The sequence below is a fragment of the Danio rerio genome, chromosome 22, assembly GCF_049306965.1.
Source record: "Danio rerio strain Tuebingen ecotype United States chromosome 22, GRCz12tu, whole genome shotgun sequence".
In the NCBI taxonomy this organism is placed as follows: Eukaryota; Metazoa; Chordata; class Actinopteri; order Cypriniformes; family Danionidae; genus Danio; species Danio rerio.
Window position 1 is genome coordinate 20201743 of NC_133197.1, and position 110554 is coordinate 20312296.

At 37.5% G+C, this 110554-nt stretch overlaps 4 protein-coding genes and 1 long non-coding RNA gene across 9 annotated transcripts; 2 read left to right on the plus strand and 3 right to left on the minus strand.

The window, feature by feature from the left end:
• Positions 1-21714: 21714 nt before the first annotated feature.
• Positions 21715-37241, minus strand: zbtb7a (zinc finger and BTB domain containing 7a). 4 transcript variants are annotated; one of them, XM_005170529.6, is made up of 4 exons: positions 37137-37241; positions 26726-27262; positions 25793-26637; positions 21715-23668 (listed from the first exon to the last, which is right to left on the minus strand). In XM_005170529.6, the coding sequence occupies exons 1-4, from the start codon at positions 37143-37145 to the stop codon at positions 23206-23208; spliced, it is 1854 nt and encodes a 617-aa protein (XP_005170586.2). In that variant the 5' UTR covers positions 37146-37241; the 3' UTR covers positions 21715-23205. The 4 variants fall into 4 exon arrangements, with proteins under 4 accessions (XP_005170586.2, XP_694029.4, XP_005170588.2 ...); XM_688937.10 differs by lacking the exon at positions 37137-37241 and adding an exon at positions 36366-36505; XM_005170531.6 differs by lacking the exon at positions 37137-37241 and adding an exon at positions 35065-36505.
• A 2030-nt stretch (positions 37242-39271) lies between these two features.
• On the minus strand, positions 39272-52709 carry map2k2a (mitogen-activated protein kinase kinase 2a). Its single transcript, NM_001037391.2, is given in 11 exon segments — positions 39272-40463; positions 40857-40902; positions 43090-43151; positions 43290-43354; positions 43516-43729; positions 43925-44049; positions 46711-46762; positions 49134-49211; positions 49283-49429; positions 51829-52039; positions 52115-52709. Coding segments are annotated over 11 exon segments (1194 nt in total). The 5' UTR covers positions 52198-52709; the 3' UTR covers positions 39272-40352.
• A 3588-nt stretch (positions 52710-56297) lies between these two features.
• On the minus strand, positions 56298-69109 carry pias4a (protein inhibitor of activated STAT, 4a). Its single transcript, NM_213403.2, is given in 11 exon segments — positions 56298-58693; positions 60962-61113; positions 61212-61372; positions 61463-61536; positions 63007-63112; positions 63202-63330; positions 63490-63580; positions 63670-63711; positions 66691-66775; positions 66876-67257; positions 69065-69109. Coding segments are annotated over 11 exon segments (1518 nt in total). The 5' UTR covers positions 69092-69109; the 3' UTR covers positions 56298-58424.
• A 7580-nt stretch (positions 69110-76689) lies between these two features.
• On the plus strand, positions 76690-78888 carry foxq2 (forkhead box Q2). Its single transcript, NM_001104941.2, is given in 2 exon segments — positions 76690-77175; positions 78418-78888. Coding segments are annotated over 2 exon segments (735 nt in total). The 5' UTR covers positions 76690-76794; the 3' UTR covers positions 78772-78888.
• A 16330-nt stretch (positions 78889-95218) lies between these two features.
• LOC141380317 (uncharacterized) lies at positions 95219-104073 on the plus strand. 2 transcript variants are annotated; one of them, XR_012398148.1, is made up of 5 exons: positions 95219-95261; positions 96640-97024; positions 99324-99396; positions 102630-102666; positions 103689-104073. It is a non-coding gene; the product is annotated as an uncharacterized lncRNA (long non-coding RNA). The 2 variants fall into 2 exon arrangements; XR_012398149.1 differs by lacking the exon at positions 95219-95261 and having other exon boundaries at positions 96640-99238.
• The last annotated feature ends 6481 nt before the right edge of the window (positions 104074-110554 follow it).

A 110554-nucleotide genomic window follows, 5' to 3' on the forward strand; every position in this document is an offset into this window, starting at 1 on the left:
ATAAACAGAGAAAAAAAACTTTTTATTGTTTTGTTGCTTGAAAACCCCTTTTCATCTTTGACCCACATAGCTAGGTTATACAGTATATCCAGTTTATTTAGTTAAAGACGAATGAGCCAATTGCTCTGGGTCAGATTGTGGTTCACAGCGAACAGTGGGATTTCAAGAAAGAAATTAGCGAGCTTGTATGATCTCCAAGTAGTTTGTAGTAACAGCTGGGCCTGACATGGAGAGCATGCAGCGGGTCATGTAGAAAGGAGGGTTATAACAGACAAAAGGAAGAAAATCTTGAAGGAAAGAAGCATTGTGCCTTAGAAAGACGTCCAAGGATTCGAAGACAAAAAGATATGTAAATCTTTTAACTGAGATATCACTTTTGATGGACATGGATTGTCAAATGGGAATTCGGCGATGACAAATCAGAGAGTGGCCGTGAAATGTGACAGATTTTACACAAAAAAAAATCCGTGATGGTTTAGTATAATATCTTGTTTCCATGCATGGTAGGATTCATTATCTGAGCGACTCTGTTGAATCCTCCTTCCAGCCATCCTCCGCCCTCTGTCTGTAATTAACGCCAGATGTAGAAGTAAAATTAGCATATGTTTCACATGTTTCTGCTAATCATTCATACATTTGTGCAAGCGTATAAAATATTTATCTATGTAAAAAGTCTGAATAAAGACTATTGTTTTGCTATTGTAACATTTCCGTGGCATAATATTATACTACTCAATTTGAAGCATACAATGAAATTAGCATGTAATTATCGTTAAATTGGTATATGGAAATTATTCATGACAGCGTGTATTTATTTGGTTTAGCAGAGCGTAAGTATTATTTTCCTGTGTTTTCTGTATGCATTCATGAGGCTTTTTTCTAATGATCAAAAGAGGCTGTTTGGGAGAGCTGAGCTGATTTATTTGTGGAAAAGATTGTGTTGTGCAGTTTTTCCAACAACATCTAAATAAATTTAAGCACCTTTCACACGTTTGTCTGCTGAAAACAAAACTAAGCATAAATATGGAGAGAATCTCACAAAATCCTGCTGGGTCAACTGCTGACCTAATTCTCATTAAACAGATGCCAAAAATATCCAATTTGCATTACTATAAATTAAATAAATTTGAATATTACTATTTATACATTATAGTTGTTATTATTATTATTATTTTTATTAATATTATTATTATTATTTTGCATAGTTCTTTTTTGTTTTGCTTATTTTTTTTAATCCAACCCAAAAATGAATATATTATAGTAATGAGTATCTAATGAGAATCATTATGAAAATAATGACAAAAGCTCAGATGTAAACATCCAGAGTAATTATGGTGATGAGAACTGCAGGATATTGAAATAGAGATTAAAATTCTCCCTCAAATCAGAGTAGAATGTTAACATTTAATCCCATACGGACTGCTGAATCCCTGGCAATGCTCAAAAGACTTGTATTTTAAGCTTTGAATTAGTAGCCCTTGATGTGAGTACTGTCTCTTTACAATAAATCGCTTGATCTCTTCCTCATTCACTCAAAAAATTATTTTTCCTACTTGTTTAAACTACTTTATTTAAATAGAGCTGAATCAACACAATTCTTAATATTTTTTTAGTGGGACAACTTAATTGTTTTTTTTTCAATCCACAAAAAACAAGTAACCCTTTAACTGGGATTGAAACCTCTTGGTTGACCTTTTGTCCCTACTGTAGGTTCAGGTCAATTTAATTCAATTTAATTAAATTCAAGTTTATTTGTATAGTGCTTTTTGCTTTTCCCAAAATGTTCATCATTTTATTGCTTAAGACTGTCTTTTTAAGTCCTTTCAGGGTTAGTATCTTCTATTCAAACTTAGGTTATTATTAAAACAAAACAAAAATTAGCTTACAGTTGTTTAAGGAACACAATTTAAACAAAAATTTAAAAAAATCATAGTGGACGTTAAAGGGTTAATCGTCAATCAAAGAGCATATGCTTATATTCACTAAAAGTAAAGGTCAAATTGAGTAAAATAATATTAAAATGTTATTTAGCTTCAGACAAAATGTTCATTCTACTCTTTAAAAATTCATTCATTCAGCTTTAAAAAAGAGTCAATGTCTCACTCATAAACACTGTACTAGTTTCATTACTGGATGATTCAGCATTTTGAGCGAAACTCTTAAACAAATAACTAGGATGCTCTGATCAGGATTTTTGCAGCTGAGACCCAGTACCGATTTCTTACAGATTCTGATGCTTCATGCTTTATAATGCGTAAAGCACGTTTTCCCTCTATGTATGATTCTTAAGTTGAGATCTCTCCTTACCGCAGCTTTAAAGAAAATAACAGATAAAACAGATCAAAGTTTTGTTAGAAAAATTACAAACTATGTAATTTGGAATGCTGCAAACGATAAAAGAAGCATGTCTCAATGAAGAAAAAGTTAGTAAGGAATCAATAACACAGAAGTTATTTCAGTTCTTATGTGTAAAATGGCCTAAATACATGCAAGGTCATTCAAATATTTTGCTCATCTACAACTAACACAAACACTTGTGATCGGTTCATAAGATCGTCCAGATCAGCGAGTAGCGATCAAGTCATTAAATGTGATTATCCGATACTGATCTTCAGCCAACCAGTTGGAGCATCTCTATACACAAAAAACTATTAAATGCATGCTGTAAACTTTCAGACAATTGCATTTAAACAAGAAAGTGAAGTACCTAAATAATCATTCCTTGCATTTTGCACTTTTGGTATTCTCTACTTTTGACAAAAGCATTACAGATTATTATTAAGACTTTAGTACCTCTTTTTACTTCTACATTTATGTTTAACAGACAACAATAAATTGTTTAATAGTGATAACGTTTTTGAAAAGAAGTCTTTGCAACTAGCAAAAGTTGACAAACACAAACACCTCACAATTCCTTGGGAACATACATGAATCGAAAAAGAAAATAAAAGCATAGCTTTGCTAAATGCGTTATCAATGGCTAGACACCACACACATCAAAAACATGCAAAGTAACAACTTAATATAAAAATATTCTAGCTTTTTACAGAAAATATTCACATAATCCTTGAAATCGTTAAGCTTTTTTAGTAACTGTTATTTAAAGGAATAGTTGACCTAAAAATCATTGCCAAAATTGACTCACCTTTTATTTAAGTGGTCTCAAACCTTTATGTGAAAAATTAACAATTTGAAACTGTAAAAATATATACTTTAAAAATATAATACTATAGTGAATGGCTACTGGTTTCATTTCTCAAAACTGAAACTGTTCAATGGAAGAAAGAAATAATTAAAATGACAGAATGTAAATGATTAAATAGGTTGATAGATAATTTTACCCAGTAATTGTATTGCATTTACATTTATATTTCAATTTTTCATATTTACAATTACGTGTAATCAGAACTCTTATCTTAGTTTAGATTAGTTTATTTAAAATTTGACAGGATGGTATTGCAGCACATTCCCTGAAATGCGTCAAACACACACTCGAATCAATATTTGACTATTAAAAATACCAATATATAACATGATAAACAAAGTAAATATAATAATTAAAAAAGATCAAACACTATACTACAATTATAATTTATATATACAGTTGAAGTCAGACTTATTAGCCCCCCTGTTTTTCAACACATTTCTAAACATATTAGTTTTAATAACTCATTTCTAATAACTGATTTATTTTATCTTTGCCATAATGACAGTAAATTAATATTTTACTAGATAGTTTTCAAGACACTTCGATACAGCTTAAAGTGAAATTTAAAGGCTTAATTAGGTTAACTAGGCAGGTCAGGGTAATTAGGCAAATTATTGTATGATGATGGTTTGTTCTGTAGACTTGTCACAAAAATATAGCTTAAAGGGGCTAATAATATTGACCTTAAAATGTTTTTAAAAAAATAAAATTTTTATTCAAGCCAAAATAAAACAAATAAGACTTTCTCCAAAAGAAAAAAATATTATTAGACACACTGTGGAAATTTCCTTGCTCTGTTAAACACCATTTGGGAAGTATTTAAAAAAGAAAAAAAATTCAAAGGGGGGCTAATAATTCTGACTTCAACTGTACAACAATCAATATTCTCTTAGAAAGTAGAAAGTATTTCTGGTAGAAAGGCAGTTGAAAACATTGAAAAAATGTCTGTTTTGTTGGTTTGTTTGTCAGTTCATTAGTAATATTAGTTATGCTTTAAACATCCCATGCTTTAAATTACAAATAAAAACGCTTTGTGCTGTGAGGTGTACACTTACACTGAGTAAGTTTACATGGACATCATTAATCTAATTTTAATATGATTAAGACAATACTCTAATTAAGAGTCTACCATGCAATGTTTGATTAATTTAATCCAATTAAAGTCATAATCGAACTAAACAGAAATTGAATTAAGACATGTGGAGTATGACGATTTTTTGCCCATACGGTGTGCAGTATTAAAACTACACTCTTCCAGCAGTTTAAACTCGCATCCAAAATCTCGTTTGTCATAGAGGGCATGCATGAAATGCTCCTGAATGAAATTGAAAGTGCCAAACAGCAGTTAAAATCGACAAATTAAAAATGAAACATCAGAAATTACATTAAACTCCGGAGGAAACGTGGATAGTGTGGTGATGCAATAACGTTAATCGAATGTGCTATAACATGTAAAACGAGATCATGAATGGAACATTCAAAAACTCTTGTCAACACATTATCAAATTATTGTCCTATTCAGATTACGGCAAATAATTTGATTACTGACATCCTTATAATTGAAGTCACTGTCGAACAAAATGGCAAAGTATTTATTTTACTTAAAATCTCAATAATCAAGTCTTGTGACACAGTGACTCAAGCACCCTGTAATATATAATACAGAAAAACATTTCAAAACGCAATCAGTGTAAACCCAAACTACTCTACGCAACGGCGCACCTGCAGTCAGTTGGTTTGAACCCGAAGCTTCTCGCCGTGTGCATCTCCAGAGTTTTCCATTTCCAGGTCATCTGCACACAGAACCTACTTTTTATCTCTGTTTGCTCTACAGCACTGCACAGTGTGAACCCCTAACCTTTTCATGCATTCATCCTCTGCACCGAACTCTCTAATCTCTGATTTACTTCTCTCTTTTCACATCACTAAAAGCCATCTGAGCTCTTCAAAGAAACTCCTCCATGGCTGCTGTATCACACAGATGTTTGGGGTGCGCTGTGCTGCACTCGTTGACTACCTGCAGCGGAGGGCGAGATCTTTGGTGCATACGGTAGTGATCAGACATGAAACTAGGCCAAGCTCCACCACCCCAAAGCCTCACCAACCCCCATGCCTTCCCATCAGCGCAAACAGTGACATCTTTGTGACAATCGAGAGCTGAATTCTGTCACTCTCAAACGGGAATCTTCATTTATTTATAAACCTTTGAAGTGCATTTACGCTGATTCTATAAATGATCGTGTATTTCTGAACCTCACGGAAACATTTTTCTGAAAGTTGACTTTGGAGATTGATGACTTTGGCGTTATGCCCATGTTCTGGGTCTATCTGAGTAGAAGGGGAGGAGAGAAGTATCTATCTGTTTTGCTTGCCCTGCACATGGTAAACTGACCCCCGCTGACTTCGCTCGATTGGAGGCCAGTCAACGGGCACTAAAATGAAGGCACCCACCTTTACAGCACCATGGGAAAAGGACTATCAACTCACCATGCTGATTAGAAGCAAAATACATGCACCTGAGTATGACTGAAATTGTTTTGTTGCACAAAAACCTGCTGGTTAAATGTCAACCCAAAAATAAAACAAATTAAAATAGTAATAATAAAGTAAATAAATAATAATATTAAATGATACCTATCTACATTAATATTTTTTAGATCTTTTAGGGGTATGAAACTGAAAAACGGGCTAATTTAGTGTAGGTGGTTTCATGGCAAAATTTTACCATCCTGGTGGAAATTCTTCATTGATTACATATTTACACTTGAGTTTGAGCATACGAAACTCTGTCGCACGGCACTTTGAAAAGGGGCGGAATTAAACAAGATGATTAGACATTAAAAAATGAGTGACTGGTCCATATTTTAAATTTCTGTACAAAGAGCTCAAGTTTTGATTTTCGATTGATTTCACTGAATCACGTGATTCAATTTTGCAGGTCAGAGTCTACCAAGCTTGAAACTTGTCACACGATGCATTTGCATGCGTATGAATGGAAGTCTATGGGGCGAAAAGTGTGAAGGTTTAATTACCAGAGTGACAGCACAGTTTTGCTCAAAAATTTCCAATGTGTGCAATGTGTGATATATCAGAGTTCAAAAGAGGACAAAATGTTGGTGCATGTCTAGCTGGCACATCTGTGACCAAGACAGCAAGTCTTTGATGTATCAAGAGCCACGGTATCTAGGATAATGTCAGCATACCACCAAGAAGGAAGAACCGCATCCAACAGGAGTAACTGTGTGATTGTATATAAAAAAAAGTAATTAAAACCACTCAAAATTATATGTGCATCTCAACTCTCCTGTTTCCACCAAAACTGTTTGTTGGGAGATCCAGAGGGTGGACATTACCGGCCTGCTGTAGCCAAACCTCTGATCACTCATGCCAATGCCAAATGTTGATTTCAATGTTGATTTCAATGGTGCCAGCAGTCAAAATCTTGGGCTATGGACAATGTGAAACATGTATTTTTCTCTGATGAGTCCACCCACATCTGAGAGAGTTAAGGTGTGGAGAAGCCCCAAAGAAGCGTACCACCAACACTGTTGCATGCCCAGAGTGAAGCATGAGGTGGATCAGTGATGGTTTGGGCTGCAATATCATGGCATTCCCTACACCCAATACTTGTGCTAGATGGGCGCAAAACTGCCAAGGACTACCAAACCATTCTGGAGAACCATGTGCACCCAATGATTTAAACACTGTCTCCTAATGGCAGTGCCATGTCTCAGGATGATAATCCACCAATACACACAGCAAGACTGGTGACAGAGTGGTTTGATGAACATAAAGGGAAGTAGAACATCTCCCATGGCCTGCACAGTCACCAGATCTAAATATTATTGAGCCACTTTGGGGTGTTTTTGAGAAGCGAGTCAGGAATTGTTTTCCTTCACCAACATCACATAATGATCTGGCCGCTGTTCTGCAAGAAGAATGATTCATAATCCCACTGTGCAGGACTTGTATTTTTCATTCCCAAGACGAATTGGTGTTGTATTGGCCACAAAAAGAGGCCCTACACCACACTAATACATTTTTCTGGTCTAAAAGCAGGCATTTCAGTTTTATTGCCCAACCCCTGTGTGTGTGTGTGTGTGTGTGTGTGTGTGTGTGTGTGTGTGTGTGTGTGTGTGTATATATATATATATATATATATATATATATATATATATATATATATATATATAATTTGTGATAGTGTAAATTGTAATGATAATTTAATTATTGTCGTCTTCCGTTTTGTTTTTGTTTAGTCACAGGCATGTTTTGGCAGGACTTTGTGAGATTCAATCATGCATCAAAATACTATTGAGAACTTGAAAAATGGGACATTACGCTTTTATTCGTGTTTGTACGTTTTTCCAACCATTTCTCTTTCAAACTTTCAGGGCCTTGTAAGATTATATCATGTGTTCCCCTATCTCTGACACACCTGCCATTTTTGGATCCCAACGTTGCACATTTCTCTCGGGCAGCCCCTGCTCTCTCACCCACGCATCAGGTACAGTGAGTGTAGCGTAGACTTCCTGTTTACAAACCCCAAGACCTCCAGCTTCCCGCCACACAGACCTGCGGTCGCTCAAGCGCTAACTTAACGTGACACACGACGAGATGCAGTATAAGTTCATTAACCCTTTCTCAATGCATCGCAAGTCTGCAAGCAAACACGCCTACAAGTTTAAACGATATATAGGTATTTTCTAAATGTGAGCATGTGGTTTGTAGATGTAGAGCTAGAAAAATGTTTCAGTGGGTGGTGGTATGTTTACGTTAAAGGGATAGTTTAGCAGAAAATAAAAATAAGTAATTATTTACTCACCTTTACCAAAATCCCCTTTCCTGTGGTTCACAAAATAAGAGACTCAAGCAGTACAAGTTGTTGCTTACTATAGAATTACAACTAAAAGTATAATTCACCCAGTTAAAGGGGTAGGTAACCCAAAAACGTCATTCAAATGTCAGAATCATCATTTACTCTCCCCCGTGTGGTTTTAAACCTTTAAACCTTTCTTACTTGTTTAACACAAAATTAGATATTTTGAAGAATGCTGGTTGCTGGGACCCAACAACTCCCATAATAAAAAAATACTATGAAGTCAATGAGTTTTTTTGTAATAAACTGAAGAATGACACAAGTGAAGGGTGAGTAAATGATGGCAGAATTTCCATATGAGAATGTTTGTCAACATCAAAAATAGTTCAAAATTGTTCTTATGCACTCAGGATTGTTTGCTAATAGTACATTCATTCATTTTCTTGTCGGCTTAGTCCCTTTATTAATCCGGGGTCGCCACAGCAGAATGAACCGCCAACTTATCCAGCAAGTTTTAAGTAGTGGATGCCCTTCCAGCCACAACCCATCTCTGGGAAACATCCACACACACACACACACATTCATACACTACGGACAATTTAGCCTACCTAATTCACCTGTACCGCATGTCTTTGGACTGTGTGGGAAACCAGAGCACTCTGAGGAAACCCACGCGAAGCCAGGGAGAACATGCAAACTCCACACAGAAACGCCAACAGAGCCGAGGTTCGAACCAGCGACCCAGCGATCTTCTTGCTGTGAGGCGACAGCACTGCCTACTGCGCCACTGCCTCGCCGCCAATAGTACATGACTTTTTAAAATACTTTTTACAATTTTACTATTTTTTACTATTTATAACGGGGCTCAGTGGTCGCTGGTTCTAGTCCTGGCTGGGCCAGTTGGCATTTCTGTGTGGAGTTTACATATTCTCCCGTGTTTGTGTGGGTTTCTTTCGGGTGCTCCGGTTTCCCCCACAGTCCAAAGACATGTGGTACAATTGAATTGAATAAACTAAATTGACCTTAGTGTGTGTGTGTGTGTGTGTGTGTGTGTTTCCCAGTACTTGGTTGCGGTTGGAAGTTAAATGCCGGATTAATTGACAGTTCATTCTGCTCAAAGTACATACCATTACAGACTCCTTTCTGAAGATGGTGATAGTGCATTTAAATAGTCATCAGCATCTTAAATCCTCTAAAGTTTTAAATATTGAATTACAAAAAAAAAATAGCTAAAGCTTATGCAAGGGATTTCTAATGGATCATCTATGGGCGGGAGAGTAAATTTGACAGTAAATTCTTCTGGATCCCATTATCAGTATCACACATTTTTTTAAGTATTGATAACACTATCGTAGAGTTTTCTTTTTGTTGTTTGGGCAAATTTAAATACAAAAAAGTTTAATTTAAAGTTTATCCAACTATGTATCCGCTAAGAAACCTGGAAAAAAGGGTCAACTGTGTAGGCTAAAACTATGATACCTTGTATGTTTTCAGTCTATAGGTGTATAAGTACTTTACAATCAGAATAATAAATTATGTGTTGGTGACAATGTGGCTCAGTGGTTAGCACTGTCACCTTAAAGCAAGAAGGTCACTAGTTTGAGTCCCGGCTGGGCCAGTTGACATTTGTGTGTGGAGTTTGCATGTTCTCCTCGTGTTAGTTTGGGTTTTGTCTGGGAATTCCGGTTTTTCTTATAGTCCAAAGACATGCGGTATAGGTGTATTAAATGAATTAAATTGGCAGTAGTGCATGTGAGAGTGTATGGGTGTTTTCCTGTACTGGGTTACAGCTAGAATTGCATCCGTTTTGTAAAACCATCACAATATCACAAAAATTCTTAATTTTTTGATTTAGTGGCTAATTCATATGAATTACTACAATCTTGTTTGTACAATTTGTTGATTCCCCAATGACAGTTGAGTGTAGGGGCGGGGTTAGGTGCCACTCATCCTTTATAATCGTACGTTTTTGCACTACCGTCATATGAATTTGTACGAATTAGCCACTAAACTGACAAAACATAAAATAGTTTTGTTTCCTCGTGCGATCAGGCTGGTAAAACATATGCTGGATAAGTTGGCGGTTCATTCTGCTGTGGTGACCCCTTATGAATAATGAGACTAAGCCCAAGGAAAATTAATGAAAAAAAGTGTGTGTTTCTTCTAGGGATGTCTAGTTTCGATCACGTAACAGGATATATATATATATATATATATATATATATATATATATATATATATATATATATATATATATATATGCAGGGCTTAATTTGTGCCGGAACACACCGAATCTTTATCCGCCACCTCATTTTACCGATCCCCCTCTTCAACCACCCTTGTTCCCATCCACTGTCCACTTTCACTTTCTTCCATGACTCCTCAACTCTCTTCACTTTCGTCTGCAACAACCCCCCACTCTTTACTTTCGACCTGCATCTGCAACACCCCATCCAATGCCCCCCCAATACCACCTACTCCCAACCACCAACCCAAACCCCAACCAAATATATATTTATATAAATAGCGTGACTATGTCTGTGATCTGAAGGTATTTTATGTATTATAAAAGTATTAGATTGTGTTTCGGTATCGGTAGATACTCAAAATCACATGACTTAGGCAAAAAAAAAAAACCTGATCGGGACATCCCTAGTTTCTTCACTATATGACATCGCCAACTACGGGCCTGGCATGCATTTTACAGTTTCTGTAGACATTGTCAACCAATGACAAAACTTTTCTACTACCCAATTTAAGTCTCTTGCTGGTAAGTTATGATGGGATCCTGAGCCAGGAGTGTTAAGCATGAATCAGACTGAACTGAATCAGCCTCATGGATTCACAGATGAATCATTTAGACAGGCTTTGTGAACTGACTCAACCAAAACTTATTCCTTATGTCTTCTTCTCCCATAGATGTTTAGTGACATAAGACTTAGCGTACAGAATATCCAAAATAATTTTCGCACATTTTGAATGAAGTTAACAAAGAAGAAGGCGCAGAATGTGAAGAGTAAGAGTAAAAGAAAGCGAGCCAGAGAGATGGATGTGGAGGGTGGAGGGGTGAAGCGGGAGATTGTGGGTGTCGTGGGACTACTTCAGTAACAATAACAGCATGTTTGTGTGTGCCTGTGTGAGAGAGAAAGAGAGAGAGAGCGAGGGAGTGTGAGTGGGGGGTGTTTTCGCTTGCAAAAGTGATGAAATAACATCTCCTCTCCACAACACAGCTGGTGCTGCCATGCAGACAGTCATGCTACCTGACCTCTCCGACATTCTCTCTGTCACTGTCTTTCTTAAGAACTCACCTTCACCGTGATATGCCGTGAAACAAGACGTCTGTCAGCCGGATGTACAGCATAGCCTTACAGTATCCTGTTTATTGTTTAGAGAGTCTTTCAGAGGGCCTTAGGAATGTCAGGGTTTTGGATACACTCTTATCAGGGCCAATTGTTAACATTTCTGGCCAATGTTTTTCGACATGGACGTCGGATGACCCATACACATTACCGCATTGTTACGGTACACGACTCGAGATAATAAATGAGATCTTTGCAGCTTCCATGGGGGATTATATGATTACATATAGAGGCGACTTTTTAATATTTTCCTCTTTTTGTCTGATTCTTTCATCCTTTTCTCCTCGCTCCCCTCCCCCCTTCTTTGCAGATTAGAATTCATTAGCAATCAAAGAGCCTCCAGAGAGCTCCAGCTCTTAATTACCCACTCATTTGCATTTTTGCATATTAATGACTGCAGAGTTTTGGTGGGGATTTTTGCCGCAGTGGTTTAAAGGCACCTCGCTTCTCAGTCTCTAGAGGCTGAGAGATGTCCAGAGGCGAGGCTCCGGGGCTGTGGTGCGGCCCTGAAAGCATTTTGTGTGGGGATTGGGGTTGGAGGGGGGGGCGCTGGCGTGGAGGGATGTGAGGTTCAGGGGTGAAAGGTCAAGGTCCCTAATCAACATATGAAAGGGGGTGTTGTCGAGCGGCACCAAATTATTGACATATGGAATAGTTACAGACAATTCCGTACTTGAAAGGAGACTAGAGTGATACTATTACCCTTTCCATCATTTAAATAACCAGTGCAGTGGGGTTATTTAAGTGTACCTGACAAGCCATTTAAACCACTCCAAGTGTGATTTTATTATCATTTGACTTCCTGTAATAATAGGCTGTCAATGAGACCGATTAAGACATATTTTTCCCTTGGAGATATACCTCCTGGAGTTCATTGTTGGAAAATCTGCAGGGGTTTTATCTAGTCTTGTCATAGCGTGAAATCTCTCTCAACTGACTCACACACACTTCGCAAGGGGGGAAAAAAAGGAAGAATACAGAGAGTGGGCCTGCAGATATCTTTAAAAAAAAACAACTCAACGGGCTGCTTCAGGGTTTTCTTTGATCCCTGTGACCCTGTTTCCAACTCAATCTGTTCGGACAGAAAAAACACCCCTGAGTGAGAAAAACAATGTAACCCCTTCGCCTGCTCTGTTCTGCTTAATTATTAATCACCCCATAATTCTCTGTTTTCATCCTGTTTCAGTCATGTCTGGGACGTTTGAAAGAGGAGGAGGACACTACCCATAGCCTCAAATTAGGGATTTACATAAGAGGTGGGAATAATAATCATATTATTTGAAAGTATAAAAACACAAATCACCACTTGACCTAATGTAAATTATTGTATAGGTATAAATTTATAAGCATTTTAAATGTTAGTGTCACACAAATTTTGTCATGCTGGATGTTTTAAAATGAGACAAACCAAGTAAAAGCGCACACACACACACACACACACACACACACACACACACACACACACACACACACACACACACACACACACACACACACACAAATCTTAAACATATAATAAAAGAAGAAACTGAATTAAAACTATACTTGACATAAGTAAAAACAAAAATAAATTAAATGGAAGGCTTGTAATTTGTGAAAAAAGCTAATTCTATATATAAATATATAAGAACATTATATATATATATATATATATATATATATATATATATATATATATATATATATATATATATATATATATATCAATAAAATCTATGTTTTTGTCTCTAACATTGTGATCCAAAACGCAAAATTAAGAGACTACAAGAAATGTGCTGCATCACAAGAATGAACAATAGCTACATGAATTTTGTTAATTATTTGTATAGGAATAATTATTTGAGACAGGCATGTTATAAATGGCATTCACTACACACAAAGAACAATGCAGCTAATTTTTGAACATAAACTCAATCACGTGGGATAGCTGGAGAAGTTTGTGTCAAGAGAACCGTTAAGGTTTGGCGCCATCTTGTGGTCACACAACTACATAGACATTTAAGTTTTGAGGTAGACGAAATGTTCGAAAGTATGGATATAGGCTACTTGATTTCACATTATCTACGAATTAAATTTAACATTACAAATAATTCGTATAATCCGAAAGTCTGAACATCAAATTATTCTCAGCATCCAGTTGTTTATGTCGTAAAGCCTCGGTCTGATTATAATAGACGCGAACTCACCGTTTGTTAGTAACGTTAGCACGTTCTTCATTGCAAAATTGTCTTAGTTCTAATACATTTTTGTAAATATGAGGACCACTGCATCTGGCAATAACACAAGGTAAGCAATTATTTTTCAACAGCTGTTACACACGTCTTGTTGTAGTCACATAAACTGGTAGCAGTATTATAACACCTAGCTTATGGTTGTTTTGAGCTGATAATTAACCAGTCCAATGTGATTATTGGCTGACTGACAAAGTATCATCTTTAGAACCTGTGTTAATTTGCAGGCCAAGATGGACCATATTTATAAAACCTAACAACCTTTTTGTTTTAGCAGACTGATAACCTTTTACTTCAGTTTTAGTCACTGTTTGGGGGGAAAAACTGGTTGCCGAACTTCACTTAAAACAGTTTATAGCTGGGCAGAGCTGAGCAGAGATAATTTAGCCAACCATCTACAACCTTAAACTAGTATAACCATCTGGAAGTTTAGGACCAAGATTGTCTACCAGAAAATGACTATAAAGCCTCTTTGTATTTTCAAAATTGGCACAAACTCAGCATTAACTAGCCTACTGTAGTATTTGGAAATATATGAATTCACAATTTCAACTTGTAAATATGGAAGCCACTTCAACTGAAATAGAAAAGGTAAGCAGTGAAAAACTATGCAATAACTATCACACAAATCCTTTTATAGAGACAATATTAAATAGGTAAGATGTATTTCAAAATGTAGAAGCTAGCTTTAATCTGGTCAAAGCCAGGTCAACATAATTATTAGCTGGTTTACAAACCAACTGCCATTGGGTAGTATGCAGGACAAATGTGGTCTATACCCTTACGAAAATTAGACATATTTGTAGAGCGCAGTAATTGGCGAAACTGATTGTTAATTAGTCAGCTGTAGAATACATTTACCACGATATCAGAGAATACCTTCACTTTAATAAACTTTTGTAAATATGCTACTAAGTAATAATTATGCTATAGCTATCATACAAATCTTGTTGCAGACACAATATTAAACTGGTAGTTGTTTTGGAATGTATTATGCTAGCTTAAATAGCTGGCCTGAGCTGATAATTAACCAGTCCAAAAAGATTGTTAGTTGAGTCACAAATTCCCATAGATAAATAGTAAGACCATGTAGTAATTTAGATTTTGGAGGACCAGTGTGGTCCCAGCTACCAGCTTGTTTATGTCTGCTGTGATTTGTCCACATTCAGAACAGTAGTTTGTTTACAGTGATATTCATGCAGTGACACACACACACACACACACACACACGCACACGTGCACACACACACACACACGCGCGCGCGCACACACACGCACACACACACACACACTACAGATCTTTAAACGATTTAATACATGTTATCTAGTAAGATGAGCTAGTGTGCTTGTTTGAAAAGTATGGCCGGAAAAAAGAGTTTTTTACTCCATGAAGTGATCTTATGGGACATGTCTAGTTCAGATCAAACGACCAGTCATGTAGTGCTCACTTTATCTCTTTAACCTTCACTAAAAACAGATTTCATCTGAGGAACATGCTTGCAAAAATGGCCTCATTAACAAAAAGGTTGTGTAGTGCTGCATCCATGCTGATAGGTGTCAGTATTAAGATCTAAACTACTTAGGCATCTTTAAAGGGCATCCATGATGAAAATAGACAGAACTGTCTGTATGTATGGTGTGTCTTCTGTCATATTGGAGTGATACAAACACAATAACTCTATTTTTTTTTTATTTCCTGACTTTAAAATAGGACCCAAATCCCAGTGATTTTAAGGCCCACCGCAACATGACATAAGAGTACAGTTTTCCCCACCCACCGAATTGATTGACAGGTGCCATGTCTCCATAATATCATGTATAAACTGGGATTAAAACATGTTACAACTCTCTATGATCAGCAGCACTTTAATAATTCATTTTATAGGTTTAAACCTCTATGTTTGTAATAGAGTAAAATCACTATGTAATTCTTAACCAATATAATCACCACGGCCGCATGGTGTCAGTAACGCACATGTGTGCGTGTGTACTGCAAATTACATTGTTTCTGACTCATCGTTTCAGAAAGGCTTGAATGGATTCCACAACAAATAGATCAACTAAACTTTTATTTTTTGACTAATGAGCCATATTTCACCTTCATTTGTGTCTCTCTCTATCACTGACGGCTGTTTATCCGACGTAACGAAGAAGCATCAGACAGGCACGTCAGAGCGGTGTGCGGGGAGAAACAGCTCATTTGGATTTAAAGCCACAGGCTACAAAAGCATCTGAAATGTTTTCAGACACCTAAATGGGCTGATTTTACATCATATAATAAATAATGTGATGGTTATTGTGAGCTGAATTCTTATCTTATATCTTGTAAGGGTAAAATAGTTGCCCTTTAAAAAAATTCTACCAAAGATAAAAGCAAAACAGAGTTTTGTTGACTCTGAAAATAATTTTTAGACCTTAGCGCGGACTCACACTATACTATCCCAACCGTGCCCAGGCCCGTTTCCCGGATCGTTTGAGAAGTGAGAGTGCTCTAAATCGGGCTCAGGCTCGGTTCAGTTGGCCAGCTCTGGCCTGGTTGGAAGAGGTGTGCCAAAGCGCGGTTCACTTGGGCGCGGTACGCTTGTGGAATTTTGAGTGCAAAGTGCGCCTGAGCCCGAAACTAAAGATGAGACGTGACTTTTACAGGACTGTTTCATATGTGTTTATTAATCATTCTTATTGTTCAATGAATGCAAACTGTAGTAGATTATAATCATAACGTAAAGCCCTCATTACACAGCAGCTGCACCTTTAGCAGACCTCCTAATTTCTGGAGCACGAAGACCAGATGGTTGTTTATGAGCATCAAAAGTGGCTGATCTGTTCTGCAAAATATTTGCCGGCATGTTACTGCATCCCAAACAACTAAAAAGATATAACTAAAGAAATCTCCACTGTGCTGAGCGAGAGCGCTTATTGAACAGGGCATTATTGATGACAAAACCGTACTCAGGCGTGAATGAAATGTGAGTGCAGGGAGGGGGGCACAAACGTTCTTTGGCCTGGTTCAAGGCAAGTGTACATAGGGTGAGTATGTCCTAAGATTTCATGCTGAAAGCAGGTTAGTTGGTTTGTTTTAGGGGAGTTTTGGGCTTTTAACTTAATTTAAACACATTCATTTTAAACATACCATCAGTGAAGACTTGTCAGTTTTGAAATTATAGCAAACAAACACATGGAGGTCGTAAACATTCTGTTTTTAATAGAAATGTCTTAAATTTCTTAAACGTCAGACATTTTTGGATATACTTTGTAAAAAAAAAAAAAAAAAAACAGAAAAAAAAGAATTAAATGAAAAAGGAAAACAACATGGAATTGTTTGATTTAGCCGATGTAGATTTAGTGGTCTCATATACAATACAAATTCATTTCATCGCCAAAAGTGCAAATTCTCCCAAATTCTCCTGTACATCTCAATAGCTTTAACACACACAGACAAACAATGGAAAGAAACAGGACTTGAATAAAAAAAAAAGGGTTTCTGTGGTCCAAGCCTGAGACACTGGGAATTTTCTGCCGCCCCAAAGTGTTAAAAAGTGCCCCCAAAGCAAGATAAAGGAATTACTGTTTTTTTTTTTTTTTTTTTTGTGCAGAGCTTGCGTCCATTCAGCTATTGCCCACATGGTGAATTAAGCTAACAGATTTGATACAAGAAATGTGAAACGTACAAGAGATGATAGTTTGGAATAGAGTATATGATGAGTCCCTTATAAACTCTTACATTTTATGCAAAAACATTGTGGAAAATAGTTTACCGGCTAACAACATAGAATGAAGGTAATTAGAGAGAGTTTTTGTTGTCCATATGCAGGAAAGTAGTATAAATGGTCCAAACCTGACTGCCTTGGACAGGGTGGATTGCAAGTTGAGTATCTGTAGCGTTTTACTGGATGTTATTTGGGATAGTTGCACCCCAATAATCTAGATCTAATATTTCTATCTTATAAATTCTGTATTTGTCTACGAAGTATCTTGCAGAACAGTGGAAACCCAGGAAGAAATGTCCTTTGAAAAGTTCTTGTGATGAAATTTGGTTTTAAAAATGGCAAAAAAAGGAAAAGAAAAATGTACGACAACTTGAACGTGCCATTCTTTGTTTCATGTCTTTCCAGAGATCTGTGTGGTACGGGGCGGCAGTTCAAATGGACTTCAACCCAAATATATCGCATGTTCAAGTTTCTTTTCTTTTCATGTAGTTTTTGCATTTAAATAAATCATTACATCCACAATGAGATAACAAAACTCATCAACAAATTGAAAACAAAAACAACAACAAGAACAGTAATAATGAAAAGAGACAGCACACAATATTCTGGATGGCCTTTCGCAAAGTGCTTTTTTTTTGTTACAATCACAAAACTGCTTTCAGCTTGATGGCTTTGTGAAGCCCAACACGCTCCCTTCCCTGCACATTCTAGGTAGAGGAAAAAGAAACAAACTTAAAAAACCACCTCATTTCCGTCTACCGGCATCTGTTCGTTCTAACAACTATTTAGAGGAAGTTATGGAATGCATCCTTGACTTGTGGAGCGCATTAGACTTGATGTCTCCATTCCACAATTCACTGCTGTCTTGGCCTCATTCAAAGACAATACAGCCCTACTCGCTGTTCTAGAATGATAAAAACATGTCTAGAAACACTGCCGTTATTTTTCTACGCTAGAATAGAACATACAGTTATTAGGCAAAACAAAAAAGTGAGGGTGCCGTGGTCACATGGGTAGTTGGCTTTTCGGTATCACCTTCAAAACTCATAACATATATTCGGTTGGTGTACTCTCAGTACAATAAAGCTTTGATTACACAGAAGGCAAAATTTGAGCTTAAACCAAATAACAAAAGTGGACATGGACTGCCGTGACTGTTTAACCTGAGAAGCATAGACAATGGCCCATAATCCCCAAATCCCCCTGCCTCCTACAACAGCCTCTGACATCTGCTCTCCAGAACATCTCCTTGATCAGTGAAACATAACCAGCTGAGGCAGTCAAAGAAGTAGATGGCTATAAATTCCTTAGGTACACATGGCACAGCGATACCTGACAAGGCTTTCCAAAGCCCCTTCTTAAGACACAGTTCCCCTGCCCGACCTGCACAAAAACGCTACCCCACCCTCCCCAATCTGTGCAAACTAGTACCCACCACCCATGAGCCGCTCTCCTTGTGCAACGTGCCCACTGGGCATCAAACAGCAGTGGATCAGGTGAGAACAACTGTGCGGATCTAGCCATGTATTGTATCACCCTCAGCAAGCTGTGCTTCCACCCGGCCAGAGCATCTACAGAACATCTAAATCTTGCAATAAGATAAACCTCTATGATTATTACGGTTATCACTGTCATTGTAATCTTAAATATTTGTTTGACATCCTGGCCAATAAATTAAACATAATAGATTAAGATTTGGAAATTACAAACAGGGTGCTTCTGAAGTCATGGAAATGGGTTTTCTTTAAGACACTCCCACTGTAGTGTCTGTAAGGGGAGTCCCGAGATAAGGGCAGAAGCAATAAGCAGCGCTAAACGAAAGATGTCACAATCAGCAATCAACCCAGGAGACAATTTTAACTAGTTGTATTTACAAGTTGAGGTGCATTAGACAATCTCCGAACAAAGATTCAGCAACCTTTCTTCAGAAATGTTCACACATAAAACACAAGTATTCAAGAATTAATTGGGAAGCAGGAATGGAAGCCATCTTTTGAAGAATCCTCCAATCTTCTTTTTAAGTTAAGGCACGTTCTCTTCACAATCCTTCTCAACTTATCAAGCTTCAAGACTCTGCCCCGATTCCTTTTTGGACCCACTGAACAAAGCTTACATCCAGACCAAACCAATGAGTCTGTGTGAACTCACAAAGACCTCTAATAACTCCACCAAACTGCTACGTAGACACAGATGCTTAGGGTTTGATCCTGTTAACCATTGGAAATAAGCCATTCTGTGAATACTGTGTCTTTCCTCAAGCTGCTTATTTCTGTTGGAGTTGCATTGGACTCTTGACCTACACTCGTCTTATAATGATTTTGTTTACGTTGTTGTCAAATTTTTTCGGATTCGCCTCTTCCTTTTGTGGTCAAGAACTGTCTTGAAGTAATCCTAGTCTTACCCTACTTTGGTTTTCAAAGAGTTAATTGCAGATGTAAGTACAGGGAAGTGAAGTGGAGATTAAACAGACTTTGTGTTCACAGAAACTCAAAGGCCTTGCCCAGTTCTCTGGTCCCCCTCCTCCAAGGACAAGGACATGAGTGACTTTTAGTGCAAAAACTCTTTCTTAGCTAAAGCACCATTTCCAGTGCTATCAGGGTTTGTACCTCCCGTGCCCTCCCACCCAACCAAACCCTCCCTATAATCCACCACCATTTAACCCTAAAACCCATAAACACAGCTAGCATTATTTTTACTACAAAAAACAAACAAGCCCAGCAACATATTTTTCAACAAAATCAAAAAAGCATAACAAAAGTTTAACATTTCTCAATATCACAGAAGAAAAAAAACTATAAACAGAAAGGGAACTCAAGTAGGCTTATTCCACAACAATTCCACTCCAACTTCTGTTTTTGTAATGAGGGAAGATAAATTTGGGTTGTGGTATAAGGACAAAAACATCCCCGAAAATTAAATCTACAGCAAACTATTGGATGATCAGAGGAGATGAGTGAAAGTAGATAAGAGATGGTCTAGGTCAATGTGTTACCACACAAACGCTTGCAGGCATGTGATGTATTATTAACTGAGTGTTTTGGGGTGTGAAAACACTGGAATTTCCAGAAGGATTATTTCTGCCGTGGCGTCCAGTCACACAAAAACTTACAGTAGTGTGATGCTAAGGGTGTGGCCTTTAACAACAAATTCAAACAGAACACAACATTTGATCAGCCCAACTCAGCATATTAAAAGTCATTGACAGAATATAGTTGGTTTAAATGGAAACTGTAGTTGTAGATCTTTGACAATAATCCCTGCAGATGCTGCCACATCTTTACGGTCATCTGTATTAAGACAACATAGAGAACTTTTCAATCAGCTTCAAGTGCAATTAATCATTATGCATCTGCACATATATCCTTATCTAAATATATATATATATATATATATATATATATATATATATATATATATATATATATATATATATATATATATATATATAAAACCATCTTTTGTTAGCCTCTCTTAAGTTAAACGTCATCAATCAACAACTGGAACAAAATCTACACCCTGTACCTTCTCTTCAAAGACTGTGCACTTTTTTGGCAGCTCGGTGTCAAGACTTAAACAAATGGAACGCATACGAACAAGCCAAAATAATTACTATTTAAAAAAAAAAGTATCACCACTCGAATGGGCCTTTTTATTTTTAGCACATTTGCTTTTTTTGTTTGAAAGTACCCGTTTCTAAAAAGTGCCCTTCTAAGTAACAAAGTGCATTCAAATCTTTCTTCTTTAAGGTGCAAAAGGCCAACAAACAGGGTACAGCACTGCGGAAGAAATGATGCCACAAATTACATCCTCAAAACGGGTCATCCACAGCTATTGTATACATAGAGATCCACTTGAAAGATTTAGCAAGGATCACAGACTGCTTTTAGGATGCATGCGCCTGGAAAATCTCTTTCAAATCTGCCACTTCATCGGCTCCGCCTTTGTCAATTCTTGCCCTCACACATACCTTATTTAAAAGAGAGTCCTAACTTAACCAAAGCACCTATTCTGCTGGATTTTGGGGGAGCCTGTCTTAACGTGCCCACAAAGTGCATGCTGACGCTGCAGGCCCCTCTCAATGAGTCATCCTGCTCTGATGTGGCCATAGGATCTTGCTGCACCCGCTTCCAACAGTGCAAGGAAGCACATGTTACTTTAAAATAAAGGTCTCGTTTTCAGGACACTTGCTTTCAAAACTTTGGCCAATGATTTGCATTGTGAAAAGGTTATAAAGTCTGTATTATACTATTTTGTATTTATATACATTGCATTAATTGATGAAGTTTCAGATACTAAAAACTGGACCCTCTCCCTTACTCTACTACAGCTATGTGCTTATTTAGACTTAAACATTATTTTATTGCTCACCTTATCGCTCAGGTTCTTTCAGTTTTCTTTTCTGTGGTCCCTTGGACTAAGAACTCGAGTAAGCACTTTGTATCTCCTCAACCCAAACCGTCTCCTTAAATAGATATTTCTACATCTCCATTGGAAATCTTTAGTAAAGCAGTGCAAATGCATAAAAAGGTGCCTGGCTCTTTCTCTCTCCTTCTGCCAAACGGACAAACGAACAAATAAAAGAATCCCTGCTTAAGTTTTCCACTGACTGTCTGTATAACAGCAGTGCCCTCACTCATCTTTTGCATACAGTTTCACTCTCCTGCAGAAAGACTCGAAATGAAGCACATTTATCACAACTCATACTTTGGGCGGGAACTTCTGGGTTCCATTAAGTGCAGCTTAGGAAAAAAAATGGGTTTCTCAATTATAATGCTCTAAAACATCAAACAGCATATTCCCCCTGCAAACTTAACGCAGTGAGAAACCTGGAGTGAAGCTGAAGGAAGATGTGACCCTATCTATCTGTAATATATCTCTTATAAAGGGTATCATAAGATTACAACCTAATATATACACACGTATACAAATGTAAAGTGTCAAGTACCCAAAATAGTCAACTCAAAGTTCAAAAAGAGAAATCAAATAACAAATTATTAAGACAATCCCCAAAATAAGAGAAGGTAAAATGCAAGACTGCCAATAAGGAAAAGCAGGCCTGTGAGAGGTAAGATTTAACATGATTGTGCCCAGTGGCGATCAGATGAAGGTAGTGCTTTAGAAACACGGGACCTCATCCCTTGTCTTACCCTCTCCCTGCTAGAAACAAATGAACAAGTTCTCCCCATGTGAATTCATCTCGGATCGGTAACCTGTTACACCACATAAACTCTTAAAGAAAAAAAAAAAAGAAAGTTTATAGAGAAAGTAACACTTTAAATCAACCCCCTGCCCAATTCTTTCTGGAACATTTAGAAAAAAGGTGCTGCATCAGAACATTGCATATGTTGCAATCTGAGACGATATAACTTTATAGTGTATTTACATGTTGCTCGTTGCATTAGAAAAAGAGATCTACTGGTTGCATTGATCACATTATAGACCATTCATAGCTAACCTCTCGAAGCAGCAGTTAGCCTGGTGTTTGACACCTTACTTTTTAAGACAAGGCCCAGTAGATGCAACCCAGAGATGAGGAACTTGTTTAAACTGCATAGTAGCTTTTTCTCGTACGCACATGGCTATGCCATTATTATAAAAACACCAACAAAAAGACCCAGAAAGATGGTGACAGCACGGGTGAGTGATTTGAAGTGCTCTTCGCTCTTCCAACAGACCAGTATCTTGGTGGTTAAGTCTCTATTCGGAATGAAGAAGCTAAAAAATGAAGGAAAAAGTAACTAGAAGGTTAGATTTGCGTGACACCCTGATTTGTTTTGTGTTTTTTTAAAGAGGACCATGTAGTTTGTAGTTAATTTTTCTTATTTTTTCCAATAATTCTTCCTCTTGTTTTTGAGTAAAGCCCTCTCTGACAAAGTCTTATTCATGTAGTTGTGGGGTCCACTTGTCCCGAGGTCAAAACTTCACTACCTTCCCCATCGGCAACAGGACTGTGCGTGTGACTACCATGATTCTCCTCCATGACTGATGGTGACAGATGGTGACTAATGGTGCCCCTGTCCGGATGCCGTCGACCTCTTTCGATGTCTGTTTCCGGGCCATGAAGTTCCAGAGAACCTTCAAGAAGCTCAGAATCTCGAATGCGTGGCTTGCGGCCTCGTCTGGAGGGAATTCCATTGCATCCGTCTTTCTTGAGATGGCGGTGGAGGTGGTCCGAGCGCACAAAGGTTTTAAAACAGCTGGAGCACTGGTAGGGGCGCAGGCCTGTGTGCACACGCATGTGATTCTTCAGGTCATAGTTGTGGGCAAAGGCGGCACCACACTGAGTACACAAATAAGGCTTCTCTCCCGTATGCTTGCGCATGTGAACCTTTAGTTTGTCCTGCCTGGAAAGAAGCACATACAAAAAAAAAATAAGAGAGGCGCTACCCATGGGTTTGAACAAATTAAACAAATTACCAGTGACAGACTGAACAGGAATTCAAACTTAGGAAATCAACAATAGTGTGATATACAATACATAAGAACTTAATACACGCACCCACCTACAATACTTAATGTCCTAAAAAGTCTGTTTATTATGGTGGGATGAGTCACTAACTACTGCCTGATTAGGTTAAGCCTAAGGTTAGCCACATAGATCATTATTTAAAGCAAGCATTCACTAATATATAAACTACAAATAAAAACAAACCCAAGGAAATGAATACACAAAAATCTTTTCTTACACACCAGTGACAACATGTATCCTCAAAAGGAGTCTGACCTCCTTATCTTCACTTTCAAGTGTAAAGTCAAGTTTATTTATCATTCTTTTGTGCTGAAACACTCAAGGTCATATGAGGAAAAGAGCCATAAAGCTCAGAGCTTTATCGCAATAAATTTCTTTTTAGGCCAATGAGGCACTGAAGAGCTCAATGTTCATTTTATGGTCATAGTGGGCAACGGTTTCCCACAAGTGATATTTTCAAAATGGTGAAAGACCAAAAGTTGATATCTTCAGTAGAGGCTGAGTTCAACAGAGGAGAGCTTGTAGTTCATGGGAAGAAACTAATGTAAGATTAAAAATCAAAAGGTGTGCTGGGTTGATGAACAGGTTTGGAAGAATGCGGTTTAACCTTTAATGTCTTTCCTCAATTGTCCTCCAACCATTTCAAAGCACGGCTAAATCTGTAAAATAATCATTCAACAAATTGTGCACCTCATATAGTTTATTTTTTAAGCAAAACTAAGTTTTTAGTCTTTTGTTAGCATGTATTTCTGACATTGACACACCCTTGAGGCAAACTGGTCTGAATGGCTAAAGAGTAGACTATCTTCAACCAGAGACAGCTTACTGTCAAAGTGTATTGTTTTGCACCAATAAGGGAGCTATAGTGTGGTGTCAAATGCAAGGCCTTCTGTTGTAAGACTCTGCTCTCAGCTTACCCCTCAGAGTCCCTCCCTCTAAGCTTGTGACCAGGGCAGAGTACAGCTAAACAAACTAGGGTGGTTGACCCGTCCAGAATACTGAAGGCTTACTGAACACACAAAAGTGCTCACAAGCATCCATAGGCAGACACACACCCGAATATGTAAACATAGACATGTGCACACGTTGACGCCTGCTTGTGTATTCAAACATGTTTGAATGCATCTGGAGATTCTCACTCTTATTATTTCTCACCTTTCCTCCACTTTTTACATACATTTATCGAAATACAGGTTATATAAGGTATGCAGACGTTCCTCATGTGTTAAAACACACACCCCCATTGTCTTATGGAGTGGGTCACAGACAGATGAATTATTTAGAAGACAGGATTGATTTATTGCAGTGTGAGTGAAGTGCACTCTTAACCCTGATCAAACAGGATTAAGATTACAATTCCCCCTTCCCAATAGGTGGCGTATTTAGGTGGCAAATTTAGATCCATCCCTACACAAATAGGGTACTGGATATTTTTGGTGCAGTGTCTATTTCCAATGCGTGTCTCCTGATTAATTCATTAAGGCGATGGTTTCATGGAAGAGGTGATGCCCTTAAGTGCAGGGTAAGCCATGCTAACAGCTTGCGAACCATGATTCAGTCTTGTAACACAGCAGTATTTTTCATCAGCTATATGTTTGGAAGAGGGGCTGTATGTGCCAGGGGCAATAATCAACGCAACACCCAGGGTCACAAGTTCAGCTGACTCACTGGTGTAGAAAGGCCATCGTGCTGTAATCCCTTTCAATATCGGCATGGAGAGTTTTATAACAGCCTCATCCCTGATAACAGGAGACCAGGCTGTGCTACCACCACCCACTTTTATTGGACCCCCTTGTTAAAATTCCAGGACTTTGTCATGCAACCTTTCTGTCAACATAAAACACAATTTTATGGCTGACTGTATTGTCTTATGTGTGCTGAGACTCTTAGGTGAGACCCGACAAATGAAATGCGACCGCATTCAATAAGCTAAAGTGTATATAAAAATATAGCTTTCAATTCTCTACGAGTTATAATTGAAATTACTAAAGAAAATTACCTGGTGAATCGCACTTTGCATATCGCACACTCATAGGGCTTTTCTCCTGTGTGTGTACGGATGTGGCGTGGAAGCTTGCCTGCACCTTGGATGACCTTAGAGCAGATGGGGCACTTTTGAAAGGCCTTGGATCGCATTTTCCTTTCACCACTGTTGCCCCCTCCAGTTGCTTGGTTTCCACCTCCATTGCCCCTGACTGGCCACAGTGGTGCCAGACTTGGAGATATGGGAGCACTGGTGGGCCCCTCGGGCTGCGCACTAAAGTACTTCAAGTAAAACTCCACGTCTGGCTCATCACCAACAGGCCCATCGTCCTCACCCCCACCACCTGTTGTGCCCCGTTCCCTTTTCCGCTCCAAGGAGTCCATCATCTGTTGTAGCAAAGCACTGGCGGGGCCTTGGTTATGCTCCCTGTCACCCGTCACCTCCACTTCTCTCTCGGATTTGGGGTCTGCCTGATGGAGGTAGTAATGTCCATTCTGAGTGGGAGCAAAAAAGGGCATCAGACCCTCTGCAACTTTTTCTCGAGCTCGAGCTACATCCTGGCTCTCCTCATCCACATTTTCGTCTTCGGGGTCACGAGGCGGCTGTGAAAGGGCCTGGGCCAGTGGGGAGTAGTAGTCAGCAGGGCCGATGGGTATGCCATTTCTGTCAGCGCCATTGCGTTGGCTAAAGTGCAGGTGTGCGGGCAGGTCCCTGAGCTCTGGCGTGCTGCAGCTGCTACCCCAATGCGCCCCCCTCTGGAAGAACTCCAAGTATTCTCGGGCACGCAGCCGGATGCCCTGCTCCTTTCCATTTTTTCCTCGCTCCTCCTCTTCCTCATTGTCTTCTTGCTCATTGCCCGCCTGCAAAAAGAAATGGAACTACATAATCATATCACTCAAAAACATGCATCAGTTGAGCTAAAAAAAAAAAAAAAAGTTGATTACCCACCGGCGGGGAGAGCACTTTGGTGTCCAGCAGGTGTGTGCAGACGTCTTGGACGGGTGAGATCTCCAGCACATGGGCGGCGCTTAAAATGTCAACCACACTGTTGCGGCTGACTGTAAGTGTGGCTGTGTAGGCAAAGTCCAAGAGAGCGGCCAGCGCCTCAGGCCGCACAAAGTCCAGCTCATAGACTTTCTGACGGTCAGCAGCCGGACCCGAGGTGAAAAGATTGTGGAAGTAGGTGCTGCAAGAGGCCAACACAGAGCGGTGGGCAGGGAATTCTGTTTCTTGAGCCACTAGAAGCACATCACACAACAGCCCACTTAGCCGTTGCCTGTTAAGACTGCCCAGCAGGTCAGCACTGTGCTCAGGGAAAGGGATGCCTACTGGTCCTTCTTCTATCTCGCCTGCACCCCCACAGGCTCTCCCATCACGTCTTCCCCGCCCACCTGCTCCCGACGACATTTTCCACCAGCCTGCCGCCGAGCCGCCAATCGCAGCCGCCACCCGTCCGTCCGTCCTGCCGTCTGTCCGTCTGCCTGTCTGAAAATGTTGAGGAACAATACCAGTTATTCACCATAAAATGATGATGTGGCAGGCAGATATTTGAATAAATCATTATTACTAATTGAGATTTTACATAAAACTACTACAGAGTAGAGAAGACATTTTCCAAACAAGTTTTAACTCATCACCATCAAACTAACCAAACACTATATTAAAAACAAGTTTTAAACTTGAGTAATTTATGTGGCTTCTTAAGATTAACACTTACAACAATATTTATCCTGTCACTGCTCTCTGCAGTCTATTACATGGTAGAAAAGCCAAGCCCTGTATGTAAATTAAGCAGAGAGGGTAATAGATATTGGCCAAATGGCAGTCATTATATTAAAGACCACTGGTCAAGAGTATCCACAATACAAACCGAGTCACAAATACACAATGTTTAGTGGCAACTGGTGTAAATCACAAAATAAGGAGGTTATTCATTGTGCTTTTTTACATGAGCCATGACTCAAACTCAGCATGCCCAAAGTTGCCCAAATGCATTCACAACCATCAAACAGCATATCTGTTATGTACAATGCCAACAAAAAATATAGTTTAACTTCAGCTTGTGTCAGTAGAGATGCCAAAGTGCAAACAGGAATCAGTTTAGGATGTTGACCGAATTCAGCGGGCAGCAGGCCTACTGTCATGATAGCAGTGGGAAAGGAGAATCTGTAACTGTGCTGCTTTGCTGGGGTGGGAGAGTACACACACAGTGTTGGGCTGGGCACCATGTGCTCTGAATTGCGTGTCAGTTGGCTTCTGGGCAAGGGGGTGGGGGCAGGGGGGTTACCGGCTAAAGGCTTGAGTGGAAAAAAACCCACCAGAGGAGTAGGAAGAGTAGGAGGACACACGCAGGGCTGCAAGGGAACAGTATTAAATAGGGAGGTTGTCAATCCGGTCTGAGCCGGTTACCCCACCCTGCACTGAATGCCAAGTTTCAGGAAAGGCCTGTCCCCTTGATCACATGTCTGTGTGTGTGTGTGTGTGGGGGGGGAGATTAAAATGATCGACCGCAGTACAGGCAAGGGTAGAGGGAGGGGGGCTCTGAAAGGCAACACTCCTTGATTTGTCCATTGGAAAACACACGCTCACGCGTGAAAGCCAAACAGCCTAACTACCCCCCGCCCCTCCATCTGCCAGAGTGACCCAGCAGGGGGTGAGGCCATGGGGGGATTATACTCAATAAGAGCAATGCATTCAAATGACATTCCTTCAGATCAAGCCCCTTGGTATGTATGCAAGACCTGCTCAACCTGGCTGCTTGCTCCGTCTCACAAAGCCTTCCTACACACCTAGAGAGCTGGCACAAAGTCAGATCACAATTGGTGTAGCACTAGAAATAGTGGGAAGGTAAAAAAACAGCATCAAATCCAACCCCCACTACCTGTCTTGCATGAACTATTACTGTGCAGGACATTCCAGCTCACCTTGTGGGTGCAGTTTTTACACACCATCTAACGTTAACACACACGGTGAAAGAGCTTCTCGTCAGAATATGATAGAAATGCTGTAATGTAGGGCATATACTGTATGCACTACACACTTCTATATAGCACACTTCAGTGAAGCTACTCCAATAATAGTGCCCCACTAGACCATGTCTTGACTTGTTTAAGTTAGATGATAATGCCCATAAGCCAATGGCTTAAGCCCTTCTCTCTGTCTCTCCCTTCACCTTTAAGATAAATGATGGGCACCTGTAGGGTAGGCTTTGAAGGCACACACATTTGTCTTTAGTCTTCCGTTATCTCTCTGATAACTCTCCCGCCCGTTTCTCATCTGCTTGACTAACAGGTGAATTCTATTTCATTGTTTTATCACAGAATTTGAATAAGTCAAGTTAGAGGCCAGGCTGGAGGTTGGGATAGACAACAGAAGTGTTTCCAGGCATTGCACAGGTTCCTCGTGAATCAAGGTAAACGGTTTGATTTAGAAATGGCTTTGTACTTAATGAAATCTGTCATTTACCCACCCTCATGTTTTTCCAAAGCAGAATGACTTTCTTGAAATGATTATTTAAAAACTGCTCTAGGGCTTATTCGCCCTGGAGGGATTCTAAACCTATATGAGTTTCTTTCTTCTGTTGAACACTTCTTTTTAAAGAAAGTGGACAACCTGTCACCACTGAGGACAAAACAAACACTATAGAATTCAATATGTATGTATTGGCCTCCATAAACAATAGAATATAAATGCAAAACTGTGCATTTAATTAAAAGGGAGTAGCTTGCTAACACAAGGGAAGTTCCTAGTAGGGAAACTCAAAACCAAAAGTCATCTCTGCACTTTAGTTTGTGGGTGATAGCAATTCACCAGTTAAGCAGCATCTCTGTCCCTGAATAAACCCACAGCAAGGCTGAAAGAAAGAGGAAACAGTGCAAACAAACCTGATCCTGACACCTTCGCAGGGCTCCCAACATTCTTCATCACTTATTCATGGCTATGGGTGACAGGGGCCATGCAACGGCCCCAACGTCTCATTTCCAGACCTCTTCTGCTGGCCGCACGCACAGGCCTCAACTACTTTGCAAGTCAAACCACAAGTTACTGCGAATGCTCATCCCACCCCAGCCCCCACCCAACCTAACAACCCCTCCCAGACAACCTTAAAGGTGCCATATAGTACATTGATTCAATGAGTTAAATTATTCTCAGCTATTTAAAACGAAAGTTTGCAACTTTGGGAAGTAAAAAAAAAAAAAAAAAATCTCCAGAAATAGTTTTATGTGCTCATTTCTAAACAGAATTACACCTAGAATAATATTGACCATATTTGTAATGATTGTGAATATCAATGAGCTCTGCTCTGATACTCCCACAGCTCAGTCCCTGCTCTCTCACACTCTCTGAAATCAACAAAATCAATAATTAGAATTAATTCTTCAAAGTATTTTAACATCGAGTAGATCCCTTCTTAAATCTTTTCAGCTAAAGTGGTGGACATTCCTGCTTCACCTATTTTTCAAAATTAGATTCCCATATACATAAAAGTTTAGATAAGCTTAGATTAACTTAAAAAATAAGGAAAGCTGATCATTGTCATAATCTCATTAGGAAACATGATCATGTGCGCAACACAACAGCATTTTGTTTTGATTAGTATTTTACACTCAGGATTTACATGAGAATGAGGAAACATTGGCTCACACTCCATTTCCATCTACTGACTTCTTGTTCAGCTTCACCTAGGTATATCCAAATTTTCATCATTATGGCAGCTTTAAGAAACATTTTCCAAAACAGTTTACAGAGACTTTTAAATAGTCTAAACCAAGAACTTTTTCTTATGAAGGGCCAAAAGCCAAACTAGATTAAGGCTAGTGGGCTGAAGGTAAACATAGCTGTCATGGGTACTTCCTGATTTATTTAATAATGTTTTATTTTGTTTTGATTTAACTTTGTATTAACAAATGCAGTATTATATAATTTATTACAGTAAAAACAATCTCATTTATAACAGAAGGGGGTTACGCTAGTCAAGCTGCACCTGATTTTGCCTTGATATGCTCGCAGATGTCTTTTGCATAGTCTAATCTATCAAGTGACTGTATTTACAATTTTACAATTGACGTTTAAATGAAACATGTAATTTCAGTTGGCTTTTTTTTTTGTGGCTCAGCAATAAAATAAAGAAATGACAATTTCTGTTAAACTCATTCGCTCTAACCCTACCCATCATTTATACTTCTTTCATAGATGGGATGGTGGGCCAAATTATAGGTTACAACAGGGAAACTTTAGCTCGCGGAACTTAGTTTGGGCATTTTAATGTGGTAAACTACTAGTCATTTTGACCAATCTGTTGAACACTTATGTCCTTAAATCTTTGAAAGAGCTTAAAACAGTTTAACTCCACGCTGCAATATCAGTCTATAGCAAGCTTTACAGTTGTAGTTGCAGTTACAGTACATGGTGCTCTGCAGTATAGCACTGTGTAAATAAGTCAAGTAATGACACATGACTGGCAAATGATAATGTGTTATCGTGTAAAATGTGCACTCAATCCAATGGCTTTGTTAGCTCATATAGAGGAATTATAAAGCGAAAAATGTACGTTAAAAAAAAAAAGTGCTTCGCTTTAAGGCAGTTTCGTTGAATGCGACTCCCTGGTAAGTGGAGATTACAGTTCTACATCATTACATCCTTACAATAAGAAATAATAACATTGCAGAATGATGTCCCACATTCTCGTCTCATTTTTATTAGTCAGCGAAAATGTCAGTATATTTTTAGAATAGTGGTCATCATCGTCACCTAATTTTATTTAGTTTCGCTAATAGAAACTTATTCGTAAAAAAAATTATGATAAAAAATTTTCAGCAACAAATTTAAGACTGATTCATCTAGACATGTACATCATGGTTGCACTTTTTTCATCTTATTCCATTATAAGCAGAAATAGTTCAGTGTTGTGTAACCAGTTGAAAATAACACCGCTATCACATTAAAATCTTTTTTTACAAGAATCCTGAGGTAACTACTGTCAATCAAATTGTGTCATGGTTATTTAATGCGTTCGGTGATTAAGTTCTTAGAATGCATCTGCTTCTCTTCTCAACTAACTTTGAAACAAAGCTAATCCACTGAACGACACCAAACAGCAAATCTACTTGCTCACATGAACTGCATAAGGCCACCTCAGAATGAAACATGTCCCTATATAAGCCCCCGCATCTTAGGCAAGGCCATGCATTCCAGGAACACACGCTGACTTATGACATAAGCTAAAACAAGTAGCATGGTTTTAAAATAGTTCAGCATCTCTTAACTAACTTTAGTCATCACTATAGGCCTTCAATTTGTATTTCTCAAGAGCATGGGAATCCTTCGAAAGAGTCTGTTGAGAGTATTAACGACAAACATGTGAGTTATGTACATAGGGCATCCCTCTGACATACATGTCAGCTCGCTAAGTATATAGAAGCTTGTGTGTGTAATTAGCTCCTCCTGCTTCATGAGGGAGGGAAGGGGAGTCACTACACTAGGTTGACAGGGTTCAAGGTCAAGGCAGAGAGGATATTACCGGATAATCGTAAACAGTATGGAGAGGGGCTGACTGGTTCCAAGAAGAACAGGATTTTGAGCAAGGCCCTGCTAATGAGTCACTCCTGCCAGCGTTGGTTAGGGAAGCATGATTGGTTGCAAAAAGCAAGCAGGAAGTGGGTGAACAACTGATAAAACTGGACTTGTAGTGCTGTGCTGTTTTGCTGGAGATATGTTAGCAGGCTGCCAAAAATCCAGACTTCTAATTCATAATGCCCCCCAAAAGGTATTAGGAAAGGCTGCTTGAAGCATGTGTACAGAAACGCTTGAGATAGTGTGACTTTCAATTTAACTTTTTTTGTCCTGAGATTTTCGTTTACACAAAATCCCCCTCCCTCATTTCAAAAAGTGTCATGAGGTCAAAAAAAAGTTTAGGTGCAAGCAAACTATGACCCTTGATGGAAAATTCGAGGCACAGTTCACCCAAAAACGAAAATTACCACATCATTTACTCTCCTTCATGTGGTTTTAAACCTTGAGTTTCTTTCTTCTGTTAAACACAAAATAAGATATTTAAAATAATGCTTGTTGTGGGATCCATTGACCCTTATAATTCAATAGGTCACAGCAACCAGATTTTTTTTTTTAAATCGTCTTCGATTTCTTCGATGGAAAAAGGAAACTCAAAAAGGTTTTGAACAAGTGAAGAATAAGTAAATGAAATTAAACTATCTCTTTAAAAGTCCTAGTTGTATGGAAGTTTATCAAATAGAAGCACAGCAAACTGAACAAAAGTTACAGTGAATGTCATAAGAGGTCCAACTGTGATTGCAAAAACGTGCCATGATCCCTCTAGACCAGCAGCAGCTTTGTTAGAAGATGAAGCCCACGTGTGAAAATGCCACGACGCCCCCTCATAGTTTGACCAAACTTTTCCAGACCCAACTCCCTGTGTGTTGTCTTTGAGCTGCTCACAACTTCGGAGTCTTTAGGACAATATGTGGCTGGGCCAGAAAAACAAGGAAAGAGCAAGCACACCGACATGTGAAACAGAAAACAAATGTACTAATGGAGGCAGCAATACTTCAGCCCTTCTGGTGCCCTTGTGCTCAGGCCATCACTTGTGTCTCGAGCTCTCTGCTGCGGCGGCAGCCTGGCCGGTTGGGCGGAAGAAGACTTCCTGCGTGACTCTGGTGATGGTGTAACAGAACCCGCTCTGTTATCAGATGACCAGCTCTCCCAGACACTGCACTGCACACTCCACCACCAGTCTACCACAGCTTCCACTTCCCTCTTCTGCCTCTGCTGAGGAGGCAAAAAGAAACGACAACCCACCCAGGATTCCTTTTTCAGCTCTACCTCACAGCAGATCTCTGAACGATCACGCTAAGGTAAGTATGTCAAGGACTCCTCCACCCTGCTGGAGGTCGAGCTCCACAATAGCGAATGGGGCGAGAGCATAAACTTACAGCAATCGGATTCCAAATTACTGTCAAGAAAAAAACAAGAGGAAGGCCTCGTGTCGACAGACTCTCAGCAGATAAGGACAAGTGGAAGAAGAAGGCCCTTTAAAGAGCACAATGAGAGAATAATGAGATGAGCTCTCTGATTACCGATAGCGATGCTAGCTTGCAGCAGCCCATCTCCAAGCATCAGTCTTTAACTTGATCACTTTAAAAAATGTTTCAGAATCTGCCACTGAACATATCAAAACTAAAACGTGTCCGGACAGCCAATTCAGAGTCCAAAAAGTTATGATGAATTAAACGGTTTGATCAAACTAAAGCTGAGGGTAACTTCTACTACCTTCATCCCTCAATCATCCACTGCATAAGAACAAATGCTTTATGTGTCCCTAAAAACAGTTCTGTGTTCACCATTTTACGTTTAATAAAGTTTGTATCTCAAGTATTCAAAATCTACTCCAATATTGTTTAATTCACACAGGATGTGAGTGAATGATTGAAACTTTAAATGCAGACAAAGTTTGACAAAACTAATGTTGAGGAGAAAAGAAGCATGGCTGCACTTTAAGTTAATACAAAAGTGAAAATACTGCACGATGTCTATCAGCATGAAGTTCACACATACCTTACCTGTCATAAAGGCTGACCTGAAACGACCCTGTCAGGTAAGTTAACTGTACAGAAACTGGTTTATGGTGGGTAAGAATCTCTTTGGCACTTAAACAAGCAAAAGACAATAAAGAACAGCCTCACCCCAGTGAGACAAGGAGCCTTGTCTGTGCATTATTCAGACACTGGGCGTCATCTATGAATAAAAATACCCCTTGCGTCCTCCCTGTACCCGCACTGGTAAAAACGAGTCGAGCAAGTATGGCTTGGAAATGATCTACATACATCTTTGAATAAAAAAAGAGAGAGAGCAAAACAGACTGCAGCTTCCTGCAACGCCTTTTGAGTCCTGGACAAACATGCAGTCTTACTGATTTGACAATTCATAAGACCCCAGCTAAAGACCCTTACCAAGGGAGAACATTGATGTGCATTATGACACAGCTAGAGAAGCCTACAAAGGATCTGCCAAAAGAAGAGGTAAAAACTAAGAGTTTGTGAAAGATCTGAATGAACAGGATGTATCTAATGTGTATGTGAAGAAAGTTCATTTAAAATAGTCCCACAGTCTTAACAGCAATGCCAATGTGTCAAATTTAATTCATCACCTGATCATGTGACTAAAACTTAAATGAAAGCAACTTTCATTTGACAGTCAGAACACTACAATCAAAACAACATTCAAGATCAGTTAAAGTGGAATTTGCAGCACAGAAGCTCACCAAGTCATACCTTAACACAGCAGGCCTGAGTTTTCCATCTCTATGCCATCTGCAAGTGGGTCAAGCGCTCTGAACTTAATCAAGCCAAGTCCCTCTCTTCCCCTTTTAAGATTCCATTATTTCTCTTCTAGCTTGTTTTTCCCCATCTCAGACACCAGAGAGAGTAAGAGTGCATTTTGAGCTCTTACCGGCCGGCCAGAATTGTGTTTCCCTGTGGGTCAGCTCAGTCTCCCTCTGCCTGCCTGCCTCTGTACTTGGGCAGGGCTCTGCTCTGAAGCAACTGCACAAGAAACTTCCGAGTGGCCCTAGTTACACAGGCAAGCCCTTGCCTGATCCCACACAAGCAGACACCTACTAACTCCCCCACTCTATTTTCAGCCCACTGCTCTGGCTTCACTTCACCCTCTTGTGATTGGCTAGCCTGCTGCTCAATCACCACACCTCCCCACTAGGATAGGCTACCGGCTGTTCCCTTTCCTGTATGGCCAAGGGCAAGGCACTCTGGGAAGTGCAGTTCTTAAATAGGACTTCACCTGCTTCTAAGCCATTGCTACGAACTACAAGTCCCAAACGGTCTACTTTTGCCACCCCCACATCCCCGAGCTTGCTTCAACGTAAGCATTGAGAGCTGAATTATACACTACCGTGTGTTGCTAGCAGGATGCCAGGTATTAAAAGTACAGACCAGCCAACAAGCAGTGCCAAGCTTTCTACGTATGAAAAAAGGATCCAACCACAACTCTGCAGAACTTTAATACAACAAGCTAATAGTCACACTACATCATTTGAAATATTCAGCATTCCCAATATTCCATAACAGATGTAACCAGCGTAAACAATTCAAGACTAGAAGAAACCAACGCTGAAGGGGTGTGCACAAGTTATCAGAGCTGGTATCCGAATGAATGACAGCAAAGATAAAAACTTGGACCCTAGTGCGTAGCATTACATCTTGTTCTATCAAATTAACTCTGCCCCCTTCCTACTACCTTCTCCAATATCTAGCAAACACACCCCTTAGGGCCCCCTCCAAAACAACAACAAAAAGTAAACATCTGTAGGGATCGGAAGTTCATTAAAGCAATGCCAGTTACCCAAACGTGCACTTAACCAGTTATTAGGATGACCAAAGAAAAAGAAGAATAATTCCTCACTGGCACAGGAGCCCCCTCCTACCCCCCACACACATTCTCTCTCTCTCTCTCCTCTCTGTCCCCCTCCCTCATTCCTTCCTCCTCAGCCTTTCTCCCTTCGGTCGATAGGCCCTGGGCAGACGACATGGGGACAAGCTGGGGGGTGGAACAGGCTCACCTGTGATGGCCGTGGCGGTGCTTGTTATGGGTTTGCTTCTCCCTCCTCTTCTCTCCTCCTCAGTGGAGCTCTCTCTCTCTCTCAGCTCTCCCTGCTGTTCAAAGCTCTGTATGCGCTAACCAAGCACCAGCACTCAACTCAATTCCCTTCCTGGTTTCTGGAGGGCAAAAAGGTCCCTCCCTTTCTCTCGCTCTCTCTCTTTCACTCCCTCTCTCTTAAAGAAACAGCATTCCCCCATGCTGCTCTCTTCTGCCCATCTCTGGGGAATACAGTAAAAAGGCTGTCATCATGCCAGAGTGGCCACCATCACCCATTAACACAACGGTGGAGTTCACAAGGATGTCACTGGTTAAACCGGCCTGTATTTGTATAAAGTTGTTTGCAGGAGTGTTGCACGTGTACTTTGGGCGAGCGTGTGTGCCAAAATAATGAGAGTTAACCGTCCTTCTTTCTCCCCTGTGTGTGCGAATGTAGTCGCACCCACCCATCCCATTGCCTGAGGTCATGGAGTCCCACCCCAAAACAAGCCATGGCACATTCCAGGACACTCAGGGTCTGCCAGCAGTCCCCCCCGCAACACATACACACACACACACACCCTCCACTGTCTCAAACTAAGAGCTCACAATGTGTACCTACTCTCAAGGGGTCGTCAGACAGAAGTGACTCTGTAACACCTTTCTGACACCTCTTCCTCCATTCAATGTAGCACACAAAAAAGAAAACAGATATTTAAAAGTAAATAAACACATACTGTGATTCCATACTCACCAAAATCATACTGGGAGAAGCGATGAGTGCTGTCAATCCGCGGGACAGACATGGATTGTCTTCTACCACTTAAGACCCGCTCGCCAGTTTACCTGCTGTTGGACTGAGACTTTCAAAAACAGGAGGAGCATATGACCTCTCTGAGAGTGACTGTACAATTGAGGACTCTCCCGTAAAACCGGGGTGTGGACTTAATAATTACTGAAGGCACTTCTTAAATGCTGGAGTATTGAGTAGGAGGCAAGTATGATGAAGTGATATACATTTGCAACAGAGGGCGGTATAATAAGGATATTTTTAAAATTTGTGATTAAAATAAGCCGCAAAGGTGAACGAGTTACTGAATTTGTATTTCTGCCTTTTCAGGAGCAGCTGCCAAAGTATTAAGACGTGTCTCTGCAGTTAGGTTTTTTGTAATAACTCGCTCCTACCTGGTGTGCAGTGCAGCAATGACTAATGCCGAGTTCAGACTGCACGATTTTCAAAATAGTCGCATCACAGATGTTTTCACACTGCATGACTATCTGTAGCAGCGTTTCTTTGCTGCTGTGTTTACACTGTAGAATGGTTTGGCAACACTGCATGATTTTAGAATAGGAAGAATTGCCGACAACTTTGTCTCAGTCCGCAAACTACATCTCAACCAAACGCACGCAAAAAATGACATGGAAACAATGCAATGTCACACAGTTTATCTTTTTCATTAACTACATAATGAGAATGAAGCACCTAGTGGGGTAGAAAATGTACTTATTTGCTCACATGGCTTTGAAGGGAATTAGCAATTTCACCTCAACTATTTTTTTTCGAACTGGTATATTGCTCAAATCTTCTTCTTCTTTGGCCTTAGTCCCGTATGGTTGCTGGGTCGGCTCTTTTGAAAAAGCCATTTTAGACTTGCATATGATAACGACTTTTTTTTTACTCATTCTAGCCGGCCTGTCCTCTTGGCCTGTCACCCTCATACACTTCGGACAATTTAGCCTACCCAATTCACCTGCAGCATGTCTTTGGACTGTGGGGAAAACCGGAGCACCCGGAGGAAACCCACGCGAACGAATGAAACGTCAAATTGACACGGCTGCTCCTGCCAAATTTTCACCAGCCATTTTTTGGGTCCAAATAGACCGAAAAAAGCACTTTTAACTCTCTTATTGCCTGTAGGGGATTGCTGATGTTATTTTCAATCAGAAAACATTTGACACAGCATGATTTGAATCGCCGAGAGACCCTGACATTAAGCATGCCAAATATCTCACGGGTGTCGGCGATTCATCGGTGAATCTCTCAGATTGCATTTTTGATTGTTCACACTGTGTGATTACTCACATGAACGAGAACCGCTTTGCCTGTGATTTCAGGCATTTGTCAGCGATTTTTCAAAACCTGTCGACGAGTCAAAATCGTACAATATACAAACTACATTGTCATGCAAATTGTGTATGTATTGACACTAGCTTAATTTAATTAAGATTGTTAAATAATACATATAAAAAATACAATTAAAAAAATGTCTTCTAATAAGTTGTCCCATTTCTTCCATTATTATCTGTTCATCTGGCTACATACTATATGTGCCCCTATTATTTTTTGTTTTTTAATAGACTGAATAATAGATTGAAATTGACGAGACTGACCACAACTACAGAAGTAATCATTCACAAATAAGTTTTATTTTTATATTAGAACTGTATTCAACACATTCCATATGGTAATAAAATGACTTAGATCCTCTTCTCGAAAGTAGTCAAAAAAACAAAACAAAAAAAAAATGCTATTTTTAAGACTGAAAAACAGTACCGTTTGTACTGTACATATTTTATTTTATACACGCAAGTGTGGCAATGCATTCACTTGGTCAGAGCTGAATGCCAGTGTGTAATACAGTTTCAATGTTACTGAAAAGTACTACAGAGAAGAAAAAAAAGAAACACAAAGCTATTCAGAACAAGTGGGCTTTAGCCACACTTCACAATGCCCATCTGTAACACCCGTGTATTTATAAGACCCACTAATACGGTAATATCTGCTGAGGTTCATTGGATCTGCATAGCACTGTACATGGTGGCCTGAGACATTACTTTGCACTTTATATACCACTAAAGTTCAAACCATGAGTGTACCTGTTGTGGTCTTAGTTGGAGTCATTTGGATGTGTTCAAATTCATAGAGTCCATGGAAAAAGCACTGTGCAACTCTGGTTGTACTCAAACTTAAATCAAAGACATTAAAGCATAAATTACAAACAATAATTTTACCCAAATATACTTTTCTACAGATTATTTCAATAAAGCACGTTCTAAGAAAACCGTTCAAGCGCTGGTCGCAAAAATGAGTCAAGCATGATTTAAACTATACTTGAGAAAGATGCGATGAAACATTTTTAAGGGCCAATGTTAAGGGGATCAAATGGTGTTCAAACCAGATATGAATACTAAAAGAGATCTTTTTAACAGGCACAGCAGAACTAAGGGCATCTGATACAGGAACTTTAATATAGCTTTTTTTAATATGTGGTAATGTGTGCAAACTCACGGCATGGCCATTTGTTGGTGTGACTGGCCATGCAATGCACAAATTAAAAACTTGTACACATGTGCTTGATAAATTGGGGATTTGGCCATCCTGCATTTATAATAATCGCCTTATAATAAGTAATAAACCAACCATAGTGTATAATCCATAGTAGCCCTCTTTGGTTTTCTCTCATTCTTTTATCTTGTTTTAAACGGCAGTTGATTCATAATGAAATGCTTGCCATTGAACCAGGCTATACATCTTAACACAGTGTAATGCTAATTGCCAACGAATGGCACATTAGCAACAGAGATTGTGATTGTGATTAATTAATAAACAGACGGTGAAAAGAAAAGCATCATAAAGCTAATGAAAATGCTGTTATACAAAACCAAAACCCAGTTGATCTTAACCATTTTGGACACATTCCTGAATAAGCTGGTCGTTAAAAATACAGCCACTTCACTTAAGTGACTATAAATCTCCATATTCGTTCAAATGACCAAGTGTTCCAACAACAGAGGCTCCTATAAAACAATGCCCCCAGAACGCACTGTAGCGGAAGGGAAGAGCAAGCAGAGAACGGCAAAAGAGTGCACAGCGGTGTGTCGGAGGCTTACAAGCATACAGGCCTGTGAGAGCAAAGAGGACAGAAGTAGAGTGGAGGATGGCATGGGTGGCAACGGTATGAGCCAGCATTCATTCAGCGCTATGAGTGGGTGTGCTAGGCTGGTGAAGGCCCATGGTTTTACACAACCATCCAGCAAAATCCACCTCCTCAACCTCAGCCCGCTTGATGAACGTGTGACCCTGTAAATGAAGAGCACGGTTAATTTCATCATCAGCAGATTCTGACTTCAAATAGTGAATGTGCTTTATTTGAAATATATGCTGGTTTGATTCTGATCACAAATGCAGTGATGCATGAACTTGTAGATTGCATCATGATGTTGCTGTTGTTAACCTACAGGCATTACAGGACTGATTGGGAGGTGAAGGGGGAATATTTCTTATTCAAGTCATAACTAGAGCTAATTGCTCAACCAACGCAGCCAAAAATTGACAAACGTGCATTACTTGTTATTTTTACGATCACAAAAATGAGCTTGCATTGTCGTACAATGTTATTTTTGCCATAAGAAACTTTTATTTTACTATCTTTTCAAGTCGTTTTACAAATACCCCTAAAGGAAATGTACTTACCATTAGCATCTTGAGGTCAGCTCTGTCAGCAGGGTTCTTTATGAGGCTGTAAAACACACACACACACACACACACACACACACACACACACACACACACACACACACACACACACACACACACACACACACACACACACACACACACACACACACACACACACACACACACACACACACACACACACACACACACACACACACACAAAAAATAAACAAATAAATAATCACTTATTTCAACAACAAATAAAAAAAAATCTAATCAAAAACATTGACCAGAAATGTTAAGTTAGGGTTTGGCTTAGAAATAAGACTCCTTGTTTTGTCTCTTTTTGCCTTCTGAGCACAGAATTGCACGTTTCAATACACCTTTTCTAATCAAGATACAACATTTGTTTTTTATAGTCCAGTTACACTGTTAAAGCTTCATTCACACAGCGGCAAATCGTCAAGCGACCGTTTATTTTAACGGAGAGGGAGCGACTTTCGGTCTCTTCCGGCCACACAAGCCAAATATCAACCATTGGCTCGACACCACAAAGTTGAGAATCCTTCAACGTTATGCAAATAATGAGCGACTTTGTTGAGCGACAGCCAATAGGAGTACCAGTAGAGCTCATATGATCCCCTCTCAGAGGCCGGTTGTATTCTCCGAGCTGTAGGCCTACACATACCTGCGTTTGCAGCAGGTCACCACCCAGAGCGACAGGCAGCTACAAATTTGCTGCTAGTGTGATAGAGGCATAAAGCCTGGTTTATACTCAATACACGCTAAAGTGTGTGCGGCGAATGTGACGCGTGTTTGCAGAGGTTTGCTTTTGGTGCACGTGACATGATTTTGGCCGGCGGAGTGCATGAAATTGTTTAAGACGCATTTTACAGTTCGCGTGGCTCCGAATTTGATTTGAGTTGAATATGAATCATTTTGAAGATATTTTGTTTGAAATGGGTACGACCATTCATAATCATAGGAAGAACCAGATAAACAATATTTATTGGCTAGAAAGGAAAAAAGTTTTTGTTAAAAAGTTTAGAAAAACAAAGGATAAGTTTGTTAAAACCAAAACAAAAGGCAATGGCAAAGGTGGAGACCCAGGCCATTCATAGGTTTTAATTTAACAGTTACATGAATTATTTCTTTGATAACTGGAAAAGAATATTTGAACCCATCAGTTTACAATATAGGTAGCACTGTCGCCTCCCAGCAAGAAGGTCGCTGGTTTGAGCCTCGGCTGGGTCAGTTGGTATTTCTGTGTGGAGTTTGCGTCTCCCTGCGTTAGCGTGGGTTTCCTCTGGGTGCTCTGGTTTCACCCACAAGTCCAAAGACATACGATACAGGTGAATTGGGAGGGCTAAATTGTCTGTATTGTATGTGTGTGAATGAATGTGAATGGATGTTTCCTTGTGATGGGTTGCGGCTGGAAGGGTATCTACAGCGCAAAAACGTGCTGGATAAGTTGGCAGTTCATTCCGCTGTGGCAACCCCAGATAAATAAAGGGACTAAGCCGAAAAGAAACACAATATACTGATGCCGTCTTTCAAGGCTTTATTAGTGATGGTTTATTCTTTCCAAAATAAAAAATATATTTGTAGAGCAACCTGTGTTCTGTTTATATTAATATTTTAATACATTTTTTAAAAAAAGTAGAACTGTCCAAGATATGAATGTTTATAAAAATCTTTATAATAACTTAAAAAAAAGATAAAAATAACAAAGTTAAAAAATTTTCAATAATATTAATTACATGACGTAGTTCTGGAAACTTCCTACTTCTTTGTTTATCCTTCTGATTTTATGGTGGGTTTCTTTAGACTGCCCCCTGTCGTTTTCAAGTATATCGTATAACGATAAGTATAACGGCGAACAAGTCAAGTATAAAAGCCTCATCCGTTTTGTGAGGTCAGTGTTTGATCAGGGTAGGAGCAACACTGTGTAGAGCTGCGGCCCTCCAGCAATTGACTTTGAGACCTATGGTTTAGATCTAATCCAAATTAAATATGCGCCAGCTAAACAAGTAATTTAAAATAACCAAAATTGTGTGTGCATGATGAAGTTAAAGTGTGCAAAAAATTGGGCCTTTCAGGAACTAAACTGAATAGCCCTTTACTTTAAGGTTTAATGTAGCCAACATGCATACGTGCCAACACTGCCACTGTTCTTTCAATTCTGAAAACAAATTAGTTTTTGTACATTGCACTGTAAAACATTCAAATATATGACACGGGATCTTACCATTTTGTCACAAACTCCTCAAAGTCTGTGGTGAAGACGCCATGGGGGAGCTTGGGTGGAGGCTGCAGATGCAAAGACAGGTGGGGAGCAGAGAAAGGGGGTGATATTGAAGTGAAACTGCTACATGAAATGCAGAAATACTATAAAAGGCAAAAATAAGCACAAAGGAAGTAAGTTGCATGCTAAGCAAATCCTCTGACCTCATTGACAATGTAGTCCAGTAGCTCAAATATAGCCATTGCTGGCCTGCTGTCCATTCCGTGTCCTGGGGGAAAACAATTCGCAAGGCTCGGCTAAAACACGCATATTACGTAGAATATGGAGGAAAAATATAATCAAATGCATTTTAAACAATGTTAACTATTGGATCTTGACACTTATATAATATGTATCAGTAGGTCTACCACACAAAATTAGATGTCTTACCACTAACTGGTCGTCCTGGAGGCCTGGGTCTTGGAGACATGCTGTGACCTTCTGCCCCACCTGCATCCAGCACTGGCCGGCCAAATATGGCCTCCAGTTCCTTAGCATCGGGAGGGGGGATGGGGTAGCGTCCAATAGCAAGCTCAACCAGTGATAGGCCCATGCTCCACACATCCGACTGAACCGAGTAGTGCGTGCCCTGGAGTCTCTCCGGCTGTCAAGGCAGAGAGCAAAGAGCAAGTCAAGGCTCTACTAGGGTGGGGCGCCGCACCCTGCAGGTGGCCAGGAGGAGTGGGCTAAAACCTGGCAGCGAGATCCTCCTCTCCACATGGAAGAATCCTGGGCACTGGCTCAGGCCTTGGAACAAGAAGGGCTGGGGGTTGGGGAGGGAAGTGGGAGGGTGACTCACCGACATGTACGACCGTGTTCCAACGAAGGAGTTGGCCATAGAGTCGATGAGCTGGCCACTCACACCAAAGTCGCACAGTTTGATCTCACCGCGCGAGTTCACCAGGATGTTGGAGGGCTTAACGTCTGGAAGAACCAGAGAGAAAGAGAGAGAGAGACCAAGTAAGATGAAAGGCTGGGGTCCAAATCCCAGCGGCACCACCTGGCTTTTCATCGCCCTTTCTCCAGTGTTCTGAATACTGCAAAGCTAGCTCTGACAAAACTGTTGCAGCAGTAAGGACAGAGAAACATGTCACTTTCCAACTCCCTCGTTTTAAACACAGGGCAAAACGAGCAAATAACAGTGCACATTTGCAACAATTCTGTACATGACGGGCCCTTCTTCAGCCCTAACACCCACTGGGAGTGGACAGAGGGGTGAGAGTGGGAGAGGAAAAAGAAGGGAGGGGGTTGCAGGGTGCGGCTGCCATGTAATCACATCCGAGAGGCTGTAATTACCGGCTGGGCTCCTCGACAGCTCCTCGCGAGCAGCCGAGCGCTCTCTGCCACAACAGCACAACTATAGGTCTGACCCTCCCTGTCTAACCCTTCAAACCCAGCGTGGCTCCTCTAGACCCTCACAGACATGACTGAGAAACTGATACTTTGCATTTCCAGACATAGTATTATTGTTGAAATGCTGGCTGTGCCACACTTGAAGACGCTAAAGATACTCCATGGCTAATGGTGATCTATTTGGAATGAAAAGTATATTGTAGAAGTTGGCACATTAGCAACAGAGATTGAAAATGTGACCAATTAATAAACAGAATGTGAAAAGAAAACATAAGCATCATAAAGCTAATGAAAATGCTGTTATACAAAACCAAAACCCAGTTGATCTTTACAATTTTGGACACATTCCTGAATAATCTGGTCGTTAAAACTAGAAGCACATTACACATGAATATTAAAAGCATTCATGAATGCAACTGATGCCTTTTCACTCTTTAGTTTTAGCTAAAGAGATAGATCATTCAAATGAGAAATTTGTCTTAATTTATGGCTTGTTTCCACTGAGTGGTGCAGTAAGAGTTGGTACGCTTCTATGTCCGTTTCCACTGTCAAAAGGTACCAAAAAGCGAACCACTTTTTGGGTACCCTGTCCTTTACAAAAGGATACCAAAAGGCAGAGGTAGACGCGCAACTGAATGCTTTTGGTTCACAGAGAAACGTCACTAGTGCATGCACAAGCCAGAAGAATGACAACAAAGGAAGCGTCATTTTTAAATACACAGCCGAGACATTTCACAGTAATAATATATACATATAATAACGAGCCATGGTCGACCAGAGCTCAAACCTTGTCTTGGTCTTGATGAACTGCTACAAATCCAAGAAGAGAAGACTCTGCGTGTGTCCTGTTGTTATTTACGAGGCTGTCTAAAGCACAAGTGGTTTCACTTTCTCCAAAGAGCTTGTGTGTGCTTGCCACGCATCTATATTTAAAATAACAAACTTCTTGCTCTCATAATAATAATGTGGACTTGATTATTGAAGAGCTTCCAACAGCTGATCTTTTCATAAATAGACTAACGCAAGAGAGAAGTGCAAAAGAAACAAACAAACAAACAAGCTCGAACAAAGGAGCAGATGATTCTTTCAGCAACATAAAAGATGAACAAACTGCCATGTTTATTAATTATCATCACCTTTTCAGACTATTATGAACTTGGAATGACGAACTTACTTTAACAAGATGTTGACGTTACATGTACTGGTATGCAATAAAGATGAGAGGTTTGTACTGACTGTATCAGTTTTATATCATTTATCAACCCAAATTAGAACTAAATGTAAGTTTTAGTTATATTTTATTTGAAATTTAACATTTCAGAGACTGTAAGTCTCTGTATGCGTTCAAAAATGTTTTATTTTATATAAATTGCAGACGTTACATTAGGCTTTACATTATCATTAATCTGCAACTATAATCAAATCCTGTTCATAGAAAGGTTAGAAATGAACATCAATTTATACACAAGTTTTTATGTATATAAAGCATTTAATAAAAAGTTCAAGCGAGAATGACGTTGACTGCAACTTTGTTGTACACAACACCATAGGTACCCTTTAGCAGTGGAGACACAAGCCAGATAAAGGTGACCTATACCGAACCGTACCGTACCGTATCACTCAGTGTAAACAAGGCTTTACTCAACCGCCATTTGTTTCAAAATTTTTGAGTGTAATTTATAACATTAAAAACAAAAAATATTTTACTTTTTGCAAGATTTGAACTGGTTACTATTGACTTCCCCTGTAGGTAGGAAATAAGGTTTTCATTAGCTACTGGTTTCCAAAATTTTTTTAAACTAATGTGTTCAAAAGAAGTAATTCATATTAATTCAATAATTCAGAAGACAAAAAAATGTATGTTGGGTTAACCCCTTTAATATTTTTTAGAAAAAGAATACCTAATGTTTTGATAATATTTAATTCAATAATTAATGTTATATTTAAAAAAATAACAGTAGAAGACGGTTGTTTCACATGTAAACTGGAACACATAACTTCTTTAATGACAGTGTTGTTTAATCTCAGGTTAACAATTACTGCAGAGATGAAGGTCTCTGGTTAGTTTCAGTAAAGACCTTGTGAGGCCTAATCTCTCTATAATAATCATTTTTAAGCTTCTTATGCAATTTCAATGGCTGCATTAGGGGGCTACTTCCTGCCGCCCTCCAGCGCGTGTATGTACATGTACGTTTCCTAAGATATTAGTAAGGAATGTTGCTTTGTGCGTACCTCTGTGCATTATTTGGTGCTTCTCCCGAAGATACGCCAAACCTCTGAGTACCTGTGGAGCGAGAGCGTTATAGATATCATCAATGAAGTTTATCTGTCAACGGCTAGTGTGGTATCTGGCTTCCTGAATTTACAGCATGCGCTATATGGTCTGGTCTTTACAAAACAACTTCTGCTTTCTAATTACCAAAAGATGAAATGCACATTCAATAAACATTATGGACGCATGCATAAACAGATCTCAGCACCTTTGTTTGGTCTTCATGCCCAAGTGTTTGTACTTTGTCAGGATTAAAAGCGAAACGCTAGTTTGACCCTATTCATTTGGCAGAAAATGGCTAAACGAGTGTTGAAAAACCTGCATGTTTTGCTGACTCTGACTTAAAAGGGAGTTTGCACATCGATGGGTGTGTTCACAGCTTTATTATATTGTGGTCTATGTGTAATACTGGCAGACATGTTACGATGGAGTCTACGTACCATCTTTTGGGTTCAGCTTTTAGCCAAGAACAAGAAGAGCAGGTTGTCCTCTCTACTTCCTGGTTTATATATTATTAGAGCCGTTTCACAGTAGCCTGATAGTATTACATGCGCACTGACAATAAGCATTTACTTTACATATGCAAATACTATAAGCAGAGTTAACGAAAGTTAAAAACGGCAAGGTGGTATTATAAAACTACATTTAAGCAAGTGGTAATTATGCAGAATACGGAGATTATTTTATTTTATACTCAATGTGGCCAATTAACAACAAATGCCTAATATTACCAATTATATTTTACAAATAAAAAACATTTCAATTAAATCAATCAATTTTAAACGATACAACTACATTTGAAGCATCACATCAAAATAATGTCTTTACAGAAAACTAAAATAATGGGATTTAATAAATATTTAATTTAGCAGTTTTTCAATGAAAAGTGCACTTATAATAGTTATTTTCTTTTATGCACAATTTTACAAATAGCAAATAACATGGAAAAGATACATTGTGAACAGTTATAGTTAAGAGTTTTGATATTATTATTGAGTATTGTTCAATACCTTTAATATTGACTGATAGACAGAAACAAATTACATAATCTCAAATTGGGCTGAACAATACAGTGCTCAGCATATATGCGTACACCCCATTTTGAAATATTTTTATCCATTTCTCAGTGAATATGGGTAATATATATTAATGCATTTAGAAAAAACAGATTAATTAAACAGATATATTTATTTAAATAATATTTTAGTCACAGAATATCTGTAAAAATGAAAATATAATATATTATAAATTCATGTAAAATATTGCTAAACAAATGATAAACTACAACATTTCAACAGAATTTTATGTTTTTTTTTTGCTTCTGTTGATTTTTGAAAATTTTATTTAATATTTTTCCCTAACATATCAATTTGGGCTACTAATTTTTGAACCATTATTGCAAGTTATTTTGTTAGATTAGCTCCAGATTTGGCTTCAGTAATGACTAAACTAATGTATATGCACAAATATAATAATGTAAAGCATCCAATAGAGAATATATTAATTTAAATGAGAGATTCTTATTGCAATATTTATCGCAGAAAAAATAAACACTGCAATATCAGATTTTCCCAATATCAAGCAGCCCTGCACTCAAATACTAAATCTAACCCTACAAATTAAAGCCAACAAGCTAATATAAGCAGCCAACCTTGCTTTTAGTATTAGTCAAATGTATCAGTAGCTTTGTTCAAAGGGGGCATATTTATGGAACATACTGTAATTAAAAAAAATATATACTTTGAGGAAAAATACAACAGAAATGTGCATTCCTAAATTATTCAAAGGATTTAAAATGTAATAACCACAGGAAAATAAATAGTTGATCTTACTTGGGCTGTGCAATTTATTTAAAATCGAATCACAATTTTTTACACTTTCATTCTACCCAATCAGAACTTTTTAATTTGCCTCTTGCCAGCCATGTTAGTTTACTGAGTGTTCCATATATTTTTATATATTATTTTTGTTTGTATGATAAGCTACAATATCTCCTAATTTGAGTTGAACATGTTTACAGAAAAGTAACATCGTTTTATTTGGCTTTACAGTTTGCTCTAGAGAAAAAATTAGTTCAATTTCTGAATATTTAAAAACAAATTTGAATAAGTGTTCAAGTTAATTTTTTTTTTCTTTTTTAACTAACACTCACTGCATTTTAGCAGAAAGAAGCTACGACACAGATTACTGAGCTGAATCTTGACTATAAAATTAAATCGCAAATCAAAATCGCAATATCTGTCAAAAAAACGAAACAGTTTGATATTTTCCCCAAATCGCACAGCCCTAGACCTTACTACACATCTGGATATTCTTGTATCAGTTATCAGCGTATCATTGTATAGTAGATTTATCAGTCTCTAAGGAGAACCGCAATACTTACAGCTATGCTAACTTTGCCCAAAATTTCCTCAGGGATTCTTCTGGCTTCTTTGAGCACTTGATCCAAAGAGCCTCCATCCTGTGGACAAACACATGTCAAAGTGCTGTAACGCTCTTGCTACAAACCACACACAAGACCATCGGCCTCACCATGTGCTCCATACAGATGCTGATTTCTCCATCACTGTAGAAGGCGCCGTAAAACCCTACAATGTACGGTGAGTTACACTCGTGTAGAACCTGCAGCTCTCGAATAATCTGGTTCCTGATGGCTGGTTTGATTTCCAAGTGTATAAGCTGGGGAAAACACAAAAAGTTCAGCCAATGATAAGAATATCACACCAAATGATACAAGCAGGAGTGCAAGGTTTCCAAAGGTTTCCAAGAGTCGAATTTAAGACTTTTTTAAAGGCTATTATAAATGAAATTTCAGACTTACAAGAGGTTAAATGCTTTTCTAAGGGCCCAGATAAAACATTAAAAAAACTGTTAAAACAAATGTTATTGTTCGATAATTCACATTTAAACACATTAAACACATTTTCTTGACTTTTCCAAAACATTTTGGATTTATTTGTTTTTCCAAGACTTTTCCAGGCCTGGAGAAGGCTTTCAAAATTTCATGACTTTTCCAGGTTGTCCAGGACCGTATGAACCCTGGTTATTAAAAAGAATATAATTAAACCCCATTGGTAAAAAATGTAAAGTATTGGTAAAAAAAATACATCTGTTAAAATACCCTGGAGTAGGGCTGTACATTATGACAAGATGTACATATCTATCTATCTATCTATCTATCTATCTATCTATCTATCTATCTATCTATCTATCTATCTATATTCATATCTATCTATCTATCTATCTATCTATCTATCTATCTATCTATCTATCTATCTATCTATCTATATATATATATATATTTGTATATATATATATATATATATATATATATATATATATATATATATATATATATATTATATATATATATATATATATATATATATATATATATAAAACTCTATTGCTACATAGATTGCTACATGTATTGCTACTGTCTGTGTCTGTGACTTTGAAACTAAAATATTCCCATATTACAATTGCTGTTGTTTTTTGATATTATTTTGTCTATTACTGCTTTTGAAACAGCAGACGCCATTTTTCCACTTGTCAGCGCTTTCCTGTTTGTTTTCTTTCTTTTATTGTCGGCATAGTTTGGTTGCACAATTCTGATTGGGCAGAATGAAATTGTGCTCACTCAATTGGCTAGTAAGACTGTAACACACAGCCAGCAATCATGCATTTGCTCTGTGTAGATGAAATTAAATAATACATATACATTTCATATTGCAGCCTCTTGCGATTAGGCATGTTGTAGGCATGTAGGATTCTGACGGTATAATAATCTTGTATAAAAATATCACAGTTTCACATTTTTTATGATATTACGATTATCACTCTAAAATATATTCATTTTAAATGTTTGGGTAAAAAACAAAAACTTTTTTACCCTTTGAAGACAATTTATTTTATTTTGAGTAGCTTTTAAAATGTTTCGGAGCAGTAACCAATCACTTATTAATTTTCTTTTCAGCTTAGTCCCTTTATTAATCAGGGGTCACCACAGCGGAATGAACTGCCATCTTATCCAGCACGTTTTTACACAGCGGATGCCCTTCCAGCCGCAACCCATCTCTGGGAAACATCCACACACACACACACAAATAATTTAGCCTACCCAATTCACCTGTACCGCATGTCTTTGGACTGTGGGGGGAAACCAGAGCACCCGGAGGAAACCCACGCGAACGCAGGGCGAACATGCAAAGTCCACACAGAAACGCCAACTAACCCAGCCGAGGCTGAATCAGCGACCCGACAACGTTCTTGCTGTGAGGCGACAACACTACCTACTGCGCCACTGCGACGCCCAGCTGTAAACATGTTAGGCTAAATGATTACAATGAATCATCGACTTCTGCTGCCTTTATTAGTTTCAAAAACACAGATTTCATTACAATATAAGCAGCATTGTTGTCCTAAAAAATGTTTAACAAAACAAACAAAAAAAAAACGTACACATACCTTAGGAACGGTATAGCAGAAAATGTTGGCGGTTTTAAAAACTTAAACCGCGGTATACCTTAAAAACAGTTATCGCCCCATGCCTACTTGCAGTTAACTGATCTCAACATTTAAAATTGCGATTCAATTTAATCGCACAGCCCTAGCCGGTGACACTTTTTATTAAATAATTTATACGAGCTCAATCTAACATGCCATTATGAAAATGTTGACAGAAACATGAATAACAGCATCTTTAAAAAAATTTGCAATCTTGAAAGTACAAGGTTTACATTTGGCATTTTATTTTACTCTATTTATTCTCATGTTGGACTTGTAATCATTAGTTTTTGAAAAGTGCTTTATATCTTAATAATATTTCTACATTTTATTTCAAACATTTGATCACATATAAAAGAGTAAGCACTTTACAAACGTGTATAATCTTTTAAAGAAATAATTCTTTAAGTGTGGTCAATATATGTTGTGTATAAACTATTAACTGATTGGATTTACAGAAACTGTAGTATATTATAATGCATGTTGTTATCAAAACATGAGATTTGATCATGATATGAATTTTGCCAAATTGCCTAGCCCTAAGCAGGTGCATAAGATCCTTTATCGCTTACCTTCCTGGCCATAACCAGTCTCGAGGGTTTGTGACGGACTTTATGAACCACTCCACCATTACCAGCGCCAAGTTCACATATGGGTTCGAAATCTTCATCCTTGAGCTCGCCCACCTGGGCTTTCTGGGTGAGGAAAGCTTCGAGGCGCTTCCTCTGCTGTTCATCCAAATCCAGCTCACCTAACTTCCTCTGCAAGGCCTCCAGGTTGGCCCTAAAGACAAAAAGACGACCAGGTGAGACGTGTGCAGGTACATAAAGGGACTGATATAGCTAAATAAATACTTACTCTGCTGCTGCATCAATGTTGGTTGACTGTCCCTCTCCAGTGGGGGTTATAATCAAGGGGACTGGTCTTCTTTTTGGTGCCATACTTGCAAAGTTATCAATTTCAAAGAAAGCAACCAGGTTGTCTCTACTGACATCCAATACTTCAAACTGATACACAAACCCTTGTAGTGGAAGTTTCTGAGATTAGCAAGCCCCAAATTTCAACACCCAACCATGCTCTCAAAAGCTGCTCCAGGTGAAATTAAAGTGTCAAATGAAAAAGCGAGTGGCTCAGAGGTAAAAGTGCAGGAAATGCAGTTTATTTAAGCGCGTGCATCGCTGGAATGTCTCTCCGGCACGGCCTCTGACTCGCGAGCGCTCCCACAGACAAAAGGCGGCAAAAGACAAGTTAGGCCTATCGTTCACAGCCTCAGGACCGGGCGAGAAACGCTGTCCGAAATAGTTTGGCTCGGAGGAGCCGCGAAAACAGAAGTTGAAATTTCCCCCAAGAAAAAAGGAGGGGGAAAAAGTCCGGCCAGGAAGCCGCTATCCAACCAAGAGGAAGCGTTTGCTCGATCTCGCGAGAACTGCCGCCAGAGAACTTGCGTCATCGCGAGATTTGAGAAAAACAGTCATTATATGAGAAAGAACGACATCTGCTGGTGAGCATAAAATACGTTATAAAAAGTTTTAACCAATAACCAATGTCAGAAACGCGAGGATTGACGTTCCTGAGGCTCGTAGCCAGGGCACGTTTAGGTGGTTTGAAAGACCCCCCCCCCCCCCCCCCCTACCGACAATGGTCCAGAATTTGTCCCATACATAAACTCATTTCCACTGCTATTCCATCATACATTGTGAAAATAACACATCGAAGAAGGCTTCCAATTGGAATCCTCTGTTGACTGTCCTGACTTCAGCTAATCAGTTTAGGCCACTGCTAACAATTATTTTTCATCTGTGCAAGAAAACATACAATCTGAGGTAAGTGGTCATCTTTCACTGCTGACCTACTGTATTATTGCTAAATAGAGTTACTTTTATTCTAAATCTTGGACTTTATTCATGAAACAAAAAGTATAAATGAAAGGTGTGAAGCACTAAAGTTAATAAGTTAATTTTAATGCTAATCAGGCTATTGTTATCCGTATTTTTTTATTGAACTTTTTTATATTTTTTATTGAAAAATCTAAAAATATTGTGAAGCTCTTTATTATCCTTTTTTATTTGTTTACTTTTTTAATCAAGTGGCCAAATTTTAACTGAGGAAAGTTGAATGTGCTGACCAAAGTGTTATATATATATTTAAACAATGAACAATTTCTATTTTTTTCTTAATGATAAATCATGTAATAAATTAGTATTTGAGAGTATGTTTTTTTTTTTTTGCAAAATCCTTAAGGAAATGTTTTTTGGAACATCAAAAAGACCATCTGACAAGCTATTTAAACAAAAAAAGTGCTTAAAACATCTTTGAAATACAATATTTAAACCTCTTAATTAAATAGAATATGAGGCGAATAACTGCAAATAGGTTCCCTTTTTGAGAAAAAAGAAGCACTCTTATTACCAGGCTGACTACGGGCCTGCATGCCCTGTCATCTACAGTTTTACCAGTACATAAGTAGTTAAAATTTACAAACAACCTGATTGTGTATCATACTTACGATTATGACTAAATATACTATAATTGTATTTAGGTTTTGTGTATGAATGCTTTAGTCTTTTAGTGCGTATCAAAATGCACATTGTAATAATTTGAAGTCTTGCAAACATGTTGGGATGTGATGATTATTAAAGTCCCTAAAAAATCTAAACTAACGATATGATTTTGTTATCTCACATTGCCAGTTTTGTGGTGAACAATTCATCTGTGCAGGTCATTAAGAAGAAGAAGAAAAAAAAAACAGTTTGCTCTTCTAATGTTTAATTGAAATCTAAAAATAAAATGATCAGATAACGTATAACTTAGCAAATGGGAGTGGCTAACATACTAAATCACCTCCTCCAACTGTCAGTTTTGACAACAAACAGAAATGGTGAACAGGAGGTATCTTTTAGGTTGTGACAACTCTCCTCGAACACTTTCCCCCATTTTTGAATGAAACACCTACACTACTACATCTATTTAGCTCACAGTAGAAAAAACAAGCCACACCCACTTTTGTGTCATTTAATATTATGTTTCTCTCGGAACTGCGTCACAATATGAAAAATAATGGTCGCAGCTTCCAGTTTATGGGGACGAAAAGGGATTTGCAAGCTTCAAAACAATAAGGTTTCTGATAAACGCGGTTTCTCACTTACATTCATACGTGCTTTGTGTTCCAAGCATAAAGCAATAACTCATACTTTTTAAGTTATTCAGCCACTAAAAGTCTTTCAGCCTACTCAAATACTAAGAAATCTTGTCAGATACATTTACAACAATCGCTTGCTGGCATATTAAAAGAAAGTTTCTCAGATTAATAGTTAACTCAGAGATGTAGTCTCTGTTAGGATCAGACAGAATCTGCAGGCTTTTTTTTTTTGCTATTCTGAGATTTTTGTAAAAAATCGGCAGATTTATGCAGAATTATTTTGGGAGTATCATAACTAAAAACTTCATATATGAAAAAAATAACAGCTTTTTAACTTTTAAATAATGTTTACAATGCAAATCCATCTAGATCCACTTATTAGGTAAACAAAGCAAGTCTCTCATATAATATCTCTTCTCAAAAAAGAAAACATTACTTAACAAACTGTACTGTAAATAAATCAAATGAACACAGATTCTGTGATACAAAAAGGTTGCTGATTTGAGCCCTATCTGGATGTTGGCATTTCTGTGTGGAGTTTGCATGTTCTCCCCATGTTTGCACGGGTTTCCTCTGGGTGAGCTGGTTTCCCCCACAGTCCAAAGACATGTGGTCCTGGTGAATTGGGTAAGCTAAACTGTATGTAGTGTGTGTGTGTTAATGAGTGTGTATGGGTGTTTCCCAGTGATTAGTTGCAGCTGGAGGGGCATCAGCTACATAAAACATATGCTGGATAAGTTGGCAGTTTATATAGTCTTGCTACCAATGTATTGTAGTAAAACTAGTGACTGGCATTCTAAAGGAAACCTGCATTTCAGCCACAGCCATATCATCCTACAGCCTAAGACCGGTTACTTACTGAAGCTAAGCAGGGCTGAGCCTGGTTAGTACCAGGATGGGAGACCACATGGGAAAACTAGGTTGCTGTTGGATGTAGTGTTAGTGAGGCCAGGAGGCGGCATTCAACCTGTGGTCTGTGTGGGTCCTAATGCCCCAGTATAGTAAAGGGGATGCTATACTCTCAGTGAGCGCCGTCTTTCTGATGAGACATTAAACTGAGGTCCTGCCCTTTTGTTAAAATTATAAATCCCAACATTTCTCGTAAAGAGTTGGGGTGTAGCCCCGGTGTCCTGGCCAAATTCCCTCAATCATCCCGATCCACCGAATTGGCTCTAACACCGTCTCTCCACTCCACCTATAGCTGGTGTGTGGTGAGCGCACTGGCGCCATTGCCCTGTGGCTGCCGTCGCATCATCCAAGTGGACGCTGCACACTGGTGGTAGTGTGGAGAGACCCCCCCCCCTCATTATTGTGAAGCACTTTGGGTGTACACGCTGAGAGCATTATATAAATACACACTTTACTTTACAAGGGACACTTGTTTGATATATTCCCTCAATAAATAAATGAAATAAATCCAAGATCTAAAAATCACTGCAAAGACAAAATCTAGATTTATTTTAAATCAGTTTAATTGCACACAATAATTGACAGGTGTTAGAGCTTTTACAGTTTGATTTCACTTCAGAGAGGAACAACTGATCCGCTCCTGTATTATCAAATCTAAAGCTGAGGACATCGTTGAAGGTCACCAATTTACATTATCCTCATGAAGTTTGAGAGTTGCCAATAACAATGCATTTGTGCCCACCTGCTGGAGCAACTGGAGGCAATTGGAAACTTGATAAAATATTATTATTTTTATTGGCTTTTATATGAACATATAAAAAGACACAAACAAAACATTTACATCAAGAACTGCAAGCCACTGCCCATGCTATCTTAAGCACTGTAACAAGAGGGGATGCCTCCATTCCCAAAAAAAAAACCCACTTCAACCTCACCTGGCTACACAGAGGCCATTTTCTCCTCTGAGCTGGAAATATATTGTCGTCGATCACCTTTTATTTACCTTTTAATCGTAAGCAAATGTACATTTTATCCACATTTTTCTAATAGAACGATCTAGAATATCTAAAGATGGAAGTCTATTAAGTTCCTTACCTTAAATGTGAAAAATCACAAAACTGGTCAAATTTGTAGGAATGTACTACATGAAGGGCTTATAATATGAAGCTGCTTAACAGCAGCGCAGATAATTCATTTAAAACAAAAAGGTGAAAAAAGTTGGGCGTATCATGAAAAAAAAGGATGGAAGACCATGCCGACCCAAAGACAATCCTAAAACTGACCCTTCATGACGGTATTCTTCTGATGAGACTTTCCAAACACAGATAGGATACAGTACAGAGTATTCAAGTCAGAATTCAGGATTCGTTTGAAGAAGAAACTTTAAAAAAATTGCAGTGGGTTTAGTGCAGAGATTTTTTTGAAGAACAAGGGAAGAAATCATTGAGCTTCCTATGCCATGAAAGTACATTTAAATTTCCAGATCAGAGACCTTGACTGCTTTACGTGACCTGATGGTGAAGGTAATATTGTACGCGATGCTAGAACCTGTCAGGGTTGACTGAGAAGAAAATATGAAGACAAGTAGAACTAACGCGTCATCCCTGAATCCTCAGCAGATCAGCCTCCTGGATGTGCCATTTGTATTTGGTCATTAAGCACAAGTTAATGCTTGCGAGGTTTAGGTCAAGTCTGCATAGTCCTGACCAAGCCTCCCACTTACGTTCAAACTGCCGCAAATGGCTGAATGTGTGCGTCCACCAGCAGGCTGTGTGAGGACACAGCGTTTTCTACCAAAGCAACATGCTGACATATTTAAGAACTGTGGCTGTGCGAAGCCCACAAAACATTTCGCGAAAAAAAAAAATTCAACACCTCTTCATCTGCTGAAAATGAACGGGTAACCTCAATAAAAACGGGCTCAAACAAATCAGCCATTAGTCTAAAATAAAAAGCGAAAACTGTCAAGTCGAAATTTAAAATAAATTTCAGATAAGATCAGGTCTAATATTTACTACAGTCATGTCTTGAAGAAGAAGAAAACATCACCTTGTCCTCTCCTAAACCTGATTTATTAGTCTGCGTTGACTTTGCAGACCAAAACGACAAAAAAATAAAAGCAACAAAATTAAATTGACACCTGCGATTTCCTAATATATGATCAGAAACGATACATTATAATTATTAGCTTAGCTATCATACAATATTTACCCGCTGACTAGCATCTCACAATGACCGTTGATGTCAAAACTCCATTCCCTCTGGATTTGCGCACTACATCCAATCAGTACACGCAAGTTGACCGACAGACTTGACCAGAAACTCGTTGCTCGAGTCAATAGCTTTTTAATATGATGCCTAAATGGGCAAGCACAAAACAATGAGCAATGCTTGATGCCTCTCCAGTGTTGCTGCACAAGAAAAACAAAGGGATCGAAAACAAAACACAACCAAAAATCATCATGTAAGGGATTCAACGCCCTTTCAATAACCCTCTGGTCAAGTCCGCTGTCAGACTGAGGTAGGTTGTCAACTTTTGTGGACAAATAAAAACAAAATATTGTGAGAGAGATGGAAATTCTTCAGTGATATCTCCAATCACACCGAACAGTTAATATAAACATCTTATGTGAAGGACTAACAGAAAGCGCCTCTGAGTAGATTCTATGATCACAACTGAAGGAATGAAGTTTTTTTTTTTTTTTTAGATACTGTGGCTCGTCTCAATGCCTGAACAGCTTCATTTAAAACGAAAACTGGCAAGATCTTAAACGCCCAGTATGGTTAAACCTGTCGAAACTCAAAAGTGGAGAGGAAATGTTTGATGACAGAGCAGAACTGAAGGTGGTGTTAACTCTTCCATGGCCTTTAAAGGGAGGATACAGAATTAAGATGCAGTGAATGATTGGGAATGGCTTTACGGGGCATCTGAGAGTTCGTCATTGCAATGCCCGCCTGCTCCAGAGGTCTGCAGCGCATGAGTGTGCATGTTTGTGTGCGCGCATGAGTGTGTATGCATTCAGGAGAGGACATGGGGACATGTTTCTTGAATTTCCAAGGCTCAGATCCCACCATCTACAACCCCCTCCCTCCCCAATGAGTCTATGTGTCCCGCCGGTCTCAGTATGCGGTGACCAGGTCTTTGTCATAGTCGTATCTGCCCCGTTTAGGAGCGGGGCTGTCCTGGCTGTCGTCTGTTTCCTCGCTGTCCTCGGCTCCTCCGCCTCCTTCTTCTTCTGACGAGTCGTCCAGAGTCAAATCCACCACAGTGCCGCCTCCTGACCCCCCACTGGTGCTGCCGGTTCCTGCCGACGCACCTCCCGATCCAGACTTCCCGGTCTGGTTTGTGCCGCTGTGTGCTGGGGAGTGGCCGTTCGCCTCAGGAACACCTTGAATGAAAGTTACGTTGTTTAGATCACATAAAAATAGAGATATAGACCAATTCAAACACATTTTCAGGGTAATTTAAGTCATGAGAAGATTACATCTTTATTCCCCTCACACATTGCTTTTGGGATGAAATAACACTTTTGTTTCATGCTGACTTTAATCATTTAATCATGCTTGTGTGGTTCCAATGTCGCATGCCCTTCTTTCTATTTTTTCTTACCCCCTCACAAAATATCCTGCTGTGCACACACTTATCCATTGTGAATAAACACCAGTATTACAATTTGTAAAAAAAAAACACACGAGTATCAAAAGTCTCATGGTTTTGACTTGTCCTACAAATTTGTAGGGGTGTATCGGATCACAAATCTCACAGATCACACTACGATTTTTTTGGACCATTTTTTGGATCAGCAAATAAGGAAGGAGACAAATATCATATGCTTTCCATTTATACAATATTACTACTCCATAAACCATTAGTTTTAACAAACAGAACTTACAACCTGTAATTTTAATAAAAATAAAAATCAAGAAAGAACCTGCTGCTGTTGCTGATAATGCTAAATATAGAAATCTAAAATCTTGTACAACATATATTTAGTTTCAATAATGATTCAACATTTCACACATAAAACTTAATGTTCGATTAAAGGTGGATCAGTTTTGAAAGCCTATTCAGTGACATCATTTTGATGGTTGTTTGTCACCACCTATTGGTTAAACAATGCAACTGCTACAACATTCACCAGCGTCAAGTTCTATTAAACTGTGATTTTATTCTTTACCATAAACATCAGTGTTTAAATCTGAACTATAAACTGTTCTCCCAGCACTTCAACAGATTATTAAACATACGCAAATCACGATTACTTATTCATGTTGCGCAGGTTTGAATTGAGATCAGTTTTTTTTAATGTTTAATCATGCACTGAATGCATTAATGCAGGCTAAACAGTGACAGAACACCTTTAATTAATAACCTAAGACGTATTTTGGTAGGTCTCACCACAATTTTTTCCGTCATCATTATATTTTTCAGGGAAGCCAAAATGCTTCTATACACATGATTTGAATGACGCGGGAGGTGATCTCTCTGCAATTGTTATAAATGTTGAATTAACCTACAAGTTCAAAAAAAGTTATTAATATGCGGGTCACGTATGTTCCAAACTGTGGGTTGTGATTCGTATGGATCACGGATCAACTGTGATTTATTACAACCCTATAAATTAGTTTTTTTCTTAGCCTAACATGTATAGATAATTCATCCCAAAAAGTTTTATAAATGCATATACGTTTCCAAATATAGCGTAATGAGCAAAGTGTACCTATAAATGCATCCTTACGATTTAGCAGAAATCCTGATTGTGAGGTTCTTTTCTTTTGCAAAATTATGATTTAAAAATTATGATTACTAGCAAACCAATGCCTAAGGGCCTACTTACACTATGGTATCCGAACCTTGCCTGTTTCCCGGATCGTTTGAGAGTGCTCTGAATCGGGCTCTGGCACGGTGCTGTAAATGTGAAGCACGGTTCACTTCGGCTTTGGCACGGTACGCTTTTGCGTGAGTGCAAAACGCGCCTAAGCCCGAAACTGAAAGCAGGGGGTGACTTTTAAGGGACTGTTTCATACGAATTAATTAATAATTCTCTCTTCTGTTCAGTGAAAGCAAACTGTCATAGATTATTAAAGATGCAAACCCCTCACAGCACGACAGTTGCGCACCTTTAGCAAACCTCCTGATTCTCCTCCTGACTTTATGACTGTTTATGAGCGTCAAAAGTGGCTGATCTGTTCGGCGAAATATTTGAAAGCAAGTCACTGCATATCAAACGACTAAAACGAAATAACTAAAGACATCTCCACTGTGCTGGGCAAGAGCGTTTACTGAAAAGCGCAGCAATGATGACGCAAGCATGCCCAGGCCCGAATGTAATGCGAGTGCGGGCCGTCAGGGGAGATAGGAGGGGGGACAAGTGTGCTTTGGCCCGGTTCAAGGCAACTGTACATAGTGAGTACGACCTCAAACTCCCCATGATTTAGTATTGTAATGTAGTTTCCTAAACAGCAAATCTCCAAAGACCTCCAATTGTCAAATGATGGTCATAATGAGATGAATATGACCACAAATTATTATTTTTTTTAAATTATTGATGCCTATAGAAGTGCACATATCCTGTTTTTTTTACATATGGTACTTTAAATGTACAAAAAGGTCCATTGCAAATGTTGTCACTTCAGAAGAAATAAACCCTTCTTACATATATCCACCACTGGATAGTCAGGCGTGCGGCTGTTTTCTCGCTCTCTTTCCTTTTCTTTATCATCTCTGATTGGCCTCCATGAGCCGTCAGTCAAATATTCAATCTCCTCTACATCCTCTGGTGTCTCTTTTAGAATCTCGGACAGTAACCTGAATAAAGGTCATAATCTGTAAGTTTTACTATCATAAAACATATGTAAATAAAAATAAATAAATAATTTTTATATGCAAGCGGCTGGAGCATTTACCCGTCGATAGTAAGGAGCTCAAAAGGAGCTGGTTTGTCACATACAGGGCAGGTCCACGTGGGCTTTTTCTCGTTCATTTGAAGAAAGAAGACTGCGTCAAAACATTGCAGGTGGGCGCAGGTGAGCACTCGACACGGCACCCCAAGTCTCATTTTCACCAGCTGTTTTGAAAAGACATTTGTTAGAACTACTGTCGATTTTTACACTGGTACCAAAAAAAAAAAAAAAAAAAACATCAGCAGGACACTTACAGGGCAGATGAGGGACACTCGCAGTCCTGTAGTGGCAATCTCACTTTCAGGATCAAAGCGCAGCTTGTCCTGAACTGTGTACAAAAAAGAAACATGTTTAAATATTTTTTTGTCCCAATAATAACAAAAAGCTTAGCATTTTGTTGCTTTCTATAAAGGGGAAAATACAAAATAAAAATATTTGGACTATCTTGTCAAGAAATACACCGTTTTGACACTCCCTGATGTAGCATAACAGATAAATGTTTGTTTGCCTCAATTCAAACAGAATAAGTGAACATGGTTACATCATCTTTTTACTACAGGCTATAGCACAGAATAACAATGTATGAACATCCAGTCTAATTACTTCATGCGTTTCAACTATGAAAAGAAAGCAACCACTGCATAACGATCTCTGGCAAGTCATTAGCTGTTTCTATCCACCTATTCTTATGCGCATTTTTGATATACGCATAAAAAAAAACAGTTGACGGAAACGCCAAGATGCTTATCAATTTTGAAAATGCACATAAAAAAACATATGCGCATAACCAAGTAGGATAAAGTTTTTAATCGACAAGAAAAAATGCGCATAAACTACGACGGAAACACTTTTACGGTACAAATTTCAGCATGCGCATAAAAAAAAAAAAAAAAAAGTCATGTAATTTTATTACAAGAGATCATGTAATATAAAATTGTGTGAATGGACAAACCAGCAGGCTGAGCACATTGTAAAACACCTGAACTGTTGTTTTGGTCATTCTAAAAACGCATCTCAGTATTGGTGTTATTATATTATTAATGACCTCCAGAATCAAGAGCATCTGTGCTCCGCGTCTCACGCCTTCAAACGCCACTGAACGTTCACTGTGTGTCAGGATTGCCTTCTGGGGCACAAGTCATTTATTTAATGAAGAAAAGATTCACGCAGCTTCTCCTATCACAGGAAGTTCGATTTTTACTGTTGATATGTGGCATCAGATAATCAGCAAGTGACGATTTTGTTTGCTTTGATTTGTTGGATAGAAAAAAAAAGTCTGTTAATTCAGCAGTCTAATAATAGTATTAATACGAATATTTGCTCTAGATTTACAAGATAGTTCACCCTAAAATAAAAATTACGACATCAATTACCCTCCCTCTTGTGGTTTTAAATCTTCAAGACTTTCTTCTGTTCAACACAAAAGAAGATTTCCTGAAAATGACAATTTCATTCTGAGGTGAACTATCCATTTAACCTTTATATTAATTTATCCTTTACTAAACCTGTTAGCAAAGTTTTTATGTAATCCATGTTTCAATCTGTCATAAAAACAAGTTTCAAAAATGACATTTATGCCACTATATTCCAATAAATCGAAGTTAAAGAAAAATGTTGGAATTAGATTAAAGACAAAACACCTTAAGACTTGTTAACCTAAAAATCATTTAATAGATTAATAACATTAAGTGTCTGTCCAAAGGTGCAATAGATAGGTGTTTGAGTTCTAAAAAAATTGTAACTCTTATTTAACCTCTGATGATGAAACAATATATTATATCAAGGCAATAAAACATACTTCTTTCACGACAACGATCAGGATTTTCCACTGAACAATGCTTCAGCTGGTTGAAGAGCTCTCCAGATGTGAACACTCTCACTAGGTACACTGCCACTGAGTATCGCTTCAAAAAAACAAAACAATAAAAACACCACAGTCAGCAACAGCGCAAGCATCTAAACACAAATGTGAATAATCAACACATCTTCATACCTTCCCAAAGTTTCCCCATGTGATGGTAACTCTGTTAGTGACTGTGGAGAGGTGTAACCAGGGTGTGATGTTGACAGGTCGACAGGGCCGCCGCGGCTCCACACCCGGTTTATTAGAGGGATAGTAACCCTGAACCAAAATAAACACATTTACAGCAAAACATTTTGAATGCGATTATGAGAAATGCTAAAAACAAAAGTTATTTATATAAAGAGTTCAGATTTACGATCATCCAAATCTGTAAAACATTCCTCTCTCTTACAGCCTAATCAGATTCACAACACTTACCGGTACATGACAGTAGGACTGATTCACTTTCACAGCAATATTGGGAGGATACTGGTCCTCCTGAACGCCGATAGAGTCTGTGTAGCAAATTCTGGGAGAAGAAAAGAGCATGTTAGTGTGCAGTAAATGCCTCTGACACTAAAAGTTGATTTACCGGTAGGATTTTGCCAAATTATTTACCTGAGAACGACCTGAACTGATTTCATCCCTGGCCGTAGTTCACTGTACACATAAAACAAATGGTTGAGTGCAAACGTGTTTTCATTTGTCATAAATACACAATTCCTTATTACATAAAGTGCACATTAATTTATTTACAAATGAAGAATTTGCATGCTTGCTCAATTAGTTTATTTGTAATTCAATATCCCAAAATGTGCATATAGAGTGGTGTGAAAGTGTTTTCCCCTTACTGATTTCTTTGCATGTTTGTCACACTTGTGTTTGATTAAACTTAAATTTTACACAAAGATAACAAACAAATGAAGGTTTTCAATAATTATTATAGGGAAAACTAAATATAAAATTACATAGCCCTGTGTGAAAAAAGCGTTTGCCTCATGAACCTAATAAATTGGCAGCAACAACTGCAATTAGGCATTGTTGATAACCTGTTAAGAGTGCTGAGGAGGAAATCTGGCCTGCTCATCTTAACAGAATAGCAGTAATATAGCCATATTCGAAAGGTTTGAGCATGAACCGCCTTTTTAAAAATCATGCCACAGCATCTCAATTGAATTCAGGTCAGGATAGGGCTGTGCAATTAATCGAAAAGCCGGTTACGATTATGATTATGAAAAAAACATTAATCGAGATGAACAATTGTTGCATCATATGCCGCCCCGTTTTCAGTTGTATACATTTGTTGCTCTGCAAAGCTCAGCTTTACATGAAAATGACTAAAAGCATGTGCTTTAAGTTAACATTTGCATGACCAAAACAACAGTTCAGATGTTTTACAATGTGCTCAGCCTGCTGGTTTGTTCATTCACACATTTTTATCATCACATGATCTCTTGTAATAAAATTACATGACTTTTTTTTTTTTAACGCGCATTAACATCGTTCACTGACATACATTCGAATCATGTTTTTAAAAGCGCGAACGAGACCGCATCGGTCAGCATTTGCACACTGAGAAGAGCAGAGCGCACACATCTAAAATCATCTTAACGAGAGCGCTTTCAATGGTCAACTAGGTGTCAAAACGCGGTGTTTAGTGATTATTCACATTAACCCTCATTTGTGTAATAAACAAACGAGTTAAGAATCAAAAGACAAGTGAAAGAGAAACCATTAAAGTTACAGCGAGCAATATTCCTGCTGCCGCCTGTTTTTATCATTATTAATCAAACAACAAAAGGAGATAATCACTCACTGCTCTTGACTGAAGGACTTTTGTAGCTAAAGTGTTTTTCTGACTGAAGATGCTTAAAGCACAGATTGTTTCATATTTTTATTCAATTGTATTTTTTTTTTTATTATTCTTTCCTAGCAGAGAGGAAAGTTAAAGTTGAAGTCAGAATTATTAGCCCACCTGAATTATTAGCGACCCTTTCCCCCCAATTTTTGTTAAATGGAAAGAAAATCCTTTTTTTAAAACCCATTTCTAAACATAATAGTTTAAATAACTCATTTCTAATGACCAATTTATTTTATCTTTGCTCTGATGACAGTACATTAAATTTTATTGGATATTTTTCAAAATACAAGCATTTAGATTCAAAATGTAATTCAAAGACTTAATTAGGGTAATTAGGCAAGTCATTGTATAACAGTTTCTTCTGCAGACAATCAAAAATATATATTGCTTAAGGGGGCTAATAATATTGACCTTAACATAGGTTAAATAATATTTAAACCTGCTTTTATTCAAGCTAAAATAAAACAAATAAGCCTTTCTCCAGACGAAAAAAAATATTAAAAGGTAATACTGTTAAAATTCCTTGCTCTGTTAAACATATTTTCTGAAATATTCATTCAAAATAAAATTCACAGGAGGGCAAATAATTTTGACTTAAACTGATAATTGTTTTAAATAATTGTGATTACAATTATGACCAAAATAATCGTAATTATGATTTTCCCTAAAATCAAGCAGCCCTAGGTCAAGACTTTGACTAGGCCAACCCAAAGTCTTTTTGTTATTCATTCAGCCATTCAGAAGTGGACTTGCTGGTGTACTTTGGATCATTATTACAGGAAGTCTTCCAGGACCTGAAGCATCTAAATAGGCCCAGACAATCACACAGCCACCACATTTTACAGTTGTGCTTTTTCTGAATTGCGTTGTTACTTTTATGATACACATAATGTGACAAACATTCCTAAAAAATTTCAACTTTTGTCTCTTAAATCCATAAAGTATTTTCCCAGAAGTTTAGGAGATAATGAAGATGTTTTCTGGCAAAACTAAGACAAGCCTTTATGATGTTTTTGTTTAGCAGTGGTTTTCATATTGGAATTTAACCGTGCAAACTATTTTTGCCAAATCTCTTTCTTATGGTGGAGTCATGAACACTATCTGAGGCCAGCAGTTCTTTGGATATTGTTATGGGATCTTTTGTGACCTCTTGATTATCTCTGTGCTATTGGGGTAATTTTGGTCTGCCGTACACTCCTGAGAAGATTCTCCTCTGTTTCATGTTTTTGCCATTTGCAGATTCACTGTGGTTCAATGTAGTCCCAAAGCCTTAGAAATGCCTTCATAACCTTTTCCAGGCTTATAGATCTCCATTTTCTTACTCATTTGTTTTTTGAATTTCTGCATGATGTCTAGCTTTTGATGATCTTTTGGTCTACTTCTATTCATGTTAAGTTATTATGTTTTAAAAGGGGTAAACACTTTTTCACACAGGGCATATACATGATATCTATCTACCTTTATAATTTTTAATGCATTTCACTAGCACTTATTAAAAATATAAATTGCATAACTTTTGGAAAAAAAACTTTTTTGCATTAAACCATCTTGTTGCATGATTATTACTGAGTCATAATGAGTAATTATAAAGGTAGCCAGAATAATGGATTTATGAAAGTAATTGTTGAAACGTGATGTTGGGCGTTACATCCATTCAATCCACTAAAGCCTACTAATTTTCCACCATTAAATTTTATTATGTGCATATTAACATTACACCTCGATTCCGGTACTATTAGCAGCTATCATCAGGCCACAAGATGACTGCATTTTCTTACCTAGAGTTCCGGATCTGATCCACTTGGTTTGGTGTTAAATCAAAAACACACTGACTCTCTTGCAGCTTCTCGCTATTCTGAGCAACTGGGAAAAAACAAGAAACAAAAATTGATATTGACATCCCCATCAACTTGATGAACCTTTTATAATCATCCGATTATATCTGCATGCTAATTGGACTCACCGAGTTCTGTGGGTGGCAGCAATGTTTCTAGGTTGTGGTAGAATGGCAGGGGCACCAGTTTGACTTCGGCTGCAGGAGGTGGGGCTGGTTTGGGGATCCCGTTGAGGTAGTCTGTACCCTGGCCCGTGCCTCTGGGCGAAGAGTTGAGAGCAGGGTAGTTTACAGCCACGGTCTCTGGGCGTCGGGCAGCCAGCCAGGCTGAGGCTTTGGGGAAGCGCGTCTCATAGAGCTGCCGGACGTTTTTTAGCAACTCTGGACTGTATTCGGTCTGCACAAGACGAAGAGCTCTTCCCACTAAATCTTGCTTTAAACCACTTTTACTGCGGCCCATCGAGGCCAGTAGAGTCTGCAGATCAGACACCCGAAAACTCTTCACCATATTCTGAGGGAAAACATAAACAAGAGGAATCAGAAAAGAAATGTATTATGAATAGTTAGGACTAGCATCAAAAACACAGCACAGAGTTTGAAATCTGGGTTGTGATTCAAAAGGCTGAGGGTTCAATTACACAAAAACAACAACAATGCCCTTGAGTGGTGGTCTAGTCACCTCGAATATTAAAAACGTGAATTGTCTATTCAGACCAATATAAGAACACATTGAATCTGATGATGCTGGTGTGGATATTTGCACTTCAGAGACTTCAAGTCACGTTATGCTTATCTATATAATGCTTTACACTGTAGAGCTTTAATGTTAACACCTTACTATTTTAAACGTGAAAACACTGTTCGTTTTGGGCTGGTCTTGTTCAAATTGAGTTTAACAGTTTGTTGTTAAAGTTCAGTCTAAATATTTCAAGATTTACATTAAACACCATCTAACAAAAGAGTTCAGAGAAATTCTGTTTTCTGCTAAATATTCTGCTATAATTAAGTCACAGTTTTATGTGGCTGGACATTTATCTGTTTATTCTCTGTAGTGGAATGTAGTAAAATGATTATAGTATTAAAAAAATCTTTGACACGAATGTATTGCACTGGGTGCAAGTGATTCTGCTCATTATTTGTAAAAGATACAGAGGCAGCAATTTATCCAGATTTAAATGTTTAATCGCAGTATCACAAAACTGTTAAATTATGTTGTTAATGTTATGTTAATGATAATTTTGCTGTAAAATACACAATGCAGTTTGTGACTAAAAACTTTGTGTTTTGCCATTTATTTATAAAACACCAATGTGTTAAGGCTATAAAAAGAAATGTTGTGTGAAGGGGCTGCAAAGTGTGAACAACAACAACAACAACAACACTAGAATCTCAATGCATGTTAAAATGTAACCTTAGATCATTCTCTTGTTTTTCCCCATACAGCATGTTTACATATTACATTTGTTATATTTAACAAAACTTTATTACTTCTCTAAAAGTCGTTTATAAAACAAACATCGTCTTGACTTGCCAATGTCTGTCTAAACTACGTCTAAACATCAACCTCATGTTTACCCTGACTGAACCAATACAGGCCAATGATGCCCCCATATAAACATTACACAGAAATCAGCTCTGCAAAACAAGTCACACCAATTAGGTTATCCAAAAAAATCTAAATATATTCATAAAAGAGTATTGGATGCAAGCGTGAACGCAAGTGCTTGATGTCCTGCAGTAAGTTACTGCACAAATGAGAAGACATACATATTGTCAAGCAGCCCACATGGATCAGTACTGCATGTGACAACAAATCTACACATTGACATGCAATACTGCAAATTAGTTGCAAACGAGGGTGTGTTACAGCTACACTGAATTAATGCAGGTTGGTTTTGTTTATGACCAGCATAGTCGGTTTTGTTTTGTATTGCATTGTGCAGACTCAATCATTCATTTTCACAGGCAGCGCGCCCCCGCGCGCGCGCACAGACACACTAGCGGTGTCTAAAAAGCCCAGTGGGCTGTCTATCCTGACTGTTTTTAAAACATCAAATATACGTTCAGAAGGTTTAAAAAAATGTACCGAACATTAAAACGTGCCAAATATGCTGGCTATACAGACACTTCACTGGCTTTTGAGAGACAGCCATTCACATACACACTAATTGCCAACACACTTTACAGACTGTCACTTGTCCTGTGTGGGCATAAAACACCACAGTATGAAACTAAACTCGTGTTGCTTCCGTAACCACCGCCTTTGGATCACCTGGCTGCTTGTAATACCACTATTTTTACAAATCTCTTCTACTCACCATCGCTTCTACCAGTTCGGCCGCCATCTTCGCACAGCAGCCCCGCGAGAGCCTGAAGCGAAAGGCAGCGGTGAGCCAATGAGAAGCCGAGAAGGCGTTCGATGACCGCCGCCAGTGTCCAATCAACGCCGCGTATTGTCCACAAATAGGCGGGGCTGCTTGCAAGGAGGCGTGACGACGAGCTTTAAAAGGGACAGTGCGGTCAAAAAAAGAGAACTTGAAGCAAGGTCTACCCTTTCTGATAGGCCTCTGGTTCTTGTAAACCTACCCACCGTCGCCTTAACTTCACAGTCTGATTTGCCCACTTTAATAGTCTGGTGTGAGAGCGAAAGCACATTGCATTTTGCAGTCAGATGTGATGTAAGAGGTGGGTTTCCCGCGATAAATGGATGAGGAGCGCATGGCTCCATCCGATCCATTCCGCACGGAAAAATCCACTCCGTAGGTTGCAAAAAGCCGTGATATTGAGGACTGAATGCTTTGTGTAATTTCGGCCCGAAAACGAACACAGAAGCATGCTAAAACGACTCACAGACACATTCACTAGCATACTGTGTTTATAGCGTGTTGTTAAATACAAATCAACAAACATATTCGTTAATTGAGGGCAGCTGGATGAACTACATTTGAAGAATCCACACGAGACTGAATCCTAAATCCCGAGGAAACTCCATGTCGTGTTTTCCTTTATTGTATGTGGTGGGGGAGGGGAACGTTTGAAACAGTTTACTGGGGTAAAAATCCGACGAGCAAAGCAGCTGAAGAAATCAAAACAGATACATTGAACTTTGCACACGTTAATAAACCAAAGGTGACTACAATATGCATACAAAAATACAGATAAAATAATACAGTCATCATAATGAACCTTTACCCTCAGTTCATAGTACAATTCTTCTTACTGTTTTGGTTAAAAATGATGAAAGTGTCGTGTATTAAAGTGTATTTTAATTTATTCACCCTGAAACCATATAAATAATGTATGATAGTATATAATAATTCTTTGAGGCACACATTGAGATGTTTTACAGAGTTACAGCTAAACTCATCCACTTTCATTGTGGAAAAAAAACACATTGAAAGTTGACTAACAGTGACTAAGGTTATTTATCCCCGTTTGTGTTTTGCTTGAAGTAAAGTTTTAAGAACATTAAGATAAGTAACAAATGCCAGATTTTTAAATACCGGTTGAAGACATTCTTTAACTATACTGTATTCATTCCCTTATTCTCACAGTGGATGGCGCTGTTGCGTAACAGTTAACCTTTGAAAGTCTTCACAAGCTATTCAAACGACAGACGTTGATGATCTTTAAGAAATTTTAGAGAAATACTATTACAAAGCCAAGAAAGAAAGAAATTTTGCAATGCTAAACCGCAAGCTAGCAATATAGATGATGGAAAAAATGGTTTGGTTCAATTAAAGAGATCATTCATCCATAAATTAAGCTTTACTCAACCTACACTTGTTCCAAACCTGTTTATTTATGAGTTTATATTTTATGTTATACATAACATATACATAACCACCAGGGTGCATTTAAAAACTTGACCTGCAGCTGCAAGTTAACAATGATTTTATTCCATGGTTTTCCTACAGCAACAACAAAAACATGTAAACTCACTTCCTGTAAGGGAACTTAGTGTGGCTTTAGGAAAAATACAGAGGTGAATATAAAAACAGTTCTGTTTATAAGTCAGATTACAATGTAGTACTGATGTTTAAGTATTGTAAATATATATATACACCACAAGCCTTTTTTCACTCATTAAATTAAAACTACAGGGTGAAACCTGTATCAATATTTTGCTGAAATAAGTTTCAAGTTCTAAAGAGCGCAATATTTTGTAAATTTAAGGTGATACAGCAATTCCGCAATATTCTGTACCAAACATTCATGCGAGAACATTTAATTAAATTAATAACCAAATAAAACACATCATGATGGCAGAACTGATAATATACAAAATAGCTAATATTTATTTTGCAACGTGAAAATTTAATTGAATTGGATTTCCCTTAGGGCTGCATAATATATTGTTTCAGCATCTATATCTCATTGTGATCATTCGCAATCGCAGGCCATGTAATGATATGCAAAATCATTTTCTTTTCGGCTTAGTCCCCTTATTAATCTGGGGTTGCCACAGCGGAATGAACCGCCAACTTATCCAGCATTTGTTTTACGCAATGGATGCCCTTCCATCTGCAACATATCACTGGGAAACATCCATACACTCTCATACACTGCGGACAATTTAGCCTACCCAATTCCCCTGTACCGCATGTCTTTGGACTTGTGGGGGAAACCGGAGCACCCAGAGGAAACCCACATGAACACAGGGAGAACATGCAAACTCCACACAGAAATGCCAACTGACCCAGCTGAAGTTCGAACCAGTGACTTTTTTGCTGTGAGGTGATTGTGCTAACCACTGCGCCACTATGATGCCCTGATATGAAAAACATACATATATATTTTGAGCTCTGTGACTGTATAATATTTTTTTAAAAGAAGTCAGGCATAATAAATTGTACAGTTTGTAACTTCATTAACCATTAATTTTATTTAATTATTTTTATTATTCAATTACTGTTCTTGAATATGGTTAGTGTGATGTGAAGTGGACGCTGGACAAAGAAGTGCAGATGGAAACGCAGGTTTATTCATGCAGAGAAGTTCAGGCAAGCAGTGGTCAACTTGGTCCCAGTGGTCCCAGTCATAAAACAGGCAAATGGACAAGGCAAGGAAACCGTGTCATAACGTACACAAGCAGTATAACAAGACTCAGCCCAGATGTGTGTGTGTGTGTGTGGGTGCGTTCTTTATAGTCCATGTAATCAGATCATGAGCGGCTTCAGCTGTGAATGTTTGCAATCAGACAGGATCTAGGCCAGCTGTGTGAGTGGTGCAAGACTGGATCTTGTAGTTTTGTTGCTGGTAGATTTGTAGTTCATTAGCAAACTGTGTTTACCAGTGATCTGCACAGGCTGGATAGCTGGTGATCGTGACTCGAAAAGGAACAAAACACTGTTTATTTCAACACTGTTTATAAATGTATTTATCTATGTTTGTAGATTGTTTTTTGGATTTTATGTAGATGCACTTCTCTACAGAATCATCACAATCAATCAAAAGTCATCTTTTTTTTCTCAAATAGAGATATATAATTCATCTGTTGAAATTGTAGTCACATTGCAATATATACAGTTGAAGTCAAAATTATTAGCCCCCTATTTATTCTTTCCCCAATTTTTGTTTAATGGAGAGAAGATTTTTTTCAACACATTTCTAAACACTATGGTTTTAATAACTCATTTCTAATAACTGATTTATTTTATTTTTGCCATGATGACAGTAAACAATATTTGACTAGATATTTTTCAAGACACTTCTATACAACTTAAAGTGACATTTAAAGGCTTAACTATGTTAATTAGGTTAACTAGGCAGGTTAGGGTAAGTTATTGTATAATGATGGTTGGCTTTGTATATTAAAAGTATATAGCTTAAAGGGGCTAATAATATTGACCTTAAAATGATTTTTAAAAATTAAAAACTGCTTTTATTCTAGCCAAAATAAAACAAATAAGACTTTCTCCAGTAGAAAAAAATATAGGGAATACTGTGAAAATTTCCCTGCTTTGTTAAACATAATTTTTAAAATATTTAAAAAAGAAGGGGAGTTAATATGTCTGACTTCAACTATATATTGCAGAATCACAAAATATCGCAATGTTAGATTTTCAGCTGTAATATTTCAGCATTTGTGCATTACAGAACTGATATTTGGCACATATAAGGAAGTTCTTGTAGTTATTTTAAGTCAAACATGCGTGTGAGTCACACTGATTTGCAGTAGCCCACATATCTAAATTCTCCAGCTCTCCTACCTATGGAGACACACTACATCCCAGCGTCAGGTCAACAACAGGCAAACAACCACACTAACAGTGGACTAATAGGAAGACAGTTTCACATGTAATCCAATCCTATAATGAACTAATTGACTTTGAACTAAAAGTCTTTTAGGGTACTCGTTTGGATAATCTGAAACCAACACAAGTTGCTTATTCCCGTCTATGATAAGATGACTCAAGGCAATGTACTAAAAGTGCACATTTTATAATGTGAAATAGAACTGTTCGTGCGTGTCGACACAGAAAGAATTAATAAATCTCATCTCACTACTGTTACGTGCTGTGCTGTTATGCAATGTCCTGTGGTGACTGTGAGTCTTAAATCTCAAAATAGTTTGTAAAATTAGCACCAGCACCTGTAGGAGCAGCATGGTTAAATCAAGATAAAGTTAACTCGACGACTTAACTTGACGAAACAAATTTAGTTTTAAACATATATACTGTACGCACACATGTATTCTTGCAGTTTGAGAAGTCTCTTACCTTTAGAAATGTTTTAAAATAAAATGTTAAAATACAAATGCTGTATATTTGGTGTCAGTGATGATGCAGAATTATCTAAAAATCAACGAACATTGATTAGATTTAAAACTGTTTTGGCACGATTTTACTGAATTGGAAATGAATCCTCCCCGTTGCTTCACATTGGTAAAAAACGTCTTGTCTTGCCTGCAGCTTGAGAAGCTAAGACTTTCCCTTAAAAATAAAACTAAGAACTTCCATGTAACATGGAATCCATTTATTGAGTACTTACAAGAGAGCAATGATTAAACCCTAGTAGAAACACCTCAACCCCCCATGAATACACCTCAAGTATTCATAGCCCATCACTATTTCCACATTTGTTATGTTACAGCCTTCCTCCAAAATAGATTAAATTAATTTATTTCCTCAAAATTCTACACACAATACCCTATAATGACAAAGTGAAAAATTTTTTTTTTAAACTGTTTAAAATTTATTAAAATTAAAAAACCTGAAAAATCACATGTACATCAGTATTCACAGTTTTTGCTGTGAAGCTCTAAACTGAACTCAGGTGCATTCTGTTTCCACTGATCATTCTTAAAGATGTTTCAGCAGCTTCATTGGAGTTCACCTGTGGTAAATTCAGTTGATTGCACATGATTTGAAAATGCATACACCTGTCTATATAAGGTCCAAGGGTTGGCAGTGCATGTCAAAGCACAAACCAAGCATGAAGACAAAGGAATTGTCTGTAGACCTCAGAGACAGGATTGTCTCAAGACACAAGGCTGGGGAAGGTTACAGGGAAAATTTCTGCTGCTCTGAAAGTTCCAATGAGCACAGTGGCCTCCATCATCCATATGTGGAAGATGTTTGGAACCACCAGGACTCTGCCTAGAGCTGGCCGGCCATCTAAGCTGAGTGATCGGGGAAGAAGGGACTTAGTCAGGGAGGTGATCAATAACCCGATGGTCACTCTGCCTGAGCTCCGGCGTTCTTCTGTGGAGAGAGGAGAACCTTACAGAAAGACAACCATCTGTGCAGCATCCCACCAATCAGGCCTGTATGGTAGAGTGGCCAGACGGAAGCCACTCCCCACCAGGAATTTGCCAAAAGGCATCTGAAGGACTCTCAGACCATAAGAAACAAAATTCTCTGGTCTGATGATACAAAAATTTAACACTTTAGAGTGAATGCCAGGTGTACGTTTAGAGAAATCCAGGCTCCACTCATCACAAGGCTAATACCATCCCTACAGTGAAGCATGGTGGTGGCAGCATCATGCTGTGGGGATGTTTTTCAGCAGCAGGAACTGGAAGACTAGTCAGGATAGAGGGGAAGATGAATGCAGCAACAAACAGAGACATTCTGAATGAAAACCTGCTTCAGGGTGCTCTTCACCTCAGACTGGGGCAACGGTCTGGACAGCAGGACAATGATCCAAAGCACACCGCCAAAACATCAATTGAGTGGCTTCACAACAACTCTGTAAATGTCCTTGAGTGGCCCAGCCAGAGCCCAGACCTAAATCTTATCGAACATCTCTGGAGAGATCTAAAAATGGCTGTACACCATAGCTTCCCATCCAACCTGATAGAGCTTGAGAGGTACTGCAAAGAGGAATTGGCAAAAAAATCCAAAAGACAGGTGTGCCAAGCTTGTGGCATCATATTCAAAAAGATTTGAGGCTGTAATTGCTGCCAAAGGTGAATCAACAAAGTATTGAGCAAAGGCTGCGAATACTTATCGTCACCTTAGAATTATAAGGTTCTATCTGACATTTTTTGTCACAATGGAGTTATTGACATATTCTTATTAAATGACAACTTATTTACATTATAAGATACATTTTTATAAGTTGTTTACATTTTAAGACTTTTTGTTTATAAAAACAAATGCTAAACATATATTGTTTGCTATGGAATGCAAAAACTTTGAAGCTCATTATCTCAAAATCATTCAGAACGCAGATAGAATCTTATAATTCCAAGGTGACGTTATGAACATGTGATTTTTCAGGTTTTTTATTTTTAATAAATTTGCAACAAAAAAAACTTCACACTGTCATTATGGGGTATTGTGTGTAGAATTTTAAGGGAAATAAATAAATTTAATCTATTTAGGAATAAGGCTGTAACATAAAACATGTGGAAAAAGTGAAGCACTATAAATACTTTTCAGATGCACTGTATGTAGAAGTTATAATTTGTACTAATGTAAGAAATTTAATAAAGAGAATGTTTAAAAAAATCAACAAAAATGTTGTAATTTAGAGCACTTTTTAAATAAAGTAAACAGCTGCCATATTTTCAATCTTCTTTATATTACGTTTTAGACAACACAATAACAATGTTTTACCTTCAAAATTTAGTGAAACACCCATGCTTATCAGTCACAACAAAATAAAAGGTTTATTATTCAGACCAATCCCCAAAAAATAAATGCTCTAGCATAACAGTTTAGTGTAATTTTATGTTCTAAAAAAATCTAACTAACACTGGGAGTTAAATTTAAATTATTACATTTAAGGTTTCTTACAGTCTGCTTAAAATAAGCAATATTTATCGCATCAGTTAACTAATTCCAAACATTAAAGTTACAATTATTGAATTTTCCAATAAGATTACCTTGTATTGATGTTGAAGGACCTCATACTCTTTTTTGCCCCACAAATTTTTTTTCAATTATGTAAAAAATGTAATCCTTCGTCTTGTTATTAATGTGTGAAACCTGACTTTTAAAACTATGGAAATCTAAAATGCAAAATGCTTTTGTTTTGGTCCCAAAGACTTGACCCAAACAGGATAAGCACACCCAGAGGTCATGCTGTATAACTGCAGCAACTGGCCGAGACAATTTGTGTACATTAATCTGCATAATCTCTCGTAATTACAAGGACTTGCTTGGGTTAATAAAAATAATCCCCTTCAATGAGACCCCCTGCCTCTAACTCTCTTGTACCCCACTTTGCTGCTAATTACATAGTTGAATATGCAGAGCATTTAAATTAAGCGGCGTTAATGCACTGGTCATTGTGAGGGAAGTCTTTCTGGAGGAGGCTTTCTGGGAAGAATCGCAACTGGTGTTGTTATTGTTTATCAGTCCGAACAGGTGGCTAAACGAACAAACACGCATCTTAACAGATGTACTTACCTGTTTACCCGTTTCACGCATGCCTCAAAGACTGACGTCACAATTGTTTGGCGAATTAATCGTTTGTTGGGCTAATCTTAGACAGCACTTCTCAAAAGACAAAACGCACTAGGAAAACCGCACAAAATGTTATGAACTTGGATCCAAAAACTGAACTTTCAGCCACAAAGATCTCTAACAACACAAAAATGGAGGACAACGTGTGCCACAGCAATCGAGAACAACTTGGACTTCAGTTTACCATTGACTATTTATTGTATAATAAGGGTCGCAGCACTGGAAGAGCAGAACCAGAGGACAACGTCAATCCATCAGAAGATCTTCAAGGCACAGTAAACGAACCTGAACAAAAAACTCTCTCAGAACAGGACAGTGAAAAATCAGAAGAGCAGGAAAACGACGAGGATCACGAGAACACACATGTAAAGAGCGAAGGAACAGACGAGAAGCCAGCGCAGTCCTACATTGCCCTCATTTCCATGGCCATCCTGGATTCAGACGAAAAAAAGCTCCTGCTATGTGACATTTACCAGTGGATCATGGATCACTATCCTTACTTCAAAAGCAAGGTATTGTACTTTAATAAAAGCCACTATGCGCTCGTAATAATAAAAAGGATTATTTGTTGTCATCAGTGGTTCTATGAAGACCTTTTACATCTATAGAAACTTTCCATTGTTCTTTAAAGTGGAGAAGCATTGGGTCTTCAAAATGTTCCTCACAATAAATGGAACAGTCGACTTGGAGGCTCTTTGAGAAACCAAAAATGGTTCTCCTATGGAATTTCTGCATAAATATTATTTGGGAACCTTTATCTTTAAGAGCGTAAGCTTCCTAAAGGAGTTCTGTTGGCAAGCTGTGGCTTGCAAAAGCTATTTTAAACAAATCAGTTAATGATATCCTTACTATTATATTATTTACTGTACTTTTAGTCTGTAATCATTACTAAACTGTTATTTTAATGAAACATAAAGCTTCCTTATTTGCATCATTGGTTCCGTGAATCATTTTAAACACCTAAGTTTCCATTTTGCTAAAGGATCTTTATAGTGTAATGTGTTTCTTTGAGATTTAAAAACATTCTTTACACAAAGAAAAATCTTCTTTTTAAGAAATGAAAGGTTGTTTTGGAACCAAAAATGGTTCTTAAATGTGCCCAGGCAGTCAACAAACTATTTTACTTATCCTGTTGATCACAAGCTCCTTCATGGCAAAGCAGAAATTATAAAAAAAAAGGTCATATATTTAGATCATACTCTGCAAACCAGAGTTTAGCGTTCAGATTTTCCACAATCTGACAATCTTTATTTTTAACATTAATAACAAAACATTTTACTCTAATTTGTACAATTGTTTAAGACTCACAATATTAACATTTCAGACAAATTTACATCAACAACTAACTAATAATACACAAAAGTAAAAATGTTTCAAGGTAAGGTAAGGGGTTTTGCAATGAAGACATGCAAAATACCAAAAACCCAAAAATGTTTTGGTTCCCTATAGAACTCTTTATTTCTTAAAAGAACCATTTTTCTTTGAACAAAGCAAGAAGTGTAGATCTAAAGAACACTTTTCCACTATAAAGAATCTCTTGTGGAATGGAAAGGCTCTTTGGATAATAAGATTATTCACAGAACCTTCAATGCCAATGAAGAACCTTTTCTTTTTAAGAGTGCACATAATTATGAACCTTCACAAACAATAGATCTATAACATTATATAGATCTTTAATACTCAGATTCATTACTAGATGTCAAACTTTTGACCTTTATAGGAGTCATAATTGCTAATCTCTGCTCTTCAAACAGGACAAGAACTGGAGAAACAGCGTCAGACACAATCTGTCTTTAAACGAGTGCTTCATCAAAGCTGGTCGCAGTGACAATGGCAAGGGTCATTTCTGGGCAATTCACCCGGCCAACTTTCAAGACTTCTCAAACGGGGACTACCATCGGCGGAGAGCTCGGAGAAGGATCCGCAGGGTAACAGGGCAGCTGCCCTACGCTCTGCCTGCACATTACCAAACCCTGGGCCACCTGAAACGGACACCGTGCTGGTGTTGCCCACCGTCCCATCCGTTATTGTGCTTCCCGCCTAGAGTCTACTGGAGCTGGGCTGCACTTCAGACACAACGCACACCAGCCCTTCATGGACTCATATAACAAGATCTGCTCTGAAATTATTTCTGCATGTGCTGGAAATGAATTTGTACATATATTTAAGCCATATTTTAAATATGCACATTTGTTTGTAAAATGAAAACCAATAAATATAGATAAGAATTATTGTCTTCATTCATTCATTTTCTTTCGGCTTAGTCCCTTATTTATCAGGGATCACCACAGCAGAATGAACCACCAACTATTTCAGCAATCCAGCATTTACGCAGCGGATGCCCTTCCAGACTCATTTCAGTGCTGGGAAACACCCATACACTCATTAGAATTACTGTCTCTTTCTATGAATTACAAGTTATTCTAATATAGGAACAATTTGTGGTGTGTTTATACCGCAAATCCAGCATTTTATTAAAAACCTGCAAATTATGATGCAACACCAATTTTTAAAGCACCTAATAGCAGAAATCCATATCATTTGCTTTAACATTACTCTCTTATTAAAGCTTGCAATATTTTTATTTTATCTATAAAGACCTGTTCACACCAATAAGGATAAATACAGGTTAGCTAGCCATAGAGTTTTAAAAACTGTAACAAAATCCACACCATAACGGCAATGTTCTTGGCACAGAGAAATGTTATCATTGGAATCACTTTTAATATATTTTTTTCTTAAAAGCATTGACAGCCAATCAGAAACCATCCTGCTTTAAGCATTTAACCCTTTAAATGTCACCCCATTTTCTGAGTTCTCACTTGAATACTATATACATGGATAATGATCTATAGTTTGTCAAGATTAAACCGTTAAGGGTACTAAAGATGCAGTAAAAATATGGTTTAAACAACAGGCAACATTGAAGACCATCACATGATATTTATTAACAAAAGCATGTGCTGATGCAGTTTCTTGATGTGAACTATGTTTATCTTTTTCGTGAGCTGAAATAAAACGAAACATAAATAAAAAACTTTTTATTTTATTATCTAGTTTCTAGGGTAATATTTTTCATTTTATTTACGTTCTAAAATATGAATAAAACTGAAATAAAATGAACAAAACCTGCATAGACATATTCTTTAAAAACACAAAAACAAATGCTAAATCCCCACTTCAGAATGACTAAAACTCTTCCTAATATTGAAATGAAAACACAAATAAAATCGAATTCCTAATTTAACACTAATAACAATTCTAACAATAATATATATATAAATTAAAAAGTACATATATATATATATATATATATATATATATATATATATATATATATATATATATATATATATATATATATATATATAGTTTCAAGCCTTAGCAGAAGTTCACCCTGCAGGGGGCGCCTATGAGGATTATATAAAGTTATAGGTTTATGGTTTAGTGTTAAGGTTTAAGGTTAAGGGTTTAGGGTTCAGAGTGTAGGGATATTTAGTGTTAGGGTTCAGGGTTTAAAGTTAAGGGTTAAGTTGCTTATAGGTAAGGGGGTAAAAGCAAGTTTTACCCTAATTTCTTATAAATATAAATTTGCCGGCCACTTTATTAGGCACACGTGTCCAACTGTTCGTTAACACAAATTTCTAATCAGCCAATCACATGGCAGCAACTCAGTGCATTTAGGCATGTAGACATGGTCAAGACGACCTGCCGCAGTTCAAACCGAGCATCAGAATGTTGAAGAAAGGTGATTTAGGTGACTTTGAACATGGCATGGATGTTGGTGCGAGACAAGCTGGTCTGAGTATTTCAGAAACTGCTCATCTACTGGGATTTTTTGCCAAAGCCTACATGAGTACTGTTGCTAACTATGTTCATACCTTTATAACCACAGTGTACTCATCTTCTAATGGCTGCTTCCAGCAGGATCAGGCGCCATGTCATAAAGCGCAACTCATCTGACTGATTTCTTAAACATGACAATGAGTTCCCTCTACTCAAATGGCCTCCACAGTCACCTGACATTAATCCAATAGAGCGCCTTTTGAATGTGGTGAAACGGGAGATTCACATCATGGATGCGCACTCAACAAATCTGCAGCAACTGCGTGATACTATCATGACAATATAGAAGAAATCTCTCGGGAATATTTCCAGTACCTTGTTGAATCTATGCCACGAAGGATTAAAGCAGTTCTGAAGGCAAAAGGGGGTCCAACCTGGTACTAGTAAGGTGTACCTAATAAAGTGGCCGGTAGACTCAGTAGACTGAACACTTATTATTTCTTAATCCACCTAGAATAATATAAAATAAACAAAACTACGGTGTACAATTAAAGCCTGAACTAATGAGGTCCATAAGGATGATAAAACAATCCAGTGTGCTTAAACAGATATACGAAAACGGTGTGAAATGAGGTTACCATAAAATCTGCAACATAACAAATTATTAAGTACATTAATACATTAACACCGTTTAATTTCCAAGTGAGTCTGAGCTACACTTTACACAATGCATTGGTTTAAAAAAGTGAACACATTCCTCTCGGATGCGGCCACTCCAGATAATAATTAGACAAAAGAGTTTAGAAGCCAAATCTTTAGTCCTAAGAGATTTCGGCAGGCTGCCCGAAGCCGACTCCGGGATAAGTACCCAGATAATCCCATAAATCTCCATGCAGTTTCGAAAAATAGGAAGCTTATCACACAGCATAATCTGGTAAGCGTTCCTCGGGTGAAGACCTACACGGCAGTCAGTGTGGGCCGTGATGAAGCCTCAAAAAACTGTACAAGAGGGTCGTGTGCTAATATGGGACATCTGGACAGAATAATTAGAGGCTAAAATGTGATTTCGGCTTACGTCCCTTCTGACGCCTCTATAGCAGCTTCTGGAGAATGACTCACCTCACTTTCGAAGAGATGAAGATGTACAAAGTCACTCATACAATCATCTGGAGAACTCAGATTTTTGACCCTGTTTATATGATTAAAAATGACATTAGGTGTTTTGAAATGGAATAGTTCACCCAAAGAAAAATCCTGTCATTTACTCTTCCTTCAATTGTTGCAAACCTGTTTGAATTTCTGTCATTTGTTGAACACAAAAGAAGATATTTTAAAGAATGTTAAAGAATGGAAAACAGCCATTGACTTTACTTGTATTTTTTGTACTTGCTCTGGATGTCAGTGGCTGCTTTTTTCCAACATTCTTCTGAATATCTTGTTTTTTAACACAAGACATAATATTTCTGTTAACATAAGAAAGAAATTCATAAAAGTTTAGAACCAGTTGAGTGTGAAAAAAATAGTGGAGAAATAGTGAGGAAATTCTCATTTTGTGTGAACTATTCCTTCAGCCCTTAGTTATTTTAAACCTGGGTTATTTTGTTTCATGCAAACCATACTATGAATCAGAACATGACATTGGACCAAACTTTTGTGGGCTCATAACTTGTGCGCCAGACTGTCATGCAGACTTAAGGTTGGGCTCGTTCAACTCAGACTACCAATCTGCTAATCACTGATGACTTTTCAACTTACTAGCCACACCCTACCAACTACTAATGGTGCCCTAGCAACTGTCCCATAGACTTCCACTATAAAAAACTGCCATTGACTTTACATTAGACATGCTAACAACATACTAGTCCATACTAACAATATAGTAAAGATACTAGAAACATACTAACAACATACTAATCATAGTATGATAAGCAACATGCTAGGTTATACTAAAAACATCCTAATTTATACTAGATCCATGCTAATGTCATGCTAATTTATGCTAGACACAAATTAGAACCATGCTAATTTGTGTTATCAACTGACTAACAACTAGTCAGAACACCTTAGCAACCTCCTAGCAACACCTTATCAACCACCTAGCAACCACTCAGAGCAGCCAAGCAACCACCTAGAAAAACAATGATTTAGAACACCTAAGCAACCGCCTAGCAACACCTTAGCAACCACTTTGCAGCACCTTAGCAACCACCCAGGACAGCCTAGCAACCGCCTAGCAACTTCTAGTAACCACTCAGAACACCCTAGCAATGCCTTTGCATCTGCCTAAAAGCCACTCAGAACACCTTAGCAACTGCCTAGCAACTACTCAGAACACCCAAGCAACCACCTAGCAACACCTTATCAACCACTCAGAACAACCTAGCAACCACCTAGCAACCACTTAGAAAGCACCTAGCAACCACCTAGAACATTTTAGCAATCGCACAGCAGTGCCTTAAAACCACTCAGAACACCTTAGCAGTCACCTAGCAACATCTTAGCAACCACAAAAAACACCCTATCAATGCCTCAGCAATCACTCAAATCACCCTAGCAACCGCCTAGCAATGCCTTAACAATCAGTCAAAACACCCTTGCAACACCTTAGCAATCACTCAGATCCCCTTAGCAATCGCCTAGCAATACCTTAACAACCAGTCAAAACACCCTTGCAATGCCTTAGCAACCATTCAGAACACTCTAGCAACCACCTGGCAACACCTTAGCAACCACTCAGAACACCCTATCAACCGCTAATAAAGTAACATGCCAATCCATGCTAGAAATATGCTCACCTATATGTAGCTATCTATCTATGCCGACTGTTTCAAACTTCCTTAAAACTACTTCAATTTTTTAAACTTTAAAACTACCTCAAACTTTCAGACGAGGCTTTTTTCAAGCCACCATAAAGTTTGTCTACGGACTTTCCTTTTCTATTATAACTAATATTAAGATGAATTCTGAAGGATCCACTTTCAATCAGTAGAATAAATAATTAGATGTTAAAATACATTCACATAGATAACAGTGAGTCTACATTTAAGTATCACTTCACAATATTTTTTGTAAAATACATTTATTTTATAAAAAGTATAAATAGCATTTATTATTAACATTATTCAACAATTTATTAAAAGAGTCGATTATTATTATCAGTTTTCTATGTATTTTATTGTGACATGAAAACAGCTAATTATACATTATGGGAGTGAGGAGTGGGAACTAACCCAAGAAGCAAGGTTTTTAAGCAATTATCACTGTTACAAAGCCTTCTAATTAATATTTCTTAACCAAATCTTTCTTTTCTTTGCATTAATTTGCTTAATTCCCATGAATGGTCCTCGGCATTAAATCCTCTTGCCTTTGACAGCTTTAGGACGTTAATTCTCTTGCATATGCGCGCCTTATGCTTGTAAGATACAAGCTGTTGAACAGGTTGCAATTTGCACTCTCTCTCTCTCTCTCTCTCTCTCTCTCTCTCTCTATCTATCTTTCTTTCCTTTACACACACAGCTTTTAAGTTTTCAAATTATAAAGGATTTTTGACAAATAGTTACATTACAGCCATCATGCAATTTCAATACAATGACAGACCAGGGGTAGATCTACTGGTACGGGGTGACAACTGACACCATAGAAAAAGCTTTGCCACCCCAGCACTGGTAAGCCAGTATATTGAATATGAATCTGCTTCCTCAAGCGATTTACATCAGGGTTGCTCATCACTGTAAAGACAAAATTAGCACATGGGCTTTTGACGTGAGGTTGCATTTTCACTGTTTACACATGACACAATTTAATATAATTAGTGCTGACATCATTTAAAATTAATATTGTCTGCCACGGCCTTCTTGTTATTACTGTGTTATTACAATTTTTGAGCCAAATCTTCAATCTGTGACTGTCCCAAGCATAGTTCAATAAATGACAAATCATTCATTCATTTTGCTTCGGCTTAGACCCCTATTTATATGGGGGTCGCCACAGCGGAATGAACCGCCAACTATTGCGGCATAAATGACAACTAGAATTTAAAAAACATTTTTTTACAGGTGGATAATTTAGTAAATAACAATCTTTTTCCATTCATACTCTCTATTCATCCATATTAATCCATTTTAAAAAACACTGGAGCTTGATACATATCACTGAAAAGCCCCCTGTGAAGCTCATGAGGTGCACCTGTTACATTTTTGTCTTCAATGTTTTACTTTTTTTGGAACCACTGTTAAATTTTTAAGTTTTGTTATACTTTGGTGTGTGATCCGTCTAATAAAAATGTCCAACATGTCATAGAAAAAAACATAACCATAATATAGTCATAATATTATGTAAAATAAATAGCATTATCATGACCCGATGGCTCAGTGGTTTACACTGTCTCCTAACAAAAAGAAGGTTGTTAGTTTGAGTCCCGGCTGGGTCAGTTGGCATTTCTGTGTGGAGTTTGCATGTTCTCCCAGTGTTCGCGTGGGTTTTCTCTGAATGTTCTAGTTTCCCCCACAGTCCAAAGATGTGCACTGTAGGTGAATTGAAAAAAACTAAATTGGTCGTAGTGTTGGCACTAGTCGAGTTGGTGGTTCATTCGGTTCATTCGGCTTTTGCGACCCCTGATGAATAAAGGGACTAAGCAGAAGGAAAATGAATGAATGAAAAAATAACTCTGACGATAAGTGTCTATGAATGAAAATAAAACACTCTCATGTTATTTATATTTATTAAGTGTTGTTTTTCTTAATTTTTCTATGTCACACCATAGGCAAAAAACAACAACAACAGTAAATTAATTGATAAAGTTGCTGACCTATTATATTTTCTCAAACATCAGACCTCAAACTAGATGAATAACTGTTTTCTTAAAAAAACAATTGCAATTTTAGCAAATCATGTATCTCACGAGGAAATGTAACTATTTTACGTTTTGTCAGTTAGTTGCAGAGATGTCCAAACTAGGGCCCACGGGCCAAAGTTGGCCCATGGTAACCTTTGATTTGACCCACCATCCCATCTGAGAAGGGAGTTTTTAAATTTAATGTAGCCTTTTATTTGTTGGTTTTATTGTTAGGCTACAAAACAGCTAACTGAAATTAAACATTTGAATTTAAATGGTGTCAATTAATCAAATTAAGCTTAAAATGTGTAAACGTACGATCACCCTGCGACGATTTAAAGTAATGTTTACTATTTATCTTTAAATATTAGGACATAAATTAGGTAAGTAACCATGGCAATATTAATGCAAAATAGTTTGGTATAATTTATCTTCGGCCCACAGCTATCAATGATATTTGGGTTTTGGCCCTTCATACAATAACGTTTGGGTACCCTTGGGTACAATCAAAGTTTTGATTTAGTGGCTAATAGATAATATGCACAGCTAGTGTTTTTCAGCCAATGATGAACTTCCGGTGAAAGATTTATGACTATTTTTAATTTCAGAAACTTCCTATTACAGCATTGATGTTGTGATGTTATTCAAATATAATCAGTTAAATAGACCTAAGCATCCATTTGGTTGTTAAAGCACAAAAAGAGTTGAAAGACTCTGTTTTTTAAAGAAATCAGATCTTAAACGCTTTGATTTTGTATGGGATGACAATTGATTGAAAGCTGTGGGGCTGGCTGACTGAAATTAAAAGTCTCTGTCCATATACTATCATTGGCCAACTTGTATGAAGTTCAGTCGTATTCAAATTTATGATTTTAAAAAGGAGGCGTGGCACCCAGTGTTGCCAACTATTTCCAATGAAAAGTAGCTAAAGCCTGACCGAAATATGATACATATATAGTTGACTATTTGTAAAATACAAATACTTTTTGGTAAGAATTTTTTTTTTTTTTTTATAAATTACTTACCATGAACAATTACATTTTTTTAAACAATCACAGCTTGTGCACTGTAAAAATATCCATAATTTTACGGTTTATTTCTGGCAGCTGGGGTGCCGGAAAAAAACATTAAAAAACGGACGTTTTATTACAGAAATTTACTGTAAAATAACAAAAGTTGAAATTTTGAAAATTTACCAGAAATTAAATTTAAAGAAATTTCTGTAATTTATTGTAATTTAATATTTTACGGTAAAGGTCTGTAATTTAACAGCCAGTATTTTACTTTTTTTTTCCAGCACCCCAGCTTCCAGAAGTAAATTGTAAAATTACGGGTTTTTAATAGTGTGTACTTACACTTTTTAACGTGTTAAATTGACAAATTTGCGACAAGTGAAAACAATTACAGCACTATTGGAATTTATTGCTACCTACATTACCAACGATTATACATGTTAACAAATATCAGTAAATTAACATATATGAAAAACAATCTGAGCTAGCAATTTACTCTACTGAGTAAAGCCTGCAGCCACTGCTCTTTTGAGTCACTTTTTAAAAATTGTTAAAAGTAGCCAAATAAATGTTAAAAATGGCTAAATTTGTTGCTGGGTGCTTTTTAAAACAACAACAACAAAAAAAGTAATTAAGGTAGTATGAAAGGTTGCTAAATATTCTAGCAACAAAATTGCTAAGTTGGCAACACTGGTGGCACCCAACCCACCTAAAAACAAACCGTCATTGGGGCATAAGATAAGCTAATGTACTAAATTGTACGAATTAGCCACTAAATCAAAAAGTTACGAAATTGTCACTCCTCCATAACATTTTCTTAATGTTTCTTGTAAGTTACAACCAAATATTTTTGTTGTTGTTGTTGTTGTTGAAGCAGTATATTTATAGCATTCATAACAAATCCAGTGTATTGATGATTGCTTTAGTGTTAGCCACCCCTCAGCCTCATGCTTTTCTTGCCACTCCATATATAATTTTCGAAGTCCGCCCCTGATCTTGACCCTACTGAAGGCCCATATGCGTGCATTACTGACTTCTGTTCCTTCTTTTATGCTCACTCTAATCAAAAGCCTGTCCCCTCAGCCCCATTAAGCCGTGGTAGAGCAGTGCTTGGTGTGTTGATCCCCTTAATCTAATTAGGAACATGGGAGGGGACAGGACGAGGCGGAGATTAATGGGCCTGATTAACGGACTGTGGGGTAAGAAGAGATGAGTCGTAGGGCAAAGGCCGATCAAAACATTCTGGCCACGGTTTTAGTCCTATTCAGCATTCCAAAGCTGATTTGATCAAACGCCTTCGTGGTGCCAAAGCTTTCTGCTACCTGGTGATTAACAGCGGCGGCTCAGGATCGGCACAGTTTGGTTAAGACAGACTTAGCCCAGATCATCAGATTTTTTCAGGCTGCCTGTTAGTACAGATCAGAATCCTCACTCACAAAGAATGACACCGAAACATTAGGTGATTTTAAAGCAAATGTATTTGTTACAGTGAGATTTACACTAATATCAGCGTTGGAGAAGGTTCTTTTAGAAAAAAAAATATTAAGCCTAATTATTAATTATGCATTATAGACGTACTTAAATGGGACTTTCTCAGCTTTCTCAGACATTTTTGAAGGTATCGATACACAATATAACCACTAGGTGGCACAATATACTTACTTATGAGAGTAAACACACGACTTTTTATCCACTGTATCTGAAGGTGCTCAATATACGGTGTCATTTGCTTCCAGTAATTTTAGCTGTAAAGAAACCATTTTGCTGACTTGTGTTAGCTAAGCCATTTATTTTATTATCGGTATCATAATCACACTTGTTTTTTTTTAGCCAAAACAGAATTCCGCTTTACTGCACTGGGTTATCAACCCTTAATTGCAAACATTAATGGTTTTAATAATATTAAAAACCATAGCTATTATAGTAAAAGGAATTTATATATATATATATATATATATATATATATATATATATATATATATATATATATATATATATATATATATATATATATATATATATATATATATATATATATATATGAGCAATTCCAGCGATTATGGATGTGGATGTGATATTTGCATTAAAAACTCAAGACATAAATTTACAGAGAAAGTATATGTTAACAATATATTGATAGATCTGTTTATATTTTCCAAAACAACTGACCACAGAGTTAAGGGATCAGAATATCAATCCGTAAAAAATTTCTATATTTTAAATGAGGAAAATAAACATGCTTTATGCATCTGACCAAAAAAGTCTACGAGTTTGCAATACACAACATACTTTGGAGAAATCCTGTGAATTAAACTGCACAAATTTCAAAAAGTTTGAAAACATTGACAGACACATTTTGGAGTATTTCTAAAGTACTGTAAAATACTTTTTTTTCACAAAATACTTGGAAACAGTTTCCTCAATATGGTGAAAACTTTTTCATGGCAAGGTTGACATTTGCATAGAATTGCTCTAATACATTTTATTAAGTTGCACTTTTACTATAACTAAACCATGGTTCATTTTCATAACGGAAATGTTTACAGGAAATAGCATTCATCTGCACTGAATAATAAGATGAAAATTAAGATGATTTCAACTTGATTTTTGATTTTTAATTACAATTTTTTTTAACTCCGTTATTTTAAATACATTTTTAGACTTCTGATAGAGTGGGGGAAATAAGTTTTGAACACAGCACAATTTTTTTTCAGAAAGCATATTTCAACCTATAGGTTCATTCTGATTACGTACCCCTATATAGGTTTTTGGACAGAGCAAAATACGTCCTAGTAGCTAAGCTTCTTTAGCAGTTTTTATTTTTACGATTCCCCCAGAGGTTGCAGTGTACACATTTTGGGATCTCAAATTTCTCTCTCGAATGCCATTCGTGCCTGCTCTTCTCACGTAAATTCACCAGAGGCCGCTGTTGACTAACTCACTGACTTACACACCAACCGACCGATGCCCCCACCCTCCCCCAACACTAAACCCAACCAATAGCATTTTAAAAAGCACAGATTGACCTAAACACCCCTGTCCCTAAACCCAACCGCAGTGTTTTGAAAAGCAATCTAGAAAAAGAAAAGTCCCCTGATTTTTACCACATTCTCACCCTGTCATTTAATTGTTTTTTTTTTTTTTGGCCTACCTGCTTTCTGGAACCGTTCTTCACCGGACTCGAACCCCATCATCGTGGTCAACTCCACTCTGCGTCTCAAGTCTGCCGACATACGTGTCGAGCTACCAGATAAACTGGTAAGTGACAAGAGCAACAGTGCCATACCACCCCATAGTGTTCGTTTGAAAGATGATTTACGAACTCCAGAAATGTATATAAAGGAATGAGCCAATTATGTTTCTAAAGGTGCTGATGACTTTCACCTGATGTTGGTAACAACAAAAGAAATCCATATCTACAAAGAAAACAACGTTAATTAGTTTATGAATTATTATATAAAATGATATGACACTCAGTTGCCATTTCTGTGGGGAGATCTGTGTGCATGTTCTCCCCGTGTTCGTGTGTGTTTCCTCCGAGTGCTCCGGTTTCCCCCACAAGTCCAAAGACTTGCGGTACAGGTGAATTGGGTAAGCTAAATTGGCCGTAGTGTATGTGTGTAAATGAGTGTGTATGGATCTTTTCCAGTGATAGTTTGCATTTGGAAGGGCATCCACTGCGTAAAACATGTGCTGGATAAGTTGGCGGTTCATTCCACTGTGGCGATCCCAGATTAATAAAGGGCCTAAGCCGAAAAGAAAATGAATGAATGATACAACACAGAAAAACTTGATGAAGAAAGGGGGGTGTAGAAAGGCAGAGAAAGCCCAGACATTAGCTGAAATGTCTCCAGTTCTTTAGCAACCCTCTGCTCTTCCTCATTGTAAATGAATATTAGCTGCTTCAGTCCAACATCTACGTTTCCAGGATGGTGAAGATGAAACCAAGGTGGACATTTCAGCAAGACAATAATCCAAAACACAGCCAAGAAAACTCTTAAATTCTTTCAGAACAGGAAAAAAAAATTAAGCTATAGAATGGCCCAGCCAATCACCTGACTTGAATCCAATAGGAAATACAAAATAAAGATCAGATTTGATAGACAAGACCCACAAAATTATCAAGATTTTCCACACTCTGTTGAAGTCCTGAGCAATTCATGTTTCAGAGGAGAGGCGAATTTAAGCAGCCATCACCAAAAAAGCCTTTACATAAAGTGTTAAATATGTTTCAATAGTTCAGTACTTCATCCTTGTGTCATTTCATTGTTATTACACTTATTTTTTCAGATTTATTTTTGTTTTGTGTATTTTTATGCTTTTAGTGTTTGGGTTTTCACCAAAATCTGGTTCAACCCCAAGTTAACAGCCCCGAATATTTTTTTTCCAGAAAAACATGACGTGTTGAATGCTTATTCCCCTATTGTATGTGCACAGAAAAAAATGAAACAAAAAAAGCCAGTGGACCTCACCAGCTTCGCTTTTCAGCCTTAAACCAACTGTTTTGACCAGCAGGGGGATCCTAAAGCCACAAAACCACTGGACGATGAAACAAAGAGGACCTCTCGGCAAGCACCATGATCTCCCCTCTACCTCCCTATCTCCATCTCTCTCTTGTGGTTTCCATGACGACAACTCTTGGACCTGATCCTTTTTTGACCCCTGAGGGTAACCTTTGGCCTGAGGAGTCATGGCCAGGGTCAAGAGGTCACGAGTGGCCAGAGGGCAATGAAAGCACTTCTACGATTGGCTCTCTTAGCAGCCCACATATTTTCATTTAGAGGCTTAAGCACAGGCCTCGTCCCTCAGTTCTGCAGATCAGCACACCAGAAGACTGTAAATCTTCTCTAAATACATGGACACCTTGTGAAAAGCTCAATCGGACATCATTTTGATTACTCACAATGTATGAATGCATCAGAACACTCAAAATGAAGCATCGATCATATTCCCCCTGCGTGAACGTGTGGGTGAGTGTTTGTATGAAACTTCTTGTTAAGAGCTACAGTATCTGCTTTGCATCGCCAACCGGCCTATTCATTTCTTTCACACCTCGTTTATTATCAGTTGAAGAGAAACAGCAATGAAGTGCTTTTAAAGACCGTAATGTGTCTCCTTCCTCTGCCTCGCATTGAAAGGACTTCATTCCAGGTCTCCATGCATAATGGCGTCAACTAAATGGCTGAAACATAATGTAAGACCCGGTGGTCACATGACTATAGCTATCCACAGTCCCGTAATTCATTCTTCGCATGATGGGTCGTCAATATTGATTTATGAGCGTAATGGTCATGGACTGATAGAAGGGTAGGATTGGGGGGGAAGATGAGTTAAGAGAAGATGGAGAGGGAGAGAGATAGAGGAGGATAAAGAGGGGCATAGGTGAAGGTGGATGGCGTATCTCTAACAAAGGCACCAGGTATGTGCTGCTATTAATGAATATTCTGTAATAATCTGCATTACAATGTCCGTGTTGGACCTATTACAGATTTAATTTATTACAAATGGAATGACAAAGTGCATGGGATAAGTGTAAATTACATGTTGTCCATTAGTACTACTTCCGAATTTGCTCTGCCCTTCACTTTTATATTGAATACTGTTGAATGTAATCTGAAACCATCGTTTAAGGTGCACTAAGTAATTATATATCACTGCACATCTGTTGTGCTTCTTTATAACATTTATTAATGCACACATTTAGGGTGAAATATCATAAACAACAGCTAAACCTGTTGTAGTCAGACTCAAAATTAAATAGATACTAGACTATCTTTTAAATTCAGATTTTTAATAGGAAGCTACACAATATTTTATTTGTGCATGTACATTAGATTAATCAGTACTGAAGCCAAATCTGGAGCTTATCTAACTACTAAAACTAATAATCTTACTTATGATAACGCTCCAAAAACTAGTACACCCAAATTTATTTGTTATAAAAAAATTTTAATACAAATTTAAAAAAAGAAGAAAAATCAAGAGAAGCAATTTTTAATGTACTTGAAATTTTATATTTTGTAAATTTTGTTTTTGCAATATTTAGCTTGAATTTAATTTTATTATCTTCAAAATATGTTTGGTGACTAAAATATTATTTTATTAAATATATATGTTTAATAAATATGTTTTTCTTAAATATGTTTTTCTTAAATTGCCTATATGGGAATTAACCTACGTCACACGTGACATCACATGGGTTTAACCACGCATACCAGTTGCAAAAAAAGACCGGTTGTAATAGCAAACATGTCGTGTTGTGCGGTAGGATGCCAAAATCGAAAGTCCAAAAATAGAAAACTTAAATTTTGTCGTACACCACACAGCTTTTAATGCCAACCCCAGACATCATAAGACCTGAATGAAGTGAGGACCTAATTTAAAATGCTTGACTTTAATGATTTTATATCAGGTGAGTTCACGCTACGCTAAATCATACGCATTACTCATTTTTGATTGCAGCAATGATTTTAGCAAAAACAGTTAAATATGGTGAATTAAACTGCAGACACCGAATGCTTTGAATGAAATGTAAAAATGTAAGTTCACATACCCTGCCGTACAGGTGCAGTTCGCTGTCAGAATGCAGTTTTGCTTGTTGATGATTACCCAGGCCTTGTATAGCTCCGTCTTCTTTTCTTGTCTTTGGCTAGGCAGAACCTCGGTTTTTAGCACTACAAAGTTTTTAATCTGGTAATCATGGAATATTATTTCCTGCACATGACCACACAGAACAACATTGTAGGCATTCAAAGACTTGTAGGCCTTTAACTTCTCTCTTGTAAAATTACTTGGATTTTCAATGAGATAGTTTTATATTTAGGGCCGGATGCTTGGCCATTTCATCTTATTTTATATTACATATTTCATCTTAATATGTAATCAATATAACTTATTTCTAATTCAACAACAAACTTTGTACCACATTGGATGTCATTCCTTTGCTGTAAATGCTATAGAACTCCCGTTTTTTTTTTTTGCAACCTCCCTGCGCGTGCATCTTGAATGTTTACAAACTGGCAATTCACCTATATTCACAGAGAAATGCTTATTATGCGGAGCACTGCATGCAATTTTGTTATATTTAATAAAAAACCTTTTAAAATGTATCATGCGTTATAAATAACAGATTGAATAGAGTGAATGCATGCAAAAATAAACAAACAAATAAATAATCAAACTCAAAAGTGAAAACTCTTCCTTCATTTACTCATCCTCAAGTGGTTCCAAATCATGTTCAAGTTGCTTTCTTCTGTTTAACACAAAAGAATATACTTTGAAGAATGTTATAAACTGGTATCCATCTACTTCTATTTTATATTTCAGTGGCTTCTTTTCAATCTTATTTTGTGTTCAACAAAAACAACAAATAAGGAACCCAAACTGCAAAAAATGCTGTTCTCACTTAGATTTTTTTGTCTTCTTTCTAGTCCAAATATCTAAAAGTTCTTATATCAAGAAGCATTGTCTAGGCAAGAAAAACATGTTGTCTTATTTTCAGAAATAACATGCCAAAATTAAGTGAGTTTTTCCTTAAAACAAGCAAAATATTCTGCCAATGGGGAAGGCAAAATAATCTTATGTCAAAAGGAAAAAGAAGATATTTTGCTTGTTTTAAGGAAAAACTTAACTTTGGCATATTATTTCTGAAAACAAGACAAATGTTTTGCTTGTCTAGAAAATTCTTCTTGATTTAAGAGTTTTTAGATATTTAGACTAGAAATAGACCAAAAATCCAAGTAAGAAAACCATTTAATACTCTAAATTTTTTATGAACTACCCCTTTAAAGGAAACCGCTAACTTGACCAGCACTCCCACATTCTCATTAACCGGTCAAGATATATTCAGAGGAAGCATCCCTCATATGCAGGTTAACAACGTCCGGTCAAGCCAATGCTATTACATAAGATCTCTGAAGGACTCTTAAAAGGTATTTTAATAGGAGCTGTGACCCTTTACCCTCCAGCACTGACCTTAAGCTTATGACCCCACTTACAGACACCAGCAACACTAGTGTCACTTTAGTCCCTTCTTCCTATTCATCGTTCTCTCCAGCCTTACAAAACACTGACCACTGTTTTACACACACAAGCATCATGTTATCCCCAAATGAACACAATTTACTACAGTAGTTTATCCATATTTAATATCTGTGGTAAATCCGTCGTTAACTATTCATTCATTTTCCTTCGGCTTAGTCTATTTATTGATCAGGGGTCACCACAGTGGAATGAACCGCCAACTTATTCAGCATATGCTTTACACAGTGGATGATCTTCCAGATGCAATGCGGTACTGGGAAACACCCACACACTCATTCACACACATACACTACGACCAATTTAGTTTATTCAATTGCCATACAGCGCATGTCTTTAGACTGTGTGGAAAACTGGAGCATCTGGAGGTAACCCACGTGAACACGGGGAGAACATAAAAACTTAGAAATGCCAACTGACCCACTGTGTTGCCTTATGTGGTTATTATTACACATTTACCATACTAAAACCTTGGTTTATTTCCATTACAACTAGCAAATGTTGCTAATTTCTCTTGCTTCATTTTGTAAAAATATGAACTTATTTTATTTAGGCCCATGAATAAACATTTTTGTAGTAGTTTTCCAAATTTATGTTTTAATTATTGCAGTATTCAAATACAATTATTTAAATGACCAAATTCGTCACATTGGAATTATACGATTATATCTGCGATCTGAATGATTTTGAGATATTGAGCCCCAAAGTTTTTGCATTCCATAGCAAAGTATGTATGTAACACTTGTTTTTTAAATAAAAAAGTTTTAAAGTGTAAAAAAAAAATTTAAAACACATCCTATAATGTAAATAAGTTGTCATATAATAAGAATATGTCAATAACTCAACTTTGACAAAAATAGAACCTTATAATTGTAAGATGACGAATTGTTTAGTGAGGTAACCATAGAAACAGTTCGCTATTGTGGTATGTATGGATTGGTCAGCGATATTATAAGTTTAAATATAACATACTTTACAAAAGCTAAATTATTTTAAGATGTCCATGCTGTGTTGTGGAGAGCAAATTTCCGTGACTACTATTTTGTTTACAATGCTAACGTTAAGTGCTCTAGAATGTGTTTTAAATGGCAAGTGCTGTGGAACTGACAGGTATTATTTATAACGTCCATGTCGACCAGCATTTTTGTATAATTTAAATACGTACTCACCTTTAATTTTCCTTTTATGTGAATCTGTAAAGATGTGTCCTTCAATTCCACGTGTGAAGATTTTGCTCCTAAATAAGTGCACATAAGAGTCGTACGACGTCACGTCGCTAAAAAACATTACGGATGCTTTCTATCGGTTCTTATTACAATGATGTAACGTTACACTAATTTTTAGACACCATCTCATTCAGTTATTTATACATTATGCACGTAAGTGTTTGTTTACATGACGCAGATACAGCAATGTTTTGCCTTGACGTACCTCAGAATATGAATATCTTACGTAGAATTTCGAATTGTGGAATGTTAATACGACGTTGTGGGATCAATAGTGTCTGAAATCGTCAATATCATTTTATAAACCTCCGGAAGGCCGCAAAATATTTGTGTTCCTGCCATGCTTGTTACATTTAGCATAAACCGACTAGCATAAACTGACTCAGAAGGACAATCAAAATTAACTGATTAAACCTTTAAAAAACCTTACTAAATTAAACTGGGGATTTATTATAGTAAACGTTTTTTGACACATTTATTACCATTATAACTACAATTTTACTACAAATTCCTTGGCTTTGGTTAGTGTGGCAAACCCATGGCTGATTTGTGGTTATATTATTAAATTATGTTTAAAATATGTTTAGAAAACCATGCTTAATTTTAGTTCACAGAAAGTGACACGGTGGCTTAGTGGTTACCACTGTCGTCTCATAGCAAGAAGGTTGCTGGTTTGAGTCCCGTCTGGGTTAGTTGGCATTTCTGTGTGGAGTTTGCATGTTGGCATGAGTTTCCTCCGGGTGTTCCGTTTTCTTCCACAGTTCAAACACATGTGCTATAGGTGAATTGAGTAAACGAATTGGCCATAGTATATGGGTGTGAATGAGTGTAAATGGGTGTTTCTCAGTACTGGCTTGCAGCTGGAAGGGCATCTACTGTGTAAAACATGTGCTGGATAAGTAAGTGGTTTATTCTGCAGTGGTGACCCCTGGTGAATAAAGGAACTAAGCTGAAGGAAAATAAATGAATGAGTTCACAGAATAAAAACAGTAATATGGATAAACATTAACTACATTTGTTTACAAGTATCCAAGCACTACATTTACACCTTGTTTTTGCCTTTTATTTCCACTGCAGCATGTAGAGCGAGCCAACAAGGAGCTGTTTGGCTTTGTGCGCTAGGAGAAAACACGATTAGTGACACCATTACAGCTGACAGAGGTTAAGAGATGTCAAGACTCTTGGATAGCAAAGGAGGACTCTCCAGTGCTAGGACTAACACCCTACAGGACCTCTTGGCTGATTAGCTGCAGTGTCCTCCACTAAAGAGGCTCTTGCAATCACGCTCACATTTAACACCATGACAATACAACACACTGCAGAACACGTTCTTTTTCTGAGGCGTGCGGCATGACATTGTGACACCACTGCTTCCTGATTTTCTTCGAGAAATCTGTGACTATAACAGCCGATGTCCACTCTCTCACATGAGCAAGCAATACCACAGGGTGTTCAGCTAAAGGTATGGATCTCATACACTATTAGCAGAGGTGTGAGGAGCTCAGTGGTTTTTCATAGGGAGGCCTGACGCTACAGAAATGGATTTCTCACACATCAGATAAGTGATAGGCATATGGGCAACAAGGTGTCAGATCATGTACAGCTGTGTCTTACAGCATGTTTGTGACACAATATGTTGTTATATAGAGCTTTTGCTGGATTTCCATGTAAATTAAGTGAAAAGTCAAATGTTTTTAGGAAGTATGACCACGTATGACAAATCATTGAGCTGAAATGTAGAATTAATGGTGGATTTGCTGTGACGAATTCACACATTTTCATTCATTCATTCATTCATTCATTTTCTTTTCAGCTTAGTGCCTTTATTAATTAGGGGTGCCACAGCGGAATGAACCGGCAACTTATCCAGCACATGTTTTATGCAGTGGATTGTCTTCCAGCCACAACCCATAACTGGGAAACACCCATACACACTCATTCACACACATACATTAGCTTACCTAATTCACCTATACCTAGGGTTGCACGGTTTACCGGTACTATGGTGGTATCACGATACTATAGCTCCAAAATACTGGCAGTGCCACTGTAGTTTGTAAACGGTAGTATCGTCATTTACGGTTTATCTACAATAGATAATGTTGCATGTGGAAAAGTTATTAAAATGCTCACACATTTGTGCAACAATAGATCATTTTATTACTTAGTGGATCCCTTGAAGGTTGCAAAACTGTGTAGAATTAGTGCCTTTTGTTGTAGCCTATTGCATGTTTTCTAACGCTTCATTTCGAACGCACATCTGCAGTTTATTTCTGTTCCTGTTAATGAGATTTAGTAGCTACAACAACTGCGATAATCTCTTAAAAAGAACGACTTACAAAGTGAAATTGTTGAATTACTTTGGATTGTTACCTGATAAGACTGAAGAAATAGATGAAAAACCGAAAATAGCAACATAAAACATTGAAACTATTCATATAGCCTAATTTTGTTGGCTCTTTTGTACAAATTGTGTTCAGTATAATTTATATCTTTATTTTAATACATTTTTAATGGTCATTTTTTAACAAAAAGAATTTAAAAATTTCAGGTTAAGTGACGTGCAAATAATACTTTTTGAGCTTAGGGAATTATTAATTAAATCCAAGTATTATAACATAAAATATAGTATTTCTGCCAATTTTCTTTATAATTTGAGTTAAGAATTACAGTATCGCAATACTACTTGGTATCGCGATACTTAAGCTGGTATAGTATCGGAAGACTAATTAATGGTATCGCAACAACCATACCTATACCACATGTTTTTGAACTTGTAGGGAAACCAGAGCACCCTGAGGAAACCCATGCGAATACGAGGAGAACATACAAACTCCACACAGAAACGCCAACTGCCCCAGCTGAGCGATTTTCTTTCTGTGACGCAATTGTGCTACCCACTGCGCCATCGCATCACCAATTCACATATTTTCCCCTTTTTAAATCAAAGTCCATTAAAGGCAAGTCATTTCACTCGGCGGCCATCTTTAAAACGCCTTTCAGGCAGTATGCTCAGGCATTCTGTTTAAATGGGGAAACATCAAATTCTTCAAAATTGCTTGCCAAGCTGACGATTGGATTTCATATTAGGAATCACCAATAAAATTAAACAACAACTGTCTCTTTAGTTGATTTCTAAACGTCCAAATCACACAAAACCTGCAGAAAGTCATGTCTGGTTTAAGCCCCAGATTTTCATATAGCGATTGATGATTGGCTTCTGCACTAGAAGGCAAGCTTTATTTGTTATATAGCAATTGATGATTGGCTCTGGTCTAGAAGGCGGGCTTTATAAGTCATATAGCGATAGAAAATTGGCTCCTGTACTAGAAGGCGGGCTTGATTCGTCATATAGCGATCAATGATTGGCGCCTGTACTAGAAGGCGGGCTTATTTGTCATATAGCGATCAATGATTGGCTCCTGTACTAGAAGGCGGGCTTTATTTACCATATTGACGTTACACTTTTCCCCATTCAAAAAGATTTTAGTGACATGTCTTGTGTATTCTATAGTCTTTGTTTAAATGTAGTTAGCAAGGTGCAGGTTCAACAGAAATAAATTCTGCCAACAAGAATGATTTGAAACATTAATATGTCAAGAAATCAAGGTATTAACAATAATTGAAGATTATTTGGCCGTCATGGATCCATGTGGTCAACTATTCAACATAAAAGGTCAACATCTATGACTTTTAAGGTCAGTAGTTGGACCCAAAGACATTTTATGATCCTGACCTACAGTATTGTTATATTTCTGCAGGTACAAAAATCTCTGTACTGGCAAAACTCTTGGAAGCTTGCTTAAAGGAACATGCTTCCTCAAACTGAGCAGGGTAAGTACCATGGAGGAGAGAAAACCTTGCGAACAAAACTTTCATATCTGTATCTCCAGGATTTTAGATTTAAATGATGTAATCAATGAGTCCCGCAGGCCAAAACAAAAAGGGAGAGAGATTAAAGAACGGCAAAAGTAGACCAGCAATATTTATCAATCCTTCTTCCTCTGGGCTGTGATGTAGAAAATGCGAGGATGCAGGGAATGGCTGACAGTGATAAAGAGAGGAAGGAACAGATAGGGTTGTTGGGGTGTGGATGATGGTTCTCCACACCTTCGCTCGGTTCCTTCGCTTTCCCTCTTTTGAAAATGTTTTTATTAGCCCTGTCAGGTCGCAATTTGCCTAACTGCAAATACACACAGCAGGTTTAATTAAGAATTTTTGACCAGGGAGACTGTCAAGTCCGGAAACATTAAGGAGATGAAACCAGGTGTCGTAAAGATAGATGGACACAAAAATGGAAGGATGAGGGATGAGGAGAAGAGAAAGAAGGGAGGGGGAGGAGTGCAACAACGTGGTATTCTTCTGTTGCTCTGGGCGTCCAATTGAGATGGGGAGGAAAACATGGGGACAAACGATTTTTTATGCATTAACAGCCTGGTGGTGGAGAGCAATAACAAGGACGAGATCGCCGCTAAAATGTTTGACATCCTGCGCAGAGATCAATGCAAGTCCAGCTTCACGCATTAACACGCCATACACACATATCACCACACATCCGCCTACGATACCAGCCCAGATAACATAGCCTGCACCCCAAACACTGGAAAGTGTAGGCCAGCAGGCTTCACGTATGGATCAATTCGTACTTGCTATCAAAACCAGAGATAAAGCTTAGTAAAGGTTATTAAGTTGTACATACTGTTTTTTTTTCTTAGGTGGACAAATATTGTTTAGCGATGTAGGGTTAAAAATACAAACATGGATAATTCATTCAAAAATGAAGAATGAAAATGTGTTCACCATCATCATGCTCAAGATTTTCTTTCTTCTCTGGACCACAAAACAAAATACAGTATGTTGAATAGATTGTGTGTGTACAGTGAAGGACAGTGAGCTCCAAAACAAAATGGTGTCCATAACAGATTTTTCAGAACACCTTTTTGGTTCTATAATATGAATAATTTCTTATTGGTAGACTTTCAATGCAGAGGCACAACAGACACAGACTAAAGTTCACATAATGTGTTTTGGCAACACGGTTTTAAGAAGGTGAACTCTGCCCCATGAGTCAGCCAATCCCACAATGCACCAGAACTGTTTCAAAACAGCCAAGAACGAGGAGACAAACAAGATCACCTGCTACCAGTAGAAGCATTCATCTTCTAAACAGAAGATTTCAAAAACCTGCATTTCACAGTCAGCCCCCACCGCCTCTCTCTTTCTTCCTCGTTCGCTTTCTCTCAATTCCCCCAACTCCATCCAATGAAAATCAATAACCTATTGATCAGTTCCCTCCATTTCCATTATGCCCCGACGACAAAAGAGCCTGCGATTGTTGCTGCAAAATTATATGCTTTTCATCCATTTTGCAAATGACTAACTTGCAAAATTCATAGTGTACTTGAATGGGATTGTCTGGTAAAAGTTAAGCACATGTCAAATCACTCCAAGGAATTGAAGACGTGTTGAGGAGCAAAGCTGATGAAGATGATTGTGTGGTATTTGACGATTCAAGGATTTTATTAAAAGTGGAAAAAACACAGTATTTGAACCCATTTTCTGCTTTAATGTTGGAACCCCCCTCCTTCCTTACCCCCATAAAACACATCCAAAGACTCTCACACACACATACCATAGACAATGCTACAGGCAAAATCAATATTTTGAGAAAGAAAGGGAATATTTTTAGCAGTGTTTGATACAAAATGTTTGGATAAATCATGACTGTGGTAAACGAATGGAATCTGAAGTGGAGAAAAATAAAGAATGCAAAACAAAGAGGCAGAGTATCTAGAAGATATCTAAAATAGAAACTGGAGATTTCAGCAGGTCAACACTAAAGGTCAGTGGGAAATTATTCAGGACGAAGCTCTGTTATGTACAGTATGCCAATGTACAGACTTTAGTTGGGGAAGATGGCCTATTAAATGTGATATACATATAAAACATTCGCAAACAAAATGATGAAAATATTTTATTCCAAGACAGTTCTAACAATAATGATGAAAAAGGTTTTTATAAAAACCCCCAACACTTGCTTGTTCAAACTATTTATTTAAAATGAGCTAAAACAACACAATTCTTGAGATTTCATTAGGACAACTTAATTTTTTTTGTTCAATCCACATAAATTTGTTAAAAGTGTAAAATTAACTTAATTGATTTATGTAGGGACAACATGAATGAATTGTGTGGATTTTTTTTACAGTGAAGGACCATAAAGATAATATTAATAATAAAGATATTATTTTAAAATCATGCTAAATTTTAAAGAAAATAAAATGTTAAAGTCTACGCCTCAATAACATGGTCACTATTTCAGATATCACTTCCATAACATTTTTTCCCCAGCAGATGAACAGCCAACCAAAGTTTTACTTTAAAGGTCCCCTAAAGTGCTTTGAACACAGAGTTATTTCTACCCAAAAAAGAAGAGGGTACACATTCCACATTCATTCGGGTGGTTTGAAAGACCCCCACCCCCTGCAGAAAAAGTCCAGAATTGGGCCCCTATATATCTTATTTTTAACTATGACGTCATAAATTGTAAAAATAACAAATAGAAGAAACTTTAAGACAAATTTAATTATTATTATTTAAATGGACAAATTCTGACTGAGGAAATGAGGTGGCCAGTTTGTTATTTGCCTATAGTCTTTCATTTAAAACAATTTTTTAACAGATTCCTAATTGTTTTTTATGATGGATGATAACAAATTGGCATTTAAAAAATGTGTATTTTTTCAATATTCTATTTTATTTGAACATAATTTAATAGAAAATAAAGCAAATAACTGCAAAAAGGTCCACTTTTTGAGAAAGAACTACCCTTTCTAATAGGCTGGTTACAGGCTTTGTTTCCCTTAGTGAAACATGCACCCTGATTTGAAATTAGAAGTCACACAGAAGTGTTAATTTAGCTTACAATTAAACAACTTTAAATATTTTTTAAATATTTTCAGTGTTTTTATTTGTTTTTCTGGACTTTGAATGTCTCAATACTATTGCTGTCTATGAAAGAGCTCTCAGATTTTATCTAAAATATATTATTTTTTTGTGTTTTGAAGATGAAGAAAGATCTTGGGAGATCGGAGCGACACAAGGGTGAGTAGTCAATAATTTTCATTTTTGAGTGAACTAACCCTTTTGAACATTTTAGAAATATTGCATTTGACAGCTTATGTCAGCCACAGCTCCAGAGGTCTCCCCCCTTCTTATCACTTTAAAATATAGCATTATAATGCAGAATTAAAATGGCTCCTAATACGTTTTATATACTGTTTGCTATTGTGTCTTTTTACTGCAGCAGATTGCATTCTGTGGTCTTAAAACACTGTCTAAATCAGAGATGTCCAAACTAGGGCCCGTTGGCCAAAGTTGGCTCATAGTAACCTTTGATTTGGCCCACCACCCCACCTGAGAATCGTTTAGAGATTTAAAAATGTAAAATTCTTATAAATTTCATTTCAAATTTAATGTATCCTTTTTTTATTTGTTTTATTGTTAAGCTACAAAAAAACTGATTGTTTCAGTTCAATTAGAAATTAAATGTTTCAGTTTAAATGCCCTAAATTTATCAGATTTAGTTTAAAATGCACATACAACAGATAGAGGACAATGCAGAGACTTTGGTGAGTGAATCAAGGCAAATGCAGATTCTGCTGAACTAGTGTATTCAGCATTAAACTTCACTGTGTTATAAATATGATTGTTTATGTTTTTATTGGAATAAGTTCTAATTTAAAAAGTTATTCTGCATTAGTTAATACGATTTGAAGTAAAGTTTTCTATTTATTTTTTAATATTATGAAAAAAATTATATGAATTAGGAAATTATGCATTGCAACTTTAATGTTTAATTAAAAAATAGTTTGGTCTATTTATCTTCGGCCCACGGCTATCTATGAGATTTTGTTTTTGACCATTTATACTATAAAGTTTGGACACCCCTTGTTTACATCAGTTATCCCATAGACATGCTGTTTGCCAGACAAGAATAAAGTAATTGCCTAAACAAGCAAAAGCTCACTCATACAATTTTTTTTCGTCTCAGTCCCTGATTTAGCAGGGGTCACCACAACAGAATGAACCACCAATTGCTCTGGTGTATATGTTTTATGCTGCAGATACCCTTTCAGCTGCAACCCAGTTCAGTACATACATAAACCCCTGGAAAACACCTATGCATTGTCATTCACAGACACACAATACAGCCAATTTAGTTAATCCAATTCACCTACTGCATGTCTTTGGACTGTGAGGGAAACCGGAGCATCCGGAGGAAACCCAAGTAAACGAGGAGAACATGCAAACTCAGATATGCCACTTGACCCAGTTGGGACCTGAACCAGCAACCTTCTTGCTACGAGGCAACAGTGCTAGCCACTGAGGCACCTTGCAGTGCCAACAAGTAAAATCCATGATTAAAATTCATAATAATATTACAACTGTCATTTATGTTTCATGGGGACTTGCGTGAGCATGGTTTGAATAAAAAAATTGTGTAGATTCTCTTGTTTTCAAAGAGTTTTTGATAGTTGTACAATCAGTAACATGTCTTTACCATATACGCTTTACTACATCCTTTATTCTCGATTGGAGATATAGCTTGTGGCGAGGAAGATTATTTTGACCGCTAAGTTCATCCAGCTCCCTTGCCAATGCCAATTTGATTGACTTCATCCAACGTCGTCCGCTGTCGATCCACACTAACCCAAACCCTATTGGCCGAGGCGATCCGTTGATCCAATGTCACCTGGTCTGATTGGGCAAAAAAACAAAGGGGGTGGGGGTGGACATTGATTTATCTGTGGTATTAGGAGATCAATTAATCCCCATTGTGTGTGCCAACACAGATAGAAACCAACGTCTTATTGCTTATGGCTTGTTTCTGCACGATGAAGATAAGGATTCCCCGTGGCTTTCCAGGGTAGAAGAGTTTGAGTCATGCGCAGAAAACTCGGATCTGAGTGAAGCAGTTATTTCGATGTTGCCACAAGTGCAACATGTAAAAGGCAATAAAAAACAGACGGGAAGAAATGAAGGAAAGTAAGAAAGAAAGCAAAAGAACGAACGAACAGCGGGAAGGGGAGGGGTGCTGATTCCTACTTTTCAGTTTAAATAAAGATTGGCGCTGGATAAGGGCCATTAATGGAGGAATCAGACAGGCCTTGCTATGTAGGACAAGAGCTGACTGCAGGGAGGTGAGTGGAAGGATCAATACACAGTCGATACACTCAACACTGCTCTGTGCAGACACACTGCAGGGTGTGAGTGCGCGTGCGTGTGTGGGGCTTGCAATGGGGGAGTGGAGGGCATCTGTTCGGATCGGTCGAATTGGACTGTGAATTGCACACAAAAAGTCCCCCAATCAGTTGCGACGTATTCGAGGCAGGTGGACGGACACTTTTGAGGTCACTCAGAAAATGGCGGGAGTGACTGTTTTGGCGGCGGCAGGTGCGAGTAGCTGAGACAAAACAATGTTTTTTTCAACATTGCAGTATGATTTTCGCTTTCTTTCTCCCTCTCTCTTTCTCTGGGTCACTCTCTCCCTTTTTCCCTCACTCTCACCGGAATTGATCGAGTATGCCTTTTCAATCCATCTCTCCTTCGCCTGTCGCCTAGCAACCGGTGCTTTCTCGGCTGTGGAGGCTGGGAGTGTTTTTTCCTCTCTATTTCTCTCTCCCTCTAAAGCCTTTATTGAAAGCTGAAGGTGCGCGCACACACGCGCGTACACAGATATTGATGACTCTAAATTCACTGCTCTACCAGGAGTTATTACATACTATAAATGAAAACAATTTGCAGCAGGTACAGTATGTTGACTTTGCATAACAGCATGCTGAATGTGATTCTTTCTAGACAAAAAAAAGTTCTGGGCTTTGACAATTAAAGACTTTTACAATTAACTAAAGTTATAAATTGTTTTAAGCTCGTTCGAAAGTTAAACACACGACTAAGATGACAAAAACAGCTAAATAACATGAATATGATTATACAACATAATTTAAATATATAACATGAATAAAACGACTTAAATATAAGGTGATAATATTTAACTATATAATAATGGAGTAAAAATAATTTAAAACACCAATCGGGTGTTAAGGAATTTAACTTTTATTGATCACTGATAATAGCCTATTTAATTATTATGTTGATATGAATATTTTTAATTATCATTGATGTAATTAAAACTGTAAACAATATTGTAAATTGTGTCTAACAATAATTTTTGATATAGGCCTAAATTTGGCCTATATGAGCTTTAAACTACGAAATTAAAAAGGGTTACATTTCGTATTAAGGATTTGTTTTCCCCTTTAGCTGCATAGCAAAAGGATACACATGCCAGTCTTTGTGACAAAGTTGGTAATTTACAATCTGACTACAAATGTTAATATAGACAAAGCAAAATATCCGACAGACATGTCTCATGATTTGCGATTCTTTTATTACTTCACATCCTGCAGACTCACTGTAAAGTAATAAATCCGAGGTCAGACTTAAAGTAAAGTAGGCCTATGACATCTGTGGAAACAGGCTACAATAATCAAAATAATCGATCATATTTAAATGACTCTGGTCATTAAATGATGATAAGACCGAGCATGCAGAAACCTTTTTAATATTTCGTTTTCATCTGTAGCCTACAATAAAGATATAATACAATTCAGAAAATAGACAAATAAAATGCGATATAAATCAGTTTTAATATATAATAACTGAAGCGTCTGTCAGTAGGCCTTCACGAAAAAAAAGTATCAGGTCAAATAATAATTATTTTGAATTCATGCCACACACATTTGTAAAAACGTATAATGTTTATCTTTTGATTAGCACCAGGCCCAAAAATAAACGTGTTTTGTGTAAATCTTTAACAGACAAACTTTGTGATATTGTATATAGGCCTAAGCACTATTGCTATATCTATAGCACTATATAATTTTTAAATGCAATAGGATATAAAATAGCTTACTTAATATCAAATATTACTTAAATTATTTCAAAAATGTGAAAAATCGCACATCGAAAATGCTGAAACATCAAATGTTGAACAAAACATTTTTTACTATTTATAAAAACCTAATTGTTTTAAATGCGGCGTTTGGCTTAGACTTAGTATTTTCTGATGAAGGCTTTTAAATCAGGTCCCTGAGAATTCTGCCATACCAATCGATCAGAATGCGGATATATCGATCAGAGACCAGAGCCATAGATCACATGCTCTCTTTCACAAAGCATTTTCAAATACACAGGTCTCTAAATATACGAAACACACTGACAATCCGTTTCCACGCAGAGAAAGGCTGAGCCTCAGAAAATGCGATTATTTGAATAAAAGCATTTGCAGTTTTAAACCCTTTTCAAAACGAACCAAATGGTGTAGGAAAATGTGTTTAAGGGTCATTAATAATAATTTAACAATATAAATATTTTTCTCTGATGCATTAAACAAACAAATACACCAATACGAAAATCAAAAAGATATAAAAACAAGAGGGTCCACCAACAAAGTTATTATTTTAATTTCACGACCTCCTTGCTGTGTATAACACCGAGATATTTGTTATTAAAAATATATAAAGACAGTATTTCAGAGTTTAAATTAACTCAAAAATAGTATTTATACAAGTAATAATATAAATAATAATTATACAAGTAATTTGGCATAAAATTAACAACCATTTCATGAATAAATAGTTTCAGACCTATACTAAGAAATTATGGCTTCCATAAAAAACTTGTTTATAACTCATGGAATTTAAAGATTTTAAATGTTTTGTCATAGACAAATGTCAACGACAAAAGTTTCTTTATCAAACATCGATTATTCACTATACGTGGAATAATACGGTGAAAAAGCTAAATTTTGAATACTTCGTTATCTGAGGGGAAAATAAATTTCAAGTCTCACTTAAGTCCATGCTGCAATGGTCAGTTCAACAGGACTGCTTGACTTCTGCCAATAAACCGATTCAGGTAAATTTACTTTAGGGTGTGATCGATCAGGCAAGTGATACTACTAATGCAGTCAAGCAAATTTGAGTCTATCTTTGTCACACTATGTGTGATCAAACTGATCAAACCCATAGAAAGAATAAAGCGATCGTTAATGAGCATTAAACAGCTGCAGCAGCAGTACGCATTTAGCTTTTTTTCGAATGACGAGTTTGAAATCATGTACATAAGAAAACAAAAAAGTACATTTTTTAGATATAAAAACATTTATTTAAAGACAAATCACATGATAGACAGTTTAAAATAAAGTTCTGAATTTTTCTAAAGTTTATTTGAAGTTCGGTAAATTAACTTTTTAATTAGCTTTTTATATTGTTCTTTGAATAGCTATTTCAGGATATTTCGTTACTGGATAGATTATTGAAAGCCTGTTACTATTTAGAATAGAAACACGATCATTTGTGATTATGGGGACAACTTTTTTTTTTTAATATTTGTAATGTTTATGTGACTTTTGCAATAAATACAAATATACTGTATTATAGTTCAAGACACATTTATTAAGCAATTGTGTTCGCAGACTTACTTTCCTTAGATATCCAAAATAAAATATTGAATCTCTATGGCTTTCCTAGTCTCTATTTGGATATCGACAGCTTTAATATTTCATACTATGTAAGCCACAGGGTACGTCTAGTTTATTTGAATATTCGAGCGAAAATTAAATCAGGGTCTGCTCTCTAATAATGTATGCAGCAACTACAATCTTACATTATAAGCTCCAAGACATTGTTCAGACAATCAAAACACTATTAGAGACAAACTTCTCCCCCCATACGAATGTTAAATATGCAATAGCAAACCTCTCGACCCACACAGGCCCACACAAATAATTACAATTAGAAAAACTGCATACAATTATGCGATTTTAAAACAAAGGCAATGTGTTTCTTGATGAAGCATTTTGCATTTTAACAATATATCGGAAAAACAAATAAGGTTTTTTAAGCTACTGAAAATATTTCGATCAAATTATCAAAAGTATCAATGCACATCATTTTTATTCTTATACTATAACTTTTTAATTTTTATTTTTAGTTACCCTTAGCAAATATAGTAACTTGTTAAAAAATCGACAGGTATGCCTGGACTAATAAGCTGTGCGCCACTCACATAAATGAAAGGAAATGCCCAAAACTTGTAACAAAACTGACTGTAGAATCGTCTCCCCAAACGAATCAGCTGTTACCGCTCATCTCCACATTAAACCGCATTCAATTATCCTGTCATAGCAGAGCATGATTTTGTAAATAGCAAGGAACAAATCAATGCAATAATCAATTGTGGTTGTGTCCAGATATATGAGCCTGAAATATCCGAACCATTTTTTGTCTTGTATAGCACATACGGCCGCCACATAACATTATTATCCTATCTCTGACTTTATCTGATATAATCTGGATGTTTGGAATTATTATGTGCAATAGTATAGTGAACATTAGACTTAATACTACCCTGGCGCACACTTAAAATTTACCTGTAATAAACACAGGTATACTTGAGTTTATGAGTGTATAGAAACTGCGATGAGGCCGTGAATTAAATTCTGCAAGACTGCAGCAAACCAGTTAGATTTGTGAGCGGCCTAATTCATTTTCAATAACACTGATTGCAAGGATCAATAAGGAAACAGCAATCCCAACGGACAAGGCTGTTTTTTTTTACTGTCATTGTCCTATTCATCATTATAATACAATTAAAAGTTCTTAGTATTTGCAGTGAGGTTAAGGTAACTATGATACAACTAGTATTTGTACCTCAGTTTGTCGCTTTTTGCACGATTAACATCAAGTAAAATATACGAGCGAAATTTTTCGGCATATAAAATATCGAATATTTTATTCCGTTTAATTTATTGATGGTAATAATTATAGTCAAATAAATTAGTGGGTGTATGATAGTCAATGACAATGGAAATATGCATGTTCTTTGGGAAAACAAATACATTACATTTATGACCCATTCCATTCCGGAAGATCAATTTATTGATCAGCGACTGAGTGCATTAATAATAAGCTGAACCGGAAGTGATCATCTGAAAAAAGGGCAAGCGTTGTCACGTTCACTTCATTAAATGAATTTAATTGTGTGAACCATTATTTCAGAAAAGAATATACGCGTATTACGCATAAATTGTTTGTTATAGAAATCTATTTACTTTGGCTGTAAAAAAAAGGAGGCTAAATTGCGTATAAGGCGGCCTGTAATAGTTTGATGCTTAAAAAAGTAAATACCCAAGTCTGAAGTGCAAAGACAGTCCTATGTAAATGTAACAACTACGTAAACCAATGAATGTATTTGCATGCTATATCAGTACACAACTATCATGTAAATGCAAATAATATTCTTTGACACACACACACACACACACACACACACACACACACACACACACACACACACACACACACACACATATATATATATATATATATATATATATATATATATATATATATATATATGTGTGTGTGTGTGTGTGTGTGTGTGTTATCAAATAATATTATTTGTATTTACATGATGGTTGTGTACTTAAATAGCATGCAAATCTACCACATTCATTGGTTTACGTTGTTTTTTTAATTGGTTTATATATATATATATATATATATATATATATATATATATATATATATATATATATATATATATATATATATATAAATGTGTTTATTTTTCCACTGTTAAAATTGTTGCGTTAATTACATCACATAAGTTTCTGCCACAACATAAAACAGTATAAAACTGCAAATTGCCCCTTTGGTTAGATAATGCAATTTCGTTAAACATTTAAAAGATTAACACAAATATGATATGATTAATCATGTGATCTCATGTCGTTCAAAAGGAATTTGACTATCTTATCTACTTGGGGTTTGGGAAATCCATTAATATTTAACCATTAAGATGTCGCTCGCTGGCGCCAAGTTAAGCAACTTTATCAGGACAAACCGATGAATCATGTCCATAA

Coding starts and splice junctions, on each gene's coding strand:
- zbtb7a (XM_005170529.6), bottom strand. Junction 26,638..26,725: donor CCAAAGTGCTCTCCCCGCCG/GTGGGTAATCAA, acceptor TTCTTTTTGCAG/GCGGGCAATGAGCAAGAAGA. Junction 23,669..25,792: donor TGCAAAGTGCGATTCACCAG/GTAATTTTCTTT, acceptor GCTTCTTTCCAG/GCAGGACAAACTAAAGGTTC.